The 121,755-nt window shown below is 44.4% G+C and overlaps 2 protein-coding genes and 1 pseudogene across 2 annotated transcripts; 2 read left to right on the top strand and 1 right to left on the bottom strand.

Moving 5' to 3' along the window:
- Positions 1–28,769: 28,769 nt before the first annotated feature.
- ARL8A (ADP ribosylation factor like GTPase 8A) lies at positions 28,770–82,237 on the top strand. The gene is made up of 7 exons (XM_054980600.1): positions 28,770–29,062; positions 66,531–66,611; positions 67,457–67,530; positions 73,798–73,891; positions 76,991–77,058; positions 79,790–79,860; positions 80,216–82,237. The coding sequence occupies exons 1-7, from the start codon at positions 28,940–28,942 to the stop codon at positions 80,263–80,265; spliced, it is 561 nt and encodes a 186-aa protein (XP_054836575.1). The 5' UTR covers positions 28,770–28,939; the 3' UTR covers positions 80,266–82,237.
- Positions 82,238–90,812: 8,575 nt separating this feature from the next.
- GPR37L1 (G protein-coupled receptor 37 like 1) lies at positions 90,813–102,168 on the bottom strand. The gene is made up of 2 exons (XM_054981194.1): positions 101,374–102,168; positions 90,813–92,148 (listed from the first exon to the last, which is right to left on the bottom strand). Exons 1-2 carry the CDS (start codon positions 102,145–102,147, stop codon positions 91,339–91,341), a joined length of 1,584 nt encoding a protein of 527 aa, XP_054837169.1. The 5' UTR covers positions 102,148–102,168; the 3' UTR covers positions 90,813–91,338.
- A 2,398-nt stretch (positions 102,169–104,566) lies between these two features.
- Positions 104,567–106,574, top strand: LOC129330407 (uncharacterized protein K02A2.6-like; annotated as a pseudogene).
- The last annotated feature ends 15,181 nt before the right edge of the window (positions 106,575–121,755 follow it).

Below are 121,755 nucleotides of genomic sequence, written 5' to 3'. Positions count from 1 at the left end.
TCTGAAACGAGCAGTGAACAGGTCGACCCAACTCGTCGCCCACACCCTTTTTTTCTGCAATTCAGTTTGGCAGATGCATTGTGTTGACTGCCTTTCCCCGGTTTAGCCGGTTGGACTTTATTACGGACTGCTGGCATATGGGCTTATTTAAACCTCGTTACGGATGTATTGATCTTGCCTTATATTGGCCCTTTGTATTGCATTCATTTTGTATTGCATTCACATTGAATTGTATTATTGTATGGATATTTGGGATTAACAACGGAAGTTTTCATATTGGTGCCCCTTGGTGTTCTTCCTTGAGCCTGGTGGCTCTCTGTTTTCTGTGTGTCTTTGGGAGGAAGACTTTCCCGTTTGTTTGCGTAATTGTTAGAAAGTGGCCCGTGATGAGCAAAAAATGAGCCAATCAAAGATGGGGGGAAGGAACATTGCCATTTCTTAAAAGTCGGAATATCGGTATACCGGAAAATTGACCTTTAAAATAAAAAAAAACCGTGCGCCGTCAATTCTTTTTTTTTTTATTTATTAAAATTTTTAACATATAAGAAGAACAATAGTAACTGTACAAACACAACATAGTACCATACACAACTATGCTCAACTAGGAGATTAACATCAACAGTTATTACACAAGTAAAACGAGAACATGTATTATTAACAAAGTCCTATTACATTGAAAAGTGAGTAACAGCCTATCAGGATAAAATACAAACAGGTGAATTCAATGCAGCACACAACAAACCTATAATTCAAATTTCTGGGTTTATAATCGCATAATGGGGTAATTTAGAAACCAACCAGTCATTCTGAGATAGAAAGTCCAAGAAAGGATACCATTTTGATGTATTGTCACACTGTGACACTGAGAGATCTCTGTCTTGTGGTGCTACACCTCTGAAGATGCCAGCCACAGCTGCTGGCGAAACGTCAGGAACTACAATGCCAAGACCACGGCAATACAGCCCGGAAAACCCACAACAACCATCGATACCATTTTGCATAGAAATGTGTGGATCTGGAGGGGTTCTGTAGCAATTGAAGTCTGTCAGCTATTTTTTCCATCATAAGTTGGTCCCAAACCATCTTATACCATGTGTCAAGATTGGGTGGGAAGTGTGATTTCCACCTAGCTGCTATTGCATTTTTGGTAGCAACCAAAAAAGTTCTGATTAAATCCTTCTTCTGTTGGGGAACTGCATGATCTTTCCAAAGATCTAAGAAAACAATTTCTGGGCGGAAGGGTACCACATGAGTTGTGATACGGGAGATTTTGTGAAAGATCGCCTGCCAGAAGCTTGCTATGGATTTACACTCCCACCAGCAATGTATGAACGTACCTTGCCCTCCGCACTTCTTCTAGCAGAGGGGAGATCGGTTTGGATATATTTTGGCCAGCTTCTGGGGAGTGAGGTACCATCTATGGAGAAGCTTGTAGGTCTGTAGTTTCACATTGATTACAGAGGACTTAATCAATTTAGAGGCCCAAATCTGCTCCCAGTCCTCCTGTGAAATATCTATTCCACAGTCAAGTTGCCATTTGTTGAATAGGGTCTCATTTCGAGGCTTCTTGGTATTTATCAGTATGTGGTGGATTTTTGATAGCAGACCCTTATGAATAAATGAGTGGGAGTCTAAAAGAGATTCAAATTCAGTCATCGGTTTGGCCATTATGTTTTTTATCTCCAATTCACTCAGGAGATAGCTTAGTTGGAAATAGAAGAACCATGGGACTTCTCTACCCGTTCTGTTGTTCAGTTCTGCCCTGTGTATTATACCACTCCTAGATGCTATATCCATCAGTCTTATGCCTCTTAATTCATCCCAAGAATGTAGCTCCATTATATTATGCTGATTGGGCATGCCTTTATGTGCTGTAATCACTGAAAACCTAGATATTGTTGGAAGGAGAGTATGCCTATGTCTGTCCCAGAGTTTTAAAAGTACCTTGAGAAAAATATTATGACCTACAGAGGGGGAGCTCAGAGTCTGTTTGGACCAAAAAGTTTCCTGGAGCGTTTTTGGGCGAGGAAAGACCTGCAAGATATCAATCCAATCAGAGTGTCTGTCATGATGTAGGATTTGAAGCATATCGGACAGTCTGGCTGCATCATAATAGAGCTCTATGCCTGGGTATTTAAAGCCTCCATCTGCTTTACGAGCACGCAGGGCTGTAAAGGCTATCCTGGCACGCTTATATTGCCATAAGATGTGATTCAATGTTGTTTGCCACTGACTCAGAGTTTTGTTGGGGATATCTATAGGAATAGTTCGAAACAGGAATATTAACTTTGGGAGGACAAATGACTTTATTAAATGGTATCTCTCATACCATGACAAGTTTTGTTTGTTCCGTCTAAGCAAAAGATGTTTAATTTCTTTCATTTTATGTATGTGATTTACTTGTAGTAGATGATTTGGATTAGACGGGATATTTATACCCAGATAGTGAAGATGTGATTTAGCCCATTGATAGCCAAACTGCTGTTTTATAATGCCTGTTGTTGCCTCAGATAGGTTTATAGACAGAATGGTGGATTTGCTCTGATTTATATTTAGACCAGATATTTGCCCAAATTTAGATATCTCTTCATGGAGATACTTAAGAGAGTCAACTGGACGTGTGATAAACAAAAGAATGTCATCAGCGAATAAACATAGTTTAAAGGTGGTTTTATTAATTTCTATACTCTGGATTTTATCATTTTTCCTTATCGCCTCCGCTAGAGGCTCTACAGCCAATGCGAAAAGAATAGGTGATAGGGGGCATCCCTGATGTGTACCTCGATGGAGAGAGAAAAAGTCAGATGATGTATCATTAAGTTTAATTTTCGCACGTGGGCACCCATATATTGCTTCAATTATTTGTAAGAAATTAGAACCGAAATTCATTTGGGAAAGAAGTGCCTGCAGGTATGAGATCTCTAGGGTATCGAAAGCTTTCTCTATATCTAACGAGAGAAATATGGTTTGAACATTATAATGCTTACTGAATGCCAAAATATTTAACGCTTTATAAATATTATCTGATACGTCTCTATTGGGAATAAAGCCAATCTGATCCTTGTTTATATAATTTCCAATAAATGAGTTAAAGCGATGTGCCAATATTGAGGTGAAGATTTTATAATCAACGTTCAATAGAGAGATTGGCCTATAGGAACCTGGATTTGAGAGGTCTTTCCCTTCTTTGGGGATCATTGTTATTGTAGCCTCCGACCATGTTCTAGGGAGGGTGCCCGACTTGCAGATGTTATTGCATGCCAGTAGTAGAGGTGGGGCTAATAGTAAAGCAAATTTCTTGTAAAATTCAGCCGAATAGCCATCAGGCCCTGAAGCCTTATTACTCTTTAATCTTTTAATCGAGTCTAGCAGCTCAGTGATATTGATTGGATTGTCCATTATCTGACTATGCTCCTCTGCTAGTTTTTTAATATTCTTGTGATGTAGCAGATAGTTTTTGATCATCCTGTTATCAGGTTTGGTTGATGGGTACAAAATAGAATAAAAGTTTTTGAACACTCTCAAAATATCAGGGGACCTAGTGAATACCTGTCCTTTAGCATCTTTTATGAGCTTAATGTGCCTGTTAAGTCTTTTTTCCTTAACTTTCCAGGAAATACATCACAGTGTTCTAGGAGAGTGGCTCCAGTAACTTTGTTTCAGATACAAGAGATTTTTTTGAATCTGGTGGGTCTCAAGAGATTCCAAAGCTTTACGTTCATTTAGTAGCTGTTTATAAATTTTTTTGCTACCCCGTTCTTTATGCAAAAGTTCCATTTGACTGATTTTATCTACTATGCTCTGTTTCTGAAGCTTTTTCTTTCTGTTAAGGGAAGCAGATAGAGCTATCAACTGCCCCCTTAGTATCGCTTTAAGAGCATCCCATATTATTTGGGGGGACGTCATGCCTGTCTGATTGTCTTTAAGGTACTGGGCGACATACTGTTCAATTTTTAAAACGTCCTCATTAAGAATTAAGTTTTTGTTAAACGTCCAGTGTCTCTCTTTTACACGTGTCCTTTCTAGAGATAATTTACAGTTCACCCATGCATGGTCAGAGTATTCTATGTTCCCTATACTTGAGAGCTGCATTCTGTCAGTCAAGTCAGCTGACACCAGAATATAGTCAATTCTGGTGTAGATGTCATGACGGGGAGAATAATATGTGTAGTCCCTGGTTAGTTTGTTCAATTCCCTCCATATATCCACCAAGTGAAATTGAGTAAATAATGCGAGCAGTTTTGTATCAGGGTTCAGAATTTTGGATTTCCCAAGTTTTTTAGATGCTTTACTATGATTAAATGAGGATTTGTCCAGATTATAGTTTGCTACATAATTAAAGTCTCCTTCCACTACCACCGGGCCCTCCCGAAAGCCCTCCAACTTCTGCAAAACTTCTTCAGTGAAGTCTAATTGTTGTGTGTTAGGTGCATAGACTGTAGCCAGTGTGAGCAAGTGCCCATTCAAGTGGACTTTTATAAACAAAAAACGGCCCCTGGGGTCCTTTAGAGTAGCCTTGTGTACAAATTGAACCCTTTTGGCTAACAGGATTGCCACCCCTCGGGACTTGGAGGAGCCTTTCGCATGGAATTGCATTTGGATCCATGAGGCCTTAAGTTCCTCATCATAATTTGCATGTAGGTGCGTTTCTTGGATCAGAGCTATATCTACATCAAGCTTAGCCAGACTGGATAGGACCCTCTTCCTTTTCACTAAATTGTTTAAACCCCTCACGTTCTGAGAAACAATGTGAAGACCTGGTTGTGAAGGCATCATAGTAAAGAAAAGCCCAGAATATCAGAGATGACTCTAGAGTTAAAGCTAAATACGTTTGATTAAGGATCACTTACGTTTGGACCTTTAGGGAGCATACAGCAATTTCTGGTTCAATACTCCTTGGCAGGATTGACTAGGGTAACAAAGATGCCCTAAATAACAAGTATAATTTTAAATTACAAGTGCAATAGGTTTCGGATAAGAAAAACTATCTATTATTAGCTAATTAATCATTTAGCAATTCATTACTTATTCAAATTAATTATACAATGAATTTATGATAGAATATAAAAACAGAATCACATAACCTAAATTCGTTAGAGATTATTGCAATGAAAAATCAAGTTGTTGTGAGAAGAACTTCCAATATTCAATCAAACCCCCACTGCCCCCCTGAGCTATAAAGGCAATTAGACAGACTGTCTGCGAGCAGGACTTACAGTTGTGTTGCTCTGTTAGGATTTTGTCCCCCCCCTTTCTAGAACTGTGCTAAACGACAATTTATTCTAAGTATATAACAAGTTAATCAGTTGATTAATAATTTATTATGATTTCTTTAAAATACTTCAAGCAAGGGCAGAGGAACTCAATAAACTTACCTCAGGTACTAAATTACTAATATGTCACAACTACCTAACTTAAACTATGTACAACAAGCACTCAGCACTTTACTATTTATCCCTTTTCAGATCCAAAAAAATGTGTATAAATACACCTATGAAATATAACTTTTAATAATTATTGACTCCACTAGATTGACAACAATTAATTGTGCTAAACAGTCCTCAGCAGCCCCGCGAAGAATTCCTGCACCGAGGCTGCTGCAATAAAACAATAAAGAGGACTGTCTTGAGAAAGGGCTAATAAGGAAACAAACCTTCCAATCCCACCCCAACCCCCCCTGCAAATAAACACAGTGAGATAACGACGTTCTACAGCAACATTTTGACCATAGATCATACACATCAGAAAGTCAGGTATCTCGAACGGGTATTTTACTGTTTTTCTGAGGAGACCTTGGTAGGCTTCGCTTTCGGTTCTGTGAGCTGGCTTCCATTTCCATGGCGACCTCTATACCCAGTTCATGAAGGAAACGAAGCCCTTCATCTGGAGTGGAGATTAACTGTTGTTTGCCATTAGCCTTGACTCGCAGCGCAGAATATCTGGACCAGCTGTACTCTATCTGGGCATTTCTAAGCTCTTCAGTAATGTGCTTAAGGTGTCGCCTCCACTCCAAGATTTCCGCCGGCAGATCTGTGTAGACACTAACACGCGCTCCGTTGCAAGATAGATATTTTCGCGCCCTGGCTACCTCGAGCGTCTTCTTTCTCGCCCTCCAGTCCGCATAAATAGCCACAATATCTCGCGGTCCTTTTCTTTTGTCAGGGTATCTAGGACCCACTCTGTATGCTTTGGTGATAAAAATCGAAGAGCTCTCTTTCAGTTGTAACTCTGCCGCCAGCCAGCCTGCCAAAAAGTTAGAAAGGTCCTTATCTGCAGACATATTCTCCTCTATCCCTCTGAATTTCACATTAGAGCCCCTCATTTGGATCTCCATGTCTAAAATTTTATGTTGCATACGATCACTCTCTGACTGCAGGGAATGAACGTCTTCCCTCAGAGCGGCATTTTGATTGAGAGCTTGATCCGACTTTGAAACAACAGAGTCCATAATTATCTTAAGGTCATTTAGTTGTTGTGACAGTGGCTCCATCAAATGCGAAATTTTGTTAGAGAAGCTTACTTCTAGCTCCTGTAACAGGGTTTTAAGCGCTGGGTCATAAGCGATTGTTTGTGGGTTTCGCACCTCAACAGTCGCCTCAGCGGCCACCATGTTGGCTTTTGCTCCCTCTGCCTCCCCTTCCATGCCTTCAGGCTGTGACGCTGGAAAATAATTCTGTAAGCTTCTCACGGCTTTATTGTTTTGTTTCTTGGGGGGCAGGTCGTGCTTACCCTTCATGCTAGGATATGTAGAACGTATAACTGAACGATTATCGGGGTTTCGGGGTGGGATTGGAACGGAGCTCCAGCTTCAAGCGTCCATTCCTCTCGGTGCCGACACCACGCCCCCATGGTGCTCTGCGCCGTCAATTCTGACGGCGGAAGATGGAACCGCCCACTGTAACACTTTACTCAGTGGCATGTGAAGAAATGATTGCGCCATGAAGACGCACTGGAAGGGTGAATGTGATGATGCACAGCATCGTAGCAGAATGAACCCGATTGCCACAACTGCACAAGATAAGCAGATGGTGAGTGAGTGTGGATTCGGCCTTTATTTGCTTTTTTTTTTTACCATCCATGACTGGTAATTGAATTCACTAACAAAAAGCTATTAGAATACAGACCAAATGGACTGACTTGGTTATACTTTTAGAGGGGAAAGAAGTCACATTTCACCACTAGAGAAAGTTGGTCTCAGCTGTCAAGCTAGCCTCTCTCCATATTTCCTGCTGGAACAGTGGTTCCCCCCACCCCTTGATAGAGCAGTCATATAAGTATTTACAGGATGAGAACAGCAGCGACTGTTCAGTAGCATTGAGAAGAATATTATCAAGTTATGCAAAAAGAACACACTACGTTGGGCCAACTATGTTCTTCTCCACAATTCTTCCACAGCAAGACCAGATTCTCAAATATTATGATTAATTTTCTTACATGAAAGAGTTTAAGAAACTCCACTTTACATCAGTAAACCATAACAGCTAATTTCTTTCCTTCCTCTTGCTCCTCTGATCATTCTTTGAAGAATGCTCCAGAGATCAATTTTTATTTTCAGGCTGAAAGTGTGATCAGGAAGAGGAAAGGAGTTAATTGCTAAGGAAATATTTTGTCTTCATCTCTGCAGGTGTTCTGCATTCTCCTGAAACCATGTCTAAGATGAGTCTTGCTAGCTTTGGAAATCCTTGATCCTTCTAATCTAGAGGTCATTTTCTTTGAGCAGCTGGTATTTTGCTGATCCTGCACAAAGTGGCAACTAGTCCAATAAAGACACTGCTTACAAGCCAAACTTGCATGGATGCTTCATTAAAATGCTTATTGGAATCACACAGACTGTGTTCAGGGCTTAAATGAAACTGCACAGAATCTGTAGATGCGCAAAAGAAATAAAGCAATATTAGGGCATAATGTGCCTCCACTATCAGTCTACAATTGATCAAAAGTTAAGGGCCTGTGCATGATCTCCATTTTATTGATATGAACATGTCTGAATTCTAAGCATTGATTCAAAAGTAGAGAGTTCCAAAGTGAAGGGAGGAGAGGTAGGTCTTTAACAACAAAGTCCTGATTTCCCAGTGAATCTACGCTTGAGTTTTAGAAGACTGATACTTCCTTGTACTAGAGTATTTTTATTTTATTTCATTTATATTTTTAAAAACTGGACTCTAGAACCTATTAAATGGGTATATTAATCTGGGCAGAGTATATCAATCGCAGAGAGAACATGATAGGTGTTTGGAACTTGCTGGCTGGTGTGAGTGTGTGTGAGAAAGTAACAAACTTACACTTAGATTAGGTTTAGAAAAGTAATAAGAGTTCTTTATTATAGGAACTCCACACTCTAATAGGAAAGAGGACAGATTCCTATCTACTTATCTAGTCTAAAAATGGGCATGGATTGCAGGAAAAGTCCTGCATCCATGGTGCAAGATGGAGTTTGTGACGAAGGAAGAGAAGTCCTGAGATTAGCAGAGGAAGAGGAAGTCCTGAGATTAGCAATCTACACATCAAAGGGTAGTTCAGGGCAGTAAGGAGTAAACCAATGCCCTGATCTCTCTTATCTTTCTAACTTTCTAGTTTGTCCCCCTCTGAAATCTGAGGACAGGGACAGCGTTAAAGCTTCCTCTTCTAACAATTTATACCCTGCCTTTATCCCCAATGAGGACCCAAATGGCTTATACATCATTCTCTTTTCCATTTAAATTAGGTAAATTAGATTAAGAGTATGTGACTGGTCCAAAGTCACCCAGCATGTTTCCATGGCATAGCATGGAACCTGGGTCTCTCAAATCCTAGGGCATCACTCCAGCCACTACACTAGAGTACCAGCTTTATGCCAGGTTTTGCTGCTAGAAGATGAACTTGGGGCTTGATGCTGAAGTTCTTAAGCATTCTGTTCAATTCCTATTGTTCATCCTGGCCTACTTACTGTCCATGCCTGAGTTTTGTGCCTGGCACTGTGTTCCTAGAGCCTGGCACTTGACCCTTCTGGTGGGGTAAACAGACCATTTAGCTCACTGAGAAACTTCCTACTAGGCATGTGTCCAAGAGTGGCCACTATCAAGGTGAACTGAGTCCAGCCATTTGGCAACAGTGCAGGAAGAGGCATCAGTTTGCCTGCCACACAGAATCTGCTCAGCTGGGACCCAGATGGCAGCATTGCAGAAGGAGGTATCTATGCAATGCTTCCTCCTCAAAGCTGGGTGGCCCTCCCATACCGCACAAGCAAAAGAAGTTCCACCTATTGACACCATTGCAAGGACTGCTTGACTTGGACCCAGCTGATGAAAACATACAATGAGGCAACAGGAAAGCCTGAGCTTGTCATCACTACTGCTGGTTAGGTGAGCAAATATGGAGGCCATTTGGCCTGTTTTAACCTGCATAGGAACAACCTGTCATAGATCTAGGAAGCTTCACTGACAACAGTTTTTGAGCTCTGACCCAGTATTGGAAAGGGCTGGGCAGGTTCCAGAAACCACAATGTTTCTTTCATCTAGGTCATGCCCTCAAAAAACAGTTTGCCATTTTTTCTGGGGTTCAATTTTTCTTTCTTATTTTACTGGTTTTAAGAAGCAAAGCGAATAGAGAGAGCTTCAGGGACACTCTGGAGAGTATTTGGGAAGAAAAAAAAGAAAAACAGTGTTGCAGAAATTATCGTGTATCACTGAACCCTGTCGTTCATTCCCTATTAACTGTTCTCACGTATCGTTGATATACTTGCTAAGGAAGAGAATAGATATACTTGCTAAGGAAGAGAATAGAATGTTGTTTCAGATTCTGCTTTTTACTATATTTTCTCCTGCCAGGAAAAAAAAAAGATTAAGAAAGTGAATCATTTCCAGCAATGAGTCTTCAGGAAAAATCCAAACAATTCAAATGAAGGCTAGAATCTACAATGCAAAGTTATTCTCTGAAATTGTTCAAGGTCTATCAAAATATCTTTAGTATTAGAATAAGGCCAAACTATTTCATTTCTGGCAATCAGCTACATATTTCAATTTGCAAACAGAATCTGCATCCATCTGGAAGTTTGCAAACCACCAAGGATACACTGTTTTGCACAGCCCAGATAGTGCATATGAGGCATTTTCCAAAATTACTTTAGAAGATGAATGTGGAAATTCACTAGGAGGCTATACAGCCTAAATGCTACTCTGCAGGTCAAAAGCCCTGAAGTGTTCGGCAATAACTCCCTGGGGTAAAACAAGATCCACAGGATCCGTGATCTATCCAGTGAGGAAAGTACCAAGCCTGAGTTTCAGTTGCTACCTTCAATGTGAAGAAGAAGAATAACAACAACAACAGTGTGCTTATATACCGCCTTTCTGGATAGGTTGGTGCACACTCAGAGTGGTGAACAAAGTCAGTTATTATCATAAGCCCCATAATACAGTTGTGCAGCTGGGGCTGAGTGGCGTACTCAAGGCCACTCGCTGAGCTCATGGTAGTACGGGAAGTCGAACTAGCAGAGTGCTGATTCATACAGTCCCACCACTTGACCACTATGATACAGTGATTTTCCCAAATGCTTTTTCTTACTGCCACAATTTACAGAAAAGAAAGAACTACAAGTTCACTCCTCCTGGCTACCAAGCCACCTCTTTACAACATTTGAAAAGCATCCTAAGCAGATACATGCTTCTAAGCCCATTGATTTCAGTAGGGCATAATTCTGCTTCGGATGGCAATGTGAGCCTTTTCCCCAATCTGGCGCCTCAGGCTTTTCCCTTAACTCAGCGAGTGTAGGGTTGGATCCTGGGAGGCAAGTGTTCTCGGCAATCACGGGAATTCAATATCCAGAAATGATTCTTAATCTGTAAGCACCAGCCCCCTTCTGCATTGCAAATCAATCTCTAAGCTAACAAGATGGCCCAATGGTCTCATTCAGGAAGCTTCTTATGTTCACATACGTTTGCTAACCCCCTGCACTGCTAGCAGCCAGAAGTGACTTTTTTCTGTACCAGGTGCATTTAATATCCTACCACACCAGTGCTTTTGCTCTTAAAATAAGATGTGCCTGCACTCACAGTGTTCTGTGCCTTGGGGGACCAAGCCTGCCAGCCAAAAGAGGTGCTGGGACTGCAGAAAGAGGTGCCATTGCTGTGTGCTGCCACATACAGCCAGAAAAAAGCCCTGGTCATAACTTTTTAAAATTTACATCCCAACCTACAAGCCAGTTAAGCAATGGTATTAGAAACAAAGCCCAAATCTCAATTTATGAAGCAGAAAAGTTTATTGTTGTCTCATTTGTATTTCACAGTGAACTAAATACCATGTTGGCTGGGAAATACATATCTGTAAGTGCAAAGGACATCTATCAGGAAGATGTTTGGCTGGTGCTTCTCTGTGCATAGCCACTGCATGTTTATAGACACAGATAACATTTTCAAATATTCTGGATGTTCACCTGCAGATACTTAAAATGTATATACCGTTTGAGGTATGAATCAGTTCAACTGATATGGTCCTACAACTAGATAGCACTGCCTTAAATTCAGGTATTCCATTCTTATTGGCTTTATTGAATCATTCTGTGAGACAAGAAAAAGGCAAGAAAAATAATTACCTTTACACATCTCTCTCTATAAAATTAAATTCGAAGTGAATCCTTGTTACTTTGCCTCAGAAATCTGACATTGTTATTATACATTGTTGCAGGGTAAGTTAATTATCTATTAATTAACCATAATTGTTAATGGGCTATAGAACTGAAGAAGCATTCAGGAGGATTTATGATCAAACCCAATAAAAGAGAGGCAGTTAAATTATATTATGTATGTCCCCTGGTTTTTAATCCGATAAAAGTATCTTTCCTAAGGTTGCCAAGGGAAAACAAAGAAAAGATGGTAATTTAAGAGTTTTAGTACAGAGCAAAAGTTAAAGCTATTTTCTACATCATTGCAAGGAGGATGTATAAGTACACTTCAGTGCTGGAGAATAAAACACAGTTAAAGCACAGTCTCACTGATAACAAACCAAACAGAATTAAAAATGATTGAATCCGCTTCATTTAGCCTTATCTGCTATTTGTCATTCTCCTTATTCTCGTTAGTGCTGAAATCTCTGATGGAGACATCAAGTGTCAAACTACAACCTCAAACCACCACCACTCCTGCCCAACAACAAGGTATTGTCAAACATTGATTGTTTAATGCTATCCATATTTATTTGTGTAGATTTTAGCTCCCTCTGTCTGGGTGACTCATAGCAGATTATATCACATCTAAAAACAGTCAGTTAACATGATATATATAAACGGTCTGAATAAATCTCCTATGCAGCTTCAAAGAGATTAGAATCCCAGATCCATACTGCAACCCATTTTATATTAGCATAGTCCTTCAGACTGCTTAAAAGCTTGAAGATGCTACAAGGTTCAAACTATGTCAAATAAAATATAATCAAAATAATTATTTATTATGCAGTGTACACAATAATAAAATTAAAAACAAGGGGCCTGAATGTCAGGCTACATTACACAATCTGTAATATGTTCCTAACACAGTTGATGAACATTACAAATGACCAACACAAGACCTTATGTGTTTTGGCTCAGGGGCCTTCCTCAGTGATCAATAATATACACTTTTACAAAGAATCATAAAAATGAACCCATACATCCAAAAACTAGTATGTATCAATTCTGGCCAAATGTTGTTATCTGGAAGGTAACAAGAAACTGGTATTTCTTTTTGTTCTAGTGGTTTCAATTCTTCCAACACCAATTCCTGGAACACTAGTATCCTAGGGTTTTTAGTGGATGGTAATATTAAATGATTACTTAAATAAAATTTGGCTCATATATAATTTTTATAATTATAACATCAATTAAGAGCTTTGTGTGTGCAGTTATCATTTGAAGGAATGCATGGCCTGCTGTATAAATTTACATCACACTACATATTATATGAGGTATAAGTGATTCTATATTTTTTGCAAAAACCCTTTCAATATTTTTAATATAGTAAAATAATGTAATTCTTATATTACCCATTTAAATTTTTTGTTCCACTTATATTTCCAGATAACAACATTTGGGGGTTTCAGCCCAACAATGTTGACGCCCAACCCCTGGGAGCGTGTGTGGCAGGCCCATTCCCTGCCTGCCCCCTCCCCTGCTGGCCAAGTAAGCAGTGGTGGAGAGTAAAAGGTGGGAATGGGGGATTCCCCTCCCCCACCAGGGGGAATGGGATCCCTATGTGTTGGTCATTTGGAATGTTCATCAACTGTGTTAGGAACGTATTATAGTTTATGTAAAACTTGCTCTGACTGTTAATGTAGTTTGACATTCAGGCCCCCTTTTAAATTTTATTATTGTGTACACTGCATAATAAATAATTCTTTTGATTATATTTTATTTGATATAGCTTAACCCTTGTAGGATCTTCAGGCTATTTTGGGATGAGTTTTGGGTTTTTCCCTCCCCCTTCTTTTTTCTTTGTTGCTTAAAAGTTTCCCCAGAGAAGTTCTTACAACTGCTCTGGAAGATAGTTAACCAAAAACTTTGGTAATCTTACTATATAATTGAGTAAGCGTGTTTCAGACAACTCACTTTATACCCTGGTGCAACACCAGAGGGTGATGATGCAGAGGAAAGCCCAGGTAACTCACCATATCACTCCAGAAAACATGCCATGGTGAGAAGCCCAGGCCAGGAACAGGAGCAGAGCAGGTGGCAATGCCTTCCTCGTGCCTTAACCTGGCTGATATTAGGTGTGGAGCAGGTGGCAATGCCCACCACCACCTTAACCTAGCTGGTATTAATAGCGGAGCAGGTGGAGGAGGGCAAAGAGCTGTTCCAGTTGGCAGCAGAGGGTAGGACGCGAAGCAATGGGCTAAAACTACATGCACAAAGGTACCGGCTGGATATTAGGAAAAACTTTTTCACGGTCAGAGTAGTTCAAAAGTGGAATCAGCTGCCTAGGGAGGTGGTGAGCTCCCCTTCACTGGCAGTTTTCAAGAAGAGGCTGGATGAATACTTGTCAGAGATGCTTTAGGCTGATCCTGCACTGGGCAGGTAGTTGGACTAGATGGTCTGTATGGCCCCTTCCAACTCTATGATTCTATGATTTTATGCTGATATTGGAAGCAGAGCAGGTGGCAAAACGCCACCCCCCTTCAGCCAGCTGGGATCAGGAGCGAAGCAGATGGCAATGCCCACTCTCTGCCTTCACCTAGCTGTTATTAGGAGCAGAGCAGGTGGCAATGCCCTCCCCCCTTCACCCAGCTGGGATCAGGAGCAAAGCAGGTGGCTATGCCCACTCTCCGCCTTAACCCAGCTGGTATTAGGAGCAGAGCAGGTGGCAATGCCCATCTCCTGCCTTAACACAGCAGGTGACAGAAATGGAGCAGTTGGCAATGCCCACTCCCATTTTAACACAGATGGTATTAGGAGTGGAGCAGGTGGCAATGCCCACCCTCCTGCCTTAACCCAGCTGGTATTAGGAGTTGAGCGGGTGGGAATGCCCATCCCTCACCTTAACACAGCAGATATTAGGAGCATAACAGGTGGCAATGCCCACTCCCACCTTAACTCAGCTGGTATTAGGAGCAGAGGAGGTTGGAATGCCCCCCCTTAACCCAGGTGGTATTAGGAACAGAGCATGTGGCAATGCCTCCCCTCTTCAGGAAGCTGGGATCAGGAGCGGAGAAGGTGGTAATGCCCGCCCCTGCCTTAACCCAGCTGGTATTAGGAGCGGAGGAGGTGGCAATGCCCACCCCCACTTTAACTCAGCTAGTATTAGGAGTGGAGGAGGTGGCAATGCACATCTCCACCTTAAGTCAGCTAGTATTAGGAGTGGAGCAGGTGTCAATGGCCTCTCCCCACCTTAACCCAGCTGGTATTAGGGGAGAATCAGATGGTAATGCCCACCACCCTCCTTATCACAACTGGCATTAGGAGTGGAGCAGGTGGCAATGCCTCCCCCCTTCACCCAGCTGGGATCAGGAGTGGAGCAGGGGCCAATGCCTGCCCAGTGCCTTCACGCGGGGGGGATCAGGCACAAAACAGGAGGCAATTCCCTTCTGCCTTTCACCCAGCTGGGATAAGGAGGTGGCAATGCCTGCCCCCTTCAACCTACTGGAATAAGGCACTGAGCAGGTGGCAATGTCCACCCCATCTTCACCCTGTCGGAATTAGGCACCAAGCAGGCAGCAATCTCCCCCCCCCTTCAACCTGCCAGAATCAGGAGCAGTGAAGGTGGCAATGCCTGCACCCCCTTCACCCAGTTGGGATCAGGAGCGGAGCACAAAGCAAAGCCCACCACCCGCCTTCACCTGTCAGGAACAGATGAGGAGCAGGAGGTAATGCCTGCTCCTTCCTTCACCCAGCAGGGAAAAGGTGGCAGTGCCACCCCTCTTCACCCAGCTGGGATCAGGCTCGGAGCAGGCAGCAGTCAAAGTCCAGATGGTGAAATGGGCAATAAACTTTCATAAAGAAATAACAATGGAATCATGGGAACACTTGTGGAAAAACACTTTGAAGATTTCAACTTGTACCAATATTAAAGAGAATGTATACAAAATGATGTATAGGTGGTATTTAACGCCTAAGAAGATTGCGCTTGGAAATACAAATATGTCAGACAAATGCTGGAAATGTAAAAAGCATGAAGGATCATTGTATCATATGTGGTGGACTTGTGAGGTAGCTAAGCAATACTGGGGAGATATAATAGAAATAATTAATGAGGTTTTGCAAACCCAAATAAATAAGGATTTTCTCCATTTCGCAATGGGTCATGTAGCAGGCAAGTTTGGAATGTGACACCATAAGGTGGTTGCCCCTGAGGAAGTCTCCAAGGTCGAAGAACTAAAGAGATAAAGTGCCGGCTGTAGTTCCGGGCATACTCCGAGATTGTGTTCTCCATCTGCACCTCGGACTCTTCCATAATCTACAAAAAGAAAAGATATAAGAGAAGAAAACAATTATATCAGAAGTCCTTGTATAACATCTCTAAGACTTACCTGTTTTGTTTCCATCTGCCTGTACACCCTTGAATCCCCAGCTTGGGGACTCTGTGTTATGAATTCATGATGTATATGTGTAATTAAGGTGAAATGTAGATTATACACTTACTGAATACACCATTAGTAGGTTCTTACCTTGCATGACTAATATATATTCTGTTTCAAATTGTGAGTTAAAAATATTTTTCTCCCCCGGTTTTTTTTGCTATTCTTGACTGGGATCAGAAGCGGAGTAGGCGGCAATGCCTGTCCCCCTTTACCTGACCTGTATCAGGCATGCAGCAGGCAGCAAAGCCCACCACCCCTTTACGTTGCTGAGTTCAGGTGCGGAGCAGGTGGCAATGCCCACCCACCCCTTCACCAGCTGGGATCAGTGATGGAGGAGGAGGGAATGCTTGCCTGCCCGCTCTCCCCTTTCTAGAGCCCGTTGTATTTTTTCCCACAACGGGCTTTGTTTCTAGTACTACAATAAAAGGCAATTTTACAATGCTGTCTCTCTTTTAAAATCTAATCATATAGATGTAACGATGCATGGAAAGTATTTGTGGCTCTTTGCAGAACAGAGCTGATTAGGAGGAACCTTTCTGGATCAGAGCAACAGGTCATGTAATCCAATAATGTTTGCAAGAGCGAAGAGACAGATATATCTCAGAAGCTCACAAGCTGTTGATTGATAGTATTGTCTGATATCTGATATACTGCCTCAGGATAGGGAAGTTCAATCCAGTGATTATGGCTAATATCACTGATGGATTCATCTTCTGCGAAATGTGTCTACTTCTTCCCCAGTCATTGAAGCTAATTTTTGTAGGTTACTGGGCAAGAGGCATCACGGACCTGTCCTCAATCATAATCACCCTGAAAAATAAGTGTCACCAATGCCTCTTTCCCACAGCTAATTTGCACTGTAAAAATGACTCTATTTCAGAACGGGATTCTGAAGTCTTGCTCTCAAAGTAGCAGTCGCTTCTTGGCACTGGAGAAAGTGAAACAAATGGAGCTGCTGTATTTGGAGCTTGCTTCTATGGGGAAAAGGGAAGAGGAGTGTTTGTGACAGTCTCAACTGAAAATTAATGTGAAATAGATGGAGGAAGCTACCGTTTAAAAAATATGGAACTGACTCCTTACTAAACCTTTACAGCCCGTAAAGTCAGTTCCTGTTAGCAACAGCTATATGGTATGCACAGTCTCCCTAACGGCCAGTATCGGGACAAATGCACGAAACTGTTTTTAGGTTTATGTAAGAATGACACAGCATCCATGCAAATTAAATTTTGACATGTTTTGTGGTGGCTTCCACAACTATGTAGGCCAAATGATGGCGTTACTTAAAGCATCTTCAGCAAACAAACAGAAGGAAATTAAAATGTTATAGAACTTTGTGAAAGAAGATATATAACCTGACGCTTTGGGTTTTTTTTAAAAGAATCAGGATTAAAAATTAGTGGTAGGCACCATATCCCTCACTGTTTAGCAATGTGGGCTTTCCAGGAAAATTTGAATCAGAAAACGTTCAGATTTACATTTAAATAAATAATTTTAATGTTTAAATAATGTTAACAAAATGTAATTAATGTTAACAAAAGAAGGCAAATACTGCACATTAGAGATGGGCATGAACCAGGAAAATGCCATGAATGAACCACAAACTGGTTCGTCACTTCCAGGGACTGTAGAACAGACCCCCCCCCCCCTTGACAGTCAGAGATATCAAACACACAGGGAGTCTTCTGCAGGATCTCCTCCAGCTACCTTCCAAGTGGGATGAAGAGGAAAATTCTGTAACTTACTCTTCAGAGGAAGATTCTGTAACTCCATTCCACATTTTCATGGCAACTTTTTGGTGCTGCAATGTATTTCAATTGAGCCAATGCAAGTCAATTGGCAATGGAACTTTCCTGGAGGCAGCCACTTTGGGTGTGTATAACTCGGACATCCGAAATCCAATCTTCACCAAACTTGGAGGCTGGCTGGAGGAGAGCCTGCAGAAGACTCCCTGTGAGTTTGGCATCTCTGACTGTCAAGGGGGACATTCTGCGCCCCCCAGAAGTGACAAACTATGAACCAAATGAATCGCTCTAAAGTTCATCATGGTTTGTCAGAAATGTGCTCCCACAAACCACTGGTTCACAAACCATGAACCAGCCCAGTTTGTCATGAACTTTGGTTTGTATTTCAGTTCGTGCCCACCTCTACTGCACATATAAGCCTATACCCATGTACAAGCACTGGGGGCTGTTCATGCTTCATATCCCACATTTAGTCAATTTAATATCATTAATATGTAGCTAGAGTTGCCAGCTACCAGGTGGTGGGGTGGCTAGAGATCTGTGACAAACTCAGCTTCAGATGCTGAGACTGCCAGACAGTAAGAGTATGGTTGACATGTGTGTCCCCACCCCATGTGGCTAGTCTGAAATGGCAATTGAGGATGGAATGTTGAGGGGGCTGACAGTTGGAGAGTAAACTGCAGAGTGAAAGGGAGTTGGAGTCTGGCTTTTGACCAGAGAGGGTCAGCCAGAGAATCCTCTGTGTGAGGAAGTAATGTTTGTGAAGCACTTTTAGTCCTTGGACTAAAGAGGGAAAAAGCAGCACTAACTCCTGCTTAGACTTAAGGGATCTGGGAATTATAGTGGGCCAAGGAAGTAGGTAGAAAGGAGTCTCCTCTTCAGCGCCAGGAACAGGGTTATAGCTCATAACTATAACACCTGCCCAGTATCTAGTAAGGGTTTGACTCAGTGGAGCACCCTTAAGTCTGGAGACGAGAGAAAGTCATACTGTGACTGTGCTTTAAAAGTAGAGCATTTGTAAAGCAGTGTCAACCTCTGCAAGCCAGCAACCTAGTGTTAAAGCAAGTGTTTTGTGCCTCACATTAGTGAAGTTTCTGTATAAAAACCTTTCTGGTACTTCAGTTCAAACATCTGCCTACCTGCCTTCTGACTTTACCTACTGAAAATAAACCTTCTGTTACATTTTGAACCTCCCCAAGCCTTGTGTGCCAGTTTCTGCTAAAGGGAAGTGCAAACCCCTGATCTGTTCCCTACTAAGACTTGGCTGGGGAACCATATTACTTTTATGTTACTGAAGGGTGGGTCTAGAAAGAAAGTTGAAGCTTAACATCAACCACGCTACCAGAGGCTGCCCAGCCCAGTATATAGCTTCATAGGCTTAGAGAGGAGTTTTACCTCACGGTAGGGGAAGATCAGCCCAAGCCTAAGTTGGATGTGGGTTTGTGACAAGATTTCCCATAATTACAACTTATCTCCAGGCCACAGAGATCAGTTTCTCTGGAGAAAATGGCTGCTTAGGAAGGTAAACTCTGTCATTCAACCTGCTGAGGTCCCTCCCCTCCTCATACAACACCCATGGGTCCATGCCCTAAGATCTATATTGGGAGCACACAGAGACCTATAAAGGTCCATATTCAGGAACATTTGTCACGTTTAAAAAATAAGATCTTAGAGGCACCTTTAACACAACATTTTGTGGAGGCTCATAGTGATATTAGACAGTTTAGATACTCGGTTCTACAGGTCCTTAAGGAAGACAGATCAAAGGATATGCATAGGGAGCTTTTGAAAAGAGAATTTTTTCTCTTGTAGGCCATTGTAAACTTGTCCCTGGGCTCTGGGGTTTTTCCCAGGGCACTAAAGGAGGCTGTGGTGCAGCCCCTTTTAAAGAAACCATAATTAGATCCCACCGACCCGCTCAGTTACTGCCTGGTCTTGAACCTCCTGTTTCTGGGTAAGGTGATTGAGCGAGTGGTGGAGAAACAACTGCAGAGTTTCCTGAATGAGACCTCGGCCCTAGATCCCTTCCAGTCCAGTTTTTAACCGGGACACAGGGTGGAGACATTGGCAGTCGCCCTCACGGACAATCTTTGCAGGCATCTGGATCAAGGCAGATCAGTGCTGCTGATTTTATTAGATTTTTCAGCAGCGCTCAATACGGTCAATTACGATCTTCTGATCCACCACCTCACCAATGTGGGAATTCAGGGGACGGCGCTACAGTGGCTAGTCTCTTTTCTTTACAATTGGGGACAGAGGACGGCGCAGGGGGAGAAGTTATCGTCCTGTAGGCCACTAATATGTGGTGTGCTGCAGAGGGCGATACTCTCCCCATTATTGTTTAATATCTATATGTGCTCCCATGCCCAGTTGGTGTGAAGCTTCGGGTTTGGGTGTCACCAATATGCAGACGACACCCAGCTGTATCTGCTGATGGACGGACAGTCTGAATCGGCCCTGGATGTCCTGGAGCATGCTTTTGAAGCTGTGGCTGGATGGTTGAGGCAAAGTTGGCTGAAATTAAACCCTATGAAGATGGAGATCCTGTACTTGAGGCACAGAAATGTGGATTTGTGACCATGGCTTCCTACACTTGATGGGGTGGTACTTACATTAGTTCCAAGAGTTAGGTGCCTGGGGATGTTCCTGGATTCCTTCTTGACAATGGAGGACCAGGTCACTGAGGTTGTCAGGTCTTTTTTTTCTCTATCTTTGACAGACCAGGCAGCTTGCCCCTTATCTTTCATCCCGCGACTTGACTACAGTGGTCCAGGCAATGATCACCTCTAACACAACAATTTGTATACAACTGTGCCCAACTAACTAGGTAGTATATATTGTACTAGTTTGTATCATCCAATTTACACAAGTTTATGCAAACAGTGCAATTTATTCCAACCACTAGGGCATACTGTTTCTCAGTGCAAAATCGCATACCTCATGGGCTTGTTACCTGAATTGGTCTCCTTGCAAGTAAGAGAATAGTGGGGGAATTAGCAGAAAGGAAGATGGTTATTCAAGATGCGGTAACTACGGGATCTTTTCTACCAATTTTTACAGAGTCCCTTCCCAAAATAGCAAATGAGGCTGGTGCTTAAATTTCAAAGAGCAATATTTTATTGAAAGAGGAAAATGCATGCACATACACATAGGGTAATTAGTTAAAATGGTTACACACAGAGAGAGTCCTAGGAAGCTAAGCAGAAGTTGGAATAGAGTGAGGGAGGGCAAAGCATATCTACCTATCTTTTTTTTTTTTTTTTTTAATATATATATATTTTTATTTCAATTATTAACAAAACTGTTTACAATATGAAATACAACATGGGTAAATTGTTAAAAACTACATAACAGAGAAGGGTAAAACATGGAAAGACAAATTCAAGTTGAATGATCTGATATATTTTGGATTATAGATTCAGGATTGTTTGGTATATTTTATTGGGAGGATATAGATTTTCTTTAGAAATGTATTCAAAAAAAGGGAACCATTTTTCCATAAAATTTGTTGTTTGGGGGAAATTTTCAGCTTGATAGATTCCATCATTGATTTTTTCAAATAAAAAATGGTCCCATATTTTAGAATACCAACTGGTAATTGTTGGTACAGTATGTGATTTCCATTTTAAAGCAATTAAATTTTTTGCTGCCATTAAGAAGACATTGATGAGGTCTCGTCGAATTGGTGGGATCTCTATATCATCCCATTGATTCAGAAATATCAGCTCAGGTTTCTTTGGTATTTTGTAGCCAGTTAACAAAAAGATTTGGTGCAAGATTGTATTCCAGAATTCTTCTATGTAATGACATTTCCACCAGCAATGTATATATGATCCTGTATCCCCACATCCTTTCCAACATAAAGATGAACTGTGAGAATAAATAGCTGCTAATTTTTTGGGTGTAAGATACCATCTTGTTAATATCTTATAGGACTGTAGTTTAATACTAATTGTTGATGAATTAAATATTTTAGAGGACCATAATATTTCCCATTGTTCTTTTGATAATATTTTGTCACAGTCTTGGTGCCATTTTGACTGATATGTTAAGGTTTTAAGTTTAAGGTTTTGTAGCAAAATATTATAAATTTTGGAGATTACTCCTTTATTTGAAAGGCCTTTCCTATCTATAATTTGTTCAAATGCAGTCTTTGGTTGTTTCATAATGTCCTTTAAGTTTATAGAAGAGGCTAGATTCTTTAATTGAAAATAAATAAACCATGATATATTACTATTAATTTTTTGCTCCAATTCCGGTTTATCTAGTAAGCCTTCTCGGGAGGCAATATCAGTTAGCCTTGTTATGTTGTTTTGGCTCCATTTTTTAGTGAATGCGGGTGAGAGACCCGGTGGAAACCAATCCTGAAAAAGAAAAGAAGAGAACCTGGAATATTTGGGGGTGATTTTATTTCTATAAGCATCCCATACTTTTAGGATAGCTGTAAAAAAGATGTTTTGTTTAGAGTTTGTTGGGCGGACGTGTTGTTTATTCCATAGAAGATCCTGAATGGATTCATTTTGTTGTGTGTTTTGTAAAAAGTTGATCCAATCCATATGATCTTCCTTCTGTATTATAGAAATTACATCTTTTAATCGTGCAGCTTTTTGATAGAGATCAATATCTGGGAAATTAAAGCCTCCTTGTGTGTTTTTTAATCTTAGTGTTGTAAATGCAATTCTTGGATGTTTATCTTGCCACAAAAATTTATTGAAGAAGGTTTGCCATTGTTTTAAAAGTTTTGGTGGGATTAATATTGGAATTGTTCGAAAGAGAAAAATTAACTTGGGAAGTGCAAATGATTTAATTAGATGGTATCTATCATACCATGATAATTGTTTTTTATTCCAGTCACTTAATTCTGCTCTTATTTTAGCCATTTTATCTATGTGATTTAACTTTAGTAACTGGTTGAGGTCAGATGGTAGGATTATACCCAGATATGGTAGTTTTTTTGGTTCCCACTGGAATTTATATATGTGTTTAATATTCAATTGAGTTGTAGTTGTTGTGTTTAAAGGAAGTATGTTCGACTTGGTGTAGTTTACTTCTAATCCTGAAATTTGACCAAATAAACTTAAAAGATTTGATAAGTGTTGAAGCGATAGGATTGGGTTTGTGAGGTATAGCAGCATATCATCTGCAAAAGCACTGAGTTTATATGTTTTAGAGTTAACTGCGATTCCTTGAATTTGGGTGTTCTCCCTGATTGCTATTGTCAGTGGTTCTAAGGCAATTGCAAATAAAGCAGGTGACAAAGGGCAGCCTTGTCTTGTTCCTCTATGTAGATAGATTTTGTCTGAAGTGTTTCCATTTATTTTGACATGCGCTGTGGGTTGTGAATAGATTGTCTTTATTATACGTCGGAAATTTTCTCCAAAGCCCATATGGTATAGTGTTTCATCTAAATAACATATTTCTAAGGAATCGAAGGCTTTTTCGATATCTAATGATAAGAATAGAGCTTCAGTATGTTGATTTTTGCATATAGACATTAAATTTAAAGTTTTATAAATATTGTGTGTTAAATCCCTGCCGGGCATGAAGCCGGTTTGGTCCTTGTGTATATAGTGAGTGATAAATGAATTAAGACGTTCGGCTATAACTGAAGTAAATATCTTGTAATCTTGATTTAAGAGAGAAATTGGGCGAAATGAGGCTGGGGTTTTATGATCTTTGCCTTGCTTCGGAATTACTATAATAGAAGCAGTCGACCATGAAGGAGGCTGTATTCCTGTTGTTAGTAACATGTTACAAGTTTCAGTAAGGGGTTGTAACAGAAGTGGGGCAAATTTTTTATAAAATTCTGCAGGAAATCCGTCTGGTCCTGATGTTTTGTTGTTTTTTGATTTTTGTATGACTGCTGCAATTTCTTGTGTGGTGATTGGATTCTCCAGTTTTGACTGATGTGCTTTTTCTAATTTTTTAAGATTTTTAAGTGATTGCAAAAAATGGGATATGTTTTCTATTTTTGGTTTTTTTGATGTATATAGTTGATTATAGTAATCTCTGAAGATATTAATTATGTCTTTTGATTTAGTGTATATTTGTCCTTTTTTGTCTTGGATTACCCTGATTAATTTTGCTACCTTCTTTTCTTTTATTCTCCAAGAGAGAATACGTAAAGTCTTTGGTGTATTGAACCAATGTTTCTGTTTTAAATATATGAGATTTTTTTGAATATTATCTGATTCTATGGTTTCTAAAAGTTTGCGTTCATTTATTAGTTTCTGGTATACTTTTTTACTACCATTCTGTTTATGTAGGAATTCCAAGTGTTTAATTTTCCCTGTAATTTCTTGTTTTTGAGCTTTCTTATCCTTGTGAATTCGTGATGTTAATGCTATTAGATGTCCTCTAGTGACAGCTTTTAAAGCGTCCCAAAAAATATGTGGTTTTGTTTCTGGTGTTGTATTTTCTTTCATGTATTGTTTGATGATATTCTCAATTTCCTTAACATGATTTGAATGGTACAGCAGTGATTTACTAAATGTCCAGTGTTTTTCAGTTTTTGTTTCTGACTTAAATGAAATGGTGCAAGTAGTCCAAGCATGATCTGAGTGGATTATGTTACCAATTTCGGTTGAGTTTACCTGATTAATTAATTTTTCTGAAATTAAAATAAGGTCAATTCTGGTGTAAATGTGATGTCTAGGTGAGTAGTAAGTAAAGTCTTTTTCTGTAGCATGAGTTTGTCTCCATACATCAATCAGATTGTGATTTTTAATCAATGTTGCCAATTTAGTATTGTGACATTTCTTATTGGATTTTTTATAGTCTGACCTATCTAATTTGTGATTCATTATGAAATTAAAGTCTCCACCCACAATCAGTTCGCCTTCCTGAAATTTTTCTAGATTAATTAATAGTTCTTCTATAAAGGTTATTTGCCTTTGGTTAGGTGCATAGATGGATGCCACTGTAAGAAGGTGATTGCCTACAGTTCCTTTTACAAATATATATCTACCCAGAGGATCAACCTTTGTAGCTTTATGAAAAAAGGAGTATTTTTGGATACTATAATTGCAACCCCACGTGCTTTAGAAGTGCCATATGCATGGTATTGTGTCTGAATCCATCTGTCTTTCAGTGTTAAAGGATTACCAGCACGAATGTGTGTTTCTTGAAGTAGAGTGATATCTGGTTTAAGTTTAGCTATATGTGTAAGTATGCGTTTTCTCTTAATTGGATTCCCCAAGCCTCGAACATTATAAGAAATTACTTTTAGTTCAGAACACATATTGTAACTTCTCCCTCCAATTTCTTCTTAGAAATAAATTATTTTTTGTGTTAAAGAAATAGCTTTTAAACAACTTATTTGGTAACAGTAATGCTATTTAGTATATAAAATCTGAACGATAAGACAATTTTCTGATGACAATACAGCACTTGTTATAACTTTACATTTTGATTATACTTAACTGTGTATTATAAACAGTAATACTTCTAATATCCGTAAAGTAACAATATAAACTTGAAGTAGTAATATAACTTTCTAATAACAGTAAAACTCTTCTATAACTCTCAACTTTGTTTATAACTAATTATTTGATATAAAATAGTAACACTCTATAATATAGGAACAATAACAATCCCTATTATCAATAAATTTCTGTTTAACTTGAATTCGATTAATAAGCCAAAAGGGGAAAAAAATAAAATTTAAAAAAAAAATGAAAAAATAATGGAAGAAACTGAAACTTATCCTATATAACCCTCTATAATTCAAGAGATAAACTTCTCTCCTGAATTACTGGAAAATTCCAGAATATCTGGGTAATTCTAATTTGGAAGCTAATTAAATTACTGTATCTTATAATCTGCCCCCCCGAACCCTTTGTTGATATTTTGATGCTATGAATGGCATTTGTTTCAGTCATTGGAATTAGAGCTTCTATTATTTCTAATGCAGAGTTTGAGACTTCAGTTGTGCCTAATCGGTATCTTGCTTCCTTTTTGTGGAGTTGAAGGATATGATCTCTTTCTTTTGTTAGATATGTTGTCTAACTCCATAGGCAGTTCCAGGTTAATGCTCTGTAACAGGCATAATCCAGTTTCTTGGTCTTCTGCTGTGTAGGTCTCTCCTTGTTGTTTTACTTGGAGTTTAGTAAAGTTTATCCATCTATAGTTGATTTTAGCTTTCCTTAAGGCTTCTGTTACTGGTTTAAGTTCCTTTCTTTTATTTAAAATGTCCTTTGGCAGATCAGTTAACACCAGGATAGAAGCTCCTTTGTATGTAAAGGTGTTTTGTGATCTTGCCACCTCCAAGATTTTTTTTCTTGTTCTCCAATCGACAAATGTTGCTACAACATCCCTGGGACTTCTCCTTTTGGGATGATTAGGGTAGCCAAGGCGATACGCTTTGGAAATTAGAGGGCTGATGCCCTCTTCTAATTGAAGGCATGTGGCTAGCCAGTTAGAGAGGAAAGAGATTAAATCTGCATTTATTATTTCAGATTCTTCAATCCCTCTAAATTTTAAGTTCTGCTGACGGTTTGCAAGTTCAAGGGTTTGAATTCTATTTTGCATGTAGTCATTCTCTTTTTGTAAGTCTTGCACATCTCTTTGCAAGGCAATGCTAAGATCCATTGCATTTTCAGCTTTTAGCACTGCTTTGTTAATGTCTATTTTAATTTCTGCAATTTGCTCTGTTAAATTGGAAATTTTTTGAAGGATATTAGACTCCATAGCTTGAAGTAAGGCTGGTAAGCTTAAGTCTGATGAAGAGTTACTTACTCTGCTTTCCTCGGCAGCCATTTTGAGTGTGTCTTTTTCAGCTCTGATTTCTGCTGCTGGTGTTTGGGAGACCAGGAAAAAATCTTGAAGCTTTTTAGCAGCCTTACTGTTTGCTTTCTTCTTTTCTGTTGTTTGTTTGTTCATAGCATTCATTTTACAGTTGTTAGGTTGTTTAAAGGGCTCAGGGTGAGACAGAGCTCAGCTTTAGGCGGCCATTTGCTTTTGCTGCGAAGCCACGCCCCCATATCTACCTATCTTGAAGAGTAGTTCAGTCCACGGGGGAAGAGGGCAGCTTCAAACGCCAGCATTCTTGGCCAGGAGAGCAAGAGGCATAGGGCACACCTCAAGGGAATGGCACTTGGGATCGAGTAAGAGTGCTGCACAATTTGAATGGGGCCAGGGCACTTTTATAGAGTAAAGCATGCCCTGAGGTGGGGGAGCCCACCTAGCAGTTGGAACAAGGACTCCAACGGTCAGTTCCTGGGAGTAACAAAAGGTTTTATTACCTTGATTGGTAGCTGCCGGGGAATGTGAAAGAGAATGCAAATCTTGTCCTGGCTCTGCACAATAGGGCAGTTTGTTAATGAAGTCCACCAGAGCGAAGTTGGTTAATTTAGCTGGGGAATGTACTTTCCCAGGAATGAATTATAAATACTTATGAATGCTAGATGATTTTCTCCTCAATCATGGACAGGAGATCTCATCACAGAAGGAGGGAAAGGAATGTGTAAAGTGGGATGACTCTGCGAGACCTTTGTTGCTCTGGAATCCTTTAGGGGCTGGGAAGACTGCAAAAATAATCACCGCAAATCTCTCTGCATTTACATGCAGCATTCCATTCATGCCTGGATCTCCCGGGTGGGACTCAGCAACTGTTAGCTGGAATCCCCCTGGATGCAATCCAAACTGCCATTTTAAATCCAGGGGCTGGTGACATTTAATGTTATTTATTGTAATATTTATTATATTTATTGGCATAATTATTGGATATTTATTATTACTTGACCATGGTCTTTATGATTCTGACTTAACTTATGACTAGTCAATAATGAATTTATGATTGCTATGCTGTAACTGACATAATTGCATTGTATTTATGAATGGTTGTAATTTTTACTGTTTATGGTATACTGGGGCTGTTACAGCCAATCACATTTTATGTATGAGCTCTTTGCAATTTAAATAGAAAATAATTATATAGATTATTATTTGTATTGTTTCTCATGGGAACTTGTGGTCTTATATTGGGTGGGATTAGAAGCAGAGCAGGTGGCAATGCCCACCACCCGCCTTTACCAGAACAAGATCAGGCACAGAGCAGGATGCAATATTCAACCCCTCTTTCCCTGGCCGGGATCAGGAGCGGAGCAGGCGGCCGTGCCCATCCCCCTCTTTCACCCTGCTGGAATCAGGAGCAGAGCATGAGATAATGCCCACCCACTCTTCACCTGGCCTGGCTCAGTCAAATAGAAGGAGGCAATGCCCGCTTGCCCACCCTCCCCTTTGTATTTTTTCCCTCAACAGGCTTTGTTACTACCCCTACAACCCGGGGGTGGGGGTGGGGAGAGGAGAGGAAAGGGAGGAAATAGTCCTTGTTGCCCCCACACTACAGCTCAGGTGGTGCCAAGATGATTATACAGCCTCATTAAAGCTATCTAGGAGTAATCATTATATCCAGCAGTAGCAACTTTCACTATTTTATTACTCTAACTTGCTTCTCCAGTTTGAAAACCCTTATTTTAATGAAAAACTATCTGTCAAGCAGCTGTAGAGAACCAGTACAATTGAGATGGTATAGTATAGTGGTGAAATGGTTGGACTGCAAATCAGCACTTTGCCGGTTCAAATCCTATTATTGCCCTGAGCTCAGTAGGTGGCCTCCCAAGCAACTCCTCTCAGCCCAGCTCGCCGACTGTATCGCGGGTATAATGAGAACACTGACTTTGCTGAGCGCTAATCTGTCCAAATGAACTATTATTACAAAAACAAGAAAAGTGACCCCAAAAGAAAGATATTAACATGGCATATAATCGACAGAAATATCCAAACAGCAGCAATACAACGAGACTCAGCGTTATGCACTAGTTTCGGACCTTTCCAATATCGTACGCGAACACTCCACGGCGAGCCAAGGCCCTCAATTGCGGCGCTCTGGGGCCTCGCCAGGGAGGCTTTGGGAGCTGCGGCGGGTCCTCCGCTCCTGCAGAGGCCCCTGTCGGGTTCGGCCGCGGAGAGCGGAGCCTCCACCCGGCCCGTGAGTGGCTGCCTGACCCCACCCATCGGCCGCCGAGCGACTGGAGCCGATCGAGAGCGAGTGCCAGAGCCCGGCGGCGGAGCAGAGCGCGGCGCGGCGGCGGCGGGGCAGCGAGGCCGGCTGGTTCCGGGGACAATAGAGGCGCTGGGCCTGGCTGCGCTGCGCGATCGGGGCCGGGAGCAGAGGCAGGATGCTGGCGCTCTTCACCAAGCTGCTGGACTGGTTCCGGGCGCTCTTCTGGAAGGAGGAGATGGAGCTCACCCTAGTGGGGCTGCAGTACTCGGGCAAGACCACTTTCGTCAACGTGATCGCGGTAAGCGCCGGAGGACGCGCGGCCGGCACGGGCAGGGCCCGGCGCCAAGGAAGGCAGGCAGGAAGGAGCCTCCATCTTCCTCTCCTGCCTGGCTGTCTCCTCGCCCAGCGGGACGCAGACCTCGCTTCCCTGGGGGCAGGAGGACGCCCCTCCCCAGATCTTACGTGTATGCGGCTGGGGGCCCCGTTGTCGCCTCAGTCTCCCCGACAACGAGACTTTTCTCCTTTCTGTCACGCGCGCGACCGCCTCCCCTTCTGTCCCTTCGGTGCTCCTCTGACCTCCCTCCCCCGTAAATGGAAATGGGGCGATATGGATCGGGGGTGAAGCCCTTTGGGGTTCTCTCCACCTCACACCCTTGGTCCGCCGGGCTTGCCCTCTCGCTACAGGGTTTTGGGTGGGTGGCTGTGGGGATCGTCAGGAGGAGGCAGAGGCAGGATTTCAGGCTCGGCTTCTAAAAAACAATCCGGAGCTCTGTTGTGTGTTGAAATCGGAGTGCCTGACATCCTTGTGCTTCTGGGGGGAGGAGGTTGGGCTGGCTGGGGATCAGAGTGGAGAATGGAGGCTCAGAATCTAGGCTGGGTCCCTGGTGGGGCGGCAGGATGCTGTTCTGACTCCTGTGATGGATGGGAATTTCATCTCCTATCTTTCATGATCAATGTGGCAATTAGCTGGGATTTTCATTTTACAAATGGGGCTCACAGTTAAAAAGAACATGCTTTTGTATGTTTTCAAGCTTTTCCACGTACAGACTGAGAAACCATCTTAGGAAAGCAGCAAGATCCCAGCAGCTGAGATTTTTTCAAATGGAAAGCCCTGGCTTATTCAGCCTGGCATTTTTCTCCCCCTCCCCCTTCTGTGCATTCTGCAGTAATGGCTTCAAAGAGGAAAAAAGACATTAGACAGCACGTGGGATGGGGAATATTGGCCATGAGAATATTGATAGCGGTCTCAAGGTTTTTCTGTCTTGGGCCTTAAACGGAACTGGTTTGTGAGGTCTGTGTTGTTCGTCTAGTGTGGTACATAAGCAAGGCAGGGGCTTGATCTAGGTGAGTTTGCAGAACTGGAGTTCTTCCATCTTTTGCTCTTCCTGGAAAGAGGATTGCAGCATGGGCTCAGGCCAGGATCACGCGGCCTCTTCTGTGAATACTAAGCATTTTTTTTTCTAGCAGAAGGAAGTGGATAGCAGCCATAGAAGCTACAGTAGTCTATTGCCTCTACTGTTTCTCCCCAATATTTTGTTTCCTTCTCACCAATATTTTGTTAATCTCATCACTAGATTCCTTGTCCCTCTGTCCCAGCTATAGGATGTCACAATAGGGGCTCCTCTGGGCTTAGAAGAGTGGTGTATGAGCTCTGTTATTAATATCAGGAGGGTAGCCGTGTTGGTCTGCAGTAGAAGAGCAAGATCCACATCCAGTAGTGACTTAAAGACCAACTAGATGTCCAAAGTATAAGCTTTCATGAGTCAAAGCTCCCTTCGTCAGAGAGAGAGAGAGAGAGAGAGAGAGAGAGAGAGAGAGAGATTCTAATAATAATTGCTACTGACTGTGAGTGCATTCTTGTAGGAAATGCTGGGAAAAGTGACTCAAGTCATGTCATGATGCATGCAACTTTAATATATCCAAATTATGCTTAGCATTGTTGGTATAATTTGTATATTTGCTGTATGCTCATTTCCTCTGGGTTTCCCTCTTGCATGTAGTCTTCTATAATCTTGGGAGGGTATCTTTGATGTATACATGTTGATTCATAGTCCCTCATTTATGTTCAGTTTGTTTTGGTTTCTTAGTGCAGAAGATGTGACAATGCAAATTGGTCATTTGCTAAATAATGAGTTGTGTCTGGTGTGTTTCTTTCAGCAAAGAAGCTCTGTCACTGACCACTGATTTAGCAGTGTGTTCTGGACACACAGTTTCTAAAAGTGTGCACCAACCTTTGATTTAAACTTGGGAACCTTGTACTTCCCTTTCTTAGTACTCCAATTTAGGTATTTTTAAAAATCCTGTCCTACAGCTTCAGGATGGGTAAAAATGTTGCCTTACCTTATTTTCATCTCACAGCAACTCTGTGACAGTAGGTTGAAGTGGTTTATTCCCTCCCGCCTTTCAAAGTAGTGCTTGAACTAGTGACGAATCAACCCTCTAATTCTTAATATCCATCCAGCAGTGTCTAGGGCAGCCGTACCCAATGTGGCATCAACCAGTGTGTTTCCTGGTGTCCACTTGCTGCGTGATCTCTTCTACAGTCCCTTTTGTCCTCCTTTGCTGCTTTAATACACCCTTTTCTCCTTTGTCACCTTTCATATTCCCCTTTCTATGTGTCTCTCTTTCATGACTGTCCTTCACCTCTAGCCCACTTCTCCAGCCAGTTACAAGTTATACAAAAGACAATGGCTGTAGTGGTAATTACTGGAGAGGGAAGAAGGGGAAAAGCCAAGGTCCAGCTGCTTCACAGGTAGTCTGGGCACTAGCCCCCAACTTAAACGATGGTAGCACCTGAGCATGGCTCTGTCTTTTTAAGGAGAAATTTGTTTTGTTGAAACTGCTTAGCCCCAAAAGCATTTCCAGCACCAGCAGTAAAGTGAATTGGAGGGACCATCACGATGAGAACTGAAAATAAATAAGAGAAGAGCCAGAAGAGATTGGGGATGGGGAGAGAAGAATAGAGGATATGTACTTTCTCTCACTCTGGATGTCTCAGCCAGGGAAACCCACCCTACTTTCCAAGCATCTACTGCAACCAGAATACCTTTATGTATATTCTGTATTTTTAAACTTTTACACACAGGCTTATAGACTCCACAGAATCGGCTTCAACTGTATTCCCCTATCACTGTCTTCAGACATGCAAAGACTTGAGGTATTTAAGGCCACCAACCACAATTTATTTCACTTGGATAAATATTAGCAAGCTTAGGCAATTACACTATTACCGGAAAGAGTTTTTTTTCCTCCCTCAAAATGAATATATTTTCCCATCTGACTATTTTATTTAATTGAACCTTTAAAACAGTATGGGTGTCTGAAGAAGGGAGCTCTGACTCTTGAAGGTGTACACCCTGAAAATCTTCTTGGTGTCTAGGTTGCTACTGAACTCAAATCCTGCTGTTCTGCTGCAGGCTAGCTACCCACGTAAAACTATCCAACATGGGGATGGTTAGCAGCCATTTTGTGGAGGCACCCATTAGCCTTCCTAAAAATTCTGGAAGTGTCTGCAGGCTCAACTAAATTGGGGACCCCTTGTCTAGGTACATCAGTGACTAAGGAAACTGTGTTTTCCTATGGTTCTTAATCGTCCCGTACAGTGGCAGGGTATACTGTGGCAATCTTGTGGAGCTCCTATGGAACTCTCACCGCAAACCCATGCAGTTGCCAGATGAATTTTGATAAGGGAAGGAAGGCAACAGGGACATGGCAAAATGAGCTGATGCTTTGGTGGAGTATCTGTGCTCAGTTTGGATTGACCTTGGGATGCGTGTGTGGGTGTGTTAATCAAAATTCATACTCTGAGATACCTCCCTATGCAGAAACTTTTGATATCACTTACTTGAACCTGCTTCTTTCATGCTTGAACCTGACAACTCATTGAAATGTTTTCCTTCTAATTTTGGCAACAGTATTATCTGCACTGAGAACATGGTTTACCATACTGAGTAGACCAACCAGTATGTCCTCCAGAACTAATTTGTGTGTGTGTGTGTGCACGCGCCCGCGCGTGTGTATCTGTGCTAGATCAGACAGTGAAGTGGCTTCTTGTTCACGAAAGCCACAATAAATCCATTAGTCTTCTAAATGCCACAAGACTCCTGTCTTTGTTTACACAGAACATGGGTCTTTGAAAGTGACTGTTCTAGCATGTGGGCTGCTACGGATGTAGTCTGAAGAAGATTTTGGTATATCTCCGGTGAACATTGGAGCTTTGCCAGATTGAAGTAGGCAGGCAGCTGACTGCAGCAAGGAACTGCCTAGAATTCCCTTGAGCCTAACTTTTGCATCTGCTTTGGGGATCTTCCTTGTTTGCTGTGTTCTGTACAGACTCATCTGTTCTCAGTTGCCTTTGTCTCTTTCTCCCACTCCAGTCTCCGTGCCTTCTTCAATGCTGTTTTTTATGTTTGGAGCAACCCCAGATCCTTCTCTGTCTTGCTGCTTTTCTTTTTAAGTAATTTTGTAAGACCTGCTTTCCCCCCCTTCTTTAGTAGGAAAAAGCCACCTTCTCTTTCCTGGTTCTTAACTGCTTCCTGAGCCTCTCCAACTTTTCCACAACCCCTCTGTTCATTTTCATCCAGCTTGTTCAGTTTGTATGCCTCCTTATATCCTATGCAGTACATAGCACATGGTGCTCTCAACAGAGCAGTAATCTCTCTCTCAAGATCTCTGTAAGGCCTCATTAAATATGGTACCGGCAGGCAAGAAGAACTTGCTTAAGTGATGTTGCACATGTCATTTACAGTAGACTCAGCTGCTACATGTGGAACATTGGCACAGTGGGGTGAAGCTCATCCAGGTTATGGATTTGGGGCTTAGTAACTTTGCACCTGTAGCAACTGAAGGGTTCATTTAGATGAGAGGCTAGGTCCCTTGCACCGTCATATGGGCGAGGCTTGCTTATCAGCATCACGTGTAGATTGGCCTTCTGCTTCTGGTGATAAAGCACAGTGGGCATCAGGGAGCATGGATGGCTTGAGGATCATGGCACTTTCAGCCACTGTGTCAAATCTTTGGATACAGGATAGTAATGTGGTGGCTAATGCTGCAGATTGAGAAGCCCCTCACCCTGCCACTGCCTTTCAGACTCTCGTCGCCCCCTGGAATCTGAGGATAATTAAACCGTAACAGTTTTGTTGTAAGAGTTACTAAGATAATATCTATGAAATTATTTAAGCATTCAAGCTTAAGTGCTTTATAAATGCTAAGTATTTTTTTCCTCTGTCATGCTTACTTGAGCAGGATCTGATATCCCAAGCTCTTTTCTGTAAGGAATGTCAGTTGTTTAGGAACTTCCTGGTTGCATAGCAAGGCGGGATGGTGACAACTTTTTGCGCTGCATTAGAAATGATGGCGTTTGTTAGCATTATAGCGATTGGTTTGAATTGGTCAGATTAACAGAGATAGTCTTGTATTGTGTAGAAGCTTGTGATTTTGTTATCAGTCTTGTTCAATAAAACTGCTGTCTTGAGAATGAGGTTGTGTCCTTGGACAGATGCCCTCCCTAAAGGATTCCTCTCAGTATTGATAGTTAGGTGGCCTTCCAAGTAATGCCATGTAGAAATACAAGCCTCAACAAATTTTCTTTATTCAACCTAAAAATTTAGGAGTCAGACTCATTTTCCAGCCTTCAGTGTTATGCATTTTAATTTTCTAATTATTACTACTACAAAACCTAATCCTAAACTCTTCACAGTTTGTCACAATTTTACTAAGGTTATGACAAAATTGTTGTAGTATATAAATAAACAGCTGGGGAACCTGCAAGGGAGGGTTGCTTCATTTCCTCCTGTATCCCTTCCATCATGTTATGTCCACTTTCTCTCTTCTGGGAAGCTGCCATATATTCTCTCACTTACCAGCCAACCTTTCTTTTATCTTTCGCCAGTCTTCAGCTTTATTATTTATTTTGTTTATTATTTACTTCATTTATACCCCACCTTTCTCTCCAGTGGGGATCCAAAGCAGCTTACATTGTTCTCTTTTTCTCCATTTTATCCTCACAATAGTACTGTGAGCTCAAATGAGTTGTGTGGCTGTGGCAGCTGTTGGGTCCAGGTGAGTTGTGTGGTTTTCAGGTCATTTGGTAACCACCACACCTGAATGAATCGCACAAATCACAGGGTCGCACAAATCACAGGGTAACAAGTTCCACAGTGGTTCCTGCGAGTCCTGGCCCCAGTGAGTTGTCACTCCAGGACAGGTGAAAGGGGAGCAAGGGAGACCTGGGAGGCCAAAACAGCCCTGGAAAGGGCCTTCATCCATGCCTTTTACTGATAGAAACCAAGGTTTGAAGGCGGTCTGTACTGTTGTAATTGCCTAGGAACCTCCATAATGGTATAGGCACACTGCTTCTGTTATTTGCAGGGGAGTTAAACCCCTGCCTTTTCTTAAGATTTCAAATTTTCTCCATACCTTGGGCATTTCTCAGGTTTATAGAAATAACTGTCTTGTCTGTTCATAGCCTCAGCCTCTGGATTTAAGTATCTACAAATGGGCCCATGTTGAGAATTAGACATTTTGATGTTTGTCATCACCACAACAAAAAGATAACATCTTAACTTCTCCACAGATTTATTCAAAAGGAAACTGACTCTGAATGTAAGATGATCCTCCTTAAAAAAGTTATACACCAAAGCATTTTTACTGGATGTAACTTAATTTGTACGTGAATGTAAGAGAACTCCCACTTTTTTAATGATGGCATAGCTGGGATAAAACCCTACTCTTGCATTGGAGTAAGTAATGTAATCTGGTGTGAAATGTTAAGTTTGTACTTCTGTTGAGGATCACTGAGAGAGACTGCAATAATATATTTACTATGTGTCACAGTGAACATTCTAAGCACTGTAATGACTCGTGTCTGAGATTTGTCAAGCCCTGCAGAAGTAGAGGAAAGTGCTTGTTCAAGAAGTAGCAATGCATTGAGTGGTATACAAGCATGTATCCTGGAGGAAAGAAGGTCTCTTGTCAGAATTTTTTTGTGCATATGTGAGAGATATAATGGAAATTGCTAATATTTTCTGTGATGTAACACCAAGCCTAAAGCAGTTTGATTACTGTAAAGTTGAATGTGAAAAGTGTATTGCTGGTGGGGAAATCCTGATTTCTTGTTACATACCTCTTTAGGAGTGCAATAACACCCAGATAGGTATGCTTTCTCTTTAAAAGGAGCTCTGAGCCAGACTACAGATAACAGCTTTCCCCTTAGTCTTGTTAGTCACGTTAGTCTTGCTGTTTTGGTGTCTGATATCATTCTGTTTGTTCTGTGCTTGTCCAGAGTCTTCCTGGAAAATAGTCTGGACAAGACCAGGATGTGTAACAAGCAGAATAGGCTATTTTAAAGGGGGTGGGGTGGGGGAGGAGGGCTTTCAACCCAGATTACAGGACTGTGTCGTAAGAAATAATAGCTCAGAAAGTTGCCTTGGTAGAGGTGGGGGCTAAACACTATGCTATTGGATACTGTCTACTGATGTAGATATGAATATGCCATGGAATTTAGTTATGCTTTGTTTCAGATTTCATCTGTGTGTTCAGCTTTATGCTATCTGTTCCAAATGTCTGGTGTTAATCCTACTATATAAAAGAGTAAGCGTGTTCCAGACGACTCACTTCCTACCCTGGTGCACTGCTATGGAGGGAAGCCCAGAAGAGGAAAACCATCCCTCCGAGAGCGCGCTGCAGAGGGAAGCCCACGCCAGGATCAGGGGCAGAGCAGCTGGCAATGCTCCCCCCCCCCCGCCTTCACCCAGCTGAGATCAGCAGCAGAGCAGGTGGCAATGCCCGCCCCCACCATCACCCAGTTGGGGTCAGGAGCTGAGCAGGGGGCAATGCCAGCCCCCACCTTGACCCAGCAGGGATCAGGTGCGGAGCAGGTGGCTATGCCCCCCCCCATGTAGCTGGAATCAGGAGTGGAGCAGGTGGCAATGCTTGCCCCCACCTTCACACAGCTGGGATCAGGAGCAGAGCAGGTGGCAATGCCCGCCTGCCTGCCCTTCCCTTTCTAGAGCCTGTTTGGTGTAGTGGTTAAGAGTGCAGGACTCTAATCTGAAGAACAGGATTTGATTCCCCACTCCTCCACTTGAAGCCAGCTGGGTGACCTTGGGCTAGTCACGGCTCTCTGGAGCTCTCTCAGCCCCACCCACCCCACAAGGTGTTTTGTTGTGGGGATAATGATGACATACTTTGTAAACTGCTCTGAGTGGACATTAAATTATAAATCGAATGTTGTTGTTGTTGTTGTTGTTGTTGTTGTTGTTAGAACCCATTGTATTCCCCCCCCCCCCCGCAACAGGCTTTGTTACTATTGCTATCATGTTTATAAAACTTCAGTTATTTTTGAACAGGAGACAACTGGCGTGTTAAAGAGCAATAGAAATGTATTAAGAAGGGATCTGAACTGGAGACCCTGAGCTGCATATCAGCTTCATATGCAGGGCATGAAAGCAGCAGTGGAAACTCCCTGAAGTTGAGACAAGTCTAGTATGTGGAAGGTGAAACACCTGATCTCCACATCCCTTAGATATGGTCACAAGTCAGAAAGGAACACGTGGGGTGTTTTTGCACCACCATTTTGATTCTTGCATTATCATCAGTAATAAATTTGCTTACATTGTTTCAGACTGTGTAATGGAGAATGTTTTCAAGACTGATTACTATGGAAAATGTGATTGTTTCTTTACCATAATGAGCTTGTTACAAGATCTTCACCATTTCTCAGATATTCACTCCCATTAAGGGTTTGGACAAAAAATTGTGTAAGATCGGTTAGGAGAGTCTTGAGTCCAAGTTCCCAGCACGTATAATAATACGTTTATTTAGTAGTACATCTTTGGCAGTTCAGTTTTTTCAGTTTGTTTGTTTTAGAACTGTTGCACCCTAAGTTTTCATTTATTATTGAGATTTAGCTAATGTCTTGCTTAGTCATCTGGGCAGGTGGCAATATATTTGCTCTCCTGTCATTGCTATCAGCGCAATGTTTTCCCCATGCTTAGAGTGTTCAGGACTGGGTACAATTGCATCTTCGGCAAATTAAGACTAAAAAAAAAATGCAGCCTTGCTATTTGCTTTCCACTTTCCTGAATAGGGAAACTGCTGTTTGGGGCAGTTCTAAACTTTAAAGGCAAAGCTGGCGCTGTAACATAATAAAGGAATTGTTGACTGCTTGGGTTTTGAAAAGTGAGCTACTTTGTAGTCATATGATTAAGTTGCCTCCAGTATTATGTTGACCTGTGTATATGGTCTGCAGTTCAACATTTTAGTTTCTGTACATGTTGCACCTGCTGCTTACTTCTTTTAAAGCTGTTGTTATGTGGGCAGCTGGGAGATGAAAGTTATAGAGGCTTTAAGCTAAGGAAAGGATGTCTGTACTCCAGGCCTTAGCTACATTCATACATGAAAATGGGATTAATGTAACTTGAAGTCTCCCTCTTTGTTGCCCAGTGTGGATATTAAAAAGTCCAGGATGCGATCCCATTAGGCTCCTTTCTGACGAATTCCTCAGCCATTTGCTTGCTCCCTCCTGCTGTAATCCCTGCTTCTTTGTTCTTCATAAACATTTCAGTGCTGCTATATGAATATCCTAAATAGTATTGTGTATAAATGCAAAGATACCACCAGCCCACAAAAAAGGTCTCTGTTTACCCCTTTGTATCAGTGCCCCTGTGTCTTTAAACTTGTAGGTCAGGTGAGTAATTCATTACAAGTCAAACCTTTTTATAGACAAAATCTTCTGACTGAAAAATCATATTGTATAGAATATTCACTTATTTCTACTCCCTCTGCTTCCATAAACCACTGCATTATATTGAAACTTCTTTGCATATGAGTTGTTATTGAAACAGTTCAGTTCTCTGCAGTCCTCTCTCCCCCCTGTGCAGCCTGCAGTAACCTGCAGTGAGTTACAGAGCAATCCCGTCTGCATAGCCTTTATTCTCAAGCTTGCGTTCAGGCCCCAGTTATCTGCAGCTGAAATTGATCAAAGCAGTAGCATCACCATAGCTATGGTGCTAATTAGATGGACCCATTACATTTCTGTGGTATTTTCATCTTACCTGTGAATGCAAATGATATTTGTTCCCTGTGATTTTTAAGTTAATAATTACTGAAAGCATCTCTGTTTAGGTTGTCACCTGTGCAACCTCATCTTTAACCATAATAAAGCTGTCTGGATTTCATGATAGCAGCATTTATTACATCCTAATACCTTGGCGGGGGGCTGCATTCATGATATTAGGTATTCCTTTCAAGGCGTATTTGTAACACAGGTTCATTGCAAAATATTAATATCTAGGGCTAAGAAATTCTAACTGTCCTGAAAAGCCTGTTCAGGCTTGAGCAGGAAGAGCACCTCAAATCTGATACGTAAGTCAGTTTAAATTTAGCTCAATAGCATAAATAGATTCTATAAAATCTCTGCAGGCATAAGGGAGTTTCTTTCAAAATATGAATGTAAAATTGGTTGAATAAAGCAATAGTTTTATTTATTTACAAAATTTATATCCTGCTTTTCTGCCCTCACAAGGTCCACCAAGGCAGCTATAAATTATATATAATAAAATCACATTTTAAAATCAACTATAAAGAACAACACATCATTAAAACATATAAACCCAGAACTAAAATGCATACAAAGATATCAAAACATCAGTTAGTAGCATTGGGCAGGAAAGAGGGATCTCTGAAGGCAGGAGTGGCGCCTGGGTTTTCGGTGTTCACAGCCAGCTGGCGGGCCGGGCACGCACGCGCTTGCATGCACACACCAATCTGCGTGATGGCGTCACATGTGACGTCATCATGGGTGCGCGCGTGAGCCAGCCAGATTGCTGCATCGGGCGGTTGGGACGGTGTGCGGGTGACCTCCCAGCTCTCCCGCTCGGTTGCCCTGCGCCACCCCAGATGCCTGCCTGTGGCTGCTGCGCCTGGCTGGGGGCATGTGTTGGCGGGGGTGGGAGAGCTGGGAGGCTGCAGCTCCGTGGTGCGTGCTCCGCCCCCAGCGCCTCCTCCGGTGCCCCCTCCAGCACCCCGTGCCCTGAGGCAACCGCCTACCTGGCCTCAGTGGGTGTGCTGGCCCTGACTGAAGGAGCACCAAACTAAACAAAAGCCAAAGATGACAACAGAAGGGGACAGAAGAATCTCCCTGGGGAGAGAGTTTCAGGATTTTGGTGCTACAGTCAAGACGGCTGTCTCCTGCATTGCCATCTACCTAATCTCAGAAGGTGGGGGGAGGGCTTCCAAAGATGACCATGATGGTCACGTAGGTTTATAAGGGAGTAAACCATCCTTCAGGTATGTTAGTCCCAGACCATTAAAGGTCAACACCAGCACCTTGAATTGTGGCCAGAAACAGATTGGAAGGCAGTGTAGATGGGCCAAGACTGGAGTGATATGGTCCCTATGACCCACTCTATTTAACATCCTGACTGCAGCATTCTGCACCAATTGAAATTTCTGAACACTTCTCAGGGACAGCCGCATGCAGCGCACATTGCAGTAACCTAATCTAGATGTAGCCAGAGCATGCCCCTTTCTGGCCAGAAAAGGCCACAGCTGAAGCTAGTAAAAGGCTCTCCTGGTCACAGCTGCCATCTGCTTATCCATCAGTAGGCCTAGGTCCAAGAGCACCCCAGACTACTGAACTGTTCCTTTAAGGGGAATGCAACCCCACCCAGAATGGCTGACCTTAAAGCTCAGGTCAAACCTTCTGTTCATCGGTGGCAGTTCTGTTTTGTCAGGATTAAGCCTCAGTTTACTGGCTCTCATCCACTCCAAAACTGCCTCCAGGTACCAATTCAGGGTATCTACAGCCTTCCTAGGATCAGCCAGAAGCATGAGAAAGAGCTGAGTGTCATCCGTATATTGGTGACAACACTCCCCAAATTTCCAGATGACCTCACTCAGTGGTTTTATGTAGATATTAAAGAGCATGGGGATAAGATGGAACTTTGTGGGTCCCCAAAGGCCAAGGGGCTGTGCGGCAGTCTTCCAGCACCTCCTTCTTAAATCTAACCTTCAGATAAGACTGGACCACTGCAGAACAGTGCCTCCCAATCCCAGCCCGGAAAGGTAGGCCAGAAGAATACTATGATCAATGGTATCAAAAACTGCTGAGAGGGCCAGGAGAATCAACAGAACAGTACATCTTCTGTCCCTGTCCCGGTACAGGTCATCTACCTGGGCAACCAGTTCTGTTTCAGTACCATAACCAGGCCTAAAACCGGATTGGAAAGGCTCAAAACACTTTGCTTCATCCAGGAAAGCTTGCAGCTGTTTGGTCATTACCATCTGTTCATTCACCTTGTCCAGGAATGGAGTATTTGAGACTGGATAAGAGTTACTGAGATCACCTGTGTCCAGGGTAGACTTCTTTAAAAATGGATGTGCCGTAGCTTGTTTCAAGGTTGGGGTGACCACCCCCTCTCTCACCTCTCAGACTAAGTCTGAGAGTTCCAGATCAGGTCAAGGTTTTGGTTTTAACCTTTAAAGCCCTAAACAGACTGGGACCAGCATACCTGAGGGATCATCTCTCGCCGTATGTACACCTGAGAATGCTTAGATCAGCAGGTAAAAATCTACTTGTGGTTCCTGGCCCTAGGGAGGCTTGGCTGGCCTCAACCAGGGCCAGGGCCTTTTCAGTCCTGGGCCCAACCTTGTGGAACTCTCTGTCAGAAAATACCCGGGCCTGTTGAGACATATCTTTTCAGTGGGCCTGTAAGTCAGAGATGTTCTGCGAGGCATGTGGCTGAGGCCAGCCTAAGTTTTCTTTGGGAATGCCTCCCAACTGATCTCCTGCTAGGGAGGGGGCTACATAACTATCTGCCCCTTCATATGAGAAGTCACAGTGATAACACCAGTTGTACCCCCTCTCTTCTTTGTTTATGCTATGTTGGGAAGAGTGGAGGTGGCTGCCATCTGGGGTTTGATTGTACATATCGATGATTCTGATTTTAATGTAATTTAATGGCTCTAAATGTTCTATTTTTGTATTATTATACTGTTGTAACCTGCCCTGAGCCCACTTGTGGGGAGGGAGGGCCACAAAATAAATAACGTCAACCAGTCCCCCTCACAGCAGATTTAAGTAGCCAGGAAGGGCAAAGGTTTTTCAAGCAGGTGGTAGGCCTCAAACTGTCAAGGATCCTGTCCACCTCCTCAGTCTGAATAAACTGAAAAGCTTCCCAAACAACTGAACAAGTCGGCACCCTAGCACCATCTTACCCTGTCACTACTAATCTGGAGTCCAAGTCAGTATGGATGCGAGAAATTTTATCAGCTGAGCAAAATAGCTACAGCAGGCCACAAGCAGTCCACTTCCTCCTGCAGGCCAGATTTCAACCAGCCCCTGAACAGCCGTAACAGCTTTGCTGGCCTACAGTGTGCAGACACAAATAGTGGCGGAAAAGTACTTATCGTCTTCGTCCTTCTGTGCAGCCCCACATTGGGACTGCGCAGGCGCAGGCCAGCCGCGGAAAAGATTTTTCTAGCTTTCAGAGATGTGAAGGGGACGTTCGGATCCACCGCGCATGCGCGTCGGTGTTCCCGCCAATTTTGAATGCATATATATCCGAACGTCCCCGGCATTCCCTCAGTTCCTTTTTCGCCGCCGTACGAAAAGGTTCTGTTGTCTAGCGTTTATCCTCTCAGCGTCTCTTCGGAGTTTTGGATCGTGTTCTTCTGGTCGGTATTTTTTCCCCTTGTCGGTGGGAGATACCGTTCATTATGTCCCAAACTTCTTTGTTTAAGAAGTGTCTTAAGTGCGGCACTAAAATGACGCACTCGGACGGCCATGAGCTCTGCCTCATCTGCCTGGGCGAGGGGCATGTTGTCGAGCGCTGCTCCATCTGTATGTCCTTCACTCCGAAGGCAAGGAGTGATCGGAAGGCCAGGCTCCGTGCCTTCTTGTGGGATGCTAACCTTCTCCCCCCCAAGCCATCGGGCTCTTCGGGAGATAGACCCCGCTCCGCCGCTCCGTCGCCGGCGCCGTCTCGTAAGTCGCCAGAGCAGCTCCCCACGGAACCGACGGGGCAACCCGTTCCGGAGGCCCGACCTGACTCCGGTTCCGGGGATCGTCCTTCCGACCGGAAGGCCAAGAAGCGTTCCGCATCCAAGCCGAAGTCCTCCTCCAAGCCCTCGGCCGCAGAGGCTACTTCGGAACCTCAGCCCAAGAAGGCCAAGACGAAATCGAGGGCCAAGGGCCGTGCTTTATCCCCGGCTCCGACTGTGCGACCTGGTACTCCATCTGGACCGGTCCTGATCCCTGACGATGTGGTGAGTCTCCACACCCCGTCTCCTCCTTGCACGCCTCCTCCGTCGGTTCCCGAGGAATTCGTGCCGTTCCCGTCTTTCACGGAACCGTTCCAGTCATTCGAACGTTCCCTGCCTTCCGCCCCGGCGCCTTCGGAGGCCTCCGTTCCATTGCCGTCTACCTCGTCGGTTCCGATGCCTCTTCGCTGGCCTGCCCCGGTGCCTGCTCCTCTGCCCCCTTGCCAGCCTGTCGCGGGGATTGGGAACATGACCTCCTGGCAGGATTTTGTGGCGTGGTTCCAGCAGTCGCTGCCCTTCCTGCAGCATCCTTCGGTTCCGGTGGTTTCCGTTCCGGCTCAGCCAGTCGGGCTCCCGGCATCCGCTCCTCCACCTCCTGGCTTGCCTCTGCGACCGTCGGTTCCTGCGGCTTGTCCGTCGGCCCCGAGCGCCCACCGGTCTTCGGTTCCGACGCAAACCTCGCCGGAGTTTTCAGATTCCGAGGATGAGGAGGGTCTGGCGTCCCCGTCAGAGTGCTCTTCGGACGCGGCCTCTGATCCTTCCCCGGATGACACCGTGGGTGGGCCCCGTTCATCGTCCCCGAATGACGACTACAGGCTATTCTCCGAGCAAATGATGCGGATGGCCGCTGCGCTGGAGATAGACGTCTCCTCCACGACCTCCAAGCCCAAGAGTAAGCTGCTGGAGGCACTGTATTCCGGGTCCCCCGCGTCGGTGGCGTTTCCCCCTGTGGAGGATTTTGTTGACAGCGCTCTCGCGCTCTGGCAAACACCGGCGTCCGTGTCCGCGACGGCAAAGAAGGTAGAGAGGTACTACCGTTTAAAACAGGATGATTGCCCGTACCTCTTCAGTCATCCGAAACCCTCGTCCATCGTGGCTGAGGAGGTTAAGGCTCGGTTCCGTTCCGGTTCCTCGTCGGCCCCGGCGGACCGAGAAGGCAGAAAGCTGGATGGCATGGGCAGGAAACTCTACTCGTCCGCGTCTTTGGGATTCCGTATTGCCAACTTCCAAGCCATAATGGGGTCCTACAATCTGTTCCTCTGGAAACGGCTGTCCTCTTACCTTTCCGATCTCCCCGAGGATCGCCGTCACTTGGTGAAGGCCCTTCAGGCAGAGGCCATACGGCTGTCAAAACAGCAGATGACAGCGGGCAAGGATGTTGCCGATTCCGCGGCGCGCTCGATGGCGACTTCGGTGGTCCTGCGTCGACACGCCTGGCTCCGGTCCACTGCCCTGCCGCCTGAAAAGAAGGCGAAAGTGGAGGATTTCCCCTTCGAGGGGCCCCAGCTCTTCTCGGAGAAGACGGATGAATCCCTCTCCCTGATGAAAAAGAATCAGCAGACGGCCAAGTCCCTCGGAGTTGCTCCCTCAGCTCAGTCATCGGGTCCGAGGTATCGTTATGGTCGGTTCCGATCCTACCAGGCCCCTTACCAACCTTACCAGCAGCGTCAAGGGCGCTTCTTCTCGGGCCAGTCCTACGGTCACCGATCCTATTCAGCCCAGCAGCGTCACTCTTCCAGGCGCTCCGGCCGGTCCAAGGGCAGGCAACAGCCATCTTCACCCAAGCCTTCGACCTCGGTGCAGAAGCCCTCGGTCTTCTGACTAAGCCTGAACGCTCCCCTGTTGGCCTCCGAGGACACTTCCTCTGCTGCCCAGTTTCTGGACAGGCTTCGGCCTTTTTTGCCCTGTTGGCAACGTGTTACTTCTGACACTTGGGTCCTGTCCATTGTGGCCCATGGTTACAAGTTAATGTTTACAGATGCACCTCCTCTCTCTCTCCCTCCCCGTTGTTCTACATGTTGTGATGTTGTGTTACACAATAATGTTATGGAGTTGGTTAACAAAGGTGCTGTCCGGGTGGTCAATGTCTCTTCTTCCCCATGGGGATTTTACTCCAGATACTTCCTTGTGGATAAAAAGGGTGGAGGTTCCCGGCCCATCTTAGACCTTAGAGGCCTCAACGGTTATTTGAAGGTTGAAAAGTTTCGAATGCTAACCCTGGCACGGGTCATGGAGCTCCTGGAGGTGGGCGTCTGGCTAGCCATTTTAGACTTGAAGGATGCCTACTTCCACATTTCTATATTTGAGGGCCACAGGAAATACCTGCGGTTTGTGTATGGGAATTCTGTGTATGAATATACCGTATTGCCCTTTGGGCTGGCCTCTGCGCCCAGGGTATTCACGAAGTGCATGGCCACCGTAGTGGCATACCTGCGGTCCCAGGGTTGCTTTATCTACCCGTACCTGGATGACTGGCTCCTGGTGGGACCCTCGCCTGCCTCTCTCCAGGCCCATATTGCCCTCACTTTGTCCGTGCTGGCTAGGTTGGGCTTGGTGGTTAATGGGGATAAGTCTATCCTGGCCCCGGGCATGGCCATTAGGTTTATTGGGGTCCATTTCGATTCCCTGCTGGGCAGAGCCTACCTGCCTCCAGACCGGTTGGCCAGGCTTTCCGCTTTAGCCCGGCATTTCATACATTGCCGGTACCAGACGGCCCTTTTGATTCAGACACTGTTGGGCCTTATGGCCTCCTCCACAGGGGTGGTTTTCTTTGCACGCCTGCGTATGAGGCCTCTGCAAAATTGGTTTGTCCGGAGGTACAACCCCCTCACCATGGGTCAGCACCAGAGGTTTTCCATCCCCAGGGTGGTGCTGCGCTCTCTGGCCTGGTGGACTGTCCCTGGAAACCTGTCTGAAGGTTGTCCTTTCGGCCCCTTCCTAGCTGAGGTCACGGTTTATACCGATGCCTCCAACTTGGGGTGGGGAGGGCGCTGTGGACAGCTTTCGGCTCAGGGCATCTGGTCCCCATCTGAGGCATCCATGCATATCAACCTTCTTGAGCTTAGGGCGATCCGTTACTCCCTCGCTTCTTTTGCAGATGCCATTCGGAACAGGAGGGTTCAGGTCCTGTCGGACAATACCACGGCCTGCTACTACCTCAACAAGCAGGGAGGAACGGTCTCGCTCAAGCTCTGCAAGGAGGCAACGACTCTATGGAATTGGGCCATGGTCAACAACGTCCTTCCCAGAGCCGTGCACATTGCCGGGGATCTCAACACCTCGGCGGATGCACTGAGCAGGGTGTTTCTGCCTCAGCACGAGTGGTCCCTAAACAGGGTTTACCTCGACCAGGTTTTCCGCACATGGGGCACGCCTTTGGTCGACCTCTTCGCCACTGCCCGCAACAAACAGGCCCCGCTGTTCTGCTCCCGGGCCGGCATTGGCCGCCACTCCCTAGGGGATGCCTTCCAAATACCTTGGTCCCCAGGGCTCTTTTATGCCTTCCCGCCCTTCCCGCTCCTGTACAAGGTTCTTTCCAGGATCAGGGCCTTCCGAACCCGCTGTATCCTCGTTGCCCCTCGGTGGCCTCGCCAGGATTGGTTCCCCCTTTTACTTTCCCTGTCCCAGGGGCGATGCCTCCCCCTGCCTCACGCCCCGGACCTCTTAACCAGGGACGGGGTGTGGCATCACGATGTGGCTGTACTGAATCTGACTGCCTGGCTTCTGGGCAACCGGGAGTGAGCCTCTCTTCTGGAGTGCTTGGGGTGATCTTGAATGCCCGGAAACCGTCCACCAGGTTGTCCTATCAGAGGAAGTGGTCACGTTTTTCCCGGTGGTTGGCCCTGAAGGGGGTTTCTCCCTTTAATTGCCCGCTTCCTGTCATCCTGGACTACCTCCTGGAACTCTGCTCCCAGGGCCTTGCGTTTTCCAGTGTTAAGGTCCACTTGGCTGCAATCTCTGCCTTCCATGAGCAGATTGATGGGAAGACAGTTTTTACTCACTGGCTTTCCAAGCAGTTCCTGAAGGGCCTGTTCAAGACCTTCCCTCCTAGGGCCCATCCCATTCCACAATGGAGTCTCTCCCTGGTTCTCTCCCAGCTGATGCTACAGCCCTTTGAGCCTCTATCTTCTTGTCCCCTACCTTTGCTCACTCAGAAGGTGGCTTTCCTGGTGGCAATCACGTCCTCTAGGCGTGTTGGGGAGCTGTCTGCCCTGCGGTGTGACCCTCCCTTCCTGCAGTTTTTCCCTGGTACTGTCATGCTCCACACTAGCATGGAGTTTCTGCCCAAGGTAGTCTCAAGATTTCACCTACAGCAAAAGGTGTTCCTCCCTTCCTTTTTTCCAACACCCTCATCCCCAGGGGAACGAGCTCTACACACATTGGATGTAAAGCGTGCTTTATTGTTTTATTTGCACCGCACCAAATGTTTCAGGAAATCTCCTGTCCTGTTTGTGTGTTACTCTGGCCCTCGCAAGGGCTCACCTGCTTCTGCCCAGTCCATCTCTCGCTGGATTGTGTCTACGATTAAACTTTGCTATCAGCATGCTGGAGTCCAGTGTCCCTTGTTGGTTACCGCTCATTCCACTCGAGCGCAAGCTGCTTCTGCTGCCTTCCTGCGAGGGGTGCCGCTCCAGGACGTCTGCCAAGCTGCGACATGGTCCTCTGCAGACACTTTCATCCGGCATTACTCTGTGGACGTGCATGCACGACGTGACTCGGCTGTTGGCACAGCTGTCCTGCAGTCCTTGTTCAAGTAGACACTCACACCCGCCCCCATTGGTGAGATGCTAGTTACTCTCCCAATGTGGGGCTGCACAGAAGGACGAAGACGATAAACAGGGTTTCTCACCTGTAACTGTTGATCGTCGAGTCTCTTCTGTGCAGACACACATTCCCTCCCGCCTGCCCCGCTGTGAGTGTTTCGTTAACTTAGTTTCTCCGGCGGCTCAGGTGAACTGAGGGAATGCCGGGGACGTTCGGATATATATGCATTCAAAATTGGCGGGAACACCGACGCGCATGCGCGGTGGATCCGAACGTCCCCTTCACATCTCTGAAAGCTAGAAAAATCTTTTCCGCGGCTGGCCTGCGCCTGCGCAGTCCCAATGTGTGTCTGCACAGAAGAGACTCGACGATCAACAGTTACAGGTGAGAAACCCTGTTTTTTCTTTGCCACCATCGCTGCCATGAGTTATGCTTGAAAATGAGTTTTTACCTGTGCCTTATTGGATTATTTTTTAGTCTTCTTCCACTGTTGATCTTGTCATCTCCTTTGTCTTTTCATCACATACAGCTCCTTAGTAAATCATGGGGTTATCTGGGCTTTAACACTTGAGAGAGAGAGCACCTGGGACCAATCACGTCAGCTGTCCAGGGTCAGTTCCTCATTTCAGAGGTAAAACAGCATTCACAGGAACACCAACCATATCAACAGGGAAAGCCCCTAGAGCCATCCCCAAACCATTCACATCCAGCTGGCTCCAGGAGCGGATCTTTCGAATGGATCCGCACCCTGGCAGAGTCTCTGTATCCCTGTAGGTCTAAATCTGTGCAAATAGTGATCTGTCCATGACAAAGGAATCATTGTCAATTCCATCATCCTCAGATCACATTCCTCCCTCCAATTTCTATTATTGTGTCTACATTGTTATTGTGTAAACATTAACAAGCTCACAGTTTATCTAGCCTGCATTTATATTCTTACATATATAATCAGCTCTGCTACTGATTTTTGTTGAGAAAAATTAACATGTTAACGTGCTTTAGTGTCTCTAACAGTAAGGCCGTCATCGGGAAATGCACATTCTGTTGCACAGGTAACCCTTTGCCACTTCTCCAAATGACTGTACGTTTTCCAATGTTTTATTTTTATTTTATTTTTATTATTTCATATTTATATCCCGCCCTCCCCGCAAGTGGGCTCAGGGTGGCTAACAACATTTTAAAACAATTTAAAACATTTTAAAACATCTTAAAACATTTAGAACAATTTAAAACATTTTGTATTGTGCGGCTGCAGCATCAGGAAGACTTATAATATTTTGCGTGCATACTGTGGTGGACGGTTTTTCACAGGGGGGTGTCTAAATTCCACACACACCCCATACTGGCAGAGGCCCAACCTTAGCCATGAGCCTGGCGGAACAACTCTGTCTTACAGGCCCGCTGGAAAGACAATAAATCCTGCTGGGCCGTGGTCTCAGTAGACAGAGCATTCCACCAGGTTGGAGCCAGGCCCGAGAACGCCCTGGATCTCGTCATGGCCAGACAGGCCTCCTTGGGACCAGGGATCACTAATAGCTGTTTTTCTCCCGATTGGAGAGTCCTCTGGGGAATATAAGGGGACGGTCCCGCAGATACGCTGGCCCCAGTCTGCATAGGGCCTTATAGGTCAATACCAGAACCTTGAATCTGATCCGGTACTCCACTGGCAGCCAACGCAGCTCACGTAGTATTGGTGTTATATGCGCTCTACTTGGCATTTTCGTAATAACACGCGCCGCTGCATTTTGCACCAGCTGTATTCTCCAGGTCAGGCTCAAGGGCAGTCCTGCGTAGAGCAAGTTACAGTAGTCTAACCTTGAGATGACCGTTGCCTGGATCACTGTAGTTAAGACACAGGTTGACAGGTAAGGGACAAGATGCTTGGTCAGCCTGGCTCAAGTACAGGACCTCCATCTTTGTCGGGTTCAGCTTCAGCTGACTTTGTCTCAACCAACCAGTCATGCCTGCAAACGCATGTTCCAGGGCATCTGGGGCCGAGTTGGGCTGTCCATCCATCATCAAGTATAACTGGGTATCATCTGTATACTAACGACACCCAAGTCTGAAGCTTCGTACCAGCTGGGCAAGGGGGTGCATATAAATGTTGAATAATAATGGGGAGAGTATTGCCCCCTGCGGGACCCCACACACCAATGGGTGGCAGGAATGACAATTTCTCCCCAGGTGCCACCCTCTGTCCCCGTCCGTGGAGAAAAGAGACAAGCCACTGTAAGGCAGTCCCCGACCGTGGAGAAAAGAGACAAGCCACTGTAAGGCAGTCCCTCGTATCCCAACATCAGTGAGGTGGTGAGTCAAAAGATCATAATCAACTGTATTGTACGCTGCTGACAGATCCAATAATATCAGCAGCGCCGAGCCGCCTCGATCAAGATGTCTGCAAAGGTCATCTGTAAGGGCGACCAGCAACGTCTCTGTCCCATGGCCTGGACGGAACCCAGACTGGAAGGGGTATAGGGCTGTGACGTCCTTCAGGAAACCCTGTAACTGTTCCACCACTGTCTGCTCAATCACCTTTCCCAGAAACGGGAGGTTCAAGACCGGGTGGTAACTGACCAGGTCGGTAGGGTCCAGTGATGGCTTCAAGAGAGGTCTCACCACAGTATTCTTTAATGGTTCGGGAAAACCCCCAGTGCTCAAGGATATGTTAACAACAGCATCCAACGAGGACCGTAGCCCCTCTGTGCTGGCTTTTACCAGCCACGATAGGCATGGGTCCAAGGGGCACGTGGTGGGCCTGACTGATCGCAGGGTCCTGTCAATCTCTTCTCCAGAGAGTGGGCTGAACTGATCAAAGATGGCCAAGGGGTCTCGAGTTCCTTCACCGTGTCAATTGTGGCTGGTAAATCGCGGCAGAGAGACAAAATTTTATCAGCAAAAAAGCTCCCAAAAGCCTCAGCCAATATCCAAATTCTGAATTTGGCAGCCTCCCTCTGAGAGGGAGATCAACAACTGAACCACATTGAACAATTTTGCTGGGCGCGAGCTAGCTGATGTGATGGAGGCTGTATAAAACTCTTTCTTCACAGCCTTCACTGCCACCTCATAAGCTTTCATAAACTTCCTATAAGATGATTTTGCCTCTTCGTTTCAAGATTGCTACCACACTCGCTCAAGCCGTCTTAGCTCCTGCTTCCGTTGAAGCTCCTCTGTATACTGGGGAGCCTGCCTTACACGGGGGCAAAGAGGGCGACGAGGAGCGATTTTGCCGATGACTTCAGAGAGCTGGCACTGCCAGTCCTCCAGCAGCTCATCTAATGAATCGCTGAGGAGCATAGGATCCCACAGAGCATTCTGGAATCCAATCGGATCCGTAAGTCTCCGTGGGCGAGCATAAATCAGCTCGCCGCCCTTGCAAGGGGGGGTGGGGTGGTATCCCCAGCCGAGCCTTCAGAACCGAGTGGTCTGACCATGACACTGGTTCTATTGCCTCCAGATCCACATTCAACCCCATCCCAAAGATAGATTGAGCATGTGGCCTGCTTGATGTGTAGGGGTCGATACAAATTGAGAGAGTTGTAGTGCTGCCATGGAAGCTACCAGGTCCGCAGCCTGCACAGAGGAGGTATCATCGGCATGAACATTGAAGTCCTCCAGCACCATCACTCTGGAGTACTCCAAGGCCCACCCCGCCACCACCTCCAGCAGGCGTGACAGGGTATCTGCTGGTGCGCTAGGCGGTCAGTACACCAGACAGATAGCCAGACTGTCCTCAGCTCCCCACACCAGGCCTACACATTCAATGCCAAAGATCTCGGGGGTGGGGAATGGCTTGAAGGAGAAAGACTCTTGGGCAAGGATTGCCACCCTCCCCCTCAGTCTCCTATTCAAGACTGATGAAGGACCAAATATCGGGGGGGGGGGGGTGTCAGTTCTCCCAGGGCAACCGTTTCACCCTCCCTCACCCACGTTTCAGTCACGCATACCAGATCCACATCACTCATTGCAAAGAAATCTTACAGTGTTGCGGTCTTATTATTTATGGACCTGGCATTGCACAACATCAGTGTTGAAGGGAGGTTCCTTCTCCCAGCTCCATCACCACTGTATCTGGGGATGGGACACAGGTTAGAAGGGCACCGAGACAAACTATATCTCCGTGCTCTTCTCAACCAAGACCGGCTCCCACTGTCATACCTCCCACATCCCCAGAGGACTGGAATCCCTGATTCCATGTCAGCCCCCCTCCTTATGTCCACCATCTTCCAGCTCACTTTCTGTTTCTCACCACAACAGTAATCAGGCTTAGCACTCGGGGGCAGGGCTGAGCAGGTGGAAAAGCTCAGTCCTTGGTGGAATAGCCTCCCTGGTCAGCAGAGCACAGGCAGCTTCAGCAGCAGCAGTCCCCAGCAGCAGTTCCTTTCCACAATATATACAAAGTAAATGAATCCTTAATGTCTACTTGTTTAAATGTTCAGCATTTTACATTGCTACTTTTGAAACTAAACTTGGAGCACTAGGCACAGGCTCGGTCACTGGGAGAACAGAGAGGGCTTTGAGGATTCTGTCATTTGCTCTGGCTGCAGAGACTGTCATTGTTTGTGCAGATGCTTTACAGTCTGTGTAATCAGCATCCCTGCAGAAGGCAGTCATGGGCACCTGTATAAAGACCGAGAATGGATTTTATAAAGAGAAATTTATTAGCCCATGGATGAAAATCTGGCCTAATTAGACAATAGATATTTTGGTATCAGTCACTTTTTCATGCTGCACTGCCTCAGTTTTCGGCTATAAACTTCCACTTCGCTGTCTAGACAGCATGTCCCTGGAGACTCTGAACTTGGCTAGCCAGCCAAACAACAATGGAAGCTTCCTTGGAGAGCTGCATAATGTGTGGCAAGGGGTTAATAATGATGCTTGAGCTACATGACAGTGTTTGGTCATTTTTCTCCACCTGTCTTTTCCCTCCCTCAAACTGGACTTAAAAATTTTTGGGTTCTTTTGTCACAAATACCTCTCCCACTTGAACTTAACTGGATAGCATTTGAAGTGCTCAGTTATGCAGTTGCTGTTGGGTAGAGTTTAGAGTTTCAGACTAGATCTGAAAGACCCAAGTTTGACGCCCCACTCTGCCATTGCAGCTTGCTGTATGACCTTGCCAGTCATACACTTAGCTTAACCTACCTCACAGGGCTGCTGTGAGGATAAAATAGAGAAAACGATATTAGCCTCTTTCAGTTCCCCCTGGGGAGGAAAGTGAAGTAAATAAATGAAGTAAATATAAATAAATTCTGCCACAGTGTAAGTGATTCAGATGTCTACAAGTAGCATAGGAATATTGCTTGTGACTAAGATTCTGTTTAATTCTTGGCATACAGGAACCAGTTAATGCAAGATACTGTGAAGCGCCGTGCTTGGATCTGAAGAAGAGAGCTCTGACTCTTGAAAGTTCATGCCTTGAAAATCTTGTTGGTCTCTAACATTCTTGGATCTTGATTCTTTGGGTTTGTTCAGAACAATGTGTGTTAAAATGAGAGCTCACCTCACAGGTATCCATGTGAAAACGATAGCTTTATAAGGTAAATGTTTAATCTGTACTCTAACACTCGGAGGTTAACCTGAAACCACCTTCACAGATAGGCACAAGATTGCTGATTTTGTTTTTCTAGCCAGCCTTCGGTCTCCCTTGATGTGGCTCACGGCTGTTCATAAGATAAGAACTGGTGCCTGACAGGACAAAAGAGATCTTCCTGGGGCTTCAGGACACTTGAGCAAGGGTCTCATAGAAATCTCCCAAGCAGAGCCTAGTAATTTTCCATCTGCAGGGGCCTTAAAGGGGGAGTACAAACTGCAGACATAATTTTAAAATGAGAAAGCTTTGGGAAGAAGGAGGGCTTGGTTTGGAACTGCTGAGACGAGCTGAGAAAAAGAGCAGCCAAACCGTGGCAGGCTGAAAAGGAAATGGCTTCATGAGAAGGCCCGGAACAGCAAGAACAGGACTCTGGTGATTTTAAGATGATTCTGTTTTTTAAGTCAGTATCATAGAGAAGTCAGTTTTAGAATTGTGGAGAGAGAATTGTGTTTATCATTAGTTTTATTTTGCCTTTCCTCAGTAATTGTTTTGCTCAACAGTCTATTTTACCCTTCTTATAATCAGTGACTTTAGATACAAGCTGTTGTGTCAGAGGTGCAAGATGTCTTGAGTTACCCAGGAGAGCCCTGTTTCTGGGGGAAACGTGCATTCTCTGAGGTGGCCCCCACTTTATGGCCTACCTGAAGAGGTTAGGAAAGCTCCCACTCTCCTGGCTTTCCACAAACTATTCAAAACTGAATTATACAAGAGGGTTTTTTTACCCAGATAGGAGGGCTATAAGATAAGGAAGCAGTTGCAAAGAATTGCATCAATAAAGGGGTAGGGATGACTATATACTTTACTGACTCACACTGAGACCTCGAGTCTCAGTGAGAAAAGCAGACTATAAATGATATAAATAAATAAAAGCATTGTTTCCCAGGGAGTAAAGCTATAAGCTTTTAAAATTGCCAGCTAAGTGGAGATGAGTTTCCTGCATGGATGTAACCATTTACACAACTGCCTGGAAGGATCAAGATGGATTGCTATTTGGATGATCTGACTTGGGCTATAGAGATTTAAGGTGTGAGCCTAAGTTGTTTAGAGAATGGGTGCAGAATAATCTGCTTGAGATTTCACTCCCAAACTCCGGATAGGGCAAAGGTAAACACGCAGCTGGGACAGGAAGAGCTAAAAGATCTGGACAGCCTGCCAGAAGTGCTCAAGCCAAGACCAAGAGAAGGAACAGAGTGGAGTCTGTCTTGACCAGTCTTTATTGTCAAGGTTCCAGAATGCTTCTGCCCATTCCAAGGAGGGGATGCCAAAGTAACACCAGTGACTGTAAAACTTAGGTTAGCCTCAGGACTTGTTTTCATCTGGAATGGAGAACTCAGTTCTAGCACCGACTTAGACTGTCCTGTCTGGCTTGGGTATTTAAATTAAATATTTAGCAATGATGTGCTAATTGCTCCACATGGTACTTTAGAGTTTAAACAAAGGTAACCCATGCTTTTCTGTTCAGGTACAATGTATTTATTTATTTATTTAAAACGTTTCTATGCTGCTGGCACCACCTACCATCCAAATAGTCCTCAAGGTTGTGAACAGCATGAGTTTTGGCACTTTTTTTTTAAAAAAAAGAAAAACAGCACTGGTTAGCCTCATAGGTTTTATTTTTCTTAGTTGTACAATACCCTGCATTGCTGTGATAACCTTTTTCTATGTACCTGTACACTAGTAGTTGGTGTTACAGTAAATAAAGATCTTTCCCCATAAATCACTCAGAATGTGTTCAAAGATTCTCCTCTTCATGCCTGGCCACTTTTTCCACACAAAGGCTAGAGACTCCTGGCTGGGCTAGGTTCAATAGCTGGCTGGGCTAGATTTGATAGCTGGCAGGAGAAAGCGTACATCCCACATGCATACATAGAGCCCTACTGGCCGTGGGTGTACAAGAAAAAGGGCAGAGCTTGAGTGGTGGCAAATACCATGTAAATCAGGTAGGAGGGAGAGCAAGTCCTCTCACGTGCACACACATTACTTCTCCCACCATGACACAAAAAGGTAGTTTTTCCTTGTATAAGATGGACATTGTGACAGCCTGTCAGCATTCATGTAAAAACCTAACCCAGCCCATTCTTACCAAGATACAAAGACAAAGTCGGGAGACTGCAGCCTGGATCTCAGTTACTCTATGAAGTGAAATTCCCAAGGCTTCCTCTACACCCCACAGAGCGCCATGGTGCAGAGTGGTAAGCTGCAGGACTGCAGCCCAAGCTCTGCTCATCGCCTGAGTTTGATCCTGGCAGAAGCCAGGTTTAGGTAGCTGGCTCAAGGTTGACGCAGCCTTCCATCCTTCCGAGGTTGGTAAAATGAGTACCCAGTTTCGTGGGCGTAAAGTGTAGATGACTGGGGAAGGCAATGGCAAACCACCCCATAACAAAAAGTCTGCCAAGAAAACGTCATGATGTGACATCCCTCCATGGGTCAGTAATGACTCGGTGCTTGCACAGGGGACTATCGTTATCTCCCCCCCCCCCCAAATCCAGGATAGGCGGCCAGCAAAAGCCAGGGTTTTGTAATTTGAAGACAAGTCTGCAGGAGTCTAAATAAGTATATGTCAAAGTTTCCATTGGTAGTAATGGGGGGAAAGAGCCTTACTATGTTGCGAGTGGAATTGAGCAGAACAAAAGATAAGCTGCTCTAGCAGCTTGTGAACAAAAGTAAGAGGCCTGTGTGTTCTATTAGGCACCAGAGAGACATTAGAGCAACTTCTGGTTAAGTTTTCAACTGGATGGCTGCCATTTTTGGCTGCTTGTTCCTAGCATGCCAAGGTTTCAACCTGATGCCACCCATACCCTGTACTCATCGAAGTCAGCAAATATTCCACATGGGGTGCAGACGAAAAGTCCTGAATGTTGTATTTTGAGACACTCAGCCTGATGAAGGGTTCTGGAGAACTCAGAAACTTGCAGACGCTGTTGTGTTGTTTGTGTTTTAGAAGGCATTTCTTGGCTTTTGGTTTGGATGTGGGAGAGGAGAAGGGTTGCTAAAGAGAAACTGTTTTTCCATATTAGAATGTGTAAACTTGGTGGCACAAATAAGTGTTGTCATTATTTCATGTAGGAAAATAGCCTTGAAATAACAGTTGGATTTTGTAAAAAATCTGATCGCTGTACAAAAAGTACTGAAGATCATTGTGCAGCTTTCTGGGTACTTTGGTTTATGGGAGCTGAGTCTGACTTCAGGGCTTTTCAGTCAATGTGGCAGGAAGATAATGAGGAAGGGAGCATACACTTTGCATGTACAAGGCCTAATTTCAAAAAAAGAGCAGAACTAGGAACCAGGCCGTGTGTCCTGGAAGGACTTTTCAGTTCAGCGTAGGGATGGGATGTGGTTGCTTTCAGTGATGAAAGAACACTCTAAACATGCCCTGAGGTACTTATTACTTTGTATATTTCAGTCCTCAGATGGAAAAACAGTCTGGGGAAGGGAGCAAATCAGTGTGTTAACATAGGGAGATTTATGGCTCAGAGGAAGAGCATCTGCTTGGCATGCCAAAGGTACCAGGTTCAATCCCCAGCATTTCCAATTAACAGAATTGGGTAGTAGGTGATGTGAAAGACCTCCCCCTGAGACCCTGGAGAGCCACTTCCAGTCACAACATAAATTACTGACCATAGTAGACCAATGGTCTGATTGATAAAGCAGCTTCATGGCCTCGCATTCAGTCTCAGTTAAAATTTCTTAGAAGTATTTCAGGTGTTTATTTTGTGTAACTGGAAGATGATTCTTGAACATCAAATTCTATGCACACAGCAGTTAGTAACGGTATCTTTGTGCCCATAACAACATGTTATTCGTAAGTGACATTGTGCACATGTATCTGATAAGGAATTGTTTTCAGATTATACCAGCTAACGCCTAAAATATTCCTTGAGTAGATAAGGCCGTTGTGTAAGACCACACTGGGTTGCTGGTTTGATAATACTGGATTACAAGGTTATATTGGTCCAACTTGGTATAAGGGAGCTCCTTATATCCTAATGAGTTAAACACGAAACAGATTCTTTGCTCAAAAAGAAGCAAAAGTGTAATCCTGTTTTCAGATCATTATTAGCCTGTTCACTTCATATTATATGTATACTTCTGTTCTGGCTGTGGCAATCAGCAGTAGCCCCTCCCCTTCCCCGCTTTTCTATTTGCACTTACGGCTGGACCAACTATTCTATATACTCCCTAGGGCACACTCACACCATTCAGTCTATAATGTCCTCCTGTTCTTTTGTTAAATGTCAGTTTAGGTACATATCGTTATGTTCTATCGAAAAGAGTCCAGTAGCATTTTTTCGATTTTGCTACTACAGACTAACACGGCTAACTCCTCTGGATCGTTATGTTCTGTTTGTGTATCTTCCAATTTGTATGTATTCATAGCATTCAGTATTGCATCTCTTCAAACCTCTTATGACTAATACAAAAAAAAGTATAGGTGACTTATTATATTCAACTTAAGGGCCTGTCTTCAAAAGGCATCCTTTCTGCCTTATCAAACCGCCTACTTTACTTTAATCTTTTGTATTTCCTGTCTGCTTCTGTTCATCCATTTCAAATGACAGTACTTAGCATATTTGGGGAATTGTGTGGTTTTATACACAGAATCCTAAGAATCTTGCATTGCTCCATTGTAACACTTAAACATATGCACAGCATGGGCTATGAGTTAAAAAGATTGCCATTTTTCTCAGACATGTAGACTATCCTCAGCTTTAAAACTATCCTCAGCAGGGTGACAGAGAAGGATATGGGACCACAGTTGTACTTCCAGTGGCAGTACTACTTGCATAATTAGAATGGGATCTCCAGCCTTGAGAGATGTGCTGTAACTTTCAGAAGTATATGTAATGTGTGAATATCTGGAAATCCTGTTCATCCCACAACAAAAGCGCAACCAAAAGTGAATAAACAGTATGTTGTATGCCCAGAACGATGCACTTTTCAAGATATTATAAATTGGCTGGATGGATTATTTAAAGTTTAAAGAGAGAAGGGGAAAGAGATGAGGTTCCCTAGCTATTTCTGCATTGGCTGACTGAACAGACCCATCCGTGTTGGGCCATTGCACTTGTTTGAAGTGCTTGGAGATGTGATATATCTTACGATATTTGAGGAAAGCCCAAGTTTTTGTTTCAACCAAGTACATTTATTTTTTTAAAAATGAAGGTTATGAAAAAATGAGCTGAATAAATTGTGTGTGTCCATATTCATTGTGGAAGATGTTACCTTCAATTGTATGTATCCATCTTCATTGCGCAGGATGTTGGATAGTTACCAGTGCTGAAACCATTGGCATATATACTACAACTCTGCTCAGTGAAGTCTGTCTTCCTCCAATCTAAGGAACTTTTCTGCATTGAAGCTGGAAGATGCAGAAGAAGACAACCAAAAAATGATCAAAAATCTGGAGCCATCTTCCATATGAGGGAAGGCTAAAGAGTTTAAGACTTTTTTTTAGGGAAAAAAGTGTCTAAACAGATAGAGGTTTATTAAATTATTCAGGGTGTGAACTTTCTCCCTCTAACACGACTAGGACTGTGGTCACCAAATAAAGTTGGTGAACAAAAGATACTGAATAGAACGAAGACAGAGCTTCATACAACACATATGATTTATGGAGTTTGGAGTTCAGTGCTGCTTGCTGTAGTCATAGTTCCCAATGTGAGATGCGTGAAAAGGATTCAGACAAATTCATGGAGTACCTACCAGTGACTGTTAGCCCTGATGGCTGAATGGAACTTACATAATCAGAGGCAGTTACCTTTGAATGGCAGTCACTGGGGGCAACAATGGAGGAAGCTTTGGCTTGTAAGCTTCCAGGGGCATCAGTGTTATTGCTGTGGGAAAACAGGAAGCTGTACTAGATGGACTGTTGGTCTGATCCAGCATGGCTATTTTTATTGTGCCCTAAGTTCTTTGGAGGAAGAGAGGGCGGGGTTGGGGGAAAGCAAAGATAGAACATGTCCATCTAAGAGATAGAACACATCAATTTAAGAGAAGGCCAATCAATCCCAGGGTTCTTTGAGAAGCAATCGTGGTTAAAATGGTATAAAACTGATAAATGTTTGTAATGTAGATGGGTTTGCTGTTTCTGTTAAAGGTATTTCACATACTGAACAAAAACTAGAGTTTCTACAGACTGTAGTTCATGAAATCTTACCTTTAAAATAGACGGAGTTAGTTTCCTTCCATAGTGTCTCTTTTTCTGCTAATGCTCCTTTCTAGCTACCGTGCTGTAGTAGTTGGGCCTCCTTTGTTGAAAGGTAATTTTGAAAGCCTTGGTGGAACTTTGTTCGGCTAGATTGGTAAATCCTGTTCAGTGACATACTGTCTTTTTGGGACATAGTTTTGCTCCTGCCACAGTGGAATGATATCACATGCCATAGAATTATACTTTCATAGCTGATGCTGTTCTCTATTGTTTGTAGGAAAAATCTCTAGTAGCAGAAGTGAACCTTAGTTGGGTATGACTCATGCAGTTGTGGGGAACTCGGCCAACAAGATTAGTTTTATCTCATTTATCCCATGGGGATGACAAAGTAGGAGGAAAGGTGTTTAGAATGATTAGATAGTTTGTATTGCCAAGTAAAGAAAACTGCCTTGTGTTTACCTTTATTTGTGACATTGAATCCATACATTGAGATTTATCTGTTGAATTGTTTCTCTCCAACATAAACAGTGTTTACTCTTGACATCATTTTTATTCTTCATTGGTATTCAGAAAGTGATATAATTTACTGTGATATGGGCACCATTAGTTTTTCCTTGCATGTCAAGTGGAGTCTCAATCCCTGACCAGGCTTCAGAAAGAGCCCTGCATTGTTCTTGAAAAGCCAGGATGTGGTAAGCAAATTTCAAGATTACCCAGTTCCAGGGGGAGCAGTTGAAAAAAGTTGTGAACAAAAACGTAGCATGCAAACCTTGTGTTGGTTCTATAAACACTCCATTGAAGAGACTTGAGACACTGAGGATTTTTTTGCATCAGGTGGGCAACGCGTATGCTTGTATCAGGGATGGAAAATATTTCCTCCAGTAATCTGCATCTAAATTTATTCATACGAGAGAGCCATAGTTTTGTCCAGTTCGTATCCAATTGTTCTGTGAATGGAGGTTGCCTAAAATAGAACATATTCATATATCCTTCTGTTTGACCCTAGTTAAAATTTTCCCACTGTTAAGAGCTAGATTTACTGAGCAGCCTCTGTTACATGAACTAGCTCAAGCACTGGTTGATAAGCAAGTTATCAGCCTGTTTGGGGTATTAATATCCAAATGTGGAAGGAGGGTTTTCACAGGTGAACCTAAACCTGAACATACTTTCAAAAATTCCTTAAAAAGTACTAGACATTTTCTTTTTTTAAATCTTCAAAACAGAACGCTTTAAGGAAAGAACAATGATCAATCTGGATACCTAGCTGTGGAGCCTCCTCATCTGTCATGGAAGAACTGATTTCTAGTACTCTTGCTGTGTTGATATGGGAAAATAAGGAGATAAAAGGAGCTTCTATGTGCAGGATTTCTGCTGCCTAGCAAATCTCTGTTGGAGCCTGTTTCTGTGAAAGTTTACTTACACAACAATATTTGTTACAGGGCAGGTTGTTCCAGATTTCAGACGGTTCCTTTTGCAATACAATAAAGCTGTACTGTGTCGTTCCAAAACAATTGTCTTTTCTGGTCCTTTGTGATATGAATGAGTTATAACTCAAGGAACAAACTGTCTCCTGCATGTATGTTTGCAAATGCCCTCTTGTTACTCATACAGTTCTCTGAAGAAGTAACCCAATAAGTGTTCACCTTCTGGACCAACAAGATCTTGAGCTTTTCTTATACTTGTGGAGGTGAAGTGGAGTGATTTCCAGGAAAGCCAGTTTCGGGGGGCGCTCTGCTTTGCTATCTTCAGCGATGGCACCAAATCTCAGCCTTCTGGAGCATTGCTTCAGGAGTTGGGGCTTGGGGGAGCCACGCTGTGGAGAATAGGTCATTTGTGTTCCTTCCACTGTTTAGAAAGAACCCTTTGCTGAGGGCCAAACTAGATGTGACAGCAGCCATGGGTCTAACCAGTGGATAAAGATGCTCTTTTCAAAGCCTAATAGGGTGATTTAAAAATGCTGCGAAACTGGATGTGGTGCTCTTGTTCTCCCCCCCCGCCCATGCCTTTTGAAGTGCTAGAACAGTCATTCACACATGTTCTTATCCAGCCGTGCTGTGGACTCAGGATCAAACCAAAATTGCCACATTAGGCATTAAAATGGCAGCAGTGTCAATGGGTTAGACCTGAGGAAGTCCTCAAGTCTAGTTTGGCCCTGAGCAACTAGAAGAGCAGCTGATGAGAATGCGGGACAAAAGGCTCCTGGGTTGAAATCCCCACTAAGCCATGCAGCCAACTGGTGGTCTTAGATATGTCTCCCATGTCTCTCCCTAACCAACCTCTCAAGTCCCTATGTATACCCGCTGGCCTTGGAGGAGCCATAGGATTGAAATGTAAGAACTAAAACCAAATGGTCCAAAATCCAAAGCATAAGAGCTTCAATACGAAAGTGCAGCAACTTTGGTCCTTATGTTCTCATCAGATGTTGGCAGCACCATCACACAGGAAACTCCTACAGTTTTACATGATTCTTTGTCCCCAGTTGTTTTTTTCTCCAGCTATGTACAAAGTTAAACCTCTAACTTCAACCATTTTAAAAGAAAGAGATACATATATGGGATTTCCTTTACAGATGACCTCAAGCACTCACTTTTAGTTTTGCTTCTGCTTGTTAGCTTGCTTTGTATGGGTTGGCCAGCTTGCTCATTGAATCTCATCCAGTTTCCGTCCTTATTATAGTCCCCATCTCATGTGACCTTTATCCCTGCAGGTCCTGTAATCTCAGGCATAGTATTTTTGGTGATCAAAGAGGGGGCTCTTCCATCCCTTTTGCACGAGTGGAAAAGCTGGTTGGCATGTTTGAGATTTAACTGTTTTATCATGAATCGTGCATTGTTGGTTGTTTCACCATGTTTAATTACACATTTAATTCAGCAGCTTTCTTCCAGCTTCTCTTAAAGTCTCTGGATTTTTTGGTATTTGCCAAAACCTTAGTGGGATCTGTATCTCTAAGGATTTACCTCCATATTTAGGAATATGAATATGCTCTGTATGCATTTTAAATTTCATTTCAAAGTAATTCTCCGTAGAGTAACAAGGTCTTGCTGTTTCAGAAAAACTAAGGATGCTTCAAGTTACTACGGCAGTGTATTCTTCTCTTTGCAAGAGATCCAAACACCAGGGAAACACGGTCTATTGATTCCAAGATGCAGACTGCACTGGGTGACCTATTAGAAGCATTATTTTCTCCTTGACTGGCATCAGGATCTGGCTTTTTAAATGGAAAGGGGAGGGGGGAAGCATATTCAGTGCAAAATCACTGTGAAGAGTCTGGGAATGCTGAAAGACTTGCTGATGTGTCATATCTTGAGAAGTTGATGGCTAAAAGCGTTCAGTTCTTTTAATCAGAACATTATATAAAGTCATCGCTGACAGTTAGATTTGAGCTGAATCGCTGGAGATTTGCAGGCTCATAAAACTTTGCAGTCCAGATTAAAAGCAAGAAAAGTTTTGGAATGCCAGTAATTTTAAGATTGTAAATCACTGAAAGAAAGCAGAGAGCTGAATTTTGTTGAGGCACACCAATTTCTTTGGTCTTCTGACATCAAGGCATGAAATGGTAAAGCACTGTTGTACACCAGTCAGATCTGAAGTAATAATAGCTTTTCACAGAGCAGACTTAACAGTGCAAAAAAACTTTGCCGGAGGGCATGTCTGCACCAGAACCCCTTAGTGCTCCAGTGATGTTTGCACATTTCTGGGACTGCTGCTGTTTTATTTCCAATGATGTGAGCTGTTGCTGTGTGTGTTTGTCTTCTTTGTAAATAAGGCTGATGATAAAATGTTGAAGAGGAACTTAAAACGAACTAGTGTTCCACTCTATAGTTAAAGGAAGTGTTTGAGGAGATAAAATAACCACTTGACCTAGCAGGGAAGTAGTTTGGTGGGAATGCAGGACCTGGAAGGTACATTTTTGGCTCTTTCAAGTTCTTCAGGTACTTTGTGCTTGTGGAAAAAGTGTAGATAATTGTGTAAATATAAATTAAAGGAACAGGCTGGAGAATAAAGTGAAAACTTGTTGGCTCAGGGTTTGGGGTTGGAAGCACAATGTGAATCATGATGTTAAGTTGCTGTTGGCTGATCTTTGATCATAATCAACAGGAGGATGAGTGCTAAGCAAGTTTGTCCCAGCTGAAAATTTCTTCTCTTAAGTTGTCTCAGCCCATGCAATGTGTAAGTGTGTTCCCATGGAGTTTATTGGGTACAGAATATGTCTTATTGGTTGAGTCTCCATAGAAACCAACTATGGAATGGAGCAAAGGCCAAATTATTTGGCATGCAGATATCTTTAAGGCTAAGAGGAAAACTTGTAGTGTTGCTACTTGTGTTCTTTTGGGCTACATAAAGTAGCTTTATGTAGCCCCTTGGGCATCTTGTTGGGGGTTGGGGGGAATCAGCCAACCAAAAATGATTCTTGCTATTCCATCTTCAGAACTTGAGTAGGGAAGGTGCCAAGCAAGTTGCTCTGGACAGGTGGCTAATTTTAAAACAAGCACATGCACATAAGAACATAAGAGAAGCCATGTTGAATCAGGCCAATGGTCCATCCAGTCCAACACCTGTGTCACACAGTGGCCAAAAACTAGGTGTCCTCAGGAGGTCTGCCAGTGGGGAAGGGACACTAGAAGCCCTCCCATTGATTGCCCCCCCCCCAAACACCAATAATACAGAGCATTACTGCCCTAGAGAGTTCCATCTATACCTTGTGGCTAATAGCCACTGATGGACCTCTGCTCCATATGTTTATCCAATCTCCTCTTGAAGCTGTCTATGCTTGAAGCTGCCACCACCTCCTGAGGCAGTGAATTCCATGTGTTAATCACCCTTTGGGTGAAGAAGACTTCCTTTTATCTGTTCTAACCTGACTGCTCAGCAATTTCATTGAGTGCCCATTGTATTGTGAGAAAGGAATGTCACCCCTCAGTTGTCGTTTCTCCAAGCTAAAGAGCCCCAAGCACTTTAACCTTTCTTCTTAGGGGAAGTGTTCCATCCCTTTAATCATTCTAGTTGCCTTTTTCTGCACCTTTTCCAGTGCTATAATATCTTTTTTGAAGTGTGGTGACCAGAATTGTACACAGTACAAGAAATCACCTATTACTACACAGTTATTTCGTCTTGCCGCTATCCTTATTTCTTCCATCATTTTATAATTATCCTCCATCTTTTGATCCAGTGGGTGATAACAACTCCTAGAGTTAAGTTTCCTTTTGGGCCCATTGTTTTAATCCATAGCATTTCCAGAAGCGAATCTAATTCTCTTACCTTCTCAATCTTACTGGACTATATACCCTCTCTGACATACAGAGCCACCCCCACCTCCAACCCTTCCCTTCCTATCCTTACAATATAATTTATATCCAGGAATTTCTGTATCCCACTGGTTTTCCTCATCCCACCAAGTTTCTGTAATGCCCACAATGTCTATGTTTCGCCCCAACTCTAGGCAGTCCATATTGTTTGTCACCATCTCAGTGGACAGCTCTAATCCATTTCCCTGTAGAAAAGTAACAGCTAACCCTTCATCTCTTTGAGATGAACCATCCCGAACCAAAGACATTTCGTTTTCTGTCAGCCTTCCCCCAAGATTCAGTTTAAAAACTGCTCTGCCACCTTTTTGATTTTAAGCGCCAGCAGCCTGGTTGCTTCTCAGGACAAGTGGAGACTGTCTCTTTTGTACAGCTCCCGCTCATTCCAAAAAGCATTGCAGTGCCTCACAAACTTGAACCCTTCCTCCTCATACCATTGTCTCATCCACGCATCGAGACTCCTGATCTGAGCCTGTCTCTCTGGCCCTGCGCGTGGAACAGGAAGCACTTCTGAGAGGGCTACCTTGGAGGTCCTGGCCTTGACTTTCCTGCCTAGCAGCCTAAATTTTTCCTCCAGGATCTCACGCTTGCATTTCCCCACATCGTTGGTACCAACATGTACCATGACCACTGGCTCCTCCCCAGCACTGTCTACCAACCTATCTAGAAACCCACATGATGTCCGCTAACTTCACACCAGGCAGGCAAGTCACCATACGGTCAGTACACAGGTTTGCCACCCAGCTGTCTACCCGCCTAAGGATTGAATCATCAACTACCAAGAGCCCCCCTCCCTCCCTGCCCAGGGATGGTTCCTTGGTGTGAAAAGATACTTGTTCACCAGCTGAAGAAGTGGTCCCTCCTGAGGGCATATTCCCCTTATCCTCAGCACTGTGCCCTGTCTCCTCTTGACCCTCATGTTCTCTGGCAGCGGTGGGGCAGCCATTCCCAGAGTGGGACACATCTAACAAGTCCCCGAGAGTCTTCTCCATGTGTCTGACTGACTGTGTCTGCTTCTCCAGGTCAGCCACCTCAGCCTCAAGGGTACAAACTCACTCCCTGAGAACCAGGAGCTCCTTGCACCAAGCACACACCCAAGACTTCTGCCCATTGGGCAGATAGTCATACATATGACACTCAGTGCAAAACACTGAATAGCCCCCAACCCCTACTGGCATACTACCTTCATAATTTCTCTTTTTTTAAAAAAAAATCTTATTTTTATTATTATTATTTTGTATACATGCACACATAAACACAACATACAATAATGTAGCAGAAATCAGCTACTCAGAGGAAACCTTTTTCTGTAGACATGTTATGTTGTACTAAAACCTGAAACTTGGGCACATTGATCATTTCTGGTCGTCCTTGTCCATGCAGCCAACATGGATTGGTATGACTGCTTTCAGCAAGCATTGTGTCTCCATGCCATCTCTGCCCATGTCCCAAGAGCGAGGTGGTATGAGAGCATTTGTCAGCAGGTAAACTGTTTTTTAACTCAATGCAATGAAACACTCCCTGTTAGCAGCACTAGCACTGGTTCCTAATGCGGTGAATAGCTGAGTAACAGCTGATTACTGCCAGTGAGCTGTAGTGGAGCGTGCAGCCCCTTGGCTCATCCATTATGCACCAGAAGGTAGTATTTCAAGTGCCTTGGTACTCATTTTCTCCTTTACTTTTTTTATTCCATGGCATTGTTAAAGTCACTTCTATTATTCACGGTTCTAGAGTACTGGGAATGCATAATGCTTTGCAAAGTCTCTCCAGTAGTTACTTGTTTCCAGCTAGAATTTGAACTAGAGCACCTATTTCTGTGATTGCTTTACTTGATTTTCAGGAGCTTTACTGCTGTTGTCATACACTGTTAACAGAACCTTTCCCTATAAATGACTGAAGAGGTTTTATTTTGTTCTAGTCGGGGCAGTTCAATGAAGATATGATCCCAACAGTGGGCTTCAACATGAGGAAGATCACCAAAGGAAATGTTACTATAAAGGTAAGAGGCAAAGTATCCTTATTAAATAAACAGCGAGGCTTGGGCGACTGTTGGAGACTGACTTAAGGGCTTAACAAAACTTCAGGAAGACGTATGGGGTTTAATTCACAATACTTGCTTTAAAAACATCTCCTTCTCCAATATGTAATGGTTTCTAGTCTGGATAAAAATCAGAATTTCGGAATGTTCTTTACCTCACTGAGTAGACTCCCACTTACTAAAACTAGACACCATACATCTGAAGATTTATTTATTTATAACATTTCTATCCTGCCTTATCTGCTCATGCTCAAGGCTGGAAGGCAGATGGGTGTTTATTATAGAACTCCATTTAGGATTTCTACTAAGAGTAGCATTAACCAAGTCGGTCTAATTAACCCGACCAATAAGATTTTGTCTCACTCAGCCCGACTCATGTGCTTTTGTTTAGCAAAGTTCTAAAATATATTTAATTAGTCTGGCACCAGGTCTGCCTTGTTGAGGGTCTTTTATACAATTGATAGTAAATATGTAGTATTTTAATCTAATTCATAATAAAAATGTGAACACATGACTGTTTTGCATCTTGTGTGAATGAGGGAATGCTCTCATGAACTGGGTGTTCTAACATCGCAGAAGAGCATTTTTAGGAAATTTTGTTGTGGTAGCTGTTCAGGTTTTTTTTTTTTAGCAATGGAAGCAGGTGGGGGTCTTCGTGAAAGCACATACATGTAATTGAGACACGGGAAGTAATAAAGCAGGTAAAAGGGGGTGATCACTTGTGAATGGAAGCAAACACATGCCTTTGTGAGGCCTCGCATTCTAGTTTGGAGCCTTGTTCTTCCAAGCTGCTTCTCTGCCCACAGCTTTGGGACATCGGAGGCCAGCCTCGTTTTCGGAGTATGTGGGAGAGGTACTGCCGTGGAGTCAGCGCCATAGTGTGAGTAATTCCTACCTGATCTTAGACCTTGATACAGAAATTTGGTATTTTCAGAATGCTGAAAACAGAAATACCATCTGTCCAGAAGTTCAGTTTTCTCATAGAAGCATATCCTAGGAAGAGCTGGTAATTTCCATTCATTAGGCATCACAAGGACTTTGCCTCGTAACACCTTTCCTCTTTGACAGCCATTATGTTTGATATTTTTTAAACTCATATAAATGTGTATTGCCTGAAGCTGTGTGGGGACAATGACTTGTACTAACTGCTTGACAAGACAGAAGTGTTACTGATGAACAGAAGGTCTGACCTGGGATTTAAAGTGTCAGCTGTTCTGGATGGGGTCACATACCCCCTTAAAAGAACAGGTCCATAGTTTCGGGGTGTTCTTGGAGCCAGGACTACTGCTGGATAAGCAGGTGGCTGCTGTGGCTAGGAGTGCCTTTACGAGCTTCAGCTGGTTAGCCAGCTACAGCATTTCCTGGGCAGGAGAGGTCTGGCCATTGTGGTACATGCCCTGGTTACATCTAGATTACTGTAATGTGCTGTACATGGGGCTGCCCTTGAGAAGAATTCAGACACTTCAGTTGATGCAAATTGCTGCAGCCAGGATGTTAAGTGGAGTGGGTCATAGGGATCATATCACTCCAGTCCTGGCCAATCTATACTGGCTCCCAATTTGTTTCCAGGCACAATTCCAGGCTGGTGTGGACCTTTAAGGCCCTGTATTGTTTGCAACCAACATGCCTGAAGGACCATCTAATTCCTTATGAAACTACCCAACTATTACAGTCATCTTTGGAGACCCTCTTTCAGATGTCTTCATCTTCTGCAATTAGGTGGGTGGCAACTCAGGAGAGGGCCTTCTCAGCTATGGCACCCAAACTCTGAAATTTTATCCCCAGGGAGACTCACCTGTCCCCTTCTGTTGCCGTCTTTTCACCTGGGGTGGGGTGGGGGGAAGCTTTCTTTGTTTTGTTTGGCGTTCCCTCAGTGATCCTTCCTTCCTCCTCAGTGTTTTAATTGCTGGGGTTTTTGTATGTATTTTAGCTCTGGGTTTAGTTGTTCTAATGATATGTTTTTGTATTGTCGAAGGCTTTCACGGCCGGAGAACGATGGTTGTTGTGGGTTTTCCGGGCAGTATTGCCGTGGTCTTGGCATTGTAGTTCCTGACATTTCACCAGCAGCTGTGGCTGGCATCTTCAGAGGTGTAGCACCAAAAGACAGAGATCTCTCAGTGTCACAGTGTCACAGTCACAGATATGTTTTTGTTGGTTATAATGGTTTTGACGATGTGATTTTATTATGTATTTTTAATTTGTTAACCGCCTTAGTAGCCCTTTTGATGGCAGAGAGGCAGGTTATAAATTTGTTAAATAAAATTATAGCATTTTCACTCATTGCAGTCATACAGTCTTATTAACAAAATATATGAAGGTGTTTTAAGAACAAAGATTAATCTGACTGAACTGAGTTAGTTAAAACTTGTGTGCATCCAGCTTGTGTAGCAAAACAATTAATAGAATAAAATGAATTTTGCAGAATGAAAGTAGGTTTAAGACAGATTAGCTCAGGCAAAGTCTTTTCTTGGTAATAAGCACTTGAAAAATCTCTACGATAATGAAAGGGGAGTTTCAAAAAAGTTTTCAAATAATTGGCTTTTTAACACTGCAGTTTGAAGGTATGGACTTGCTCTTGCATCTCTCCTCTGTTCTGCAAACAGGCAGTCTTGGGGGAGATGGATTATCCAGGCCCGTTTCAGCCTGTATTCAGGCCTGGGTTTAGGGTGGAAACAGCCTTGGTTGCCCTGATGGATGATCTTGGCTGCGAGGGTTATGGGGGAGTGCACCCCTGTTGGTTCTCCTGGACCTCTCTGCAGCATTTGATACCATCAAACATGTAACCTTCTGGAGAGGCTGGTTGAGTTGAGAATGTGGGTCACCACGCTTTGGAGGTTCCGCTCTTAATTGACCAAGTGATTCCAGAAGGTGGTGTTGGGGGAGTGCTGCTTAGCTCCATGACATTTATGCTGTGGGGTGCCTCAGGATTCCATCTTGTCTTCCATGCCACACAAAACTGCTGGGAGAGATCATCAGGGGATTTGGATTGAAGTATTACCAATATGCGAATGACATCCAGCTCTGCTTCTCCTTAACCGCTGAGACAGTTGGGTGTATTGAAGTCCTGAGCAGGTGCTTGGAGATGGTAATGGGACAGAGGAGAGCCAATAAACTGTAGCTCAACACAGACAGCAATGAAAGTTGCTCAAGGACTGAGGAGTCAGCCTGTCCTGGAGGGTCTTACACTCCCCCTGAAGGAACAGGCTTGTAGCTTGGGGGTATGCTGGATCCTGGCCTGCAGTTGGTGGTCCAGATTTCCTTTGTGGTGCATAATACCTTTTATCAGCTTTGGCTGATATGCCAGCTTTGGCCATTCCTCAAAAAGCATGTTCTGGGCACAGTGATCCGTGATCCGATTACATCCATGTTAGATTAATGTGTTTTACATGGAATGGCATTTGAAAACAGTATGGAAACTTCAGCATGTCCAACATCTAAAGCAGGGGTCCACCAACACAGAGCCTGTGGGTACAGGGTGCCTGTGGACACCTTTTGGGGTGCCTGCCAATGCTTTTCTGGAAGTGGGCGTGGCCAGGTGGGGCTTGTGTTGAGCAGTGCTTCTTTTGCTTGAATGCCTGCAGTAGAAGGATTTGCTGGCCTGAAGAAAGCCACCCTAGCCATAGAGACTTCTGTATGATTACTGGAAGCATGTCCCGTGTTTATAAACGTGACCGAATTTTGGGTAGAGGACTTGGCCTTCCAGGTGCAGAATTTTCATGTTTACATGCAAAACATAGATTATACTTGCCAGCTCTATGTTTTTTGGGGGGAAATGGTAAGGAAATGCAGATTCATGTGAATAATGGAATAATTTCAGAAAGAGCAACGCTTACCTGTAGAAGCGATCACTTGCCTTAGGGATCCAGTGGATGTGATATGCTGTGCAGTCTTGAGAAGCGCCTCCTTTGGGTGATGCTTGAAGCATGCATTGGGAGCCTTACTGTGTATTCATAAGCAGCATTATACCCTTTGAAATCCATCGACGTTGGTAAGCTTAGAAGGGTATGGCCCTGTTTAGGATTATGCTGACTTGCTAGATAGTTTTCAGGGCTTTCAGGGTCTTTTAGACGCTGCATAATCTGTATTTGGGACAGTTTGTCAAATGGATCACATTTGTTCCATGTTGAGGCAACTGAGTTAATTAATTGTCCAGCTCTAGGTACAGATAGCTTAGTCTTGCTTTCCCTTGTGCTTGACAGGCATCGGAAGGAAATACATCAACAGCCAAACTGGCCTGGCTTCTTATCATATCAGAAAGAGAAGGAAACCATTTCTTTCTGATATGTAGCAGAGACTAACTGTGAGGAATGCCAGAATTGGTAGGTTGTGGCTTAACATGGATAAGGGGTTATTTATTATACACACAAATGGGGTATGTGTGGGGGAAATGAGAAGCTTGTATCTCACAAGAGCCATTTATTTATTTATTCGATTTTTAGCCCACCCTCCTTGCAAACAGGCTCAGGGCAGGGTACAATAAAATGCTCAATGAGCATTTAAAATATGTAAACATATATAAATAAGATTTAAAATACAAAAAACAAATACGTAAATAAATACAGGGTACAATAAAATGCTCAATGAGCATTTAAAATATGTAAACATATATAAATAAGAGTTAAAATACAAAAACATAAATATGTAAATACCTAAAACAGCATATCAGATGGCGGCCCCCTCCAATTTTCCCAGTCTGAACATAACAAACCAAGAGGAGTGGGTGGGGGCCATAGCTTGATCATATTCTGGTGATAGCACTTATGGGGGGCAGATGACTTTGTCACCCCCCTGGTGGGAGACCGGTAGGAAGGCACCTAAGCAATCACAAAGTCAAAGACTGGCCTCAGCCATTTGCCTGGTGGAACAACTCCGTCTCATAGGCCCACCAAAAGGACATAAGGTCTTGGCAGTCCCGGGTGTCCTCCAACAGAGAGTTCTGCCAGATTGGGGCCAGGACTGAAAAGGCCCTGGCCCTGGTCGAGGCCAACGAGGCCTCCCTGGGGCCGGGGACCACCAGTAAGTTCTTGTTTGCAGATCTTAATGCTCTCTTGGGTACATATGGGGAGAGATGGTCCCGCAGGTATGCTGGTCCCAGTCCGTTTAGGGCTTTAAAGGTTAAAACCAAACTCTTAAACCTAATCCAGAACTCGACGGGGAGCCAGTGCAGCTGCTGCAAGATGGGAGTAATATGTGCCCTGGATGGTGTGCCCATCAGGACACATGCAGCAGAGTTCTGGACCCGCTGTAATTTCCGGGTTAAGCCCAAGGGAAGCCCTGCGTAGAACGAGTTGCAGTAGTTTATTCTGGAGGTGACCGTTGCATGGATCACTGTAGTTAGGTCGTGGGTCGACAAATAGGGTGCAAGCTGCCTGGCCTGTCGAAGATGGAAAAATGCAGACTGGGCAACTGCTGTCACCTGGCCATCGATAAGGAGGTACCCAGTATCACTTCAAGACTCCGGACTGATGAGACAGGCACTAACGGCACCCCATCAAAGGTCAGGAGCCGGATTCCCAGATCTGGCAATTCCTGGCCCAAGTACAGGACCTCCGTACTGTACAGCTTCAGCTGGCTCTGCTTTATCTATCCAGCCGCAGCCTCCAGGGCTCTCATTAGGACATCAGGGACAGAGTCAGGCCGGCCACCCATCAACAGATACAACTGGGTGTCATCCGCATATTGATGACAACCCAGTCCGAAACTTCGCACCAGCTGGGCAAGGGGGCGCATATACAGGTTGAATAGCAAGGGGGAGAGTATTTCCCCTTGTGGGACGCCACACACCAAAAACTGGCATGTGGATAAGCTCTCCCCAAGCACCCCCATCTGTCCCCAAGCGTAGAGAAAAGAGACAAGCCACTGCAAGGCAGTCCCTCGGATCCTCACCTCGGTGAGGTGGTGGGTCAACAGTTCGTAGTTGACCTTGTCGAACACTGCTGAAAGGTCCAACAAAATCAACAGCGCCAACCCACCTCAGTCCAGATGTCTGCGAAGCTCATCCGTGAGGGCGACCAGTACTGTCTCCGACCCGTGTCCTGGACGGAAGCCAGACTGGAATGGGTCCAGGACAGAAGAATCCTTCAGGAAGACCTGCAGCTGTTCTGCCACCACTTGCTCAATCACCTTCCCCAGAAACGGGAGATTCGAGACTGGTCAGTAATTGGACGGATCGGTGGGGTCCAAAGATGTTTTTTTCAGGAGAGGCCTCACCATGGCTTCCTTCAGCACTCCAGGGAAAACCCCAGAACTCAGTGATTGATTAATAATAACCTCCAATTGAGCTCCTCGCCTTTCTGCGCTGGCCTTCACCAGCCACAACGGGCAAGGGTCTAGGGAGCACTAGTTTATAAAGCACTTGCAATGAACTTGGCACTATATAAACTAAGCTAAAAAGAGGTCTCTACCCCAAGGAGCTTATAGTCTAAATCAGAAGCGTGACTGATGGCTGGAAAGCCTTTGAAAATAATCCTGCTTCCTCTTTTCTCTGTATGCTGTCTTTTCCAAGAGAAACTTCTTTCCTATGCCCTATCAAATAGCTCCCACTAAACAGTGCATATAGTATGCAGACTGTGTGAATTAAATGGATTTCTACAAGTCTGACCAGTATGTAGTATTCTAATAGCTAAATTGAGGTTTTATGGGAGTCAGGAATCTCTGAACACCAAAAGGGATGGGAAAACATGAAGCAAATGGAGTGCAGGATAAGTAGTGGGAGAAACCTGGCTTGGGACAGACATAATGGCAAACAGTAGTTTGCAGCTACATGAAGGAACCTGGGGGATTCATAGACTCTCATGCTCCCTCCTCACCTGTGGCCAGATAATTAGGTATATCTAGGTTCCCAATAAAAAATAGTTTGCGGTTACATCCAAATCAGCAAGTCATGGTTTGTTGCAGACTTGGAAATACATAATAATATTGTAATATGCAAGGGGGAAGAAGATAGTTCATGAGCTTGCAGGCCAGGGTTTTCCTTTATATCTGAACCTAACTTGTCAGTGGTTGAGATTCACTTGAAGGCTGAGAATAAGCTGTTTTGTTTGCTGGGGGCAGTCAGGTGTGGAATATTTAATTTTTTCTCTTTCTTTTGCTTTGGCTGTTCCCTGCAATGGCAACTGTTTCTTCTAACACACTTGTTTCATTCCAGATATATGGTAGATGCTGCAGACCAGGAGAAGATTGAGGCTTCCAAGAATGAACTTCACAACCTGCTCGATAAGCCACAGCTCCAGGGCATCCCTGTAAGTTGATCTTCCTAGAAGTGGACCAGGAGATGCGACGTTAATGTCACGTGGGATGGGGAAAGGTTGGCCAGCAGCACTTCTCTGGATCCCATTGTCAGCCACAGCTGTTACTAAGTGAGATCCTAAGCATGAAGATCCCACCATAGCATCTCTTGTTTAAAGCGTAATTTGGCCCTTCTCTGATGATAAACTTCTCAGGCAGAAACAGTTTGCACAGAATTATGGGTAAATGTTTGCATCCACGCAAGATGCTGGATGTTTTAGATATATGCAGAGAGGGCCATCTCTTTGCACCTCCAAATCCTGCTGTTACTTGGCAAGTAGATCTCTTGCATTAATAAATCTTCAAACTATTTGCAGAATTTTGGCAGATTCTTAAGCTTTTGTTTCAGTAGTCACACTGTCACAATGAATCACATGTAGTTTCGTATCAGCCCTGGATTGCATTTTACTTCAGTGACTTTTGAAAGTTAAAAAAGTCCAGGAAGGCTCAGGTTACTGTTGGGGACTCCTTTCTTGCAGCCATCTGAGATGGCCTAGAGGGTGGATGGACAGGCATGAAGAAATTGCAGAAGAAAATGGAAGACATTCATTTGTATAGTTTGTAGTGAAAATGTGTGTGGCACCACTTTTTGGAGTAAATTGGTGGTTAGAAATGACTGTTTTTCATACATGTGAAGACATTTTGGGAACACATGGTTCTCCCCCCCCCCACCCCGTCATGTGAGTGAGAGAAAGAAATGTGGGCTTAAATTATTTTTTCTCAAGCAGATGTTGATAACTCTCAACTATAGTGTGATTATTTTATGAATGGCTTTTATCACTGGCCATGTGCTAGAAATTGTCATTTAAGAGGCCTGTGTTTTTTAAATAGTTGCCTTCAATTAGTGTTGTTTATTCTTGCATTGAAAAAACTTTTATTTTTACTGTTACCTAAAAAGAAAAAAAAAACAGCCGATGAATCACTTTGAGTAATTTGTCCTGTACTGATACGACCTATACAAGTTTGATTTTCCGGGTGAGTTTGTCTGGGTTTCTCTTGCTGATGTGCTCCTGGAGGTATCAGTAGAAACAGGGTCCACTAACAGTAGTTGTGACTATAACTTCCCATAGGAGCAGGCTCGGGAGTATGAAAAGGGGCTCGTTTCCTGCCAGTTCTTCTGTTCCTGATGTTATCCAAGCAACAGCTGCTATTAGTGGAGAGGTCAGATAGCTTCCCTTCCCTAATAGATGTAGAACAAAGAAAGGGCTGGCGTACTTTACTTCCCCTCTGTTTCTCATGCAAGCTGTTTCATGCATACAAAATGCATACAAAATGCGAGAAAGAGCAACAGTTTTTCCATGTGGCTGTGAATGCAAGTGAATGCAAGTCATCAAGACAAACAACTCCCTGTTAAACTCTGAATACTGTGGGTGCAACATGTGTGAATCTGAGGTGAATATGCCTAGGATGATATGCCATAGTGGGCATGCTCACTATTGTGTTGGTTCAGGTATATTTCACAACAGGAAAGCTGCTTGTCTGTGTGAGGCATCCACCGTGAAGTCTCTTGCTAGCCCTGCTTCATAGAGATCTGCTTTCTCAAAATCTGAAGCTGTTCTTAACATATGCTGAAACTAGGCACCATACAAGAGCTTTATATGTATGGAGGCCAGGGACTTGACAGGTCTCTTCTATCTGGGAAAAGCTCTGGATTACAGGCACATGTCTGCATTCATCTGCACCTCTGCCACTGTTCTCCTGGATTTGGTTGTCCAGGGATAGACAATGTATAGTGGAAAACATCTGCAGTTCCATCTCCATGCATGTAGATACTTCTTTCTATCATAGGCCGGTTTGCAGTCTTGCTTTTCTAAGGAACATGATTCAGTGAGTGGTGGCAGACCAACTTCAGTTTTCTGAATGACTCATCTGCCCTTGGCCCTTTTCAAGCTGGCTTCAGGCCATGTGATGTGGCTGAGATGGCCTTTGTTGCTCTGTGGGTGATCTCCACTTGCAGATTGATAAGGATGATCTTAAGATTGCTTGCAGATGGCTAAAGGCTTCTCTTTTAGTTTTGCTATTCTCTCTGCTGCCTTGATAGGGCCAACCATACCATGTTATTGAAGCACCTGGAGAATAGGGTAGAAATCAGAGAAATGCACTGATATGGTTTAAGTCTCTTATCTAGAACTGGGTTCAGAGGGTAATCAGAGGTTTGGGGTGTGCTGCGTGGCTCAACAGGGATCATTACTATCTCACCTGCTTTTTAAACGTTTGAATTGAGATCATCCAAAGCTTTCCTTTTTAAAAAAGTTTCCAGAAGCAGCCATCTCTGTTCTAGCCAATTTTATCCATGCTATGGTGACCTATGGTGACTGGACTACCATAACACGAGCTATCATGGGGCAGCTCAGGAAGACAACTTGGAAAATTCAGTTGATCTAAAATAGCAGCTGGCCAGTTACTTACTGGAGTGAGCTGGTCATGGTATCTTTACTTTGGTTGCCTGTTTGCTTCCAGCTTCTCAGGGCACTGGTTCTTATCTTTAAAGTCCTTTGCAGCCTGCATCCCACATACTTGAATCTGTTCCCATACAGAACTTGTGTGGCAGAATTTTCTAGCAGTCCCTACCTGCAGATCTAAAGAACTTCCTCTGCCCAGTTTTGGGCTTTTACTCTGGTAAGTCCTGTGTTACGGGACAAATGTTCAGAGACTGTTTGGAAGGTACCCTCAGATATTTGGGAGATGCAAGATGAATTGTCTTAGTGGGTATTTCAGGGTGTTTGTGTCTTTTTTTGTCTCTGTTTTAATATTCTGCTATTGGTACTGTGGTTTTAATTTCAATGTAAGCCTGTTTGGGTCCTTTGTTCAGGAGTAAAGTGGGATAAAAGTTCTGAAAAATAATTTAAATACCCTTCTGTCTGTGAAGAGAGCTGGCTTTTCTCACTTCACGCTTGAGTTCGAGAGAGGGCTGCTGAGTTGGAAGAGTTCTGTTGAAAGTGTTGGGTATATGGGGTTCACATTGCTTGACCAGTGGAGCTGCCTGGACTGTGCCAGAAATAGACAGCTACCTGCCTGCCATGCTGAGGGCTGTGCCCTGTTCTTTCTTGCAGGTCCTAGTCCTTGGGAACAAGCGAGATCTCCCTGGCGCCCTGGATGAGAAGGAGCTCATTGAGAAGATGTGAGTATTTGCTGTTGTGCTTGAGTTGCAGGTACTCCCTGCACGTCAATTCCTGCCTGCTTTGCAACAGACCATTGCCGAGCTGTGTTGAGGTGTGTGCGTTGCAGTGATACTGTGCTGTATATACGAGTAAAGAACTCAAGCTGGGATGTTTCCAACACAGGCAACGGATCACAAGCCTAGGCAGTAGCAACATTTGTGAGTGTGAGTGCTTGGGATTTGCTGCAGTCCTGCTTGTCCTCTTGCTTGGTGCTGGGCTTGCTTGTCTGTCCCTCTCTCATCTGGATGAGTCATCTGTCCCTCTCTCATCTGGATGAGTCATCTGTCCCTCTCTCCTCCCCTGGGGGCCTTTCAGTAAACCCCAGAGGCCTTGATCTGAAGTGCCTCCTGCTGTGCTCCAGACGAGCATATTTTTGTGTCCCAAATATCTTCTGGCCAGTTCTCAGTGGTGGGGAGGAGGAACTGTCTGCAAAGTGTCTTTCATGCCCTCCTTGCCCCCTGGCAGGGCAACTGTTGCTTGCTCCTCCTCTCTCCCCTTCCTTTAGCACCTTCCTTATCTATCTTTTGTCAGGAAAAGAGAGTGAGGGTAGGTGTCTCTCTGCAACATTTTTATTGTGCAGTTCCTCAAGGTGGTGTCTCCTCTCCTCTTTCTGTCTTCCCAACAACCCTGTGAGATAAGTTAGGTCAAGAGAGAGACTGGCCCAAGGCCACCCAATGAACTTCATGGCAGAGAGGGGATTTGAACTTGCATCCCTGAAGCCCAGCCACTTCCAGCTTCCTCAGTGGAATATCTTTGACGTGAGGTGTTGAGCTATAGTAGTTTTCTTTTGCTGGTGCCTGCCTTGAGGAAGTGCTCTAGAGACATTAGCATGTATACTGTGCTGATACCTTCATTTTTCAAGGAGCTTTACTGATTCTATCTGGCCCTTCAGTTCCTCCATCCTGGGAGGGAGTCTTTTCTCATCACAGTTGCTTCTCGACCAACAGGCCATGTAGCTGTTAGAAGCAGGAGAAAGAGTCCTGACCTGGGCTCTTAAAGTCAGGCATCAGAGCTGTGCAGTCAGGGTTGCTCGCTTGCTTCTCCCAAACATGCACAGTTCTTCACATGTCTCTCTTGTAGCCTGCTTCGGAAGACTGGGTTGGGGGGAGTGTTGTTGCTCTGAAGTGACTGATATAAACACCATCAGGACATTTCCAGATGCAAATATCTAGTTAACTGTTTTCTAGCGGTGTCCTTGTAAGGGACCAAGTTTGCATTCAGGAAGGCTAGTGGGGGTGCATCTGCTTCTCTTTCTTAAGGTTGCTCTGAGCTCAGAGCCCTTGTTCTTGAATGCCTGCACTGCGCTTGCAGGAGTGCAGATCCATAGCTCATTTCACAAGGCTGCATGTTGTGTTGGTAAAATTCCAGAGGGTGGCCTTATTAGTCCACTGCAGAAAATAACTGAGCTTTTAAAGATCAGTACACTTATAGGAGCAGAATCATTCAGAATCATCCAGCTCCTCAGAAGCCTTGTCTGCTGTAGGCAGGGAGAGATACACATGAGTAGAGACAAAAACAGATGTCATCAGAGGGACCAAACAGCCAGGAAATCTAAGGTGTAGTAGGTCTGTGTCCTCTGCAAAGGCCAAATGCATCATAAGTTGAGAACAAAATGATCTGTTGGCAACAGCAGTCATGATGATGATACTGTCTTTTTAACTAGGTGAATTTAACACCTGTAGTGGGGAAAAGACCCATACATAAAATCCAATTCTATAAGCCCAAATCTGGTTTACAGATTGTACAAATAGCATCAAAAATGTTTCATGCATTTGGAGTGGGCTATACTCCACAATAAATATTTTATTATTTAAGATGCCATAAGACTCAGTGTTCATCTTTGAACTTGGGTAGGGATTAAAACTATGCAGATGCTGCAAACTTTACTGTTGTGGCAGGGCAAAGAGTTGCTGACATCTTTGATTTGACAGGGGTGTGTTTGTTAATACCTTGAGCCCTATATGTTTTGAACCACATGGTGGCGCCAGAGGCAGGCCTATGATTTTCATCTCTCATTTTTTGATGGCAGCCTGGAAGATGAAGTTAAGTGGTTGGGAAAAAAGTGCAAGCAAGCAATTCACGGGTCTTTTATACCTGTTGTTTTCTAAAATGGTGACATAACTCAAGGATGCAGTGCACAGTTCAAAGCAAGCAGCTTGGAAGGCTGGAGGAGCAGGGAGGGAGAGGTATTCGCATTGTTCTGAACAGGGGCTGTGATAGTCTCCATAACATTTTCGGAACTGGCATCTCAGTATGTTTCAGCATCATGCAAAAATTATTCAGCATTAACCTTCCCTTACCACTATGGTGGTTTGTCAGCCACAGTTAGAACACACTTATTTATAGCACATAGCTAGAAATCCATATGTGGGAGTAACGTGCATAAAACCCAACATGTTTGTTGTATGTGGCATATTGATTGTACCATTCATGGGACCTCTGCCCCCTTCCCCAAAGAAAACATGCATGTCTAATGGGAGCAAGGGAAGGAGGAAAGGTGAGGGCTTGTTCCACCATTACACCGGGGGAGTTCCTCTGAACTGGCCCGCTGTTAAAGGTGTGTAATTGCTAAGGCAGAACAGGAATGTGCTGTCCCTTTCCTTGACCTTCCATAGATATTCCTTCCGTGGATATTCTCTGGTTGCAGGATTTCCCCCCTGAGTGGCTTATCTCCTTTTGTTTCTCTTGCAGGAACTTATCTGCCATCCAAGACCGAGAGATCTGTTGCTATTCAATCTCTTGCAAAGAAAAGGACAACATTGGTAAGTATGGAAGGCCAGAGTGCCCTACAAAGCTTGCAGAGGAATGATGGGGTAAATGTATGGCAGTGTCTAGACTGCTCATCAGATGGTCCTTCCATTTTGGATGTGGCTCATTTTCTAAACAGAATGTCCTGGGACCAGCGCTCCATACCTTAAGTAGTGGGGCTGGGGTGGCTGTCCTATAGAGGTTAGACTGAAAAGAAGGGAGAGCTGTAGAAATGGAGCATTAACTCAGCCCAATGTTTTGGGATACCCTCAACCTTGGCAACCAGGCAAGCTTTCCTGACCTGTAAGCCATGCACAGAGCAGCCAGTCTCTCGCTGTCATTGATGGTCACATGTTTTGTGTTTTACAGACATCACCCTACAGTGGCTTATTCAGCATTCAAAGTCCCGGCGAAGCTGAGAGCCCTTCAGCCAGGTCTCGGATTGGGAAGCTGCCATTGTAAAAGCCCAAGCTCACCTCCTCCTTCCTATTCCCCCATCTCCTGCTCTTTCCACCCCTCTCGCCCACCCCTCTCTCCCTAGATGGGTATTTTTAGGGGACCCCAGACTCCTCTTCTGCTGAGACTGAACTCCTGTTTTTATTGTAAAGAAACTGTCTGCCCCCCCTGCTCCCTACTCTGGTTTTGGCACTGTTCTGTTGTCGTCGGTGTGTGTACAGTATATATATATATATGTATATATTAATTTTTTAATTTAAGCAATTACGCTGTTACTAAACTGGGCCTGTGAGCTGTCTGGGGGCAGCAGTGATATGGATGGGGCTGGGAAAGTACCTAACTCAGTATTGGGAACGTCACAAGCATCCACAGGGTAAGGGCTGGAGTGGAGCGTGGCTTTCAGTGGTTCCTGTCTTCCTCTCTCCTTCCTCCTTGAGCACTCTCTGCTGCCTCTCTGTGGTGGAATCAGGTACCCTTAGCAGGTTTTGCTTGTGTCTTTGCCTCCCCAAGCTGCTCAGTGCTGTGGTGGGGGATTAAAAGCCTCACAGAGCAGTATTGTTCTCATTTACTCCTCTGGTCTGAATCAATAGGCGAGAGTCAGTGCTATTTCTGCCCTGCCCCCAGTCCCGGGGGCAAAGACCTGTCCTGTTGTGTCCTAGCAGGAAGGATGTGGTGGTCTCCCCATGTGAGTTTAGCTCCCCCTCATCGTGTTCCCAAAAACCCAGAATGTCCTCTCCTTCAGCTGTCTTGCACTGCCCATATGTGGTGTCTGCCAAGTGCCCTCTTCAGCCTGTTTGCTGCCCTTTCTTTGAGTGATTGGCAGAGGGTGCATGACAAGCCCTCCTTGATTGTATGGAAGAGCTCAAGAGGGTTACCAAAGAGAGAGGGCCTGACCTGAGGGCTGGTTCATTGAAATTCTCATCCTAGGCCTCTTGCTTATGCAGTCACTTGTGCATTATTCAGCTCGGGATGGGATGGGGAGTGGTTTCGGCATAAGTTTCCCTCAAAGCCCTTTTGGCAAGGGCTTAGTCCTGGGACACTTGCTTCATCCATACTCATCAAATCCTAGACCCTGTTGATGTGGCTTCCAGAACAGAGGACATGAGAAACCTTCTCTCCTGCGCTCTGTCTTGCTGGAGATGTTACTGCAGACCACAGCCTTGTCTCTAAGAGCAAAGGTTTTTGTCAGTTTTCTGGGCTTGACTGCCCCCACCCCAACACACTCATACTCTTATGAATCTGTTGAAAGTCCAACCTGCCTTTTCACAAGTTTGGGGGAAGGCAGTGGGAGTTGAAGAGAGGAGTTCTCTCTCATGAATAGGAGTGAGCTGTTGAGAAGTTTTGGCTTCACACATGGCTGGGCAATGGGGTATCTGAGTTTCTAGGTACAGGTTGTACCAGGAAAGAGGGGGGGGGTATTCCTGGGCAGGCTGCTTAATTTGGACCAGTACAGTTGCTACCTACTGCCTTGTGCTGGTATCTGTTAAATCTGGGCTTTAAAGCAGCTGCATGGGAGTCCAGGGATGTGATTATGGGAAGGTTCATAAAGCTTCGTGTGTTAGCCTCTCTGCCTCCCTATGGAGAACAGCTGACTGCAGGCCACGTTTGGCTGTGTCTTCCTTGGCCCCATTGAGCTGTGGGCAGGTGTGAAGCTGCAGGGCCCTTCCCAACCTCACCTGGCCTGGCCAAACCCCGCACGTAGCTGCTCCCGGGGGGGAGGGAGGACTTTCTAAACTGCATCGTTTTTCTTCTGTTCTCATTTTCACAGAATTGCACAAGGAGATATGTTTTTTAATTTAATGAATTGTAAAGTGTCATTTATTCCTTTTTAAAATATATTTTGGCTTATTTTGACCTTCTCTGATGGGAAATGATTCTTGTAACAGTACATTTTTTGCCTCCTAATAACAATAAATTAACAATTTTGTGTTGATAGTGGTTGCCTTGTGGTCATCTTTCTCTGCTGGGATTTTCTTTTTGCAAACATGCAGTGTTCCAGATTGATACCTGGCCCAACTTTTTTGGCTTGTTTGGATCTTATGCAGTCTTTTCCTAGTCTGGAACGGCTTCACAGTCTTGGGGCAGAGCCTGTGTAGGAAGAGAGCAGCAAACTAAGGAAGGAGTTAAACCTGTCTTTAGATGCTTGCAGGTGTCACTCCAGAATGAGTAGGTATATCCTGACTGGTAAGATCCCTATCTAATAGGTTTCTAGAATTTCCAAGTTTGTGACCTGGCACATGGTTAAGATAGCAGCTTGAAAGGCAACTGCATAGAAATTCTGTTCCAGGTAACAAGCCATCTTGTGTGTGTATTTGTGTGTGTTCCCATGCAGTTCTCACACAGTTTGTACAGTGCAGCTACTGACCACAAATAATTGGTTTGTTCTAGCATGGCAAAAACTGCTGGACCCTGTATGGGTGGGTAGATGCCACTTCAGGGTTGTCTCCATGTCACCGTATTTTAAGAAGCCTTCCATGAAACGGAAAATATCAACTTTATGTACTGTGGCAATGAGAGGGGGGATGTTACGTCATATGACAAACAGGACTGAGAAATAAAACTGCCAGTATCATACCAATTGACCAAGACAAGACAAAAGAAGTTCTTTTGCACATCATGGACTGGAAGTTCACTGACAAAGGATGTGATAGCCACTAACTTTGTTTTTTAAAAAATGTATTTATTTTGTTCAGTGAATTTTAATTTTGTGCTTTGTCTTGATCTGTTGTATCAAAACTGTGATAAATTGTGGGCAGGCGGAGGGAGGGTTAGACACACAGAATCTCCATGATCAGCAGTGACAGACCTGACAATGATAGGACAGCAGTGCGCCTCCATGCTCTTCTCGAGCCCTTTGTGCGGGCACCTGTCTGACCTTTGATGGAAACAGGATACGGGACTAGATGGATCTTCAGTCTGATTCAGCAGGGTTTTTATTTCTGTAGCAGCAGCTTTCCATAAGTGCTGTTTCAGGCTTTATTCCCTGCTGTGAAGCTAGTTTAATTGCGTAGCTTTTTCATGTAAGAAAAGTGGATCAAATGCCTTCTACATCCCTGAAGAGCCATAAGAGAAGTTGGTTTTTACCCTGTTTAGCCGCTGCTATCTCTTGGGAGCAGTATCTTAAAATACCAGAGGTGACTGTATTTCCACGTAGTGTTGGATGCCAGCCAGAGTTAGCCAGACTACAAAAGATACTCTGATATGGAGTAGTAGTTTGATAGAACAATAGGAACAAGTGAACAGAAGCAGCAAATCTCACCAGCAGATGTTGGCATAGCTGGGGGTGGGCAGAAATATGTACCACCTACTCATTTCAGAAGTATGAACTCTGTACTTCATTCATCAGCAGTTTATGCCTACTTTTTTTTTTTTGCTTGCATTTCACAAACAGTTGCATATCCGTTTTTATACAGTCCCTCTTGTCCTAGCAGTAAAGGAGCAGGCAATCCTCTTTGTTAGGCTGGAGGACTCCCTTGTCTTCCCACCCTGTAACATTGTACGTGCACATGTCAGGGTTTTTTTTTCTGAAGCATTCTGAGACCATGGGAGATGGCAAAGTGGCCAGCCAGCATTATCAGTGGGCATGGCAACAGGTTTTTCTCAAGGGAGGAGCTGAGAGTAGTCGAGCTCAGGTAATTAAGCACACTCTAGAGCAAATGAGCGAGTGTTTCTAGGTGGGAGTTGGTGTCACTCTCTTAGTCTCTAAAGTGCGTCAAAAATGTAGCTGAAGACTAAGATTTCCCTGATTGAACTCTCATTCCACTCAGGCAACAGTTGTGGGGAACTAATTTCTCAAATGCTGCAGGGGCCCAGTTTGGATTGGGACTGTGGTATGCAGGGAAGGAAGAAGGGGGCTTCAGCCTCCTCACTATTTCCCCAGACCAACATAGGCAGCCCACTGCCCTTAACAGGGCAAATATCCCCCCCCCCAGGTGGTTTGGGTCATGAAAATGTCCTGGGGCGGGGGGAGGTTGAATCCCCTTCCTCCCACAGACCACAGTCTGAATTCGAGTCAGGCCCTTGCAGTGCTTGAGAAATTAGTTCCCAGCAGTTTGCTTCTGACGGGGGGGGGGGGGGGGGTAAATGAGAATTGAGTCAACCTGACTCAACTCATTTTAAAAATCATGTCTGCTTGGGTCCTAATAGAGCTAGATAGAATGTATGGAACCCCTTTTTCATTTACCGAGTGGATATGTTCTGACGCTACTGAAAACTTGGACCGCAATTCATATGTATCCTTTAATTCAGTTTCTAATCCATGGTAATCTAAGAATTAAATTGAAGGATTGGATTGCTGAGCTGCATAAGCCAGATAGCCACTTTGTCTAGGCTTCTTTTCTCCCACAGTGGCTAGTTCGATGCTTTTGGGAAATTCAGAGTGTGATAGAGAGGGCCCTCCTTTGTTATCAAAACATGGTAATTGGAGGTATCGGTAGACCATTCTGAACTTGGACCCAGAGTGCAGGTCAAAAAATCTGATCGGTGGGTCCAGAAACAGACAAGATGGATGTTTCTACAAACAAGGGGGGCAGGTTTGCCAAAATATCTGAAGTTGGGGGGAGCTTTAAAAAAAAACAATTTAAGAAGCATCATATGCACCTGAGCAAAAGAAATGTATACAGAGATCTCACAAGATCACCATTGGCATTGTGTTACCTAGCAACCCCATAGCAAAATAAGGGGCAGCTGATGGAAAGGAGGAAAGGGTGGGAGGAGAGGTGGGAGGAAGGACTAAAGACTGAGGAGGAGGAGGAGGGAAGGGATAGAGGAGGTAGTAGCAAAGTGGAGCCAAAGCAAGGGCCAGTATGGCTGCAATAGTTTCCAGGGTGCTCTACATCAGCTGACTGGATGGGGAGGTTTGGAGCAACCTACCATGCATGCTTTTTGCTCAAAGCATCCCTCCCATATGCATCATCACACAGGTGATGCAGGTGGGAGGATGGAGGCTTATCAGAACAGGGGGCAGGGGGCAGTAGGGGAGGGGAAAATGAGATGCCCCCTCCTCTTGAAGTCCTTGGGACTGCTGCTAAAATGGAGGTTCTCATTCTAGTTACCTGCACAGTCTCTTCTTACTCTTATGCTGATTGACTGTGGCCTGTGATGCTAGACCCTCCAGTAGCAGCTGTCTGGGCTCTGTTTCCTTGTGGAAATAGCATTGCACTACTGCTTGTTACTGCAGGTTTCTGCGTGTCTTTCTATTACACTCTTGAAGGAGGGAGACTTCCCTTCCTGGCCCCGGGCTTTTTTCAAATGTTAGGTATACTCTTCCCCCCCTCGCCCCGCCGCTTACAGTATTCTAGCCAGGCTTTGTCTCTGTCTCCTTTTTTCCCCTATCCGTTCCCCACCCCCAACTCCCTGACCAATCAGGAGTCATTGCAACAAACCCAGCATTGTTCTTGCTTGGCCCTTGATCAGGGTAAACCAGCAGAAAGAGCACAGCATGAAAAGCGTCTCTCCTCCGTTCCCTCCTGTCTTGTTAGACATTCAGGTCACATCAGCAGCTCAGCTGTGCACAAGCCCACCCTGGCAGAGCTAGGATCAAGATGGCGCTGTGTGTGTGTGTGAGAGAGAGAGAGAGGATGGCAGGATGGGGGGAGGGATGTGTTACAGTGCAGCGCATTCTCTCTCTCTCTCTCTCTCTCTCTCTCTCTCTCTTTCTCTGGGTTAGTTCCATAACTGCCTTGTTTCATTCACTTGGAATATTTGTCGGGCAGGATCCTATGAGTAGCTTCAATGTAGCCAAGCCCACCTCACATACATGAACTGTCTGTTCAGTCCAAAGAATCTTTGCCAATACTGCCCTTAGATCATTGCCAACCATAGCAAGAGCCCTGTGGAGGAGAGGCTTTGTCAGACTTCAGTCTGTAAGCAAAGGTTGGTCTAATCAGTAAAACCACAGAGGCAAATCTCGACCAAGTCATTTCATCTACTGAAGGTGCTGCCATACCAACAACAACAAAGCACCCCAAACTTCAGGTTGCCAATTCTGGCATGGGCAATTCCTGAAGATTTGGGGGTGGAGCCTGGGGAGCATGGAGTTTGGGGAGGTGAGGGAGCTCAGTGAGGATGTGATGCCATAGAGTACACCCTCTGAAGCCCCAAGGGAACTGGTCCCTGTAGTCTAGAGATCAATTGTACTTCTGGGAACATTCCAGGCCTCACCTGGAGTTTGGCAACCTTGCTTGCCTCCATACCATGTGTGGTCACATGAGCCAGGAAAGGATTGTAAAGTACGTTGACCAGAAATTGAGATCATTCTTGAGTCATAAGAAATGGGCTGCTTTTTGAGTAGGGGGCAGGTTAGTAGAAGGCTGTTAAGGCTCAAGGAGAGGGAGGAGGTTCAAGAGCAAGATGGGAAGTGCTTAGGCTGAGAGACACCATTTTGAAAAGTACCAGCATTTAGAATTCGTATCTAATTTCTATCCTGGTCATTCCTAAAGTTTTCTTATAATCCACATTGTCTGGAATTGTAGTTTGCTTGCGTGTTGTCCAAAGACTGAACATGCCATCAGTTCAAAAGGGGTTTGGCAACTAAAACATCAGTCTTGGCTGGAAGTCTCCCTTCTGCTGTGGTGTTCAGGCTGTATTCTGAGCAGAGTTGCCAGCTGTCCTGTAGAAAAACTGCCCTTTTCTCTTTAACAGAAGCTTAATAGAATATTATTTAACAGGGGATGTCATTTACCTCCATGCCAGGAAAAGCTTCAGCTGCCTATTCCCAGCCATTAAGGCTCAGTTTTAAAGGACAGCATTTTTCTTGAGGCCAGTTGGCTAGCCTTCGTATGGGATGGGAAGGCTCCACCAGCTAAGACAAACTAGAGAAAGCAAACTAAGGGAAGGTCCCAATCAACTGGGGAAAATGGCTTCCAGATGGCAGGCAGGAAAGGACCCAAACCTGAACACTTTCCACTAGTAAACACCCTAATAAGAGGCCTTTGTATCCAAAACTAGGTCAGCCACCATTTGGACTTAATGCCAGCGCTAACCACAGGAAGGAAAAATTTACGTGGCTTTGTTGGTCTTTTTTCCCTTTTTGTTTTGTGGTTGTTGACAAATTTGAAAGATGCTGAACATCAAAGGGCAGTCTTGAGTTTGGTATGTGCAGGCTACTTTCAGTTTTCCTCAGGACTGTACAATCTTATTTCACAACAGTAAGAGTAAAGTGGAGCAGGCCCAGTCAGAACTCTGCATGAACAGACTGTGTACCCCATGCCAGAACTGTCTGCAATGCCAGGAGTTTCATAGCTGGAGAGGGGGACAGAATTTGGTGAGAGGCATTAATGACCAAGGTTCCCTGAAGATAGAAGACCAGCACGTTGTGGGAAATGTCAACACACTCTCTGGCAAGGCATTCAGCACATTCTCCTACCACCCGGGCAATAGTTGCCTTCTTTTCTTCCTCTGTTCACCTTCGTTTTTGGCCCTTTGTTTCCCTCTCTCAAATCAGGTTGTTGAGGACTTCTGTCTGATTTCAGACTAGGAGAGCCTGAACGTTTCATTCCTCGAATGTCGTCAAGTTTCAGTCCAAATGATTAACAGCCCCAGGGCAAAGGGGCTGCCCCGCTGCCTTCAGAGACAGAGAATGCCTTGGCCCAATCCACTGAGAGATATAAGTATGCCTGTCTTGGGCCAGCTCCTGTTTGGATGGCTGCCCCCATTAGCAAACATGACTTTCTTTGTACAAAGACTGAGGCTTTGTCTCCATGGCAGCAGGCCCAAAAAGGAACTGTGGGTGTCATTTCATATACAAAGCCCTCACTGATCCCCCTGCATTGCTGCCCATCACCTAGCAACTGCCTCCCTCCCTCTCTGGTGTTTTATCGCTCCTGAGGGTGCAATCCAGAGGGAGCCAAGAACAAGGCACTTTAACAATTCTGCACAAGCAGGTCCGCAGGTGGGGGTGCTGCAGGCCAAGCTAGCAATTCTCAAAAGGTGACCTTCTTCCCCACACCTTTAGGCCTCTGTGGAGACATACTGCTGGGCCTTGGACTACGACATGGGAACGAGGATAGAATCAGGGTCTTTCCACCAGCTTGGAATCTTTACTCTTCTCCTTTGAGGAATGGCCATTGGTCTGCCTTGCTTTCTCTTGTGTTCTCTGGGCAGTAGCTCCTTACGATTCTCTGGCAAGATTCCCCCACCACCACTACCACCACTACCACCACAACCCCACTATAACAGAAATGGCCGATACAACCTGGCTTCTTATATATGCAGTGCCTGTGCTGTAACATTGATCTGGGGTCTCTTTCTAGGTCTGGCTTTCTCTAATCTGAGCAATTAGGATTCTGTTTTTGCTCACTAAATTCAGTCCTTGTCTCATCCTCAGTGATAACTCTTTAAAGGTACAGCCTACTTTTTCCAAGCTACCAGGGCTTGCCTGGGATTGGAAATCTCTCCCAGAGGGGAAAGTGACACACATTGCAGTGAAAAGTTGCTATATAGAGATGAAATAGTAAGGCAAGATTAAAATTCAATGTTCTTCACCCTGAACTAGTACTGTTCCTTAATTTTTTGGTGCTGAAACTTTAGCTGTTTTCAAGGATTCTTACTTTGCTGGTGGGGGTGGATTCCATCTTGAAATGTTCCTTTAGATTAAAAACTTCCATGGAAATAGAAAATTATCACCGCTAAGAGAACATTTCAATCCCCTCTTTGTTTGCTCTGCTAGTTTTCTGTTATTTTTAAATAGGGGCATTCAACTTTTCCATTCTCCTGCATGTGTGAAACAGTCATGAAAAAAGATTGAGGAAGCTAATGGGGGACACATACTCTGCTTGCTTCATTATAATTAGACCACAGAAAAAAGCTGTTGGATATCCTTATTCCTCAGGGCGGAACTAATGATTAAATGAAATACCTTGTGCTGGGGTATCATAATAATATAATAATAACAATAACAACGGTATGCTTATAAACCACTCTTCTAGACAGATTAGTACCCCACTTAGAATGGTGAACAAAGTCAGTATTATCATTATCCCCACAATATAGCTGGGGAGCTGGGGCTGAGAGGAGTGGCTTACCCAAGGCCACCTGCTGAGCTCCTGGCTCTAGTGGGATCTGAACCAACAGAGTGCTGATTTACAGCCCAACCACTTAACCACTATGATACAGGTTGGTTTCCCAGTGTATAGTGAACCCATCTGGTGTACTGATTACACTGCAGTATTACTGTCCTATATGCTGTTAGGAGCCACACAGATTACTGGAAGTTTGGTCAGCAAAAGGAACATAATAAGGGTGGGGATGTTACAGCCTCTTGACCACTTCTTCTGGTCATTTCTTCTCTGATGCAGGATCTCCTGCCTATCCAATGCCCTTGCATACAAAGCGCCCTTTGCTCACACCACCTGCCTTGCAGAAGTAGCTAGTGTTGGTATCAGCTTAACCATATATATACTTTGTGACCTGTCACTCCTGGTCTGTTTCTCTTCCTGGTTGTATGATCTTTATTAAAGCCTACTTTAGCTCATTCTGAACAAAGGAAAAAATCTAAAGCCTGGTCTTGCACATGTGGTGGAATTAGGTGGTAGAATGGATACCAGCACTTCAGGCTAGGTGGGAGATACTTTACTTTTAATGCCCCCATATTTTATGTGTGTGGGGGGGGGGGGAATCCATATAAATATGCCATAAACTGGCATGTCAGAGAAAAGGTTCTAGTTTGCCTTTCTACCTACTCTTTTTTTTAAAGGAAGTATTCAAAAACAGCATCTCCACCCATTGGCTTGAAGTGGTACAGTCCAGTCTTCTGCCCCAGGCCTTGAACCAGGAAACTTTCTAGACTTTTCCAATCCAAAGAGCAAATCTGTTAACAGCAGTTCCTAAATTTAGGAACTTTTGTATCACCCAAGCCACTAATGGTTTGTATCACCCAAGCCACTAATAGAAAACCTAGGTCATAAATAAAAGGCCAGTTCTTTCTGTTGTTTTGCATATTTAGAGCCCTTAGGTCATACACAGGCCGTGGCTCAAAGCTATTGTCTTCAAGAATGGAGAAGCAGAAGTTTTCATGTGCTGCCTCGGAAAATTGTGTTGTATTTTTGGGGGTGAGGATGGAAAGGTAAGGAGGAATAACTGTGAGCTGCAGTAATAGTGAATGTGGATGAAGTACTCCCCTGTCTCGGGTGCTTTCAGAATGCTAATGCTGCTTGGAAAGACATCAATATTTTTCTTGTAGCCACTTCACACTATACAGGAAATATGAATTTCCATTTGTCCTCCACGTGCCTCTGTGCTAAACCCCATATGTGGAAGAAAGTGCTTGGCTGAGAACCTCAACCAATCATGGCTCTGAGGAGTGTAGCATATTTCTAATGGCCAACCACTGGTTTATGTGCAGAACGTAATGGAGACAGCCATCACTTCAGCACACCCAAACCTTTCCAGTGCTCCTCTTGATAGACATAAAATATAAATATAGTGCAGCAAATAGGAAAACAACACTTTTCCATGGGAAACCATATGTATTCCCCTTGACGTGAATAGAAATGAAATACTAAGTCAGCAGTTTCACTTAGGGTCACTAGTAAGACTTACAATATAACCAGCTGCACTACAAAAGATTAACAATGGTGTCGCAGGAAATATTTTTTCTATCCAGCTTATTGGTTTATTGAGGCTAGGGTAAGGCGGTGCTTATCTTTTAGAGGAGGCTGCCTCTGGGGCTGGAATGGAGGAGGACAGTGAGATCTGTATGAATGGTGAAGGGTTAATTTGTATTTTGTCCTCTCTTAGACACTGTGGTCTCTTAGTCCTTGAGGGTGTGTAGGTGGAACATTCCTTAGCATCTTCCTCGCTCAGGCGGTGGCCTCTCTAGTCATGCCTGGGATCTGAGGGATTCTGGAATGTTCACACCTGTGGTAACTGTTCAGCACTGAAGAGAGAGCTTCTCTGTAAGGCCTTGTCACTAATTCTTATTGGAGTTGGTTTTGGAATAAGCATATGAGTGACACTTGCTCCATCTCCACTGTCCAGTCCCTTCACCAATCAATACTAAAGAGAACTACTAATACTCCCCTCTGGGCTGATTAAGTTTAGCATGGGGTACCAATGGCTCCCACAGGAGTAGGCGATTCCTGAGGCTTGTCGAAGAAGATGGAGGAGGACATCTCAGTTTTCATCTTGCTGTCAGAGCCACCATTGCTGGAGGCAGCTTCCTGACCACACTCCTCGCAACAGCAACAGCAGCAGTCCATAAAGGCCTGGCCTAGTGGTTTGCAGAGGCACAGCAGCAGCACAGGAGTTACTGAACACTTGAAAAACAAGAAGAACTGGTTGACTAGGCTTAGCAGGTCCAGGGTCTGCTTAGCCATGTCAGGAGACAGGTAGGCCACCACAATGTTGCTGACATTCTCGGGAATTGCACAGAGACCATAGATGACTGTCAGTCCAATCACTGTGCAGTTGAGTTGGCTTTCACACTGGCCATGCTTTGCACCACGACAATCTGTCTTCTCAGTGCTGCTGATCCTTCTGGTGACCAGTTGGCAGCTGACTGTGAAGAGGATGGGCAAACAGAAGTAGCATCCAAAGTACCACCACATCCTGGCATTCTGATAAGTAAGGACCAGAGAGTAAATGGATTCAGGCAGGTCCTGTGAAGGCTTCATGGTGCAGTAGTCAGTCACCACTCCAGAGACCGGTGAGGTGTCTTGTGCCAGCTGCCAGAGGAGGAGCTCTGGTATAGAAAGGGTCATTGAGCCCACCCAAATGACAGCCAGTTTGGCGATGATGGAGTGGCAGTGCTCGATGGGCCGCAACTTGGCTTGAGGGCTGGTGGCTGCATGGAATCTGTCAATGCCCAAGGCACAGAGGCTGAAGGTAGTCACCCCCAAGGATGATACCTAGAAGCACAGAGAATGGAGAGAATTGTGAAATAAAACACTGTGATTTGGGAAGTCCTTGATTTACCTTAACAGTTAAGGGCTCATATGTTGCCTTTTGATACACCATATTTGCCAGGATGGTTTACAGAATAAAATCACCACACTCAAAATATAAACCCAACCAACAAGTAAACGAATAAAATGGGAGCTCACCATAAAACACTTGAAGTCAGGCATAAGGCTAAAGAGAACAATCCTAGACAAGTTACTCAGAAATAAGCTACAATTTTATACAACTCCCAGGAAAGTGTTCTTAGGATTGCAGTCTAACAGAAGCATAGCCATCTTGCCCATATTTCTAAAAACCACCAAAGAGATAGCCAAATCATCTTAGCCACACAAACCACAAAAGCATGACATACACATTTTGCAGTGCTTTTAGTTTAACCAAGAAAGCTCTTTCAATCACAGCAACTTAAATTGACCTACTATGAAATTACTGATGCAGGTCTCCTACCAACTCAGAAAAACACAGAAAAAACTTGACAGCTCCTGGTAAGAGGTTAGTTAAAGCTAGAAGTATATGCGACAGTGAATTAGGTAACTGGCAATGCATGTTTTGGAAAACATCAGTCCTAAGAGGTATGATAATCTTAAAAGTACTCAAATGACCAAAATTCTTGTTAGCATCAACTTTCATGGGCTAGAGCCCACTTCATTACATGCATGATAGTGTGGGCTCTAGACCACAGAAATTTAGTTCATTCTTAAGATGTCACAAGACTTCTGCTTGTCTTATTGCAACAGTCTAATTCATTCCTTCTGAACTAAAGTAAATGACCGGGGCGGGGGGGGGGGGGGTCTGGCAGTCAGCCAGTAACATTTCAATGCTCACTGCTATGATAAACTTTTTCAATAAGGTATGCTCAAGCTCCACTGAGTAACGTTGACACAAAGGGCATATTGTAGGCTAGAAATGTAAACTTATATTAAAGCTTTTTCTCTATGATAGCTTTCTCTAAAGAATATTATAAACAGCTATTAGTTATGGAAAGATGCACAGAATTCTTGGTGGCCCCTTACTCCCCCTTACAGGGCTACTTTAGCAGGGTTCCTCTGAGGAGGTGGGAAGAATATGGAATACTGTTTGACGTATCTTTTACCTTAACCACATTTGGATTCATTCTAATTTTAAGTGATGAGTACTGCATTGGGAAGGAAGAAAATTCATGACTGTTTCTGTATTGCAAAAAATAAAATAAAAATGCGTAAATGAAAATAAAAATAGCATGACTCTTTTGCAGCCACACCCGGTTTATTATTTGCCTTCTCTCCACTGTCCTCTGGAAACCAGTACTAGGGACTAGCCCATTCAAGCATACATATTACAATTAGAAGAGTTAAGAGTCACGTCTGATAGATATCTGTTGACAGGAGCCTGAGTCTCGAAAGCTTATGCCCTGGAAACCTTGTTAGTCTTTAAGGTGTTACTGGACTTGAATCCTGCTCTTCTACTGCAGACCAAAACAGCTACCAGCCTGAAACAAAGATTACAATTAGCAGCTCAACCCAAGGAAAGATCCAGCCTCATGCTGCAGAAGGGATTCTCAGGCCACCAGCAAGCGATGGTCCCTAAAGCCTTTCCAAATGCCACGCCCTCCTGCTTCTTGCTGCCAAAATGCGTCCGTTCCCTTAAGCATCAAACAAGCTCAAGTAAGTTTGTTGTTGTACCCAACCAGTCCCTTTTAATTTCCGCTGCATTCAGACTCCCAGGAAAACATCCTTGTTTGCCAAATGAGAAGAGGGCAGAATGTGGAGGAGCAAATGCCAAAGGCTGGGCGGGTTTGAAAGACAATGATGAGCATGAATAAATATCAGCTGTGGCCACCCTCCCCCTTGCATGGCACTCTCCATTACAAACACTGAGCTTTCCTTAGGTTCAGGAAACACAACGCCCCATTGGACGGTGGTTCATAGACTGCCCAACAACTCCGGGCCCTAATTGCAGGCACCCGCTCACTTCTGAAGGGAACAAGGGGCATTCACTGAGTGCTGGAAGCATCGGAAATCGGGAAGAGAGGCTTGCCTTTTTTCAAGCACTCTGGGTGTCCTTTTAACTACCGCCAAACCTGTACATAACAGAACACTCCCAGGCTACTGCCTGTGCCTCTGAAAGTTGCTTCTCACGGTGCTTTATAAAAACATGCATAGATGCTCTCGCAGGTCATTCGCTCTGCGTCTAAAGATCCACAAAGAATCAGCATGAGGTGACAAGGCTCATGTTTCTTTCCAACCTATGGCAAGAGGCTGGAGTTTGTAGAGGGTTTTGCTGCATACCCAGGCCAATACGTTAATTTTGCTTCCCCAAAAGATTGCTCTGCGCTACCTAATGCGCACTACAAGGCTGTCTGAAGTAGTATCACAGAAGATGCTGGGCTGCTTTGAGACTGTCCCAGTGCAATTTCAAACAATTCCCTGGATGATTGATGCAAAGAGACCCAGTTTTCCAGACACGGACCACCCCGCCCCTAATCAACAGATCACAAATCTATTTTGGTTCTTGTGTCTTGATATAAAAGGAATAAAAAAGAAAACAGGATGGTCTTTCTAATAAAGTGGTGGCCTTTGCTTATTAAACAGTAAATTATCTCAAAAGGATATCAAGGATTTGGTATGTGCAACATTATTTAACTGTAATCAGATGGTTATTTAACATGCAGATTATTCATCAGCTAAAAAAATCTTTAAACAGTTGGCACTCCTAGTTTATGTATAGCTTATGGACAAACTAGATGTGACTGTGGCAGCCATGTTTGTTTGTTCCCATGTCTGCCCTGGGAAAGAGATATCATTTTAACGTGAAAAGGGGCATATAAGTGTAGGGAGCTGGACTCTCCCTCATCTTACATCTCTAAGGTCTATCTCTTGAACTCCTCTGCCCCATCCTGGTTGTTATACTGGAAGTGAGGCAAGTTGTGAGAAAAATGCTTGGGGCAATGGAATGAGGACTGAGGAGAGAAGTAAGGCTAGAGTCAAGGGCTGGTTCTTTTCACCTTACCCACATGCCCCCTTTGATATTACAATTAGACTGCACCCTTGCTTTGCACGTGAATACAGTAGACTTGGGAACAAGCAAACATGGCTGCCACCATCACGTTTAGCTTGGCCTTTAGAAACTCATGTGACTTTGAAAAGAATGTCCTTTAAACTCTGTTAGAGTCCACCCAAAGCCTCATCCAGACTGAAATGTCCATATGAAATCTTATAAGGAAAATGATGGCTTTATAAAGCTCAAGTGATGGATGCATAACAAAAATGGATATCCACAGCAGAGACTCTGAAGTGTGGGAAAGGGTGTTTATGTCTGGGGGAGAGGAGGTATTATATCTGGGAACAGGACAAAGATTTGCTTTGGATCTGCACTCTCTTAAAAATTCTTCCACATTCCACTAGACCATATAATTCCCCGACATGTTTTCTATAGCCAGGGAGTTTCTTCATACAGAATTATTCAAACTTGCAGTCCTCCATCAAGAATTTGAAGTGCAGCCTCAGAACAAACTATTATGTGATTTTGCTGCATTTGTAGAATGGCACTCATAAGGAAAAGTGCATAGGATTGCAGCCTTCAGCTCTTAGCGTGGAAAAAGATGGTTTGAAATTTAATGCTAGTGCATTCATAAACAGTTACACCTGTCTATGGCCATTGACTTCTATTGACTTAAAAGGAAATAATGCTGCTTAGGATTGCACTGTACATGTATCTTACTGGAGCAGCAGGTGTCAGAAGGCTTCACTGCAGGAGTATATCCTTGTGTTGCCATCTGCTTCAGCTAATCAAGAATCATGGGGTGCAAGAAGTGTTCCACCATGGCCCGTGTAAAGCAGTCATCATGAACAGTAACTTCAAGCATATTAATGTATTGGCATTGAATAGGAAATGTTCATGAGTGAATGCAAATATTAAAATGCCTGACCTAGTTTCAGATGCTTTGCTTTCAACATGATGCAAGGCACCCATCTTCTAGGGCAAGGGTGGTGATTATGTGGATTTTCAGATGTGGGCAGAAATGTCTGTGAAGCCTGCAACTGGCCTCCAAGAGGAAGTGTGGACCGCAGGGGAAAAGCACGAGAATCATGCTTGCATTTCTCTATTTCCTTCCATCTCTTGCCTCTGGCCCTGCTCAGCTTGAAGCAGGCCCTTGCCCTGCCCAGCTGCCGGCCAGTGATCCTGCCGAACAATACCAAGGCCCTATTGTCTTCCTGGCCTCCTCCATGCCCTGAGCTGTTTCTGTAGCCAAGCATTGAATCACTCACAGATGTCCTGTCACCTGCATTGCACTCATCTTGCACTGAGATAGGAACAGAGAAGCAACAGAAGGAGCAGGGTTGCGGCAGCCCAAGTAGCATCTCCCATGTCCAACAAAGGAAGAAGGAATTCTGCTGCATGGGCGGGGAAGAACTGCCGTGCATGTCCAAGCACCCAATAAACATATGAACCACTTACATCAGATCATACATGAAGCTTCCTTACACTGAATCAGGCCATCTGTCTATCAAGGTCGGTATTGTCTGTTCTGACTGGCAGCAGCTCTCTCCAAGGTTGCAGGCAGAGGTTTTTTTACATCATGTGATCCTTGCAGCTGGAGATGTCTGGGATCAAACCTGGGACCTTCTACATACAAAGTAGATATTCTACCTCTATGATATGGCCCCTCCCTGGTGTTCAACACATCTTCATCTCCAATTAAAACAAAGATGAAGCAGGAGTAACTGCATTCATTCATCTACAACTCTTGTTATGTTTATGGCCCTTTCTCCTCCCTCTGTTATCTCCTTTTCCCTACTGAAATATCAATTGTAGACTCCTTAGTGCGCGAGCCTGCCTTTTTAATTTCTGGTATTCTGTGAAACCCCTCTACTTTGAAGCTTCTGCAGAAACAAACACTCTTGTCACCTCATGCTTGATGCACCCTTCAGTTCTCCACTTTTAATGGCATGGCAATATGTAAATCCATGTGGTTGTGTGGCTGTTCTGTTAGTGGTGCTGAGAATGAGGGTTCTTCTGACTCAGAGTAAAGGATTCAGCTAGATGGCATTTGTGCCCTTCAAGCTGTACAGTCATCATGCGGACATTTAACAACTACAGTTCAACAGTTCACTTTACACCCCAGTTGCTTCCCACATATTTACCCTCCCTCCCTTCACTAGAGTTGTCCAGATCCTATATGGTTCAAGCTAAAAATTCTTCCCACTCCACTGGACATTCCCTCTATCTGGACAGTTTGTCACTAGAATGCCTTCTCTGGGTAAGGAACAGAAAACCAGAGAACAACCGACAGGGTATATGAGAGCCAAATGAGACATAATAGCACCTGTGTAAACGTGAGTCCTCCACAATCATTCACAGAGGCCATGGGAGGGGTGGATTTAAAGAACAAAAGGACAAGCAGGCAAAGGGCTGCAGAACTCTTCCCTGTTCCCTACCTCCCTCCACATAGCCTTTCCTAAGGTGCTGTTCTCTCAGCTGGGATCATTTCCGGCATTGGTACCCAACTGGGGGGAAGTGACATTGGAAGAGACATTGTGGGGAAGTGAGCAGCAGGTGAGGGGAGGTTGAGTAACCTTCACCTGTGCACTGCATTTCAGTCATAAAGTTTCCTAGACCTGCTTCACATGTGATTGGGGCAAACCCACATTTACTCAACTGAGCCTCAGTTTCTTTGTAAACTCACTACTGTAATAGGAAGGAAGCAGGACAGGGGAAACAGGACTCTAAGGCTGGCCAGTCTTTGCCTGTCAAGCCTTATTTCAAAAGTCTATAACAACACAGTTTTCCCATCCAGATAAGTTGTTCTTTATTTCAGAACAATGTAGAACAAAAGGACAAGCAGGTAAAGGGCTGCAGAATGTTAAAAATAAATTAAGATGGCTTTTATTCTGCACACATTAACAAAGTCTCCATGGTAATATGCTTCATCTAGTTAAACAAGATTTGCCATGGCAACCTCACATCAAGACATGGTATCCCCCCTCCCCTCCAAACTATCCTAGCAGTAGCCAAAATGGGAAGTCACCAAGCAAGGAGATGCAGTCCATCGAGCACAGCAGAGTTATAGCATCCCACCCTTTTATCCAGATAATGGCTGTTATCTCGTACATCCAATCTCTGTAGACCTCTCTGGTGGGGCTGGTGGGGCTGATGGTGAGATACTGATTTGCCCAGAGCCACCTCTCGGGGATTCCATAGTTTAGGTGAAACTTTGGGACGGAGATCTCAAAATTTTCTCCTAATCTGACCTTTATTGAAAAATATTAAATGTATATTATTTTAATTTGCATTTCCTCTTATCTCAGTATTTACAGTTAAATAAACTGCTAATTTAAGATGGTCTAGGGCGAGAAGAGAATAAAATGATTACATTTTGCAAACAGTTATCTAGTATTATCGGACATTTCAGAACAACTTTTTCATGGACTGTGTTGTCATTTCAAAGGGGCTAGCACAAGAGAACATCTCAGCAGATGGGGGTCAGAATCAGGACCTAAACCAATTTTATACAGCCTCTGTTTTCTATGGAACCTCCTCTACGCTATGGCCTACGAGGGAGAAAGTGACCTTTCACATACAGAGCCAACAATGGGTCAAGTTAATTATTGCTCAACCTGGAAGCATTTTTGTGTGATATCTATCACATGAGATTTGTAAATTCTTCCTCTCACCTTGTGAGAGCTGAATAAATATATATTGATGCTACAGGCTTATTTTATTTATTACTACTTTTATATCTTGCCTTTCTCCCATCCAGAAAATCAAAATAGAATATGTGGAGTTCTTCCTGACTCTCCCACCTAGGCACTGAATTTCAGCAAGGTTGCTGCATCATGTGCCTTCCCATCATATTCTGGGATATATGTATGACAGCCTGAAATGGTTTAACAGTCCGTTTCTCTCCTCGGGGAAGCCTAGGGACTATAATTCTGCATACGGATTGGGGTCTGTGAAGAGAATTCTTAGCACTAAACTAAAATCCTCAGTATTATTTGGGAAAAATAATTATAGCAGTATAAACCCTACATATATCTGTAGCATACATATATATTGAGTGACAAAGTCATCATCTACTTATTCCAGCTGTTGGTTAGCTTGATTTATTTCTCTGCATTTGGCTGGGGGGAAAGGACTGAATTAACCCTCATATAATGTGCTTTACTCTATGGGTTGCCTCAGGTGTTTGTAGGAAGCTGTTCATCTTCAGGTGGGTCAGCGCAACAGAGGGAGGTATATTCCGCTGACAGAATAACATGGCCGACAGAGAGGTCCTCCTTAGCCACATACCTTTGCCGTCTGCACGTGGCAACATGATTCTTAAATGCCTGTCTGAGGAATGAGCTTCACAGAAAGCCACAACCCAAGGCATTTAGCAATCAGCCTCTGTGTCCATTGACAGTGACAGATTATCCGGACCAATTTCTTTTAAGGACTTCATAATGGGGACATGAAAATGGGCAGTAGCTCAAAGCAAAGGCAGCATTTAATCAGTTAGCTCTTCAGAGGATTAACTCTGGCACAGAAGCCAATGGAATTAGCTTGGTTTACGCTAACTGAAAAGTGGAAAATCTGCAAAAATCCCCTATCCTTCCTTGCGTGAACAATAGCACCTTCTGCTCAAAGAATCCAACCTAAAGTGTTCTAGAGGTGATGAAATCCTAAACAGATGCAGAGAAGTGACTCGTGAATGATGCAGTTACCAACAGACAAATTATTTAGGTGATTCTGAGGTTTAATTCCCCACTCTGCCTTCGTCTCCCTAAAGTTGCTTAGTATCTCTGTGTCCCAGACGCTACAATCTATAAAAAGAAAGAATACTTAGGTGCAAACTCTGCAGACACACTGGAAGAATTATCAGCACACAGCACCACAGATACACACACAAGTCCCAACACGGAATCCAAAGGATCTTCTGTTATTCTGAAATGTGGCAATACAATGCTCCAAAGCTTGTCCTGTTGTGGGCCCAGGTTATACTCTGAAGCCACATGATGTAGCTATCATACTGAAGCAAAGCAAGCCTGGGTCTTGTCAGTGCCTGACTAAGATGGCATCTGCAGCCTGTGCTGTGTTGCCTTGAATTCTATGATAGAAGAAGCTCAAGACATAAATGTAATTTTGTAAGAAACATATTTGGGTAAAAAAAGAGAGCAAGATCTTGAAAGAAACACAACCATGAATTAGGGAGGCCACCTTATTTTTCAGTGCCTTTAATAGATGCACAACAGCTATTGCATTCAACAGGTAAAGGCTTTCCTAGACTGATGATTCAGTAGTGACAAAATCGTTTCCTGCTGAATTTCTGTGAATCATGCAACTGTTAATGCCAACAGGTGCCCTGCAGAAAAAGCAGGTGGCAACCTGGAAAGGAATGCATTGTCACCCTGGGTAAGAATTTCTCCTATCATGCTCACTTCACGTCTGACCTCAGTCCTCATCTTGTAAGGAAATTTGCACTGCTCTTTTAAAAATTGTTCCCTAGAATACAAAAGTCACTCACAACGCTTACAAAGAACAATGGTTTGAATACAGCTTTTGAATTGTTAGATGATCATTGCTGTAGCCCCAGCCACTGCTGGTTAAAGGATTCTGTTCAACAATTTGATGCACTTATTATTTTAAATTACAGCATTGTCTTCCTGTACGTATCTGAGAATTACCTATCTTTCCATCAACTGATGGCTTCTTATTTCAAAAGTTTGTATATACTTCTTGGAGAGTAAGACAACTTTTCCTGGTCTGCTTTGTAGCTCTGAGATCAACACAGCCTCAGATCTCTGTGCCAAAAGTATGGCCTATGAATAGTCTCAGGCAATATGAATGAGCACACAGTTCCAGTGAGCACATAAAGAGATCAGGCTTAGAAACACCACTTGTGATAATACATTTGCTATCTTACAAGGATACATGTCTTCATTTTCCCTAAGCATTTCAGCATTGTGGGAGGCACCTGTTACCCTCACTGGAAAAGGGTTGGTGCTGCCTTCATCCCATGGGGGACCAATCTGGGAAGAGATTAGGATAGCTTTGCACAGCAACATGCACATGATTAAATGACAGTACATAAGGGTTAGTCCAAACGACCAGGGTATTACTTCCCCCAAACACACACACACACACACACACACACACACACACACAGAGAAAATTGCTAGTGAGGTATAGGGCAGTATAGCGGAGGAATCACTTACCTCCATGAAAGGCACAATGCGGCAAGAAATGTTCCCCAGCAGCCTCTTCTTGGTGATCTCGTTGAAGATGACCACCGGCAGGCAGAAGAAGAGGATAAGGAAGTCCCAGAAGGCAAGGCTGGCCAAGATGGAGTTCCAGGCACTTTTCATGTAGTAATTGTGCCAGACAATGCACATCACCGAGAGGTTCCCAATGATACCCACAGCAAAGACAATGAGGGACAGGAACATGACAGCATAGGCACTGTAGGAGCTCTCTGTCACTGGATACAGAGGATTTTGGATCTGAGAGCGCTTTTCGGATGCCACAGTTATATTGTCGTGAGGTTCTGAGCCCTCGTACACTGCTGGGCTTCTCCGATGGTGATCTGATGGATATGTGCTGGAAGGCACCAGAGTCTTGGTTGGCCTTAGGCTGGCACGATTGACAGGCTGAGGAAATTCAACTTTTATTCCTGGAATGTACTTCTGAACCGTCTTGGAGTCTTCATCTTCTGTTCCCCTGCGTGCTCTTTTCCATTTCAGTGGCTCTTCCGAGAGCAGTGTCCTCTCATGATTGCCAACAGACCCTAACCACCTGCCCAGTTCTCCAACCATCTCCAGCAGAGCATCTTTTGAGATGAAATGCCTCCTTACATTGTCACCTTCAGCCAGCTGCTCCCTCCTGGAAGAAGTGTAAGGTTCCTGGATAAACGGGATGACACTTCCTTTCACTGTGGCCTCCAGAGGCTGCAGGAACATAAGCAAAAGCATAACTGTCCAAGGCAAAAGCATCCTGCCTTCTGCAAAGACAGGGAGAAAGAAGCACAAGAAAATGAGCAAGGAGGGCACTGCAGACTGTGAGAAAAGGGGGTAAAGCCCCTCACACTTAGACTTTTGGGAGTGAAGCAGGCTGAGGGTGGAGAGGAGGAAGGCTTCACAGAAGTTTCAAGGAGCGTGGATTGATCAGAGAAAAAGAAAAGGAAAGAGAAAGAGAGAGAGAGAGAGGCTTCAGTCTGCCTCTGCCAGATTCACTGCTGTTCTGGATTCCCTCAGGCCTCTGGCCAGAATAAAAACCGTTTCCCCCAATAATTCACTCCTAACATCCTTTGTTGGACCAGAGGCCCCCTGCTGGCCAAACTGCAATGGCTAGGCTTGCACTGAAAAAAGAAAAATCCATGAGCAAGAGAAAGAAGAATAGCAGACAGAAGCCACTTGCTTCAGCAGTACAATTGATGGAAATTGTGTGATATGTTTTGGGCAAGAAAGGTGATTTATCTGAGAAATAATCAGCCTGTTGCTGGGAGTGTCTTCAAGAGTTTAACCATAGCTGAATTTGTTACAAGCCATAGGACTATTCTAATGTTAGTGTTCTCAATATACTACTGCTTTCTAAAGCCAGGTGTTATGTATTGGCCCTAGTTTGAATAAATGACAGGCTTTCATTGGCCCTAGCTTGAATAAATAACAGGATTTCCTGGCTGAGATTTCATTGGTAGTTACAGTTGGCAAGCAGCCAATGGCCCGCTATCAATAAAGGCCAATCACATTCTTGTAAATATGTTATAATGTATAAAGTTCATGCAAATGATGGTATCCTAGGGTGCTTGTTACTATTGGTTGTTGGTTCAGTTGGGCGGGGTTTGTATGTATATATTGGGGGGTTCTGTTCTACTGTGTGTCTGTCTGTTCTGGTTGGCAATAAAGCACGTTGTTGAGCTAAATCACTCTGGCTGAAATTACTCTGAGCTCCAGGCTTAGTACACAATACTGGCAATGCGGATGGGATGCTTGGTGGGTAGTCAGCCCCACAGCACCCAGAGCTGAATATCATCCAGAGCTGAATTGCCTCAGGTTGGTAAGCAGCCCCACAGCTGAGAGGTATATGATGCCCGGCAGGTAGGCAGCCCTGCGGCAAACAATAAAATCACTTATCAGGGAGGAATTGTCACCTCCACTGCTCATGCTTGCCCCAAAAGACAGACAGTATGGCCGCCAAGGGCCACTTTGAACCATTCGATGCCGCCGAAGAAAACTGGGACTCCTATGTCTCATGTTTTCAATTCTACCTCACGGCCAATGAGATTTCTAGCACTGCACGGGAGAGAGCTGCTTTCCTCAGTGGCTGCGGCCGTTCTACGTTTGAAATTGCCTGTGCCCTCATAGCCCCTGAGAAGCTTGCAGAAGTATCGCTCAACAACATTGCTGAAAAGCTGAAGGAGCATTTTGTGCCACAACCATCACCAATCGCAAGCCGCCATGCCTTCTACAAGCGGGACCAGGCACCGGGCAAAACATTTGCAGTGTTCTTCGCGGTCTTACAGAAGTTGACCCGGCTGTGTGAGTTTGCCAACTTAGAAGAAGCCTTGCGAGATCATTTAGTGTGTGGCCTTTGCAATGACAAGCTGCAGCGGCGTCTGTTTGCCAAAAAAGATATTGACTTTAAAGCAGCTTACGAAGAGGCCATCACAGCTGAGGTGGCGGAGCAATTGACCAAAGATGTGCGACAGTCGAGAAGTCCAGTGCTTCCTAAAAAAAACAGAGCCGGTGCATCAAGAGAGCATCGAAGGCGAGTCCAAAAGTGAAGATGAAGTCCTTTGCACCCAACCAACACAGCCCAAACATCAGAATCCGCAGAAGCACCAAGGGTTCCACTGTGCTAGTTGTGGGGGGAACACGAACGTAGGCGATGCAGATTCCGTGACACGGAATGCCAGAGGTGCAATAAGCAGGGCCATATCGTTCGCGCCAGTAGAGCTGTCAAACCTGGAAGCTCGCTTTCCCAGTCTCCGCATCAACCAAAGGCAAAAGGGTCGTCCCCGGCGGAAGTATGTCATGAGAACACCATCGTCTTGAACACCAAGATCAGCTCAAAAGAGAAAATCTGTGGGCCAAGCTACACATGACGAATGACACTTGAACGGCAAGTGTATTTCTCCCTGTTCACTTGCCCTCCACTCAATCCACTTGCCGTTCAAGTGTCATTCGTCATGTGTAGCTTGGCCCTGTGTCACTGTGCTGCTCGAAGGCTCGCCATGTGAAATGGAGCTGGACACCGGATTGGCGCTATCGATAATCTCCATGGCTACCTATCACCAAGTATCACCAAGTATGCCAGAAGAAAAACGTTCCAAAGCTCAAGCCATGTAATGTCACCCTGACAGACTTCCAGGGTCGGCGAGTACCTGTCACTAGAATCGGCCAAGTCCAGGTCATGTACAAGAACTTCCAGGGGCCCCTCTGCCTCGTCATCATGAAGGGGCGCCTCCTTGGACTCAATTGGTTCGAGGTGTTGGGCATCCAAGTCACCGGAGTCCAACAAATCGGCCACGTTGATCTAGAGGCAGTGTGTGCAGAGTTTCCAGCCATCTTCGACAGATCATTGGGATGCTACACCAGACCTCCGGTGTCATTTGGCCACGGCCCTTCATTTCAGCCAATCCGGCTCAAGGCAAGAAGAGTCTCCTTCGCACTCAAGCCGCACATCGATGAAGAATTGGAGCACCTGCTAGCCCAAGGGGTCCTCAAGCCCGTATCTCATGTCAGATGGGAAACGCCAATTGTAACGCCCATCAACACCAACAGGGCAGTATGCATTTGCGCAGATTACAAGTGCACCATTAACAAGGCGCTCCAGGAGCACGCATATCCGGTGCCTGTGGTCAGCCACCTCCTGGCATCTCTAGCAGAGGGAAAGACTTTTGCAAAGATCGACCTGGCACAGGCTTATCAACAGCTCCCAGTGGACAATGCCACTGCAGAAGCCCAAACCATCATAACACATTGCGGCGCCTTCAAAGTAAAGAGGCTGCAATTCGGTGTCAGCATAGCCCACGGCATCTTCCAGGGACTGATTGAAGGCCTGCTCAGAGGGATTTCTGGCATCATTCCCTACTTTGATGATGTCCTGATAGCGGGAGCATCCTCCGCTGAGCTCACTGTCTGCCTCCGAGAAGTCCTATGCTGTCTCCAGGATGCAGGGCTAAAGGTAAAGAAAGAGAAATGCCAGTTCGAAGTCCCACATGTAGAGTTCCTTGGGTTCCTTATCGACGCCAACGGCACCCACCCAACAGAGAGTGAAGTGTAGGCCATCACTAAAGCCCCACCCCCTTGTTCGAAGAAGGAGCTGCAAGCTTTCCTGGGTCTACTCAATTTCTATCATGCCTTCCTGCCTCATAAGGCAGGATAGCTGAGTCTCTTCATCGTTTGCTGGAGAAGAACGTTCCCTGGGCTTGGGGCAAGAAACATGCCCTCGCATTTGCCACTGTCAAGGAGCACCGGTCCTCCAATTCTGTCCTCATGCACTTTGATGAAGAAAAGCCACTCATCCTCGCCAGTGATGCTTCACCTTATGGAATTGGCGCCGTCCTGAGTCACCAGTTGCCAGATGGGCGGGAGGCCCCCATCGCTTACTTTTCAAGGACTCTTTCCAAAACCGAGCGCAACTACGCTCAAATTGACAAGGAGGCTCTGGCCTTAGTCACCAGCATGAAGAAGTTTCATGATTATGTCTACGGCAGGCACTTTGAGATCGCTACTGTCCACAAACCTCTCTTAGGCCTCTTCGCTGCTGACCGCCAAACGCCTCAAGTCATGTCTCCTCAGATGCTGCGCTGGTCGGTCTTCTTGTTGGCCTATGACTACCAGCTCTCACACCGTCCCAGCAAGGCCATCAGACACTCTGAAACCCTCAGCTGCCTTCCACTGCCAGAGCCTGCCACTAACCCCTCGCCTGCTCACGGGGTCATGCAACTCGAAGACCTGCCGTAGCTGCCCCTTCTCGCTTTGGATGTCACCGCCTGCTCTGCCAAGGACCCCACTGTGTCCCGAATTCTCAACTGGGTGTGGAGGGCTGGCCTGCCAGCAGAATGGGCTCTGAATTACAACCGTACAGTTTCCGCCAGCAAGAGTTGTCAGTGCATAAGGGATGCCTCCTATGGGGTAGTCGGGTTGTGATTCCTCCCAAGCTGCGGAAATGAGTGCTCGAGGCGCTTCATGTCGGGCACCCCGGCACCGTAAAGATGAAGGCCCTGGCCAGAAGCTACATTTGGTGGCTGGGATTGGACTCTGCTATTGAGGAATGGGTCCGAACATGCCAGCCCTGCCAAGAGTCTTGCCCAGAGATGCCTCAAGCACCAATCCAGGCATGGGAGACAACGCGGACACCGTGGTTGCGGCTCCACATCAACTTTGCGGGACCATTCAGGGGCGCACATTCTTGATCATGGTGGACTCTTACTCTAAGTGGCTGGAAGACGGCAGCTAACAACGCTACTTGACCACGTGTACCCTGACTTCGCCCCGGAGGTCAAGAGTAGGTCCGGGGCCTCTGAGGTGCCTCGGAGGTTCCAGGAAGGTGACCTAGTGTTTGCGAGGAACTATGGCAGCAGCCTGGTGTGGTTCCCAGCAACTGTCTTTCATGCTACTGGGCCTGCGTCATACAAGGTGGCCGACTCGGCAGGCAAGTTTTACAACCGGCATGTAGACCAACTGCATCAGAGATGGCCGGTGTGCGAGCAGGAGCCGAGCGCAGAACTTGCCCCTGCAGCTGCAAACAACGGGACTGTTCTACCCGCGGTGGCCAAGAGCCAAGGGCCTGGCCTTGGAGAGGCCCATCCCAACCTGCTGCCTACAGACAGCAGAGCCGAGGCTGCTAAAGAAAATGAGGACACTGTTGTCGAGCAAAGGGAGGCTGCTACGGACTGTTGGTTACCAGCTAGGGAGCCTGAACTTTCCCGGGAGTTATGCAAATCACAAAGGACTTGGAACCCCCCGGTTTGCCTAAGGGACTTCGTCTGCAACAAGTTGTTCCAAGCTTAGGGGGGAGGGGTGTTATGTATTGGCCCTAGTTTGAATAAATAACAGGCTTTCCTGACTGATATTTCATTCGTAGTTACAGTTGGCAAGCAGCCAATGGCCTGCTATCAGTAAAGGCCAATCACATTCTTGTAAATATGTTATAATGTATAAAGTTCATGCAAATGATGGTATCCTAGGGTGCTTGTTACTATTGGTTGTTGGTTCAGTCAGGGGTGGGGTTTGTTTATATATATTGGGGGGTTCTGTTCTACTGTGTGTCTGTCTGTTCTGGTTGGCAATAAAGCACGTTGTTGAGCTAAATCACTCTGGCTGAAATTACTCTGAGCTCCAGGCTCAGTACACAATACCAGGTCTGCACATGCAGCAAAGTGAGGAGGCACAGAGCTGAGGTGGTAGAATTTATTTTTTATTTTATTTATTTAAAACGCTTGTATGCTGCCTTTCCACCCAAAACCAGGTCCCCAAGGCAGAGGACATTAAAACACAAACAAACAATTTAAAACAAGCAAAATTTAAAACAACACTTAAAATAGTGTTAAAACAATTCAAAAAATACGGCACACAAACACAACACAAAAAAGGGAGAAGGGCCAATAACAGTTATTGGACTATTTAACTGTTCCACTTCAGACTGCATGTGAGGCATGACATTTTTTAAAAAGTTCCCCTACATTAACTTTTCCCTGTAACTGGAAATTTAGCATAGCATGAAAAATGCTAGAGCATAGCCTTTCTCCCTGATGCTGTAGGTTTTAATTTGCAAGGAGTTTTGACATGAGGGAGCATTAACGATGTAATACCCTCCCACTATGTACATACAGCCCTTTGTAGTACCAAAGAACATTTTCACTTCTTGTCTCATGTGTAGACCAGGCCTCATAAACACACTTGAATGAAATAATGAACAATTTAAAACAGAAACACATATATGTATTAAAAAGCAACAGTACAACTAGTTCCACATGACAGAGGCTGAATCCACACTACCGTCGTTCTCGCAGCAGTTTTTCACTTCCGCAGCGCCATTCCTTCATCTGTTCACACGCATCGTCTCTGAAGCCGTCATTAATTCGGCATGGCGTTGCCACAGCCCATTGCACTTTCGCCGCGGGTTATCTTTTGACAAATAACTGCCCTCCGTTGAATTCCGAGCCTCTCTTGACCAGCCTCCCAATTAAGGAGTAATTCTCCGCCTTTGTCCCCACCCCTTTTTAAAAAAAATTAAAGAGTACCGTGTCGATATGGTGACATCTCATCATATTAATCTCATTTTAAAAAAGCGGGAAGACCTCAAATATCAGAGGAACAATTTCATATGTTAATTCAATTTATATATTTGGGGGGGGCATCCACATGATGCTGAAATCATGGCTCATGTTACGCCCAACACGGACTGTGCCGACGAGTTAGGCACAGATGTGAATTTTCCAAAGCCAAAACGAAGCTCTGCTGTGGGATGCTGCTGTAGGTGATCGTGACCGCTCACCCATTCCTGGATGATTTCAACCAGCATGCAGGCTGTGATGTTCCGAGCGCTCATCGTAAGTGTCTTGGGTGATTTTTTAAAATATATTATATTAATGGTGTCGTTGTACCATTGAACCAGGATGCTTACTCGTCAATATGGCGTCAATTTGACTTTTTTTTTTTTAAAAAGGGGCCGTTCGGGTTTTTCCCGCCCCTGGATGCGTCTTTTTAAAAGGGGATGTGATCATCTGATTGCGCAGGGGAAATGCTGTTCCAGGGGTAATGTGGACAAACGAACGAAGACTGTGCAATAACTGATGATGCAATCATTACACGAGAAAAGCGGGAGCTAAGGTAGTGTGGAATCAGCCAGGGTGCATGTGAGGGCCAAGGTAGGCAGAGTAGAACCGTACATAATGAAAAAGTAGTCATGGGATGTCTTCCTTACCACATACTCACATTTAAAGGACAGATGCACGTTACAAGGTCCACATGGTCTTCATGAGGACATTGGGTCAGATGTGTGCCAGGAGTCTCATGCTGAGAACTCCATTCCTAGGCACACAGAGACCCTATTTCAATCAGGACTATGGTTCAGCTATGGTGAGAAAGGTCTACAGCCTTTGTCGCCATGCCATTTTCCTGCCCTGAAAGGGTTCCAGGGAGCTACTATTTGCCCTATTGGGGAAACAGTGGTAACAGGGAGGTATACCAGACTGTTGGGGCCCACATTGAAACATTATTAAACTTGGTTCCTAACAGAAATCTGTGTCTGGTCTCTCTTCTGAATGCTTATAACTAGGCTAGGGTTGCCAGGCCCCCTTAATCTTGCCGCAGGAGATTGGGGCCTGGCTCTTACCTGGGAGGGGGGGATGCGCGTGCTCTCCTCCAAGCATGATGATGTCACTTTGAAGTGACGTCATCACGCAGAACCCTGGCTTCCGCCATTGGGGGCTGCTGCGGAGCACAGGAACGCTTCTGCGCTTCGCAGCAGCCCAAAACGGGCCCGATCCGCACCAAAATGGATGCGGATTGGGCCCGTTTTGGTGTGGATCGGGTCCGTTGTGGGCCCCTGCGGAGCGCAGGAACTGCTCCGCAGGGGCCCACAACGGACTCGATCCATGTCAAAACGGGCCCAATCCGCGCCAAAATGGGCACGGATTGGGCCCATTTTGGCGTGGATCGGGCCCGTTGTGGGCCCCTGCAGAGCACAGGAACGCTCCCGCGCTCCACAGTGGCCCCGATCTAGGCCAAAGGCATCCTGGCAATGGCTGTGCGCGGGGGCGCGCAGCACCGCAGGGGGGCGCGCATGGAAGGTGCGCCCCCCCGCTGGCCAGGTAAGTAGGGGCGGGGGTGGGAGAGTGGGGGCAGGGGATCCCCCACCCCCACTGAGGGTCTGGCAGCCCTAAACTAGGCCCAGTTTACAACAGAAACATATAGTTTATCTGTACGTGTAAGTTTCCCCAAGAGGCAAACAGTGACTCCCCTGAGGCTGTTCAGGAGGGTAAAAGGTACAGGGTGGAAAACTGAAGCCCTTTCTCCTTACATAATGTGGTCTTGATAGGGATCCCAGACCCCCAGTGGGGGCGGGGGATCTCCTGCCCTCGGTCCCCATACCCCGCCCCCACTTATCTGAGCAGTGGGGGGGCGCACCTTCCTTGCGCGCTCCCCCACCGTGCAACGCGCTCCCCCACCACGCAACGCACTCCCCCACCACGTGGCACAGCCGCTGGGATTGGGCCTGTTGTGGCCCAGATTGGGGCCACTGCAGAGCACTCCTGCGCTCCACAGCACCTCAAAAATGGGCCCATTCTGCCGTCGATCGGGCCCGCTTTTGAGGTGCTGTGGAGTGCTGTGGAGCTCAGAGCCTCAAAACCGGGCCCAATTTGCAGCAGAACGGCCCATCTCCGGCGCATTCTGCAGCGCCTGACAGCGCAATGACGTCACCCTGAAGTGATGTCATCGCGCCTGTGGGGGGGTGTGCTCTGCACACGCGCCCCCCCTCTCCCAAAAGGTAAGTGCCAGGCCCCTGTCCCCCCACCAGGAGATTGAGGGGGCCTTGCCACCCTAGGTCTTGATCCAAATCAGGCCTGCGTGGTCCTGAGAATGAAGCTCTGTATCGGGAACTCACAGAACATATTGGTATAAAGTCCACTTGAGGTACATCATGTGAAATTTCTGGTGTGTGAAACAGCCCCTAAGTGAGCTAACACAAAGATGCTGAAAGTGGATTGTGTTGGCAGAGTGAGGCTGAGCTGAAAGCGATATGTGGTATAGGAATATTGTGTGAGTTTGGTTGAGTGAATGTACATTGAGAATGTACCTAGAACTGAGGATAAAAAGCTGCTGTGGTTACATTACAAAGCAACAAATCAGGGTCTTCTACCGAGTATAAATTGATTCAAATTTCCAAGCTCCCTGGGACCCTTTCAAGGCAGGAAAATGGCATGTGTGATATATATGTTTGCAAACGTATTCATGCTTTACATGCTTAGATATATAACTGAAAAATAAATCAGACTACCCCGCAAAAAAGCTGTGAAGCAACCTTTCAGACCAGAAATACAGAATGCAGAAAAACTTATCAATATTAAACTATAGCCCTGCTATAGTGTTGCAGCAACCAGTTTCATAAAATAAAAATGTGCTGTAACACTTTGGGAACCCTGGATTGGCACACAAAGGAAATTCTAAGACAGCAAGGATGTTGTAGGAGATGATGCAAGACCATTTCAGGCCTACTGTACCTCACAGGAGTTTGATCCCATAGTTAAATCATGCCATAAAAGTAGTAATAAGTTCCTATCCAACACCAGCTTTACGTAGCCAAGTACCTGAGTTGTAGTTGCACCCTGAGCGTTTTGAACAGGATGGGCTATGAATCTAAATAAGTTCCGGCCTAATTACCTGTTATCTGGAAAGATATTACCATTTACCTAGTGACAGAGGAGCAATTTACATGCCCAAGGAGGCCACACACTGATGAGGAACTGACATTAATCACAAGGATTTTCCTACCTTTAAAATAAATGCCAAGCAACTGGGAAACATATAAAAAAGGTTTGCAAGTCCTAGCTTTGCAATATTGTCTGCTTTCCATAACCTTTTCAGTTTCTAGAGGCAGACAAGGGTAGTAAGAAAACTAGTGTCAGCCCGCAACAAATTTTGCAGATTGTGACAGTGGGGTGACAGTGGCAGAGAGGAAGGGTTGGGCAATGTTCCCGGTGTGTGTGGGGGGCAGTGGTGGTGCGACGCTGGGGTGGGTAAGGGCAGTTGCAGGGAAGGGGAATCTTGTTCCCCCTCACTCTGATTTCCCTATCTGGATAGATGGATAGATAGAGATGTATTTCTTTTGGGTCTCCAGACTACACATGGGCACGAACCAAAAAAATTTAACGAACCAGCGGTTCATGGTTCAATGCCAACGACGACCCCGAGATCGCAAACCGCAATGAACATTTTCCATTACCGAACCAGTTCGCAGTTTGCGGTTTGTGGGGTGCGGAACGGCACCCGAGAGCCCATATTCCTAGGGAGTGTTTTGCAGGCTCTCCTACAGCCATCACCCAAGTTTGGACAAGATTGCAAAAGGGATCTTGGAGTTAATACCCTCTCCAATCCAAGGCCCCCAGGAAACTCCCACAAAAATCCAAGCTCAATTATACTCTCAGTCTCTCTCCCCAAAGGCTAGCAAGTGGCAAGCAAGAGCTCTGTCCCACTCCACTGCTTGCTGAAAGTGAAACCCAGCCTGGGAGCCCACGGCTATTTATAAGCACAGGTCCCATTGAGCAACGCAGGAGGTCTGTGTTTGGCCATCAGAGCTGCCTATCAGGGTTTGCAGGGATGAGATTGGAGTGCCCGTGGTTACAGGACACCCCCTTCCCCCTCCCTCCCTTGGGTGTCTTCTCCCAACTTGTAACCACTTTGCAGCTCCATGGCTGGAAGGAAGACCTGCCGATCAAGGTAAGCTGGGCTTCCATTTGGGTTTCCAGGGCGACAGAAGGAGCGCAGACAGAGTTCAGGCATTCCCCCAGCTCCATTGCCAGGGGAATTGATTGCTGGTGCCTGAGTGTCTGGCTTCCCGAACTGCGGCCCAATGCACCGAACCAGGCTTCTTCCGAACGCTGGTTCGTTGGCCGTGGACAATCACGAACTGCCGGATCGCGATCACGCAATGAGGTTCGTGTCCATCTCTACTCCAAACCAGTTGACTGGGATCCTGAAGTTTGCAAGGCCATGCAGAGGAAGGTATTCTGATAGAGCCAAACAAAGAAGAAAAAACTGCCCTAGTTGAACTTACCTCTCCTACAGAATCTGCATCATCATCCCTTCTTTGCTGAAGGTAAACTGATACCCCTGGTCGCACAAAGCAATCAGCACTGGGTATACACCAACACACACAAAAATCATTACAAACAGGATTTGTAACTCCGGTCTATAGATAATCCAGGGAGGTTGGTATCAGCTTGCTAACCTTTATTTTATTTATTAAAATCCATATACACTGCTTTCCTGAAAACAATTTTTTTGCCCAAAGCTTCAAAATAACCATTAAATAAATCACAACTTTAAATTGAGCTATTACACAGGACCATTCAGAGCAGCCAGATAAAAACAAATTGGGGCAGAAGCAGAATGAGAACAAAAGATACCCTCTTTTTCTATATGCCAGTATTGTCCTATATGCCAATTGTGGCATGCCAAGCAAACTTCTGTAGAGAGGAAATTCTAAAAACATGGTGTCAAATCTAGTTTAACCCTGAGACTTGCTATCAGGAGTAGATGAAATTGAAAATGAGACACTGGACAGCCTGGAGTATCAATTATATTTCAATTTTAGAAAATCACTACAAATCATGTGTGAAAAAATGGCAGAACAAGGGGGGAAATACTGGAATGCAATGGGTTGCTATTTGCTAACAATGTTGACTGGATTCCTGCATTAAAGACAGAGTAAAAAATTATGGCCATTCCAGACAAAGCTGCCAATGTCAAAACAATTAAATACAGAATATTATTCACTCTACTTCACATATTTTTGAACTCTTTGTACATTTGAATCAGTTTCCTGGAAATTTAGGAGGAGACCCTATGGTGGTATTATGTAGTTGCCAAGCTCTGAGATTTTGGACCTGCCCCCCTTAGCTTCTGTGAAAAGAAGCTAGCAGACAAAACTTTAAAAGGATAAGGGAGACACAGATGCAGTGGTACAAACATACCATAAACATATTTAAAGAGAAAGAAAAAGTTCTGATTAATGAGGAGTAGCAGTGGCAAGTAGGGCAATGGCTATGACAAGGAACAGCACAAGACATCTCTCCAAACCAATTGTACAAAAGTTTGCCCTTCTTGATGGAGGATCAAAATTTGTCAGGAAAAAGAACACAACAGGCAGTTGAGAACAAAGAGTTATAAATATCTAGACGTGTGGTAGCAGATTGCTTGGACATTTTTATCTGGACATGTCCTTTGGGTTGTTCCACTACTGTGAATTCCACTGAAGAAAGAAGGTGGCATGACAGACATAATGAGAGCAATCAAGTTGCTGTGAAACAATACTGATGTCTAGGGCTGCCAATAGGAATGAGGGGAAATGTCCTGTCTCTTCAAAGAAGGCTTAATGTGTAGAAATGGACATATGAATCTTTTTATGAGACTGGTAAATTACATTTCATTAATTACATTCCATTAAAGGAACAGGACTTTTTTTCTCCAGGCAGTTGGCAATCCTATGGTTATGTAATTTTGTCCAGATGCGTACATTTCACTGTGGGATGTAGCTCAGGAAAAACATTGTTTCTGCAGAAGCCAACTATGTACAGAGCAGAATGCGGACCTTTTGTGCCATACAGTTCCCTCCATCCAGATTTTCAAGTGTTTTTAAAATTTTCTTAAGGCACCAAACAAGCTTTTATTGAATAAACTTATAAGGAAACTGGCGTTTAAGACTTGTGGAGCCTAATTTCTTACCGCTATCAGATTCAGCACAAACAAAATGCAAAAATTATTTTTAAAATTCAAGGACAGGTGTTGGAACACAAAGCAGCAGAACTGGAAGTCCTTCACAATGTTGACAGCGTTTCTCAGGTCATGAACTTGGACAATGGGTGATTATATACAGTTACTGTCTTCCATAGGATGCTGAAGTAGTTCTTGAGAATTCATGCTTTGATGCGCCAGCAAATCTTCAGATTATGTCTTGTATTCATATTTTCCAGCCTAGTAATGAGAATGTGTTGTGGCTTGATTTTATATTTCACTTCAGTTAGCTTGGTTTATCCTTCATTGTACTTAACCCAATGTATGTATCTGCTACCTTTAGTATCTACTTCATGCATGCAATGTTATATTTGCTTCTAAAAGCTCTTGTTACATACAATAGCCCATTTACCATCCAAGATGCCACTGCATTTTTTGCTTCTTATATACATGAATGTCTGTGTATGGTATAATAGCTAGCACAGATCCATCTGAATGCAAATGGTATGGTCTGGGTTGTCTGAACCAAAACATACATAGAACCACTGAGGAAGAACTTACAGTTTGTATCAGTAAGGCCATTCATTAACTTTCTAGACTGAGAAAAAAGCATGTTAAAAGATTCCATAACAATATTACTGTGGGTAAATTTGCAGATTCATTACCATATAGTTATTTCTTCCCTGACTGGATAGCCCAGGCAAATCTGATCTTATCAGATCTTGGAAGCTAAGCAGGGTCAGCCTTGATTAGTAATTGGATGGGAGACCTCTAATGAAGACCAAGGTTGCAGAGGCAGGCAATAGCAAACCACCTCTTAGTCTCTTGCCATGAAAACTCCACTAGGGGTCACTATAAGTCAGTTATGACTTCGCAGCACTCTCCTCCACCACCACATATTTCTTACCAATTAACAGTGCAGCCATGGAATGTTAATAAATTTCAGTATCTAGTAGCAGTATACTGGTAACAGGTATTTTACATTGTCATTCTTCACAGTATGGTGAATTCTGAAAAGCTCATACATCTTATCTTGCTTGCTACTTTTTAAAATGATACTACATGAAATAAACAGGCAGGAGAGCTGAGTTCTTAGAAGAAGCTTTTATGAGCCGCATGCCTCTTGCAAAGATGAGCAGCACAACTCTTGGCCCCTCTTAACTGTCACCAATGTGGTTCAGGAAAAGTCAGTTACAAAAATATTTATTTATGTAATAGGATAAGTCTTTATGAAATCACTAATTGCACCTCTTTACTATTTTGCATTAAACCAATCAGAGCAAAAGCAAACTAGACCGTGTGAGATAAGATCCAAAAGTAGCACCTCCAAAGTGTAGTTCTACCAGGTGTGAATATTCAATAGGAGCAGAACACTCAGAAGTTCTTAAGTTCTGTTTTTCTTAAGAAGTGCCAATAATGTGTCTGTTCCACTGGAAAACATCCAGCTCTGACAATCTTTTCCCATCGCTAGACGTTGAATGGCCTTAATACATAAAACCTGGTTTTTAAAAAGGAAATATTACCGCAGATGACATGTTGAATTATAATGCTTTTCTCTGTAACTAACTGTAACTAATCAATTTAAGTGATGAGTCACAGAATAACCATGGTATATGAGCTCCTGGTGCAATGCTGCAACAAAATATGCCACACAATTATTTTCCAGTGTTATCTTAAACTCTGTATACAGCCCAAGTTGTCTCAATCAGTTTGAGCCATTCCTTTATTCACGTCAGCAAAGAACAAGAAAGAATAAAACATTAGATAATCTCAATCATTTCCTTTAGTTTATTGATCACAGCTACAGAATAGACACACACAGGTGTCATAATGAATATATCAAGTTGTTTTGGACCAGTTAATCAGGCTGTCAAGGTAACTACAAGATAAAGCTTTCTGGGTCATTTAGATCATAAAAAGGTACATACAAGCCCTTGTAAATGACTACAAAAATATCTGATAATGTGATCTAGGCTATTTATTGGAATGAGATCTGCAAGTTTTCATGTAATCTCCTTTCCTGTACACAACAGCTCTGGCAATGATGGTTGCAGAACAGACTGACTCCTGAAGTTGCTCAACATTCAGATCCTTAAATCCTTGGTGTTTTTTCAACCAAAGCTGCAGACACTCCTTTCTGTAGCAAACCCCTGAGATCAAAATTCTAGTCAGATTTTTTTGCCCATGGGAAGCAAGGCCTCAGGTCTGCATGATCTCTTACCTCCTCCCGTCACGTTGCACCTCCTGAACACAAGATCTCCAACTTTTTGTCTTCTATTTCCAGTGAGGGCTAAAGTTAGCAGGGAGCCAGAGGCCCCCTCCTGATCCCACCCTAAGTAAAACCCCAGGGGCAAAATAACGTGTTTGCTTATATGTTATTTGATTGTTCTATCTATCTGTTTGTCTCTATAATGTTTTTTAATGTTTCAAATGTTCTAATGTTTGCCACATTGGGACCCCTGAATTGGGTGGAAAGGTGGCATAGAAATGTTTTAAATTGATAAATAAACTTCTAAACGGGCCATCAGTGAACTGGCTTGGTGATGCTAAGAAATGTGAGGACAATATCTGGTTGAAAACTCTCTCAAAAAGAGTCAGGCTCTGGAGAAATGGACATAGCCCTAGGAGTCCTTGCTCAATTGCTCTCCCTTTTAGTGTTGCTGCATGTGTAAAACAGGCATAACAGTGACTTGCCAGGTTACAAAATGGTAAAGTACTCTGTAGAAGAAATATATCTTGTGTTGGGTATTATTATCACATAGGACCCTGGCTAACCTGACTCAGGTGCCTGCTATTCCCTTCAGTAAAATAAAGCAACTATCTCAGGCTAACCCACTGCTTCTCCAGGGCTTTTATGCAGTCTCACTGGGCAATGATGAATGTGAAGTATTTATTATGCAAATAATAACCAGTGCAGAGCAGTTAATTAGCAGCCACTTGCAAATGAAGCTCTCACAGTAAGCACAATTTTGTACTGCTTGAAAACTCCAGAGGACATTCAAAAAGAGGTCCATGTGTCGTGTATGTATTTTAAAGGCACAGTAGCGGCTAAGATAATATCTTTTATTAGATTGACTTCTTTGCGGAATGCAGGAAAGCAAACTCTGTGAAAACACTCAAGTTCCTCAAAGCTACAGTTGCCAAATTCCGGCCTGTATCATAGGGCGTAGGAAGCACATACAGCCCCACCAAGTGGGGTTATTTGAGCTCTGAGTGGCAGAACTTTTGGAGTTCTACAACCGCTACCTACTCCTTCCAGTTATGTGGAGCAATATTGGAATCAGGCATGTGGGGGAGGTGGAACAGCAGCTCCAGGGATAGAAATCAATTTTGCCTTATTTACCCTATGGTGCTGTTTATGGAAATGTCCTTGAAATTGACTGTACTAATCTCACACTGTGTAATCTGCCTTGAGTCTCAGTGAGAAAGGCAGACTATAATGACATAAATAAAAAATTAAAAATACCTCTTCTTCAAGGAAAAAAGGTGAATTATTGTGGGAGCTTCCACTATACAAGAGCAAAACCAGTGGGACCCACTTCTAAAAGGGCTGTATTATTTGGGACCTACTTGCAACTGCATTCTATTTTCTACCTCCCTAACATAAAATTCAGGTAATAAATTCATAGTTTTCATGCTTAGTATGCATCATTATATCACATTTCTGAGCCCTGAGCTGCATTCCTTGATCACTTCCCACTTTAGGCAGATGCAAATTCATATTTGCCAGGGAGTCTCTCCTAGGTCACCCTGTCCCCCCCACCCCCGTTCCCCCTGCTTCTCCTCCTCATGATCCACCTGCTAGAATTTAAGGACTACCAGATTGAGGTGAGGGAGGTGGACTATAACATTAGTTTACCATTGTCTGGCTGTTTATTTGTCCAAGTCTTGTCCACATAGAGGCAGGCCTGTTTGTTTACTCCAAAAAGGTCAAACCAGCTGGGCAGAGGGCAGCCACTATCCTGTGGCCCCACCTGAGGGTAACTAACATCTGAGACTTTGTACAGATGATTATTTTTATGGAGCAACTTCCCTCTCTTACTGCAAGCATGGTACCTAACCAGGTCCAACACTGATAACTACCTACTGAAGATGACTGGAAGAAAGCCTCTTTGCTCTGATTTCATAATTGCATCCACTTCTCTTTTACTCCTGTGCGTGTTACTAGAGTGGTGAAACTGATTAGACCAGCAGATCAGGAGCAGCTTCTGGTCTAGTCAATTTTAGTCAAAATAGAAACAGAAAAGAAAAATATTACCAAACACATCACAGGGAACTAAGTAGAAACCCTCAGCACTGTAATTATTTCTTTCAGAGTGCTGGGACAGCAAGATATTATGCAACAGAGGTTGTTTCCACACTGAGTGTCATTTCAACCAAATGTCATCTTGTACTTGCTCTGTAATGCTGCCTGCTTTCTTGGGTACCAAATGTTTGCCTACATCCATTCCATCACACAAGACATTAAATAAGAAATATTAAATATCTTTCAAAAAAACATAATACTAAATACTATAATACCAAGATCCATCCTTCTATGAACTTTGTTAAAACCTCAAAACTGAGAATTTAGAACTCTTTCCAACAGAAACCAATGGGAGCAAAGCATGTAATAATGAAAACAAAATGGGCAAAATGAGAATCTTCCTTGCTACCGCAGGCAAGAGAGGATGTTGGGGAAAGGGACGAAATTGCACAGGTTTCTCCTGTGATTTTAATGGGTTTAGACTGGAGTAACTCTGCATAGAATTGTACTTCATGTGGTCTTGGACAAACCGCTGTCTCTCATTTCAGCTACAGTCTGGGAGCAATACTATTCATCTTCCTTTCAGAGTGGCTGTAAGGATGACTAAAATAAGCTCTGCGGGAAGCACTATATGAATTCTGAGCATCCTTATCTATTGCCATGGAGGCCTATGGAATTGCAGAGGAAAAGGCACTTTCAGCTCCTCTTCTTGCCACTTGGTTTCTTTATGGGACGTGTTCAGTTGAAGGCAGCCTACAGGATTGTGCAATTTCGTGCCTGCAATTTCCTGTAATACAGAAATCTATTTTTAGCTTCATTTCAGAGAGGTTACACAACAGGCTGACGTGTCATGGAATTTCTGTAGTGACAACAGTCTATTGTACAAAGGAGAGATTGTGGGACTGGTGATTGATGGGCCAGGTATGGGAGGAGGAAAGGAGGTCAGCCAGGAGACTATCGCACTGACAAACCTTGGCAAAGTCTTGGTTCCAGATTGTATTTTATCAGGGGATTAGCCTTTATTCATTGCCATATCCTCATGACTTTCTGGTAACAGCCTGGTGTTCGATTCTGGATTCACTTTTTGGATTAATACTGCATTCCTCTCCTTTTGAACCATTGGCAAGCAGAGGTCATGTGTACATTGATGCTAGATTGCTATCATAAGATCTCTTGAACTTGAACTTAAGAGCTAATATAGGCAACTTGAATTTAGATCTAGAAGATATTTGTGAATTTTTAACGTAGCCATGAGCTCCCAAGGAACTCTTGATAATTTATTGTTATTTAACCTTATTTTGGCAAGACTAACATTGAAATAATAATGCTCATCACCTCAGGTCTGTTGCAACCAATGAGATAAATTCTGAAAAGTATTACTGTCTAGAATGAAAGATGCCCCCTTCCATGACTTCAGCACTTTGAGCTGTCATTTGATAATGAAGTTCCAGTGGCTTCAAAAGGAAGCAAGTTGTCACATTTTTCCTTCAGTGTTAAGGTAAAGTGTAGGCTTCAAGGCCACACAGATATCTTGGTCTTTCTTAAGCATGAAAACTTCCCCTCCCATTCCCAGAATGCTGCCTTCTTCACAAAATTCAGAGCCATCAGTATAATCTGATTTGCTTCAACTTCTCCCTCCCCTGAATCAATTTCAGAGCCATTGCTCTCTTGAGTTGAGTTAGAAATCCCAGTTACTTCAGGAATTTATACCTCTACCGTCTTTAAAGCTGCTTGCCAAAAGGATTTCAAGACAGAGTTTAACAATATCTCCTATTGAAATGCCTCAGTTTCCCTTTGGTTTCCTGCCTCCAGTTCCGAGTCAGTGCCTGAATTTTCACTAGCCATTTCATCACACTTAACATCATGGGTCTTTTCTATGTTAATAAAACATTCAAACACTCACATATTAACAGAACGGTCCTATGCTTGAGTTATGCTTGCTGACTGGATGTTTCCCTGTACTGGTGGTGTACTACAGCACTACGCTGGCAGATAAAAATTATGTTGGTCTAATGACAACATTTCACTAGCAGAAGGTTACCACTGGCAAAGCCCCGGAGCTAGCAGAACGACACCAGCGCAGAGGGCAAAAGGGGATGAACAGGACAAGGGAGGAACATAATTTAAGAAGAATCTTATGCTTGTTCATTCCCACTCTTTACAGTGGCATTATGCAGCAATCTCCAATGAGATTCTCATGTTTCCTAGCACCTTCTTGCTCATTGAGTCTTGGGCATAAAATCTAAGAGGTCTTGAAAAATAGGAAAAAATGAAGGTGACTGGCTAGCAAAGTGCTGAGCTCATCCCAAGCAGGTATGTCATCCTCATATGCCTTTGGCTTGTCAATAGATGCTTTTTTACAACTCTGAGCTTTGCAGCCTCTCCCTGTGACCACTCTGGGAGCAAACCCTTCCCTTTAGTTGGAAACTAAAACTAAACAGCATCTCTTCTCCAAAGCAAAATGCTGACCCCTGCTTTCCTCCATGTCCTTGAAGAAGGAGGTGCTTGAGAAAAACCCAGGAGGAATGATCTTTCATCTACAAAGAGCAGGTAACTATTCAGAAGCAGTTGCTTCCTTTGTACAAGGATACCTGGCTTGGAATATTTTGTGGAACCTTCAGAACTTTTGTGACTGACCCCATCCCCTGTGAAAGCCATTTTGTGCTGGCAGATGCTACCCTTTCTCAAAATTCCATATTTGGTGACATGAAACCACAGTCAATAATGATGGAGAGAATGTGTGGCAGTGGGAGGAGGCCTGAATCCAGCCCTGTTTTTCCTGACTGGGGCAAAGCTCTCTGCCTCCTAGATTGGGCTTTTAAAACTCTGGGAAGTCTATGTGCAGTACCAATGTTTTAAACATGTCCTGGATCAGGACATGCTTAAAACTT

Source organism: Eublepharis macularius, chromosome 5 (assembly GCF_028583425.1).
Source record: "Eublepharis macularius isolate TG4126 chromosome 5, MPM_Emac_v1.0, whole genome shotgun sequence".
NCBI classification, from domain to species: domain Eukaryota; kingdom Metazoa; phylum Chordata; class Lepidosauria; order Squamata; family Eublepharidae; genus Eublepharis; species Eublepharis macularius.
This window is presented reverse-complemented; position numbering and strand designations above follow the sequence as displayed.

Coding starts and splice junctions, on each gene's coding strand:
- ARL8A (XM_054980600.1), top strand. CDS start 28,940: ATGCTGGCGCTCTTCACCAAGCTGCTGGACTGGTTCCGGGCGCTCTTC. Junction 77,059..79,789: donor AAGGAGCTCATTGAGAAGAT/GTGAGTATTTGC, acceptor TTTCTCTTGCAG/GAACTTATCTGCCATCCAAG. Junction 79,861..80,215: donor CAAAGAAAAGGACAACATTG/GTAAGTATGGAA, acceptor TGTGTTTTACAG/ACATCACCCTACAGTGGCTT.
- GPR37L1 (XM_054981194.1), bottom strand. CDS start 102,147: ATGCTTTTGCCTTGGACAGTTATGCTTTTGCTTATGTTCCTGCAGCCT. Junction 92,149..101,373: donor GCATTGTGCCTTTCATGGAG/GTAAGTGATTCC, acceptor CTGTGCTTCTAG/GTATCATCCTTGGGGGTGAC.